Raw genomic sequence first — 140,347 nt, 5'->3', positions numbered from 1 at the left:
GAACAGCTCCAAAAGAGAGGGTAAGATAGTGTTTCAGAGGGCAATATTATCTCCAGCATCAACATCGGTTGTGCATTGGATGCCACCGACATAACCTCCAGGGAAACAAAAGCGGCATCATACGTTGACACCACTCCTGGCTCTGTAACTCAAGGTTTAAACCCGAGGTCCAATAACATCTCTTCCACCTCCCGTTTGACGGGAAAGAACTTTTCAGGCCACAGGCTGATGAGATGAGAAGATCAGGACAGCTACAAAGACAGCAAACTTGCTGGGGGCTCTCCAGGTTACAGCATTTAGGGCTCATTTTGAGGCACCAACCAAGACACGGGCCAACACCACCTCTCCTAAATATCCCCATTCATACCAGAGGCAGCGGCTTACCACCATCAAGCCAGTAGGGGATACAGTAGGAGCATCCTACAAAGAGAACAATAGGGGCAGACGTAAAGGAGGTTCCAATTAGGGACTTGCCTCTGAAAAACAGTGACATGCCCTGCATCCTCCCTGGTCACACATCTCCTGTGGGGGAAGATTATGCTATTTCCTCCACCATTAGCAGTAAATCACGTCCTACAACTGAGTAATCACAATTATATAGCAGGGCTACTGCCTCAAACTGCTTTCCATCTCCTTTCAATATCCCACCATTGTCTCAAAGGCTCAGCAACGAGTATCTGTCTCTTCTCGAGCCAGAGGTGCAAAAGGGAACCATAGAGGCCATACCCCCGCAACTTCAAGCAACAAGGGTATAATTGCTGTAGTTCCTCATTTACAAGAAGGATAGCTTCCTCTGGCCTGCCCTCGATCTCGGGCCCTTCTTCTGTTACATCCTATCAGAACATTCCTAAACTAAAATGCCACAGGAGGTCATCCCCCTTCTTCAGCAAGAGGACTTCATGACGCTCTCGATCCCAAGGATGCCTACTTCCATAATCCCATCCACCCTGCCCGCCAAAAGTACTTTCGCTTTATTGTAATTGGACATCATTAACAATTCAAACTGCTCCGCCTAGGGGAGCCCCAAACCTCCGAAGTGTTCACAAAGTGTTTGGCAGTGATGGCGGTGCATCTGTGCAGAGAGGCAATCCACGTCTTTCCTTACCTTGACATCTGGCTGATCAAGTGCAGCAGCAGGCTGCAATGTCTGAGCAGCGGCATGCTGCAATGTCTTGCTCACGGGCAAATGGTGATGTCCTTGCTTCTCGCATTGGACTGTACTATAAATGCCCCTAAGTCCCACCTGCTATCCATTTAGATACAGCCCTTCCTCTGCCTCATCACAGGCAAAGCATGCCCCGACAAGCAAAGGCTCTTGACGTCTCAGCATCTGCTGACTTTTTATAAGCCCAACCGTCAAATCACGGTTTGCAAAGTCATGCTTCTTTTGGGAACAATGGTATCTTGCATTGCAATTGCTCCACATTTATTATTTGGAACCATGTATGACATCCAGAAACGGGGCAATACACTCTCCGCTGAACTCCCTCACCTAGCGCAGAGCATCTGACACTGGGTGCTCTGCTACAACATTCACCTTCTAGTAGAACATCTACCGCAGGTAGCTAACAACTTTGCGGACCTGCTCAGTAGGACATATTATTAAATCCAAGAGTGGGAACACCATCCCCGGGTCCTTCACTGACACTTTCAATGCTGGGGCACCCATCAGATAGATCTATTCACCACCCCAGCAAACGCAAAAAGCTAAAGCTTTGCCGCAAGATACCCACAGTCCATGGGTAATGCACTGTGGATGAACCGGTCAGGGATATTTGCCCATGCTTTCCAACACTCCCACTGAATTCCTTTGTGGTCAGGAAGCACAGATAAGAATCTCTATTTCTCATCTTAGTAGCTCCAACATGGGCAAGCCAGCCTTGGTTTTCCACTCGGGTCGAACATTCTCATTAAGAGTCAAGGCCAGGCATCTGGATCCAGGGCTTTTCAAGCTTGCGGTTTGGCACTGGAGGGCCTGGAATTTGGGTACTTCCACCTCCCGCGAGAAAGGTATGCCCATCTTGAAAGAGACATGATGTCCCACATAATGCACTTGTTTTGCAGCCTAATGGAACAGATTCTAACAAATATGATCCTTTAAACCTCATTGTGAAGGAGATTGTGGCTTGCCTTTTGCACCTTCTGAAGATGGGCCTTGCCTACACATCCATTTAACAGCAGTTTACGCTTACATGCAGAACAGACAACACGTCTTTGTTTAGGATACCAGTGTTTAAAGCATTTATGGACGGTCGTACCCACAGAGTACTTCCTGCTCCAATCTGGAACCTCACCATAGTCCTTATCAGACTTATGGGCCCACTATCTGAGCCTGTGCACTGTGCAGTTCTTTCCTGGAAGGTGGCCTTCTTTGTGGCTATCAACTCGCTGAGTTGAATCAGCGTGCTGTAAGCCGATCCCATTCATGAACCTTTTATACAGCCAGCTCCTCAGGGATAGGCACGTTCTTAGAACCATTCTTAAGTTGCTCCCTAAGGTAGTGTCACCATTCTATTGTACTGAAGTCCTAGAACTTCAGGTTTCTTTCCAGCTGCCCGATTCTATGGCAGAAGGAGCACTTAACCCGTTGCATGCTGATGACTGAACCGCTCCGTCATCAGCTGCGGTGGCGCTGTGCTGATGACGGAGCGGTTCCGTCATGGCCCTACCGCGCCCTACCGCGCCTGCCCTGGGCGTTCTATTGAGCGGGCGGCGCCATGACGGAACCGCTCCATCCTCAGCACAGCTCAACCGTGGCTGGTGACGGAGCGGTTCCATCACCAGCATGCGGCCGCCCCGCCCCCTTAGCACTGCGGCGGAATAGCCGCCGCAGTGAAGGGTGTGAGAAGTTGGCCTGATATATAATGTTCACTATTCTAGTGAACACTTTGTATCAGTCCAAACAACCCTTATTGATGTCTGGTTGTAAGTCAACCTGATAGACCAGCTATCCTAGTAGCATGGACACGTGCAGTCTTTAGGCTAAACTCTAGAGGGCGTGTTAAGCCAGCTGTTTTACCATTACATTTACCCCTTGAACACCAAGTGAAAGGACACCACACAAGTTGTTATGAAAATAAACAGATATTTATTTATAACAAGTCTACCCTGAACTCTTTATGAGTCAGGGAGCTAAGCACACAACAAAAACTCTTACGAAAATACTTTAAGTCGCACAATTTACACAAATGCCCGAGGGGCACGAAAAACCATATACTAAACAAGTGGAATGCGAAATTACTAGCAGGTAAGTACTATTCTCATAGGCTTTAGAATCGCTAGGACTGGACTATTGAACCTTTAGATTACGAGCAGGAGGCCTAGGGACGTCGTGTGCAGAGTGGGAACTCTCACGCGTAAGGCGGGAAAAAGTCTATGGAGGCTAGTAAAAGCAAAGTTAGTGTTCTCGGGCGAACCCAACTAAGTAGAGCTGAAACGACAATGGATCCTGACACTTAGATAGTAAGACTATGCTGGAGCACCGAAATGCTCAGGTTACCTAGCCCAGGGGCTGCGGCTGCATAGGGCTGAAAAGACGTCGGAGATCCTCGTTGCAGTCTATGGAGCCTGAAGAAAGAAGTTACTGGCAGGCGACCAGTGAAGAAGTTCGTGGTGATCCAAGCCTGGATCAGTGAAGATGGATACCTGTAAGCAGAGGGGACCAAGTTCTGAATCACTAGCCAGTGATTAGATGGGCACCAGGATGGCACCGGGCAAAGTCACCTCGACCAGGTGAGTGGGCGACGCTGGGCTCTGCAGTCTCTTGGACCAGGAGGCGTTGTCGGCGACCAGGATGGAGGTGCGAGCTGTCCCATGAAGATATCTGCTGTTGACGTCGCTGGACCCAGGATTGGGGCAACAAGTCTTGGCAAATGCAAGCCCACGCGGTGGACTCAAAATGGCGTCTGGAGTGGACCAGGAGGGTCCAGGGTACTTCTCTGATGGAGGGAAGCAAGGGCCAGTCTGGAGCAACCAGACCAGCGGTGTTGTCGTCGAAGTTCGTCGTCAGGAGGGCCACTAGCCAACGGGCAAGTGGCCTGGACAACGCGGTGAGCAGCAAAGAGCAGAAGGGCCCCACGCAGATCTCGTGGATGCAAGGGGGCTGGACTTCGGTGCTGGAGCTGCTCAGGGTTGGGGCTTCTCTTACCCCAAAGCACTCGGTCGAGGGTCACTCGGGAGTCGTGCTGGTCAAGCGTCGTGCAGTCTTGGAAGATGGCCGGTCCCTCGAGGTCTCGTCACACCCACGAATCACAGCTGGGCTGATGATGTAGGTAGAGGTCAGAGGTGCCAGGGAAGCCGGTTCTCGTCGAGCTGGGCAGTCTTGATCCGGTGAGGAGACTTACAGCAGACCGCGATGCTTGGTTGGTGCCTGCTGCTGCAGGGTGACTACTCCTTAGTCACAAGGGAGAAATCTTAGGAAGAAGTCTTGAGTTCCTTTCGTGGAAAGTAGTTTCAGGATTCAAAGATGATCTAATTTGGAAGGGGGCCTGCTCCTACCTTTATCCTGCAAAAGGGGGCTGGCACGCGACTAAGTCCTGCCCTATGGGTGGGACTAGGAGGGGGGTGGTTACACCCCTCTCCTTTGGCGGGCTTTCCCCAGATCAGGGGCTGGAGTGCCCCTGGAACTGGTTCAAGCCGGCCTATGCACAGTGAGCACCGGGGTGCCACTTGCAGTCACCTTCCTCTAAAGCCCTGCCTACCTAGGATACACAAAATCCTGTCTGGGACGGTGCTGGCACCGCCCCTGGCAGGAAACCCTTTGTCCTTGCCTCCTGCGCTGGGAGGACTCCCAGCAGCAGGAGGGCAGACTTGTGTCTCGGTGGCAGCATCCATCTTGTGGAGCTGAGGCTATGTCTGACTTTAACCGGGGTTACAGGTTACATACATGTCGTGTCCCTCTAGAAGGGTGGAATGCTAACCCTGTCGCCAGAATTGGCGAGGGGTTAGTATTCCAATTCGTATGACACCTTACTCGACATGTTTTGATAAAGCGATACCAGAGTTGGCATATAACTGCGAGGATTATAATGCACTTAAGATTATATGGTATTCGTTGTCATGGAACAGCTATTAGGACTTGGTTCCGCAAGCTGCAAACGGGCTCAGCTCATGCCAGAGCACCATTTCACCTTATTCCACGCACTCTGCCTTCAGGATTGTTAAGGCCTGCCATAGGAGTGACTGATAGGAATATAGGTGTCCATTTTAGGTTTAGATATAGGAATACTATATCTAAAGCAAAGGGTGATTACACCACCTTGCCCCAGCTGTCAAGCAGCCAGTTGTGTCTGGTTTAGTTAGTCACCCCAGGGGTGGCATAATACATGCTGCAGCCCCTGGGAGACTTCTGGGTGCACCTCAGCCCTGGGTACAGGGACTTGGAGAGGGCCCAGTGCCAATTCAGTACCTGGGTACAATTTGGAATAGAGAGAACAGCTAGGCTGTGGGTCTGATTAGCAGGCCCACAGCCAGGGAAAGTCGTAAACCAGTGAAGCAAAAAGCAAAAATCTGGGTGATCATAGGATTGCAGACCCTACTCTCCTACATGACCCCCCCCCCAAACTTTGGGACAATAAGCTAACCTTGACCAGGTGAGTCTTCTTGCTCTAAGTGGAAATACCTGGAGAGCCCATCAGCATTGCCATGATCAGTACCAGGTCTATGCTCCACTGTAAAATCCATCCCCTGTAGGGAAATGGACCACCTAAGTAGTTTGGGGTTTTCACCCTTCATCTGATTTAGCCATAAGAGGGGCTTATGGTCGGTCTGAATCTTAAAGTGAGTGCCAAACAAGTATGACCTCAACTTTTTCAGGGCCCACACCACAGCAAAGGCCTCCCTCTCAATATCTGACCAATTATTTCTCTCTGGGGGTCAGCCTTCTGCTAATAAAAGCAATGGGCTGGTCGTTACCATCAAAATTCAGCTGAGATAGAACAGCTCCCACACCCAACTCAGAAGCATCTGTTTGGACAATGAAGGTCTTGGAGTAGTCTGGACTCTTTAGGATAGGTGCTGTGCACATGGCCTGCTTTAGGTCATTAAGTGCTTTCTGACAGCTTGCTGTCCACTGAACTTTCTTTGGCATATTTTTACTTGTCAGGTCATTAAGTGGAGTCACAATGGACCCATAATTCTTGACAAATTTCCTATAGTAACCAGTCAGGCCCAAGAAAGCTCGAACCTGAGTCTGGGTGGTTGGAGGAGCCCAGTCCTTGATGGCCTGTATCTTGCTCTCCAAGGGTTGAACCTGGCCTCCACCTACAAGGTGGCCCAGGTATACAACCTGTGTCTGCCCTATCTGGCACTTAGTGGCCTTGATAGTGAGACCTGCCTTTTGCAGTGCCTCTAACACTTTCCTCAGGTGGACCAGGTGATCCTCCCAGGTAGAACTAAAGACAGCTATATCATCAAGATATGCTGCACAGAAGTCATCCAACCCAGTGCGAACTTGATTCACCAGCCTTTGGAAGGTGGCAGGTGCATTTTTCAAACCAAAGGGCATTACCACAAATTGATAATGCCCACCAGGGGTAGAAAATGCTGTCTTGGGCTTGGCCTCCTCAGCTAACCTGATTTGCCAATACCCAGCTGTCAGGTCAAATGTACTTAAGTAGTTGGCAGAAGCCAATCTATAAGTTCATCTGCTCTTGGTATTGGGTGGGCATCAGTCTTAGTGACTGCATTGAGTCCTCTGTAGTCTACGCAAAACCTCATCTCTTTCTTACCACCCTGGGTGTGAGGCTTTGGCACTAGAACTACTGGGCTAGCCCAACGGCTATCTGAGGGCTCAATGACTCCCAGCTCCAACATTTTCTGTACTTCTGTCTTGATGCAGTCTCTGACATGATCAGGCTGTCTGTAGATTTTACTCTTGACAGGCAGACTGTCTCCAGTGTCAACTTCATGGGTACACCAATCAGTTTGACTGGGGGTCAGAGAGAACATATGTCTAAAGGATTGCAGAACTTGTCTACAATCCTGTTGCTGATGTTCAGAGAGGCTGCCACAAAAGACAACACCATCTACTGATCCATCATCAGGATTCTGAGTGAGCAGGTCTGGGAGAGGGTCACTCTCTTCCTCCTGTCCCTCATCTGTGGCCATGAGCAAGCTCATGTCCTTCCTGTCGACATATGCCTTGAGCCTGTTTACATGGAGCACCCTGAGGGGGCTCCTGGGAGTTCCAAGGTCCACCAGGTAGGTGACCTCTCCCTTTTGCTCAATGATGGTGTGGGGCCCAGACCACTTGTCTTTGAGTGCTGCTGGGGCCACTGGCTCCAGCACCCACACCTTCTGTCCAGGCTTGTACACAGTCAGGACAGCCTTCTGGTCATGCCAAGCTTTTTGGAGTTCTTGGCTGGCCTCAAGGTTTTTAGATGCCTTCTCCATGTATTCAGCCATCCTGGAGCGGAGACCAAGTACATAGTCCACTATGTTGGTTGCAGGCTTTTTGAGAGGTCTCTCCCATCCTTCCTTCACCAAACACAGGGGTCCTCTTACAGGATGCCCATACAGAAGTTCAAAAGGGCTGTAGCCAACCCCCTTCTGTGGGACCTCTCTGTAAGCAAACAAGAGGCAGGGTATCAGGACATCCCATCTACGCCTGAGCTTTTCAGGTAGTCCATGAATCATCCCTTTGAGGGTCCTGTTGAATCTTTCAACAAGCCCATTGCACTGTGGATGATAGGGTGTGGTGAACTTGTAGTTGACACCACATTCCTTCCACATTGCAGTCAGATATCCTGACATGAAGTTTGCACCTCTGTCAGAAACAACCTCCTTAGGGAAGCCCACTCTGGAGAACACTCCAACTAGGGCCCTTGCCACTACAGGTGCTGTAGTGGTCCTAAGTGGAATAGCTTCAGGATACCTGGTGGCATGGTCCACCACCACCAGTATAAACTTGTGCCCTGATGCTGTCTGGGGTTCCATTGGACCAACAATGTCAATCCCCACTCTTTCAAAGGGAACCCCCACCACAGGTAGTGGTATGAGGGGGGCCTTTGTTGTGCCACCTGACTTACCACTGGCTTGGCAAGTGACACAGGAGCGACAAAACTCCTTGGTATTCTCATTCATGTGAGGCCAGTGAAAGTGTGAGACAAGTCTGTCCCAAATCTTTGTCTGGCCTAAGTGACCTGCAAGGGGGAATCTCATGGGCCAAGGTGAGAAGGAAACCCCTCTGAGACAAGGGGATGTCCAGCCTCCTGGTTGCACCAGGCTTGGGGTCTCTTGACTCAGAGTACAGGAGTCCATCTTCCCAGTATACCTTGTGGGCACATGTGGCGTTCCCTGCAGCCTCAGCAGCAGCCTGCTGTCTGAGGGGTTCAAGGGAAGGGCAGTCTAACTGTGCCTTCCCCAGGTCTTCTCTGGAGGGTCCCCCTGAGCCCAGAAACTCAACTTGATCAAGTTCAAGCTCTTTAGGCTCAGTTTCCCTCAGCTCTTTCAGGTCAGCCTCCTCAGAGACTTGATCCTCAACCTGGGGCAAGGGGGAAGGCAATGCCTTAACCCTACTGCTCTTCTTCTTGGAAGGTGTCTGGTCCATTGTTCCAGGATCCAGCACCTGTTCAGTGGGGCATCTTCTGGCCTGTGACCTAGTCACAGCAAGCACATGTGCTGGCAAGCCTAACATTTCCATGTGAGTCCTCTGCTTCACTTCTGACCATAGTGATGACTCCAAATCATTGCCCAACAAACAATCCACTGGGAGGTCTGAACTAACCACAACTTTCTTTTGGCCACTTACCCCTCCCCAGGAGAAAGCAACAATCGCCATACTATGACTGGTAGTGATGTTGCTGGCATTGGTCACCAGGAAATCTGTACCTGGCATGATCTGTCCAGGGTCCACAAAGTTAGGTGTCACCATGGTGACACTGGCACAAGTGTCCCTATAGGCCTGAGCCATTTTGCCATTTATTAAAGGTGTCTGCCTGTATTTGCCCAAAGTATTGGGACTGACATCAGGGGACATATCCATATCCCCTGTACAGACAAGGACAGCCTGAGTGAGTGTGCCAACTAAGTTGTCAGACCCCTCAGTTCCCAAGGTTAACCCAACTATTCCCTTGGGAGGTGCACTACCACTACTGACTGTACTAGGGGGTGCAGTTGCCTTAGGGGCTGTAGTGGTAGGAGGTTGCCCTCCTCTTTTGGTGCACTCACTAAACCAGTGAGACTTACTTTTACAGTACTGGAACCACCTTTTTGACTGGCCTTCTTGAGTCTTCTTTTTCTGCTGTGAAACCTGACCCCCACCCTCTTTGGTTTGTTGGGGACCTGTTGAAGACTTCTGGTCATTTTGTTCACTCTTGTTACTACCCTTTTGGTCTGCTTTCTTCTGACCACCCTGGTTCTGAGTCTGGTTCTGCTTGACCCTTGTTCTGACCCATCTGTCTGCCTTCTTTCCCAATTCTTGGGGAGAGGTCAGATCTGAATCAACAAGGTGCTGATGCAACAACTGGTTCTGACAATTATTTAGAATCTATTCTCTCATGATCAGATTATACAACCCTGTGTAATCAGTAACCTTGCTACCCAGCAACCAGCCTTCCAAAGCCTTAGTGGCACAATCAACAAAGTCATTCCAATCCTGAGACTGAGTTTTCTGGGTGTCTCTGAACAGCAACCTGTACTGTTCAGTGGTTAAGCCAAACCCATCAACCAGTGTGTTCTTCAGGACTTGGTAGTTGTTAGCATCCTCAACTCTTGTAGTGAGGAGCTTATCTCTACCTTTGCCTTCAAAGGAGAGCCACAATATAGCTGCCCACTGACTTTGGGGGATGCACTGGACGGTGCAGGCCCTCTCCAAAGCAGCCATCCACTTTTGGATGTCATCCCCTTGCTTAAAGGGGGGCACTATCTTAGTCAGGTGTTTAGTATCTAAACTCCTTTCCTTATCTCTAGGGAGATTGCTGCCACCAGTGGGAACTATCCCACTCATCTGCTGCTCTCTAGCAAAGGCAAGCTTTTCTTTGGCCAGGGCAAGTTCTTCCCTTTCAATCCTTAGATTAGCCTGTTTCATCCTAGCTTCATGCTCTCTTCTCTGAGGGGAAGTAAATCTCCTCTGGGGAGAAATCCTTCTCCTCTGAGAAGAGGCATTAGAGTGCAGAGATCTATTGGAGTCCCTAGAATGAGATCTATCCCTTCTAACTCCAAGGTTAGGCCTTACTAGGGTCAGTACTGGGGGTCCCCCAGATCCTTCCCTAAGTAGGTCTACGTTGGCCCTAGTAAGTCTGCTGACTAACTCAGACCTGTTGTCTGCCTCATCCCCAGAGAGTTCCTCTTCTTCCTCCTCCTCAACTGCATTTTCAGTGTCAAGGAGGTCTGGATCTCCAATGGTACCCTCTAAGGCTGGCATATTCCCATCTAACTGAGAAACTTTTCTCGCATCATATGTCTCTAAGAGACCTATCAGAAAGGGAATGGTGGGGTTAGACCCCTGTTTCAGTTTCCTGGAGGTACACACTTGTCTCATCTCCTGGAAACTGAGAGCTGCATATCTTGATTTGACCTGTGGAGGGTCAATGGCCACTAGGGGAGTCTCTGAAGACTCTCCATGGGTAGACATGCTTTTCTAGTGAGGTGTAAGTGGTGCACTTACCTACACTATATGTTTGCCTACTGATCCCTTGCTAGAGTTGTAGTTTAGGGTGTGCTGACCCTAGGAGCTACAACAGCTGGTTCCGTAGAACTCAGAGTATTCCAAGCTAAGTTATATGTACCTTAGCACTTATGTGATCTTTCAAATGATATTCTTAGGATATGTGTGGTAAAACAACAGCAAGCTCAAATCCCAACCGCTGCTCACCAATGTGAGAAGTTGGCCTGATATATAATGTTCACTATTCTAGTGAACACTTTGTATCAGTCCAAACAACCCTTATTGATGTCTGGTTGTAAGTCAACCTGATAGACCAGCTATCCTAGTAGCATGGACACGTGCAGTCTTTAGGCTAAACTATAGAGGGCGTGTTAAGCCAGCTGTTTTACCATCACATTTACCCCTTGAACACCAAGTGAAAGGACACCACACAAGTTATGAAAATAAACAGATATTTATTTATAACAAGTCTACCCTGAACTCTTTATGAGTCAGGGAGCTAAGCACACAACAAAAACTCTTACGAAAATACTTTAAGTCGCACAATTTACACAAATGCCCGAGGGGCACGAAAAACCATATACTAAACAAGTGGAATGCGAAATTACTAGCAGGTAAGTACTATTCTCATAGGCTTTAGAATCGCTAGGACTGGACTACTGAACCTTTAGATTACGAGCAGGAGGCCTAGGGACGTCGTGTGCAGAGTGGGAACTCTCACGCGTAAGGCGGGAAAAAGTCTATGGAGGCTAGTAAAAGCAAAGTTAGTGTTCTCGGGCGAACCCGACTAAGTAGAGCTGAAACGACAATGGATCCTGACACTTAGATAGTAAGACTATGCTGGAGCACCGAAATGCTCAGGTTACCTAGCCCAGGGGCTGCGGCTGCATAGGGCTGAAAAGACGTCGGAGATCCTCGTTGCAGTCTATGGAGCCTGAAGAAAGAAGTTGCTGGCAGGCGACCAGTGAAGAAGTTCGTGGTGATCCAAGCCTGGATCAGTGAAGATGGATACCTGTAAGCAGAGGGGACCAAGTTCTGAATCACTAGCCAGTGATTAGATGGGCACCAGGATGGCACCGGGCAAAGTCACCTCGACCAGGTGAGTGGGCGACGCTGGGCTCTGCAGTCTCTCGGACCAGGAGGCGTTGTCGGCGACCAGGATGGAGGTGCGAGCTGTCCCATGAAGATATCTGCTGTTGACGTCGCTGGACCCAGGATTGGGGCAACAAGTCTTGGCAAATGCAAGCCCACGCGGTGGACTCAAAATGGCGTCTGGAGTGGACCAGGAGGGTCCAGGGTACTTCTCTGATGGAGGGAAGCAAGGGCCAGTCTGGAGCAACCAGACCAGCGGTGTTGTCGTCGAAGTTCGTCGTCAGGAGGGCCACTAGCCAACGGGCAAGTGGCCTGGACAACGCGGTGAGCAGCAAAGAGCAGAAGGGCCCCGCGCAGATCTCGTGGATGCAAGGGGGCTGGACTTCGGTGCTGGAGCTGCTCAGGGTTGGGGCTTCTCTTACCCCAAAGCACTCGGTCGAGGGTCACTCGGGAGTCGTGCTGGTCAAGCGTCGTGCAGTCTTGGAAGATGGCCGGTCCGTCGAGGTCTCGTCACACCCACGAATCACAGCTGGGCTGATGTAGGTAGAGGTCAGAGGTGCCAGGGAAGCCGGTTCTCGTCGAGCTGGGTAGTCTTGATCCGGTGAGGAGACTTACAGCAGACCGCGATGCTTGGTTGGTGCCTGCTGCTGCAGGGTGACTACTCCTTAGTCACAAGGGAGAAATCTTAGGAAGAAGTCTTGAGTTCCTTTCGTGGAAAGTAGTTTCAGGATTCAAAGATGATCTAATTTGGAAGGGGGCCTGCTCCTACCTTTATCCTGCAAAAGGGGGCTGGCACGCGACTAAGTCCTGCCCTATGGGTGGGACTAGGAGGGGGGTGGTTACACCCCTCTCCTTTGGCGGGCTTTCCCCAGATCAGGGGCTGGAGTGTCCCTGGAACTGGTTCAAGCCGGCCTATGCACAGTGAGCACCGGGGTGCCACTTGCAGTCACCTTCCTCTAAAGCCCTGCCTACCTAGGATACACAAAATCCTGTCTGGGACGGTGCTGGCACCGCCCCTGGCAGGAAACCCTTTGTCCTTGCCTCCTGCGCTGGGAGGACTCCCAGCAGCAGGAGGGCAGACTTGTGTCTCGGTGGCAGCATCCATCTTGTGGAGCTGAGGCTATGTCTGACTTTAACCGGGGTTACAGGTTACATACATGTCGTGTCCCTCTAGAAGGGTGGAATGCTAACCCCGTCGCCAGAATTGGCGAGGGGTTAGTATTCCAATTCGTATGACACCTTACTCAACATGTTTTGATAAAGCGATACCAGAGTTGGCATATAACCGCGAGGATTATAATGCACTTAAGAGTATATGGTATGCGTTATCATGGAACAGCTATTAGGACTTGGTTCCGCAAGCTGCAAACGGGCTCAGCTCATGCCAGAGCACCATTTCACCTTATTCCACGCACTCTGCCTTCAGGATTGTTAAGGCCTGCCATAGGAGTGACTGATAGGAATATAGGTGTCCATTTTAGGTTTAGATATAGGAATACTATATCTAAAGCAAAGGGTGATTCCACCACCTTGCCCCAGCTGTCAAGCTGCCAGTTGTGTCTGGTTTAGGTAGTCACCCCAGGGGTGGCATAATACATGCTGCAGCCCCTGGGAGACTTCTGGGTGCACCTCAGCCCTGGGTACAGGGACTTGGAGAGGGCCCAGTGCCAATTCAGTACCTGGGTACAATTTGGAATAGAGAGAACAGCTAGGCTGTGGGTCTGATTAGCAGGCCCACAGCCAGGGAAAGTCGTAAACCAGTGAAGCAAAAAGTAAAAATCTGGGTGATCATAGGATTGCAGACCCTACTCTCCTACAAAGGGGTTAAAATTTAAGTGGTCCCTCGTACTACTTAGATAGGACCCAACTATTCCATAAGTCAAACCAACTCTGTCTCCATTCCAGAATATTTACAATAGGGAGTCTATCGCATAGACTGGCATAGCAAGGTGCTTTGTCAAATACATTCAGACCGGCTACCTCAAGGTGAAGAGAGTCCTCCAAGCCCCTCCCAGGGTGCACTCTGCTTCCAAGAAGGGTGCTACTGTAGACTTCTTATGCAACATCCCCTTAGCCTATATTTGAAAAGCAGCCTCCTGGACAACCCCACGACTTGTATTCTTTTTCACCTCTTTTTTTATTGACATTTTTTCATTTTAAACATACAACATGAACAATGCATAGACACCATGTATATCTACCTTCAAGTGATGCGATATCAAGGTCAGCACAGTGTATACAGGTGAGCCATTCAATAGGATACTGAGAGAAGACTTGTGACCGTGTCTGTATAGGGGACGTATAAATGTCAGGCGTTTTAGACATGGTATTTCATAGGCCAAACTGCGGCCATAGGGTACAACAAAATGAGGACAACTTAATGAAAGGAGGTGTAAGGGAGTCGCTGGAGACCTGCTGCCGTATGTGGTATAACAGAGTGGACCAGCCCCAACAGAGCTCAATGAAAACGGCATTATGAAGCTGGGACATACAACCCTGGGAATCGTTGCCACTCAACCGATGTGCCCAGGAAGGGTGAGCGCTGGGGATCAGACCTGGTCATTGTCGCGAGGCTCCCCAGTGCCTGTGACTATCCACTATTACTTCAACACCATAGTATCCCATTGAGACGCTAGGGGGAACTTTTGGATACCGAGTAGATCCTCCCTACGCAGAGCCACCCCCTTCGCCGCAGCCCAGTTGAGCAGGGATCGGTGCCTGGCTAATGTGTGAGGTTCCAGGGGGGATTTCCATTGCTTGGTGATCAAGCCCTTTGTTTCTTATTCCTGCTGAACAGGTGCAGTATGTGTACCTCCCATCTGGCTGGGACAGTGCGAGATGTGCAAGTGGCTAGTGTGGGTGCCACGCTGCTCCAATAGTCTTCTAGGGGCAGGACATCTCCACAACTTATGGAGAAGGTCTACTTCTAGCTGACGGCATCGGGGGCAGGACGCAACCGCTCTGAGGAAGTACTTATTGACTTGAGCTGGGGTGAGATAAGCCCGGTGTAACACAAAGAATTGAATTTGCTTATACCGCTGATTACGCGGGATGTATGTCGGACTACCCCGGACAGCTATCCACTCCCTATCTGTGAATGCCCTCCCCAAAACCCCCTCCCAGTGTTGCAGCAGAGGAGTCAGGCTGGCCTCCGTGTGCTGACAAAGGGAGGACGCGAACCATCACGTCAAATGTCCCCCGGTTCCTATCACATGAAGGTATTGCAGTCTGTGGTGTGTAGGTGGTTCCTGAGCAAGTGTATCCCACTTAGAAGACAGCGAGGCTATAAGTGCTTGGTGCAATAAAAACTATCTCAGGTGTAAGTTAAATTCCGTTATGAGTTCCTGATATGGGATTTAAAAAAGATCTCCTATATCATGAATGCCCTCTGCGGTCCAGTGTCGGGTCCCGTCGGTGATTGCAGCTGCGTACAGAGCGTGCAGACGAGGCACTAATATATCAGCATATGTCTTAACCTCTTCCATGCTCATGACGAGCTGAGCTCGTCATGAGGCACGGCGCTCCGGTGCTCATGACGAGCTCAGCTCGTCATGAGCCATGGAACGCTCACACGCAGGGATAATTCCCCTGCTGTGCTGAGCGTTCCACGGGAACGGGTGTGGTCATGACGAGCTCAGCTCGTCATGAGCACACGAGCGCCGTGCCAGCACCGGGGCACTGGCACGCCCCCCAGCACAGCGGGGGAATTACCCCCGCACGGAAGGGGTTAAATAATCCCTTCTGGAGTCTGTCGGGACTCGGCGTCTTACCGGATGCCAGGGACCGCAGTGCCTCCCTGCTATTGTTAGCGTGGGCAGCGTCACAGTGTAGAGAAATGACGCCACACTTTGTCTGTTTCCCACCTGCCGGGTCGTATACAGCCTGGCGTAATGGTCTGTCATTGCTGCATGAATGTCCTTTTGAGTGCTCCGCATATGCCCCAGGTCATCTATTAGCCTCTTTATAGGGCGTTGAGGATGCTCTTGTCCTGTCAAATAGGCCAATAATTTCCCCGCTTTGTCTACCGCAGACTGAACAGGCCGAATGTGCCAAGTAATTATGGTACCGCAGTCTTTCTTAGAGTACCCTCCTTTCCGTATGGGCATCGTCTCGCTGCCCTCGCTGGTCCGGGCGAGTATCGGCCTGCGATTCGAAGCAATTGTTTCTCAACAGCAGACAATGATGTGTCCAGCTGTTTACGAATACTCCATGTCTGCCCCAGTGAGTGCCGTCTGACAACTACTTTAAAAGCTTCCCACTCTGTCAGGGTTGATTCTGTAGAATCTGTGTAGAGCTCAAAATATTTGGCCACTGTAGTCTCCAGGAGCACCGAAACGCTGGATCCTCTAGGGCCACTGTCTGCAACTGCCAGATTGGGGTTGGAGGTAGCCCCCACCTCCCAGGCCAGGTGCATTATTTGTGGATTATGGTCCGAATGTGTCCGGCCCAGGTAATCTGTGGACTGTATCAGAGGGAGTAAGGCAGGGGATGTTAACATGCGATCTAGGCGCACATGTAAGTCGTGGACCGGGGTATAGAATGAATAAACTCTAGAATACGGATGACGCCAGATGTCGGAAAGCGACAAATAGCCCATCCAGGTACGTAACAGGTGTGCGTTTGAGGAAGCTGTGGAGCGATGTAGGGGAGGGAAGGAGCAATCAAGAGAAACATCTAACAGCATTAAAATCTCCTCCCCAGTAGCCATGGGACATCTTTCCACCGGAGCAGCACCTCTGACAGACTGTTTAGAAAGGCGGCCTGCACAGTATTGGGGGCATGGATGGAGTCCAGTAAGACAGACTGGCCATTTAGTTTAACCGCCACCAGCACATATCTCCCATCAGGGTCTACCAACACCTCCTCCACCTCCCAGGGAACCCCTGCTTTGACCCAGATAACCGCTCCTCTAGCCATGGATGAGTAGTTAGTACTATATATCTGACCCCGCCAGTGACGGCATAACCAGACTGCCTCAAGATTTGTCAGATGTGTCTCCTGCAATCGCGTGACGCTAGTCGCTCTGCGTTGCAGTTAAGCGTATATGGAGTACCGCCTGGCAGGCTTATGTATGCTCCTGACATTCCAGGTTATGGTGTTGAGATTAGTCATTGTGGCAATCTAAGGCTAGCAGGTCCCACCCGTATAGTGTGTTTCCCAGTGTGAGGTGAATACTCCCAAGGAGAGTATATGTGGCGGCAGCAGGTCTCGGAGCAAGGCGACTCGTGCGAGGGAGAAATCCTAATTAGGGCTCCCAGTTTTCCGTTTTTATTGATTTTTACAGATAAATACAGACAGAAATCAATGTAATTCATGTCTGTATTTATTTTTAAAAATGGAAAAATACAGAAAATTGGGCTTCTTTTGAGTGCCATTCCATACTGTAGTTCGTTAATTCCAGGTGAACAGCTGAGCAGATAGATGTCATGGGGAGTTAAAAACAGGATGAGATTTCATTAACCCCTTCCATGCTCATGACGAGCTGAGCTCGTCATGAGTTGCGCCGCTCGCATGCTCATGACGAGCTCAGCTCGTCATGTAACGCGGTAAAACGAAAAAAGCCGCACAGCGCGAAAATGACCGCAGCACGCATGCGGTTAAATAACATATGTCAACAACCTTTTGTATTTTAATGCCATTACTTACCTCTGGGTGTATTGTTATGTTATATTTGGCTGCTTAATATACTAAAGCATGTCAGTCGTCAAAGTATGAGTGCATATTAATTATTGTAATACATGTGGAAATGTACCATATTACAACTTAATTTATTCACACAACACAGAATAAATATGGATAAATACTGAAAAGATGGCCCAAAAATAAATATGGATAAATACAGACGGAAATTGTAAATAAATAAATACCATAAAACCGGGGAGCCCTAATCATAATATGTATCATCCAATCATCTTGAAACATCATAAGAGCAGAACCCGAACATGGAGGTCGACTGGGGGTACTGAGTTAACAAAGAGGAGAGAAGAGAGAAAACGGGTACAAATTCCACCCACCTTATTCCCCCCTCTAGAGCATCTGGCATGTAGTTTTGTAGGGAAAGCCCCAGGTGTGCATCGTGAACCAGTGGGGACTGGCGTGTATCTCTTGATCCCTCTAGATGTGTGCCGGCTGCTTCTGGGGACTTTGCGCAGATCCAAATCGTGGAACGACCCAAACCATTCTGCCTGTGTGAGGCAGGTAACTCGTTGTCGCTGATGAGTGACCACAGGGGGCAGCTAGTAGTAGGAATTGGCCCGTGTGGCCCATCCCTGGTACCTTTGCCAATGTAGACATGCAATGTGTGGAACATCGCCTGTGCATGTCACTTGTGTGGCATGTGTAACCTCAATAAATGGAGGAGAGGGACCAAGAGTGAGCGGGAGGGAGAGTGATGTGGTATCAGTCCACTCATTGAGCGGGAGGGAGAGTGATGTGGTATCAGTCCACTCATTGCAGTTAGTTGTTAAGAGCCTTTTCGCAGATCCTTGTCAAACAATCTCTTCTTACGTCTGAGGAGTGATGCCCAGAAGATGAGGCGAGCTGGTACTCGAAGACCAATCGCAATAGATTCAGCATCTTCGCGTGATTTCGTTGGGGATCCTACTGAACCAGCTGGTGGTGTATGTTTTGTTGGATGCAGTGCAGCGACCACCTGTAGCACCTCCTGACGTTCTGATCTACTCTGGTTAGGGTTCGGAGCGGTTACAGGAGACTATTTTGACCGCAAGCTTCCGCCTCTACCTCGACGGCGGTTGCGCCCGGACCTCTTCTGTACTTGAAATTCATTGGAGGGCCTGGGCATTGTTGCTAGCCCATTTTCTTCCAGCCAGTCCCATGCCTCTGCGGGGGTGTTGAAGAACCTAGCGCTGCCGTTGCACAGGACCCTTAGCCGGGCAGGAAATAGTAGGGAGTAGCTGAGTTCAAGCTCTCTCAACTGTCGCTTAACTGCCATGAAGGTGGTATAATCCGGAAAGAATGAGATAGTAACGTTCTGTACTCTTGGGCCAGGATGTTTCCCCACTTCCCTCAGTACTGCATCCCGGTAATGAAAATTCAGAAGGCGAAACAGAAAAGGGCGTGGGTTAGCTCCTGGTGGAGGACATCGGGCGGAAACCCTATGCGCACGTTCTACCACATATTGTGAGGAAAGCAGTCCGGGGGGCAGCAGTTCTTTCAACCAGGATTCTATGTAGCCTTCCGGGTTCGAGCCCTCCACACCCTCCGGAAGGCCAATTACACTAATGTTGTTCCGTCGTGACCTCCCCATAGCATCTCTTCCAAGGTGCGGACACGGTCTATCAGGGCCTGTAATGTTGCTGAATGACTATTAGCTCTTGGTTGGATGTCAGCAAGGGCGACTTTGTTTTCGTGCACACAGTCAGACAGCTTGTGGTGGTCTGCCCGTAGGAGCGTAAAGTCCGACGTGATGCCATCTATTCTGCTTTCTAGGGAGACACGGGTCTGCTCCAAAGGCGCACCTATCCTTTCCAATGCTGCCAGGACCGTATCTAATTTGGTTGACTGGTCTGGGTGGTCAGTTTCTGCCGGCTTCCCCCATGCCCCCCCGAAACTCCCTTGCCTACGGGGCGGTATGAATTGTCCGATAGATTAGTCGAGCGGAGGAGCCCCAATAAATATTTGCTGCACATTCGCATGCAGATATGCGATGGGCTTGTACGAGATCGACTCTGTTTGTACTGGGTGCCTCGCTAGCACTCTCAAGTGCTGCAGGAGGCACCCATCTTGCCACAGGATGCCCCTACCACGCTGTGTCTTGGGCTAGAGTCTACTGTCTTAGTAGCACTGAGGTAGGCACTCGCAGAGTTTACTACCCTGCGCGCAACGGTAGAGCACTCACTTTTAACCTCTGTGGCAAGTACAATCAGTTTCCCCAGAAAATGGCAGCGGCCACAGTCTAGTTTACAGCCTGACCCAGACCCAGCAAGCCCTGGGGCGTTCTAGCTTTTACTAACAGTGACCTCACGCTATGGTCAAGGGTCAGGTTCAGTGAAGGCAATCAGGGAGGGCGAGTTCTGTGCCGTTCGGCCCTATACCGCGCGTAAGGAGGCCTGGGCCCGACCGACACTCAGGCTCGCCCTCCAGTGGGCCACAGGCTGAGCAACAGTCCAGAACAACTGCACCATCCACAGCGACCGCCCACAGATAGGGAAGGATACATTTTTCCACCTCAAGCTTGATAGACTTCCTAGAAGGAGAGGTCCGCTCTCTGGGGTATCACGGGCGACAGAAAGGCTTCCCTCCCTCCAGTGCCAGCAACTCTAAGTGCAGCCTAATCTAAGTACAGACGTCCATTTCCAGATAAAGAGACCGGGAGCCTAGGCTCGACCAACCCCCGGATCTATCCCAGGGCCAGCCCGTCTCTGTACAGTCGCAATCTGTACCACAACCACTACAGGCAACTGAACAGCACGGTCTTTTACAAGCACCGAAGTATTCTCCTCTGTGTGAAGGGACTGGACACTCCACACCTCTCCCTGTGGCGAGTCAGAGCAGTCACACGTCTGGGAGGCAGCGCCTTCTGAACGGTTCGATGCCAGATTCTGGCCCAACCAGCATCCGGGCACTCCAGTGTTGCTCTGGATTGCCCCCGCAGAGCTCCAGGGTGCGGCTAGATGGGTGGGCTCCGGAAGAGCAAGTGTCACACAGATCTGATAGACATCTAGCCGCAGATTCCTTATCTTAGAATATCCCCAGGCGTCAGACTGGATCCAGAATTTTTTTGCAGCAGCACCTCTGCGCGCCGGGCGATGGCGCCACATGACCCCACCCTGACGTCGTCCACGGGCGAGGTCATATAAGTTCCTCTCGGCGCGCTGATGTCAGTTTCCTTCTTTTCCGCGTGCAACACGGATCCCGAGTAAGCGGTTCCTCTGGCCTGTTTTCAGGCCCCTTTTTGACGCTTCGCATCTGGAACAGTGTGCGATGCCCTCGGGCTTTAAAACGTGTACCTCCTGTTCGCGGCGAATGTCCCCGATGGACCCACACCGTATCTGTATGTGGTGTATGGGCGAACACCACGAATCGACAGATTGCGACCCCTGCCAACACCTCAAGCCGAAGTCCCGGCGGGAGCGCAGGATGGAGCTGCATTTGGCTCACCTGTCCTGGTCGGAGTCGTCTCGGCCCCCGGCCTCCTCATCAGCGGCAGTTCCCTCTGGCAGTGGGTTCCATTTGCAGAGTCGGTCGCCCTCTGGTTCCCAGGTGCGTCGTTCGCCTTTCTTGGGTAAGTCACGATGGATGTCGCCGAGGTCCTCGACCTCACTTCCTTCTTTTGTCGGGGTCACTAGTTCCCGGAATCCTCCGGACGTGCGCCCCCAGGCGTCTCCCCTCCCCTATCCGTCGTATCCGGGCACAGGGGCGACTCGGACCCAGATGAAGGCTTATGCCGCGGCTCTGCATGCCTCCCTTGGGTCCTCTCCTCTCCCTGGGGAATCCTCAGTGCCTCCGCTCCACACGGGGTCTCCGACGGACTCCCCTGCCCTCTAGGGATGATGGAGATATGGCATCGTCAGGGCGCGGCCCGGCTGGATCCCCCTCTCCGACCCATAGCACCCCTGCCGCGCCACATAGTCCGTGGGGCTCCCTTTGGTGTCGCAGGTGGTTGCTGGTGCTCAAAGCTTTGCTTCGGGCCCACCTCTTCCTTCCGGACAGGCGGCTGCCTGTCCGGAGGTGGGGTCGCCGCCGGTCCGGCGCTGTGGACTTGCCTCCCTGACTCCGACTCAGACTCCATTCCTTACTTTGGAGTCGGAGCCTGTTGTGGTTGAGGCTGAGTCGGTGCCTGGTCCAGCGCCGTAGGCTTGCCTCCCCGGCTCAGGGCAGGGTCGGCGCCAACCGAAGTCACCCTGTCGCCGCTCTGACGCCGGATTTTTTACTCCTGTCCGGAGGCTCATGGGGGGGAGTTCGACGTTGCCTCAACGTCCGGCGATGCCAGATCTGTCCTTGCCTCTTTCACCCTTGGAATGTGTGGCCCGTTGGAATCCCTGCCTCCTCTGGCGCCCCATCAAGACCCTCATTCGTCAATGGGGCTTCCTTCTTTTGGGCATTGGTCGCATCCTCAGTTTGTTGGTCAACCTCCTTGGGGTGGGAGACTTAGTGTACAGCCCTCACCCACGGATGAGTTGCTGTCCCCTCCTCGGAGGGCTACTGAGGTCAGTGCGTCGTTCATTAGGGTTGTCTCCTTGGCCGCTCCTGTTCTAAATATGCAACCCCCTTCGGTCCCCCTGCCTGTTTACCCTCTGCTGGATGTCCTCCACTACGGTTCGGGGAATGTAGAACCGCTTCTGCCCTTCAAAGCTTCTCTTTATGATGCCCTTTTGGGCTCGGCCAGCTTCCAGTGATCCGGTGGCTCGTTCTGTCTTGCACCGCCACCGTCCTGCTCCACATGATCCAGTTTGCTTATTTGTTCACCCAGACGTTCAGGGGTTTGTTCTGCAAACTGCTTTCCCTTCCTTGCCTCAGCTGATGCTTCCTCCCTCCCGGGAGTCCAGATGGCTGGAGTCGTGGGGTCGTAACATTTTCGCCTCCACTAGCACAGCTCTTCGCTCACTAAATACAGTGTGCGTCTTGGCTCGGGCTACCTCTGACCTTTGGTACTCTGCAGAGTCTCTTCTATTAGCCACCTCTGAGGGCGCTCGAATTGACCTCCTTCATCTTCTCCGTGATGGCCGTGATTTGGCAGAATTTACAATCTGCTTGCCCTTGGATACTGCGGATTCCTTAGGCCGAGCAATGGCTGGGTCGGTTGCCCTACGACGCCATGCTTGGTTGCGGGATGGCGTATTCCCGGAGAATATCCGGGAGCGCCTTGTTAACCTACCTTTTGATGGGGTCCTTTTGTTTGATGCCCACCCTGATTTGGATGTTGGGCGCCTCCTTGCGTGCTTTCGCCCTCCCCCATAGGTCTATATTTCGCAGATCTCTGTTTGACATGTTCTGGGGTAGTTACCCTTTTTATTTAGCATCCACCAGTTGCACTATGCGTTTTTAGGCTGGCAGTAGGCCTAATGTGGCGGTGTTCCTCAAGTTGTTTGTGTGCTGTCCTCTGACTCTGGTTTTCCCTAAGAGGTCTTTCCCCGGTGTTTTTTGGGGGGGTGCCTTACTCCAAGTGGGGTACTTGTATGCTATTGTATAGCTCTGCTATGCGTCAGGCGGGGATGGAGGTCCCTTTGGGCTCTCTACGTCCACTGACGCCATTATCTTACCGTTGCACGGTGTTCAACGTTGTGCCTTTTGGCGCTATCTCCTATACGCCTTGGGTCGCCTTGCTTGAACGTTGTATAGGTGCCTCATTCTCCTCCTTTGGAGTTTTCACTGTATTTTTACAAGCTTCAAAATGCGGAAACATCCTGCCATGGGTGCACTATGTGGGCTCCTCCTATAGCACCTGTAGTTGCGTGGTCGTGGCTCTCCCCCTTTGCTATATATATATCTACAGATTGCCCATGGGGGTATCCCTTTTTCTACATCTCCACCTCTCTTCACTACTGTGAGGTCTGGTCCTATGTCTCCATGTTTCAAGGAGCATTTCAGTGCTGTACTCGAGCTTGCCCTCATTCTACAAGGCGGTGTCTTTTCCTGCATCTTCGGCAATAAGGGTTCCTTGCTTTCCATTCCCTGGGGTGGTACCCCTCCTTCAGGATGCTCCTTTCTTGGTGTTCATATAATAACCAGTCCCTGTCTTCTGTGGGGGTAAATTTCCTGTGGACGTGGTCTGGAGATCTGAGGTTCTTCTCTACATTTATGCGTGTTCCTCTTCACAGCTCCTATTGCCACTTTTGGTGCCTCTGCTGCCACTCCCTTCGGATGTGTCATTAGGTCTCGGCCTGGCGAATGCGCTGCTCTGCCATGAGAGGCCTTTTGGAACCGATACGATTCCAGCGTACACGCGGGGAGACAAACGAGACAGAAGATGTGCACGCGGGGATTGGCCCCTGTACTCGCGGAGTAAGACGGACGCACTATATTTTTAGGTCAAGAGCTGTGCACACGCTCGAGCATGGTGGTGGGCTTTCGCTTTACCTCCTTCACACGAGCCGCATGGCGTGGTCCGCTTCCACCGCGCTTTTCTCTCTCCTCCCTCCCTCACTCTCTCCTCCCTCATTCTACTACCCCTTGGTTTTAAAGCACGTAGCGCCTTCATTTAAAACTGTTCTGCAGTATTTTTGCACTGGCGTCAGTTTAACATGTTAATGTAGAGCCATTTTCACTCCATTCAGTGTGAAGAATTTCGTAACTTTTATAGCATATGTTAAGATCTGCTCCCACTTGTAACAAAGCTTTGTTTTCACTTTGACTGACAAACTTCTGCAGCAAAGTATTTTTCGGCTGTTTTTACTTTTTAACATAATCTCCCAGCAGAACTCTATTTCTATTCCTAAAATATCAGTGGTCGCATCCTTTCCACCCTCCAAATCGCAACTTCACAAAAAAAAGCTTACGTTACATGTTTAAAGGGTTACGATGTGGTTAATAAACGTTGTCGGATGCATTTGATTTTAGCTCACCAAGCTAAAACTTCCCCCAAAAAACTGTATTAATCAATCATAATAGGGCGGCAAACCCTAGTGCATTTATCAATGCTTGTTCACTAAGCTGCTGTACAAGTGGTCAAAGGATGGGAATTCTAACCCATGTATTTGTAACACATCGAGTGACTCGGAGAACATCTCTTTAAAAGTTTTATGCCGGTGAGTTTGTCAATGTTAGGGTGGGGGTGGGGGGGCGCGCTCGGATGCTGGAAGGCTAACAACCCCCTCCAGGGGGGGGCAATGCATCGATGGGGCAGTTTTTAGACAAAATAAGTGCAGAGGACACACCGGTACAAATTAAGCAAGGGCTCTGCGGAAGTGTGACGTCATGTGACTGGCTGTATGTGAAGGACGAGTGTTAACCCACCCCCCACACATACACACTTTTCCCCCGGTGCTTTCCGCACCCATCATATGACGTCACACTTCCGAAGAGTCCCTGCTTCATTTGAGCCGGTGGGGCATCTGCACTTATTTCCAAGGACCAGGTTTTATTTTTCCTCAAACGTTGACACAGAGCAAGAGAAGAAACACGGGAAGGAGGAAAGGAAAGGAGGAAATGAAAGGACAACCCGAAGGCAGGGATGTACAGGAAGCTGCAAGAGTGAGATGCAGGTAGTGAGTGTCTGGAGGCGGATGAAGTAGGCACCAGGGGGATTTAGGACTATAGCGCCTTGGTGTTCAGAACCCGACCTTGGCAAGCGCCTGCCGAGGGCTTCCAAACTCAGGGTCCTGGCATTCATTCTTTTTTTTTTTTTACAAATTAACCACTGGCCCCGATGGAGTCACTGCTTACTTTCACAGCCCACACGATAGTGGTACCTCTAGCGGCTAGAAGGCAGCGCTGGCACTAGGAACGCGATGGCGGTAACTTGAAAAGAGGGAGCAAGGCGAAGTCTGTCCCCCTATAAATCGAGTTGGGGGGAGGGGGGGGGTTGCCTCCCGCTGCGGGGGTAGCGCTGCACTTCATGCCCCCACAGGGAGGTGTCACAAGGCTTCGTCAATGCTCTGCTTCTCGGAGCACCCCACAAATTCTGTTGCATTTCCACTGGGTTTGCATTCTATAGCCCTTCACACCCTTGGACTCGAATGGTTTCAAGTTGCAGCTTAAGTATATAGCTCCTCCTGCTGGGGACCAGGTGTATTACAGTAGATGTTGTGTCCCGGCTGAATACTAGTCGTGAAAGTGAGAAGTGAATGGGCGGGACTACGGTTGGTGCTGTGACATGGCACTACTGTTCATGTGGTTGTGGATCCATGTGCCGTCACTACAATGGGTCCGTTTTCAAGGGGGATCGTGAGGTCGTTACTCGTTTTGGGACCTTTTCCTGTCACTGGCGATTGGTGCGGCCACACAAATGGGTAACGGTTTTATAGGGGGAAATGTAGGAACACAAGCAGTAGAACAATTGTTATCAACTGGAATTCTCTCCATTTGTGGCTCCAAATATAAGCCAGTCAGCAAGGGAGGAAACATTTTCAAAAAGCCCTCAGAATCACAAGGGTAGCCTGAAATTCAGAGTTCTACCAATAACCAATAGCCCTAAACGCAGTATCTTGTACACATTTACAAAAACCGTCGGCTTCCTTTGCACCATAGATTGTTCCATATGAACTGAGCATTGGTTGTACACAAAGAAAAATCATCTTAAGCTGCAGCTCACCAGGGGCCTCATTTATAAGACTGTGCGTCACTTTTACGCGCCGGTGCGACACTTTTTGTGACGCACCAGTGACGTAAAAAATGCGCCTTGTTGCGCCATATTTACAAAGTGACGCATCTAGTTAGATGCGTCACTTTGTAAACCCCTGCGCCAGGTATAATGTATGCAAGGGGTGCGTATTGACGCAAGAAAGGGTCGTAGAAGTGATGCCGTGAAATCTATGAGATTTCACTGCACCACTTCTAAGATGCCATTGCGTCAAAATCTTGCGCCTGCCTCGCAGCAGGCGTAAGACTGACGCAGGCCCTTTCACAGCCCCATGTGAAAGGACGCATTGCTGGAGTTGCGTCACTTTTGTGACACACTCCAGCAATGCGTCACTTTTGTGCTTACAGATACGTCAGAAATACTGACGTATCTGTAACTCCTTGCGACATGATGCGCCATACTGTAAATATGACGCATCATTAGTGTCGCAAGGAGGGCGCAGTGAAAAGTGACGCATCGCTGTTTTCACGCAGCGATGCGTCACTTTTCATAAATGAGGGCCCTGGTGTACTTCATCTTTTCCTATATCTGCGTCATATTTCATGCTAGTGTTATATTAATATTCACAATGTACTGCTGTGAGTGCGGGAAGCCTTTCCCCAATGGCTTCTGCGGAAACATCGCAACTCACAGGTTGGTATTTCAGTGCCCCTCCAAGGAAGTGCTTTACGTCGCCTGATGTGGTGAGAAGGACTCCCCTGATGCCACCTATGTGTACATTCTGACTTTTTGTTTGCGCATTTCATAAAACTGGTCATATCAAGATATTGGCACCAGGCAGCCTGGGTTCGAGTGCATGGGCATCACTTCACCTGCATGGCATTAGGGCAAGAAGGGTATTATTCCAAACGACCATCATTTGATGCGTCAAGGCGCTATACGGACGTTTTTGCTTATAGGCAGAGTGGGTGGAGGTCGGTCTGACACTAGGGTGGAGGTAGTTAGAGGAGTGGGTTTGGGATAAAAACGCTTCAGGAAAGAAAGAAAACTTTATTTCACTGTTTCTTAAAGTGCATAGAACATTATGCACAGAGTGCAGATCACATCTGAAATAAATACAAATTCACGTGTGTGTTACATGTACTGCTCCTTGTAGAGGTGAACAATCTAGTCAGGGCACAAGTCCTGAAAAAAGAAGTGGGGGGACTAACCTATTTAATCAGTATGCTAGTGGCATCACGGCGCATGACCACACCGCGTGAGGCTCGTGACATCACAGCGCGTTACATCACAGCAAGTGGCATCATAAGAAGTGACATCAGATCTTAAGCCTTCACATATATGTTTAGCAGGTCTATCATGAGTGCATTTGAGCAAATTTCGAGTATACTTGCAAACCCTCCTGATTTAGGCAGAAGATTCACACTTTTGTACGCTACACATAAAACAATATAACCTTTTGTCAGCGTTCAGCTTTCTCTGGCCGTAGTACTTTAAAAGAAATAGTGATATTTAAATTATTACAACACCTTCAGTGGTAGTAAGCACTATATAAATGCTATTTATTTTGTGCAAATACTGGGAAAGATCAACACATCTGCAGTTCTTACAGTGAATGCATATCTCCTAAACATAGCCTGAACAAAGTGAAAAGCTGTCTCTCTTAAGTATGTGTGAAGTGTTAACAAGGTGCGGGCCTTTGTTTCCCCTCTACTGCATTTGCTTCTAGGTGTGAGGCTCCTGACTGCTCCCAGCCAAGAGACTGGAACAAAAGGAGGCCTGATGACCCCTGAGTTTCGGCCTTTGTTATGGGCACAGCAGGAGTCAGAAATTAGCGCCCCCATCCCGGCCCGGCCCCCCTGCACGTTGTTATGGATCAGAAGCGGATTACAACCTGCAGGCTCTGCTGAAAGTGTCCCGATGTTTGGAAATTACACCGGGACGAATTCAGCAGGGGCCAAACTTCTTGGCAGGGTGGACGTTGTTCACTCAGTGAAACAAGCTTTGAAAATGCAATAGGTCTCGCCTTTGATTAAGTTAAAGCTATTTGCTTTGCTAATGGTATTGTATAGCAAAGGAAATGGGTCAAACTTAATGAAAGGCGAGACCTATTGCATTTTTAATGCTTCTTTTTAGGTTTCGCCTAAGTGAAAGCTGCGCATTGCGCAGCTTTTTCACGCAGGTGAAAACCTAATGAGAATAATATGTGGCTTTGGAATACGCCATCTGTTCCATTGGCTAGCTCCATAAATGGAGGCTAGCCATTGGAACAGAGATCTGTCCGTCATGGCCGGACCAGATTCGTGGGCGTTCCCGCGATTTCTTCCCTCTCCGCCCCTCTGTGCGCGTCATCTCGGCGGTGGGCAGGTTGTTTTGTTTTGTTAATTCCAGGCCGACCGCTGCCGGAAGAAGTCCAGGTGAGTGCCCGTTCCCGCCCCCCCCTCCCGCTGTCCGTGCTTTTCCCGCCCCCCCTCCCGCTGTCCGTGCTTTTCCCGCCCCCCCTCCCGCTGTCCGTGCCTTTCCCGCTCGTCTTTTACTCGTCTCGTCTTATGTTGCCTGCCCACCCCCCCTCCCGCTGTCCGTGTGCCCGCCCGGCCCCCCTCCCGCTGTCCGTGTGCCCACCCGGCCCCCCTCCCGCTGTCCGTGTGCCCGCCCAGCCTCCCCCTCCCGCTGTCCGTGTGCCCGCCCGGCCTCCCCCTCCCGCTGTCCGTGAGAATCTCTGGGTGCCGGCGTGTGTTTGGCCACGCGGAGCTTGTTGCTAAGGATGCGGCTTAGCACTGACTTCTTTTTGGCACTTTGTTCGACGTGAGAAATCCGCGCCTAGTAGGGCTGCTTGTTATGCCCCCGCCAGGTTGGCCTCGTCCATGTTTCTCTGGGTGAAGGTTCCACAGATGTAAATACAGCCGCGGCCCGCTTTGTATTCTGTTGACACAAAGTGAAATAAGTCGCATTGGCTGCCTCTTCTCTTCCAGCTTGTTGAAGCAGGAGTGTGCTTCTGTTTGTGAAGGGGGCATGGGGGCCTCCTCTGAGCCGTGTGAAGTGTGTGCACTGCAAGCGCTTTCTTTAGGTCAGTGAGAGGACTTGGCACAGCCTCTCGCTAGGATTAGAGGGAAGCAGAGGCGATGTTAATTGGAAGGCTTTGTAGTGGCAGAAGAGAAAACACTTTGAAACCGGAGGGCTTCACATTCTTCTATTGACCGTCATTCTGGCAGCACCCAGTGGGTCTCTTAAGTTTTACACAAATTATAGCAGATCAACCAGCATGTCGGACTGACATCAGTATCTTGGCATTTCCGATTCCTGATTTTTCAGGTGTGCTATTAGGGATATGAGTACTAGAGCAGGTCTCCACTGCCCAAGTTCATATTTGCCTTCAGCCAGGAGGTAGACGGGCTCAACAAGGAAGTGAAACGCACTCCCACTGTTAAGTTTAGAGGGTGTAGGAATGGTTGGTAGTTCGTTTTTGTGAAGTCTTCCTGCTTATCTGGGCAAAAATCAGGGACTTTGTCTGAAACCCAAATGGATTGCCTTACAATAGATGTATTTCCCTCTTGGAAAGGTTTGGGAATTTGTGGAAAACATGACAACCAAAAAGATTTCTGAAATTTCCCGAAATCTACAATCTCTTCAACCTCGAAGATGGTTTAGAAAATGTATGCATCTGCTTTGCCACAGTTACTAGGTTTCTGCAAAGATGTACCAGAGTCCGATAAAGCCACGTTGCTACAAGCACCTGTAACTGCTCACCCATAAGCGCCTGATATTTTCTTCGGTTTTTATTTTAACTCTACTTTGGTCCGATTTATAATTCCAGAGCATTAATGATACCCTGGAGACTGCTGAACACCGCATCGAGTGCTGCTACCCGAGAGTCAACACTGTCGTGCCTTGGGTATTCTTCCAGTAGTAGGGAGCTTTCTGTACGAAGTGCTTCGTTCTAATGAACTCCGTTGTCTGCAAATGATTTTACTGCAGCTGCAGACCTCCTTCGCTTTCATTTTTCCTAATTGAAAGGTCATGTTAAAAATAGAAATATTTTGTTGGAATTAAAGTGTACATCAAACTAAAGGGAGGTGACATAACTTCATCCAGTCTTCTATTGACAAACCTGGTGATTTTCATGTTCTGCTACCAAGCGTAGTATATTTCTTTTTACTGTCACTGTTTTGTGGAGCTCTTTGGTGTTTGTGTTTTTTTAAAATTTTTAAATATTTAGGATTATATTTCCAATATGCTCCTCTCGTCTCTGCTATGACGAGAAAGCCACAGAAAAATCATGCTGTTTTGTGTTGATGGGAACTCGTTTATTTGCCATGAAGGTTTGTGACGGACTTAAACTTCAGATTTTTTCTAAAATGTCTTTGTGGTTGTTCCATAAACCAGATGTGTGAAATCTAAGTATATTTTGGGGGGGGGGGGGGGTTGTGTAATTATCCCAGATTATGCAAAATCTTTTTGCTTTAATATTTTCAATTCCACTTGGATGAATGTTAGGAGGTGTCTTAAAACATGTCCTTAAACGATTGGGGACATTTTGTGGCACTTGAGGACGAACTTCTTGCATTGTCTGCATCCAACATATCTGCATGTATACCTGGTACATATCAAAGTGTTTTGTTGATTCTGATGCTAGGTTAAGTCACGGTGGCCTTTCAAAATCTGTAATGCTAATCCACTTGATCCTACTGCCCCAGACTATCTGCTACATGCTGCTGCATGAAGCTATTGGCATTGTAAATGACAATGCCATTTATTTATCTGTTTTCAAAACCAACACATAAATAAAAAGTTTGTCATTTACAATGCCAATAGCTCTAACTTTTCCGAAGGCGAAACCATTGCATTGTAAATGCTTGTTCATTGGGTGTTACTCTACACTATGTCTGCTGTGCCAGCGGGACAGCTCCTCTGATGCCGATCGTCCCAGGTGCTGCACCCTGCATCTCTGGTCTTCAAGCTGCCTGGTTGGGCAGTCCCATGCTCATTTTTAGCTACGCCACCTTGTCTCCGTCGCTGTCTGCTCTGTGCATGTTTCAGTTGTGGCCCGCATCAGCGTGCTTCAGAGTGATACTGTTCACCCCTTTGGTGACTAGGTGTGCACTTGGCGTGTCCTTTGTTCCCGCCTGTACTTCTAAGATGTTGCTCAGTTCCTGCCTTTTGCCCTTCGATTCCTGGATGTGGCCTCTCTAGCCTCCCTTGCGTGGGCTAGCCTGGTAGGTTCTGGTTACATCACTTCATGTTATCCTCTGGCTTTGGTTGGTGTCCACTTTGTGCACCATTGGGCTGGGAGTAGTCCTCCTTCCTCCTTCGTTCTGGACACTCTCTTCAGTTCTGGGATATGGTCAGTGCCTTTTATACATCTCATAGTCATACAGGTATGGTGTCGTACCATTCTGGCAGTTTTGGGATGCCTTGTCTCCTGTTGTCTTTTGCTCTTCTGAGCTACTTGGGTTGCTGTTCCTCCGCAGCCCTCCCCATACTCTGTCACTCTGTTGCCGGCTCAGTGCTTCAGGCACTTTCTGTTGTTCTATCGCAGACCCTCCTCCCCCTCGGGGTATGGCTGTGGAATCTATTCTAAGTTTGGGAATCTGCGGCTAGGTGTCTCTATCAGATGTACAAGTTACTTACCTTAGGCAACGATGTATCTGATAGAGGCATAGTCTAGCCGCAGATTCCTTAACGCCCACCCATCCTCCCCGTTCTGCGAGGACCTTGCCAGGTGGGCTTCTCCACTTTTCCTCCTTTCAGTTGCCATTGGTTTTCTTCCAGGGTGCTCACATGGTTGCACCTCCTTTAAAAATTGCCATATGCGGCTCCCTCCTTCCAGGTGGCTTCTTTCCTCTAAAACGGTGCCTTTTGATTCACCATCATCAGGCGATTCTTCTTCTTCTCCTGTTGCCTTCCCTCCCTCCCGCCTTCTCCATTGTCTCAGGGCTATTGTCTCCTCTATATTTGCCTTCTTTGGGATCTGCTGGGCTGTGTTTCGGCCCTCCCCTTTTCTATAGGGGAAGTGCTATTCTTTTCATACCTCGCAGTAGACTGTTTTTCTTCCTGTGCCCCGTCCTTGTTGGCCGGCACAGTTCTACGTGGTAATAACAATCTACCTTTGTCTGTTGAGATATTCTTCTCTTGTTACTCAGCCTGTGGGGAGGGTCCATGCTTCGCTTTGCAGGGTTCTTTATCAGAGCTTGCCCTGCCTTTACTTCTTCACTTATATGGAGACAGTGGCTGATACTGTCTTTTATGATGGTGTTTTGCACCATCCGCTTTCTTTCTTTTACGGATTTTTTCATCCGTCGCACACTGTTCCCATACTTTCACAGTTTTGTTGGTGGCTCCGCGTTGTGCCGCGGAAAAGTTTCTCATAAGAAAACTGACGTCAGCGCGCTGGGAGGGACTTATATAACCCTGCTGATGTCACGTCCATGGACGACGTCAGGGCGGGGTCGTGTGGCGCTGTCCCCTGGTGTGCAGAGGTGCTGCTGCTGCAAAAGAATTCCGGATCCAGTCTGACCCCTGGGGATACTCTAAGTTAAGGAATCTGCGGCTAGACAACGTCTCTACCAGATACATCATTATGTTATGTTATGTTATGTTATTAGTTCATTTTTATAGCGCACGGCTACTCAAAAAGAGTGTCCCGGCGCTTTTATTGGAGAAGGCAAAAGACAGCTGCAACATAATAACATAACACCAAATAAAAGACTAAAAGAGCAGTGAGCCAGGAGTTCAAGAGAGAACGGCTACTGAATAAAAAGCCACGTTTTAAGGCCCTTCCTAAAAGCCAGCAAGCTAGTGGCTCCCCGCAGGGCCAGCGGCAAAGAATTCCATAGCTGAGATGCCAGCAATCCAAAAGAGCGCCCGCCAAGGCGCGCTTTCTTTACCCGAGGGACAACAGCAAGGTGCAGGGATTCCGACCTCAAAGACCTGGTCGGATGATAAAAGACCAGTCTCTTTTGGAGGTACTTAGCTCCCTCCTTGTGAAGAGCTTTATAGACCAAGGTCAGAGCCTTAAAGGCGATCCTCTTGCGAATGGGCAACCAATGTAACGTTACCAGCAAGCCCGAGGCACTAGAGCGCCTACTAAGGCCGAAGATTGCCCTGGCCGCGGCGTTCTGCACCACTTGAAGGCGCTGCAGCAAGTACTCTGGAAGGCCCAGGTAGAGAATGTTGGAATAATCCAACCTGGACCCAATCAGAGCCTGAACTGTCAGCGTCCTATGTTCCACGGATAACAAAGGAAGGAACCTCCGCAGCATCCTAAGGATGCCAAAGCACATGCCCGACACCCCCAGGATCTGAGATTTCAGGGTTAACCTGTTATCCAACTTCACCCCTAGATTCTTTGCAACCTGAGAGGAGCAGGATGGAGGGAACATATCCCGTGGCCACCAAGTCTGCCAGTCAGGTTCGGTGTCACACCCAAAGAAAAGTACTTCGGACTTGTCGGAATTGCACTTAAGGCTGTTTAGATGGAACCAATGAAAAACAGCCCCAAGGCAATCCCGAATACTCTCCCCATCAAAGTCGCCTCCTCTCGTACAAGAGAAGAGGAGCTGGGTGTCATCCGCATAGGATACGATCTGGGCACCATGCGACTCCACCAGTGCCGCCAACGGGGTCATAATGATGTTAAAGAGGGTCGGGCTCAAAATAGAGCCCTGAGGGACCCCGACTCCCAAAGGCGGCATCACGGCGGAATCAGGCGGGGCCCAGATCGTTTGCCGGCGGCCGGCAAGAAAGGAAGAAAACCAGTCGAACACCGTCCCCCGTATGCCTATCTCGCGAAGTCTTGCGAGAAGACCATCATGGGGAACGGTGTCAAAAGCCGCCGACAGGTCTAACATCACCAGCATGACTTTGCCCCCAGAGTCCAGAACCCCTTTAATGGTTTCCGAAACCTCCAGGAGCGCAGTCTCCGTGCTAAGATGGGGACGAAAGCCCGATTGGGTGGCGTGCAAGATCTCATTAGATTCAAGGAAATTGGAAAGCACGCCTTGAACGTGCTTTTCCAGAATCTTCGTGAGGGCCGGCAGCAGGGAGATGGGCCTATAATTGACTGGGGCCTTCGGGTCTAGGCCAGATTTTTTAAGCAAGGGAATCACCATCGCCTGCTTCCAGGTTTGCGGGACCACACCTAGCCTCAGTGAAAGATTCAAAAGCGGATTAGCCAACGGGTTGATCACCTCCGCGACTTTCGCTAGAAATTTAGCCGGGCATGGGTCAAGGGGAGAACCCGATTTTAAATTGCCCATTAGAGCCAGGGAGTCCGGAGCAGAGATTGAAGGAAACACACTCAACGTCGCCCTAGGCCCGGCCTCTGGCAGTGTGGTGATGTCACGTTCAGTTTGGCCCACCGATATTGGTACCAGGAATGACTCCTGGATGCGTTGGATCTTGCTCGTAAAGAAGTCAGCCAGATCCGCAGCCCAGGTACCAGATGGTTTTTGGTCTGAGGTGTTCGACCAAGGTGAGGTGAATTCTCTCACGATGGAGAATATCTCCTTGCAGGAGTTGGAAGCAGCATCAATTCTCCTGGCTAGATACGCTTTTTTTTCCAGGCGAATGTCCCGGTGATAAGCCTTGACCACCGTTTTATAGGTCAGCTTGGCAACAGTGTCATATTGTGCCCGCCAAGCTCTTTCGGCTACCTTGCACTGCTGCCGCGTAGCCGACAGTGCAGCGGTAAACCAAGGCGCAGAGACCCGTTTCGGTGTCGGGCGAGATGTTACTTCCGGGGCAAGATCGTTTAGCCTGTCCAAAAACCAATCCTGCATGGTCTGCAAATCCCTGTCTAGATCGCCAGAAAGGAGGCAGGGATGGGCCACAGCTGCTTGCGCCAGCATCTCTGGGGTTACTCGATGGAATGCCCTATGGACACGACCCTGTTGATGTGCCGGAGTAGGCACTGACTTACCTATGCCCTTGATCACAAATTTGGCAAGGAAGTGGTCTGACCAAAGGACAGGAGTAACCTCTATACCCTCAAGAGGGACAGACGAGAAAACTTGGTCAAGGGTGTGCCCCTTCTCATGCGTAGGCTCCCGAAGGTAAGGGATGAGTCCCAAAGGGGTTAGCGCCTCAGAGAGTTTGGTGGCAGCCGGATCGGATGGATCATCCAACCGGAAATTGAGATCGCCAGCCACGATAAAATGTTCAGCTTTCAGGGCCAACTCAACCAGCACCAAATCCAGGTCTTCAAAGAAGGTACCGGGTGCACCAGGTGGCCTGTATATAAGCAGTCCCTTAAAGGATTGGTGAGGCGATAGAGTGATAGAGAAGGCTAGGGTCTCAGAGCCTCGGATGTCAATAGCTGGCAGGATCGCACAGGGGGTTCCTTTCCGGACCACTAGCGCCACTCCACCTCCCCTTCCCTTGGCTCTATCCTTTCTGAAGATGTTATAATCAGACGGGATTGCCATAGCGACGTCAGGGTTAGAAGAATCGGTCCACCATGTCTCAGTAAGCATGAGGCATAGTGGCTTCTCTATGTCGAGAAGCTCATAGATGTCCTGCGCATGTTTGCATGCTGACCTGGTGTTTAATAGCATGCATCCGAAGCCCATCCTGAAGGTGTCGTTGCTCAGCCGTAAGGTGAGCGAGCGGGTCGGGTACCAGCCACAACCCGGGCAACGGGATTTCCCATGATATCGACCGGGAAAAACAGCGCGACAGCCAGAGACATGAGGATGGAGAGTGCGAAGTTCGCCAGGGGAATAGCGCAAAACGGGGGTCCCAGGGGGACACATCCCTGATGGTAGAGTCCCACCCGCCGCTCCGCCCGCCTCCGGGACGCTGACGGGCGCAGACGGGCAGGACTCTGGCTTGACTCCGGCGCGAGTCAGGCGCGACCGCTGCGCGTCACCGCTGCGCGGGTGTAGCGAGCTTTAAGTAGGGCTCACCTGTGATGGTGAAAAAGCGCTAGAGCGCTCAGCCAGTGGCACAGTGGACACTCGCCACCCCCAAGATGGCGGCCACGCGCCAAAAACGAAGCCTACAGGTCGTAAATCCGCTCAAAACGCGGTGAGGGGCCCAATTTAAAGTGCAGGTATGTGGGCAGTACAAGCACAGTTAAAAGCAATAGTTACACAAGAAAACAAAGAAAAAAGCAAAAACGGCGATTTTTAAAATTAGTAGCGCTACAGCCTACTATTACAGCAGCCTAGCGCACAAGCGTGTAAATACCTTCTCCCGAAGGTAAGTAACTCATACGTTAACCCCAGCGGGCCCCACAGCATACAAGGGAAGGCCCGGGCCTGAATGGACCTTCCGACACCCCCCTCCCCCTTGAGCCTCACCCCGGGTAGCAGTCAGGCCATGAGTCACCACCTGAGCCCGTAACGCCGATCTCCCAGTGCAAAAGTCAAGAGACCCCCTGCCCCAGCCAAGTCAGTGCCGCAGAGGAGGAATCACAGGCTCCGAGCCAACACCAGCCGCAAACCAGGATTCCCCTCCTTTTTGAGTCTGCAAAAGCGGCTCAGCACCAAACAGGATCCGGGTATCTGCCTCCGGCTAAGGGAACAGGGCCCCGTGGGAGTCTAGGCCCGACCGACCTCCAACCTGTCACTTCGGCGTTGGAGCCCACCCACGCAGATTTCAAATGCGGTACAGTTTAGGCCCGAGTCGGCCCCTGCACTGTCCGCCCTCGCCAGCAGTCTATCCTAAGTTGCCAAGTGCACAGCAGTGTTACGGTACTGGAGTACAAGGGGAACCTGAGCCCGACTAACCACCGGGTCCCCCCTCACCAAGCGCCAGCTCCTGGGCTCACTTGCGTGAGTGACTTCCCAGCTGTGGAGCATCGTTTCACACCTGTCAGCGGGGTCTTTCCTCTAGACTTCCGGGTGACAGACCGCCGGTCCGCCGACCCAGCTGGATGTATGGCTTACTGCACGCTTCGCCTCTGAGAGCAGCAGCTGTCAGCGTCTGCGGGCACACTAGGCTATGAGCACCAGGAGAATGGAGGGGAGCTCAGCTCTGAGTAGCAGCTGCCGCCATTTCCTGATAGGCGCCAAATCAGTTGCAGGCCTCACCCAACAGACCGCTTCTGGTAGCTCCTTCGGTGTAGTAAACAACTCTGCACCGACCCCAACAGGAGAGCCTCCCTACTGGGTTTCCCCTGGGGATGGGACCCAGAGCTCTGTTGCAGTACATCCACCATCTTGAGTGCTTGGCCACCGACAACCCCACAGACTTTTACTAAACATTATAGTGTGGACATCTTGACTCATAAAGCTCTAGTTGGCCAAGCTATTTTAATTACATTATTCCACACATCTGCTTCATCCACACTGTAGCATCCACAGCTTGGTGGGTACTGCTATACAATATATGCTAGCACAACAACATGGTGATGAATGGAATTCTTGAATTAATCTCCGCCACTGGCAATCGTTTGGGGCTGCATTCCAGTCTATCGGCTTTCGCCCACCTTGCCAGTCTATATTAAAAGGCCTGCCTAATGCAAATCATTAACAAACGTGCTTGTCATGGCAACTGTCTGTACCAAACTTCCAGGTGAGTTCCCCTTCAGAAGTGATTGCAGGCATCCCCAGACTGGTTTCAACGTACTTAGGTCTCATCCGTGAGGTATAGCTTGAGTGCTATGGCTCAATGAGCAAGGGACCCACGTCTGGGCATATGAGTCACACTTAAAGGGCAAACTGCAACAACAAGGTGATAGATGGAATGCTTGAATTAATGTCAGCCACTGGCAATCGCACAAGCCACATCCCACTCCATTGTTTTTTGCCCATCATTTTACTCTAGAAAAAGGCCCTCCTTATGCTGTCTGTCGGGCGAAGTCCCATCCAGAAGGGACCACAGGCAACCCCAGACTGGTTTTGACCTACTTGGGTCTCATCAGTGAAATCTAGCTTGAGACCTATAGCACAGTGAGCACAGGACCCACATCCAGGCATGCCTATCGCACTTTGTGGTAGTTGCAATTTACGCCCTAAGTGATAGATGTGGTGGGTAGTACAACAGAAAAGTTCCCCGTAGAGAAGGGTGTAAGGCAGGGATGTGTATTGGCTCCCACTTTATTTTCAATATACATAAATGGGGTACTGGAATATTTTGACAACTACCCAACGGATGCCCCGAGTCTGGCAGGAAAAAAGATCCCTCTTCTAACGTTCGCCGATGACACCCTCATTCTCTCTAAAACAAGACAGGGACTACAACGTCCCCTCTCGAGATTTGAGGAGTTCTGTGCAGACCATGACCTCGTTGTCAATGTAGACAAAACAAAGTTTATGGTTCTCCAGAACTCTAATAAATCCATCGGTGAAGTTAGAATGCAGGAAGGCTCATTAGAGCAAGCTGAGACTTTTTCATATTTAGGGGTACATATTGACAAAAAACTTAGTTGGAAGCCGCATATAGACAGCCTAACAGTGAGACATGCCCAACTTTCTGGTGCGCTGCTCAAGGAGCATAGATGCTCTTATACTAAACCTGTAGCTCCTATTCTCCAAATCTATAATTCTAGAATAAGTGCATCAATCCTATATGCTGTAGAACTGTGGGGGTATGCGAATTTGGAATCTTTAGTGGTGGGTCAAAATAAAATTTTAAGATCATTGATTGGCCTTCCGCAATTGACCCCACTGGTCCCCTTATATTTAGATCTGGGTTGCCAGTCCATCAAGGATGTTGCACATTATAGGTTACTAGTATATTGGAGGAGACTCTGGGTGACTCCAGAGCTGGCCAACTATGCCCTGGCCTTGTTGGAAGTCAGGGAGTTTGATGTAAACAAGAACATTGCATGGTTTAGTTGTGGTAGAAATGTTCTTTATGAGCTGGGGTTACGTCGTTTGTGGACTTCCCCAGCAGTAAGCGCATTTCCAAGTAAAGCAGAGCTAAAGGCTGGCTATTGGCACATGATAAATCTCAGACGGTTTACTGTTTTTATCACGTCTACCCTGTCCAGCACTTTTCTGGAGATCAAACACGAACCAAAACTGGAGCTGGATTGGGACTTAATCACCTCTACACGTGATAGGAAACTATTCCATCAGTTTACTGTGGGAACTCTACCCACCAAGGCCTTTACCTCGAAATGGTCTAACTCAGATGTAAGTAGTAGTAATTGCCCTTTCTGTCTAGACAAGGAAGAATCAATGCTTCACATTTTTATTGGGATGCCCTGCATACAGTAACCAGAGGCGACGCTGGCTCAAACCTATTTGTTTAGCCCTGGGTATCCGGTCATATATTGAGGCTAAATTTCTGGGTCGGGTGTGGGTGATCCGGTGGACTGAAGGGAGATATAGATAAAGTTACTCCGATGTCTATCAACTGAGATTTTTTTATTATCATATATGATGAATTCATTTTGTGATTAGATGCTCTTTTATAGGCAAATCTTTATTATGTTAGTCCATCAAATGCGGACTGTTTTAGAGTTTTTATTAAATTATTTATTGTCTTAATGATGATTGTTATATGTCCTTGCACCAAACAAGTATGGTTATAAAGTGATAACTTGGTATGTTTAACCTGGACTTGATGTTTGTTTGTGATAACTTTTGTGATTTAAAAAAAAAAAATCGAAATAAAGTTTATAAACTGAAACTGATAGATGTAATGCAAACATGTGTAGCTACAGCCACACATTCAACGAATGGAAAATACTATTTACCCCTGTAAGCCTCTGTTTAAGCGGTTAGTGCGGTAGATTCACATTCCATTGCCCTCCTCCTTGGATGCTTGTGCCTCTTTTACTCTACATTGAGCTCCTGCAACATACGTTTCATTCGCACTCCAAATATCCTTGAACCAGCTGTGCAATAAACAGTCCTAACTTCAAGTAGGTGCCCATGTGCAAAGCACAGTAAGAGGAGGAGTTGCAGCACATTTTGGAACTTGACAGAAAAATAACTTGCAAATGCCCGAGCCAAACACTAGATTACAGGATTATGCTATGCATGTGAATCTACAGCACTACAAACAAATGCTAACAGGGTAAATAACTTTTTCGATATGTATATGTATTATTTGTATAGGGCTGGCTGTGACAAGAAGTCATGCCATAGTGGTAGATGGGTCACAGGTCATAATTTCCATTTATGTGGCTTCCCCTGTTCTGCCAGCAGTTGCCAATCATCATCACGATCAAGGAATTTCTCCAGTTTGTATCACTTGCCATTCTGTGTAGGAAAAAGCATTTTATTCTAGAGCCCTATCCTTTTTTGAAGGGAGTGGTGTTACCCGTAAACTCTAGGAAAGAAGAGAAAACCCCGAGAACTCTTCCTTTCAGCTGTTTCTGGACCTGTAAAAACAAGTTACGCAGAAGAAAGAATCCAGTTCTGTGCCTTTGCCAGTGAAGTGGTCATACAGTGCCAGTACATAACCAGTGATTAGAAGTAATGCAGCCTTTGATCTACAGCCATGAAGCGATCTACCAAAGAGCAGCAGGGTATGGGCTAGTTAAACAAATCTATTTGTGTTAGAATGTGTGTGTATTTTAAGTTTTGTCCTTTCGAATATCACGATATTTAGATGCTGCTCAAAACCTTTTACTCCATTCGACAGTCCTATGAACTTTGTGTGATGAACTGGAGTTCACGTTAAATGTATATAAAACATTACACGACAACCGTATAGATATGAATCAGTTTTTATTTTTATAAGAAATTGTGTCTAAGGCATAAGATTCATTGACAAATTGGAAAGATTAGCCTGTCCCAGCCAGCACAAGCTCGCTCCTAACAATAATGCACAATGAATACAACACACATTCTGAAATATCCTGTCAGGGTATCAGTTATTGATACTGATTTTGTGAACATTAAAATTCATTTGGCGCCAGAACAGAAATCTGATTAATGTTGCATTTGATTTTCAGTTAAAAAAAGAGGTAACCTGGTCAGTCGTAGCATGACGCTCAATGTGTAATATTTCAAGCAAATTCTGAAAGCGTCCTGGAATAGGGAAAGATAGTGCAAAAGGTCTGTACATTATTGTCTGTAGGTGCACAGCCACCAAAAAAAGGGATGGACTGAAATGTTGCCCCTCCCCCAAAAAGACAGTTTAGCCTAAACAGTAAGGCCATATTTAATTCAGAATACAAGCATCCCCAGCCATGTAGTAAACCTGCCCAAGTGAAAGGCTGGGGGTGGTTCCCCCTAATTTTAGATGGTTGAGGGCACCTCTTCCAATGTGGTTGCTGTTTAATGTTTTTGTCACTTGCTATGGAACTTTCATTCTCTGTTTTCTTGCTGCCTATAGATTCTTTTGGTTCATACTTGCCAGAAAGGGGGAATGCACTGTCAAAGATTGAGCTTTATTTAAAAATAAAAACAAATACACTGCAAAGGTGAAAAATGTGGTACAATTCAATCAGCACTCAGTCCACATTTTCGATGGCTGAAGTTTAGTTCCCAGATACACTATAGTCATTTTTCACTGCTCCTAAGGGGACTGCTCATAACTTGGGGTTCACAGCTAGCTAGTATGGAAACATTGGAGTCTATTCACAAAGGTATATTTACACATGAGGAAATCTAGACATTAAAAAGTTAAAGTACATTAATTTATTTTAAAATGATTCCCTATGAGGTTCTATTTTTTGTCCCTGCCTTCATTATTTTCTATGGGATGGTTTTGCAGTAACAGAGGTTGGCCATGTGTAGCGCTAGACTTACTCTAGGTCTGAGCTGCAGTACATTTACTACTGGTTTGGGTCCTTTTTGACTGTCGTAACTTTAGAAATGTAGTTTGTGTATAGCAATGGGATTGCCCATATATGGGTGTCTGGTGCTCCCTAAACCACTCCCATTTATTAGTATATCCATGTTTTCCAGTCACTCTCCCTGCTCCCCACCACATTTACTACTAAGTAGTAAACTTACAAGTGTCAGTATCTCCCGACAGAAAAGGTTGAAGAGGTGGAGGTTTACATTTGTAGGGTTCTGAAATGCATTTTGAAGTTAGTAGTACTACCTTGTTCTAGAACATGCAGTTTGTCAATCAGGCCAATATACCTACAGTAGTCAGTGTCTTGACTGCTGTAGCTTAGCATATTAAAGCAGTGCAATTTATAGCCGCAAACACAAAAGGGACAGGAGTGAATGATCATGTTTGCCCCTACTTTTCATACTCAAAAATGCAATACCATCTTCCATCTGTAAAACCAGATTTCATACAAGTTGTGATTTCTACTCTCCCAACATGTATTGGCGTAACTATGATATAATAATTCTTATTACAGCCTGCTTCTGCTATCCACTTGTGTAACCTTCATCGTCCGTAGGATGTGTTCAACTTTCAGTAGCCCCTTGTCTACCCCCACTAAAGTAACATGGGAACAGAAGGCTGGCATGCAGGACCTGAGCCAAAGGCTGTGGGCCTTATTTCGTTAATCTACCCCTTAAAGGTATCATAGGTCAATTAAGTAGAAATAAATGAATGCTTCATCTCTGTTCACTTCTCGTTTGCAGCATTTATCTTTAATTTCTGCCGCTAAATCTAAATATGAAATAAAATTGCACTCAACTGTGTGTTGAAAAGATGTGATCTATTGCTCAAAGTGTGTTGTAGTCCTGACTTTTAGGCCCAATGTGTCCATGTCAACAATATTCTATGACCCAGGTCAAATGACTCCGCTCCTGTATCTGGACACATTGGGAGCATTTAAAAACTGGGGCCTTGTAGAAAACTGACAATACTGCCCATTTTCTGAGGAGAAGATCGGGTGTGTGTGAGCCTTAGATAAAGTTCAGAATGCCTAAAGGCTGAAGAGATTTAAAAATTGCTGCTTTGACCACCAAGGTGGCAGCAGTTTTGTTTTTGATTACAAAGAGCTCATTAAAATATTGCTCTGAGGATCTACTATTTTTAGTATCTAATACCCAAACAGCAGAGCGACACGAGGTGACTCTAAAAGGCTTAGCCCTCTTATTGAAAGAAGACCTAAAATTGAGACAGCGGAGTCCAAAATAGGTCATCCAGTGAATTATGTCACACTAGGTCTCGGAACCCATCAGACGTCGTCAAATAAACCAACCTTGTGGAATAACTGTTGTTAGTGATTGTTAGAGATGTAGGACTGATTTTTGTCACTTTATCAGATGTCCTCTTGAAGTCACCGGTAAATTTAGACCTTGTGGTGTCATAACAGTGGTGCACCCTTTCTTGATGTGGACCCACCCTGGGGCGCTGAAAAGGTTTTTAGGGGGTGAGTCTATCTCCTCCATGAGTGGGAAGCAAGCTAACATATCATCAGTTTTAGAAAGGATAATCCCAAACACGTGCAGCTGTGCACAACGTCTGCCCACTTTGGAAAATGTGTTCAAGGAAGTATTGGGTCACCATAGGCACAGTCCTCCTCAATAGCCAGGTTGTAGTCGGCACCCTTCCCGCCTTTGTAGGCACTGGTCACAATCCTCAGCCAGCCGCTCTCTCCCTGAAAACAAGAACACACAATTAGCACAATAGCAAATGTGCCCCCAAACACTTTAAATCACGGAGTCAACTTGTTTGACACCCAGCGCTTAACATAATAAACTAGTAAAACATAAATTTGATAAGGAACCATGCACACACAAATAGGATTTTGGCTATTACTGTGTCCATCTGAACTGTGCTGGAGCTATCACTTAATTTATTGCATACATGTTGCATTTTGGTTACTTCAATTATATCAGAACTGACAACATTCTGCTATGCGACCAGGTAAAGGAGGGTAGAGTTCAATCGTTCGCGTAGAACCGTTTTCTGATCTGCCCCAGCATCGCCCCACTGACTTAGAGCTAGCAGCTGAAAAATAAAACAATGTTTTATTATAGTTTTATTTATCATCTGCTGGCTGAGAGAGGGGTGGTCTGGGCCATGGGAGGGGGGGAGGAGTGGTAGATGCACTTTTAAGAGTGCATGTCAGTTTGACTGGCAGTCTTATGCAGGACATACGGACATGCACATTTAGGTTTCTCCAACCTAGCTGCATTGCACAGCCGGGTTGAAGAAACTGCACAGACTCCCTGTGCCTGAGCAAGCGTTAATCCAGCTCTCTCAGGCCAATCCTTATGCTACTCTCATGCTTGAGAGCAGCGCAGGGATTGGATGGTGAGTCTATGATGTTGATACAGGGACTGCTGGGACCAAGAACTAGAAGCACGAGGCGGCTGGCAGCACTAGAAACATAAAAAAATATATATTATTAAACCCCCGCCACGCACTCCCCTCTCCACCCCCACCACTGTTTATCTGCGTCAACCACCACTGATCTTCCTCATTTGCTTTCCTTTATCTGCAAGTAGTTCAGTGTCCTTAATTGTGGCTGTGCTTGAATCTGAAGGAGGGGTTGACAGGATATGGTGCTGTGTTTAGTCTTAAATGATTGTTGATGAATCTGTGGATAGACGCTGATCGCAGGTTTCTGGCAGACTTTGGTGAGGGGTCAGTTTCTGAAGGTATACTAGGTTTTTGCCCCAGGAGGCCTCGTGGACGGTATAAAGTACCTTGATTTGATACTTGGTTCCTCAGAAGCCAGTGGCGTGCTCGATATTGCTGTGCCCACAGATATTTAGGCACAGTCTGGCTGCCTGGTGCTGTAGCCTGGCATTGAGTTCATAGAGAGGAAAGTGTAGATCAGAGGTCTTCAGACCATGGGACTCACCCCCCGAGGTTCAGCGAAAAGATTCCCAGGGGGGCGCAATGCTTCTGCAAGGACTTGTAAATAAGGTTGGCCTGGAAGTGCTGACCTTGTTTTTTGGGGTCAGACTGTAATCCTGAGTGCCCTGGGCGCTCAGCCGGTGAGAGGGTTGTTAGAGTCACAGATGTGACTATTTTGCTCTTTTTACAGACAGGAAATTGGTAAATAAATTAAACATGCACACACCTTAAATAAAAATTAATGCAAGTAAAACAAATTAGTCGAAAATGTACACTTTTCCATAATGAAGTCAGTTAGCTAACGCTACTAGAGCAGATGTGTGTGCGTGACCAGAGAGTCACAGAAGTGAATCCAGGTTGGCACGGTGCACAGTAGGGAATTTGTATTTATTGTTCTACGATGTCCCAAAGCACATATGTAAATCATTATTTTGATTTGCTTTTTGATTCATAAAGCGCACAGTTACCCGCAGGTGTTCTGGTACTAAAGTGAGAATCAAACACGTAAACAAAGCAGTGAATAGTTATGTTACTGAGGGAGACTTAGTATTGAAACAGATGTTTTTTTTTTATCGTCTTGCAAAATCTTAAAAGATTAAGTACGGATTGCAAATAGGGTGGTTGTTCCAAGTGTGTGCGGTGATCACATACATTTATTTGTATATATTTTAGTAATAAGTAATTGGAATATACCTAGAAGCATTTGTCCATAGAAAGGACACTCTACAACTCAACTGGTAAGACACTTACATTGCCGCTCAAGAGGAATACATTTTTGTCATGTCGGAGCTCCAAGTGACTCCATCCGTTAAAGCCTATACTAGCGCCCTAGCAGCCCTTATGCTTGGTGCTTAACCAATTACACAGGATTGAGCGATATGAAGGGGCAACTAATCCCAGGGCCACTGGAATTATGAGGCAGTATAGGACTAAATAGTGTGGCAGGGTTGACTAAACTATGCAACAGGAAAATGCTAATTATGCATCGTTCTGAAGCACATTTTGGGATAGCATTACTTGTCAGTCAGTCAGTCAAATAACTTTATTCGGTTAATTAAAACCATAAAAGCAGTACATAGTTCATAAGCAATAAAATACAGTTAAAATACAGTTTAAACAAGTTTTAGAGATGATTGCAAATCCTAAATAAATCCATTAAAAGTATTTACAAGAGAAAGAAATTATTAAATAAAAACAAATTCAAAGAGGTAGATATAGGGAATACACTTTCCAGTATGCTTTGCACATTCCCCCCGAACATATTTTACAAAAAATGTCAGGTTTGAAGGTTGTTTATTGAAGGGAGTTTAGTTTTGTTTTGTCTGACGGCTGCTACCAAAAAACAAGCTACACTATATGTAACCTGCACCGAGTTCAACATCTGTAGGTATAGGAGGGCCGGCCGTACCTGGGCGAAGTTTAGGTCTTTCAAGATTGGAAAAAGGAATTTTTTGCGGGCCACCAGGTAATGTTCACAAAGCATAACTAGATGAAGAGTATCCTGCGTGGAGAAGCAGTCACATGAACAGGGTGGGGTATTTTCTGGAGTACCCCACTTTGTATATGAGCCAAGCACAAGATGTATCTGGTTAAACCGGAACCTTGTTAATAAAAAACGGTGGTATGGTTTGGTTACATATTTTAGATAAGGTTCCATAGCCATGGACGACGAAAGTTGGTATAATGACCTTACCATTGGCTTGCAGAGCTCAACCGCTTCCCTCTCTGTGTCCAACATATTTCGAAAATGCTGCTTGACCCACCTTACATCCTCTTTCTTGAGGCTCTGTGGTAAAGAATACATGTCCGGACGCCCTAGCCTCGCGCATGCCGCTCTAACATACGCCAGCCAGGGTATGCTGGCTGCTTTATCCAGGGCCATACAGTCTTTGAGAATAAGGTGATTCAATGTGATCTCCTCATTTGTCCAAGTTTTAATCCAACATAACAGTGGGGACATTTTTAAGAGATCAGTAACGTATCCCAAGCCTATTTCATTGTGGATTGAATATGTAGGAGATGATTTCGGGAGTGACAGCAAGGCACGTATAAATTTATTTTCTGCAGTTTGAATGCCTGGGGCTGGAATATATCCCCAAATATCTGCCCCGTAGGATGCAATTGCCACGCATTTGGATCTATAAATGCGAGTCATGGCCTCCATGGGTCTTGAACCAAGCCTTTTGGAGAAATGCATGAGTGCTGCAGTGGATCTACTAACTCCATTCTCCTTTAGTTTCAGTTGGGCACCCCAAGTTCCTTTTTCGTCAAAGGTGACGCCTAGATAACAAAAAAAGGGTACCCTCGAGATTGGAGAATTATTACAACTAAAGGACCTGAGCTTCATGTTTTTCTTCCGTGAACCTGTAACCATAACATGAGATTTAGCTGTATTAATCTTTAGGTCCAGGGCTTCCATAAAACCACCAAAGTGATCTAATAGTCTTTGCAGGCCCACACCTGTACGAGCTATAAGGACGGCATCGTCCGCGTATAGGAGGACCGGGATGGGTGACCCCCCATACGCGGCATGTCCAAAGTAGCTGAGTTCAGGAATTTCCCCAGGGAGTTGATGTACAAAGTAAAAAGGAGAGGGGCAAGAATGCAGCCTTGTCTGACCCCTCTCCCTGATCTAAACTTCTCAGTGCATCTTCCCTCCCTTGTTACCCTGACAGAGGCGAACAAATTTTGATGAAAATCGTGCAAGAAATTGACCAAGGTGGTGTCCAAACCCAAATCTCTTAAAATAATCCACAGTTTAGAACGATTAACCAAGTCGAAAGCAGAAGATAAATCCATAAAACCCAGATAAAGAAGCCCCCCCTTCACCACAGTGTATTTGCTAATAATAAGGTGAAGGTTTAAACATTGATCCATGGTCCCCCTATGTGCTCTAAAACCATACTGCAAATCAGAGAGGATCCCGCTCTCCTCAAGCCAATCCCCGAGTCTTTGCAGAATGACTCTGCCCTAGATCTTAACAGCAGAGTCCAGCAGGGAGATTGGCCTGTAGCAGGCAGGATCCCCCCTGTTCCCCTTCTTGAATATGGGAACAATAATAGAGGTAGACCAGGAAGACGGGAAACCAGCTGCAGGTATCGCATTAAACACATTAGTTAATATTTTTGACCAAAATTGCGGATACTGGATGTAGAGATCTACAGGGACCCCATCAGGTCCAGGGGCCTTGTGTTTACTAGTATTTTTAATCGCCCTTTCTACCTCCGTGGTATTAAATTCCATAACCAGATTGGATGGACCGTGGGCGCTGACTGGTGAAGTTGGTACCGTGGATTCATAAATCTGTTTGAAGTGGGAAAGCCATCTATCATCTTCAATCACACAGTCCATGTCAGTTTTCCCATCCTCGGAGAAAAATGGCTGGTTCACAATGGCCCAAAACTTTTTGCTGTCTCTCAGTACATCAATGTCTAGTAAGCTGTCCCAGGCTTCCTCCTTAATTTGGTTCTTGCGTTTAATAACTGCAGTTTTGTATTCTTTTCTTAAGTTTGCCACTAATGACCTGTCTCTGGGTTTATGTTTTAGTGCTTTCAACAGGGCAGAGTGCTTTAGCGAGCATTCCTTGTTAAACCATTTACGAATTATCTTACTTCCTTGCGTGCCCGACCTTAACTCCAAATTCTTGGCAATACTCGCACATATCTCCACATAGGCGGCCACTACATCAGAGCCCAAGGCAGTTGAATCTAAGCAGACTGCCATATTATCCTCAGTCTCTTGGGCTAATATTTGAAAGAATTGCTCAGGAACAATCTTCTCCCATTTTAGCCGCCTTCCCTGGTCCTTAGTCGTCAGATCTCTTGAACCTGCCACACCAGTCGTTCTACCAGTCCGGAAGCAATCTAGGTCCAGCTTTAAGAGGACAGGATGATGATCACTAAAAATAGCAATTACAACCCTATACTCGCATGCCTTAGCCAAAGCCCCGGTTGATACAAAGATATAGTCTATGACGGTGTTGGCGTCTCTCCCAATAAAGGTAGGCACTCTAGGCTCGTTTTTGCCCTGGTCTGGTTCAAATAGGTTTAAGTTCGCAAGGAAAGTTTCAAGGCCCTCACCTTCCTTCGTATGTTCAAAATGGGGGATGCCCTCGGTCGGTAATCCTCCATATCTATCGTTGTAACAATCCCCCTCGCAGGGGTGAATATTAAAATCGCCCAGAATTACCATCTCTGGGACGGAAATGCAATCTTGTCTATAGACTGACAAAAAATCTAACAAGGAAGTCAAATGCTCATTCTCACAGGAAACCTCTTTGGAGTTGTAAAAGTTAATAAGCAGAAAAATATGTGAGTCTGACAAAGTCCACTCTACAACTAACGAATTCGTGGGTGCAGAATCTAGTTTTTTAAAGACCCCCACCAAGTTCAGAGAGCACAATATGAGTAGGCCACCCTTGGCTCTCCCTCTTGAGCCCGACACTGCTGGAGTAAAAAAGCTACAGAAGCCATCCATTGAGAAACTTGTGGTAGTATCCCATGTTTCTTGGAATGCCAAGATATCGTACTGTCTAACGAACCCTTGCCATATAGGGTTTGACGCCTTTGCATTTAAACCCGCCACGTTCCAGGTAAGAATTTTACAATATAATGGGTCATGGTTAGGCATGGTAAGCGACCCCCGGATCTCGCCAGCAACAGGGCATTTGTCAAACGTTGTAGATAAATTTGATTTTTCCAAATCCCTCGAAGTAGTGTCCATACGTAGTTGAATAGGGGTGCCCTGATGACTTCGTCCTATTGGGGAGTCCTGTATTTGTCAGTCAACCCAATCTGTGGTTGACAGACAATCAAAGCGGTTTGCCATTGGAAAGTGGAAAGGGTTGTTTAGCCCATTTACAAAATGATGGTAATAGTGAGGCTGAGTGTAATGTGGGCCAACAAAGGGGCCGTCTTGATGCGGTCTACCTCTTCTTCTCCTTACCATATTCCAACCCGCATCCCCCCCCTCCTCCCATCCATGGGGTTGTAATTCCCATGGGGGGGTAAATCTCTGTCTAGGTTTGAAGTCATGTGGTCCCTTTAGCCAGCTCCATCGGTTATCAGCTTGATTTTCTGGTAGATAAAAGTAGGAAAGGGGTCTAGCAGTCACAGTGCTTTCACGGAATCTAGGAGATCCACTATTGCATATGAAATCTACGGCCTCCGTATTCTCGAAGGTGACCACTACGCAGTCCCCTTGCAGTTTTTTCCTATTACCTCCCACCCACGGGGTTCTCTCTACCATTAAGATCTTGCTCGGTATATTTGGCGGAAGAGGATAATTTTTGGATAGCCAATGGCATACTTTGTTTTTTAGAGCCTGATGCGACTCTACTTCTGAAAGAGAAATTTCAGTAACGCCGGTAAGAATATCCACATAGGGACAAGCATCAGGAGGAAGATGGATATTTCTGCGAGCCGTGCCCTTAGCTCTGGCGAGTACATCAAGATTTGAGGGCTGTGATGTAAGATTGCACAATGAGGCCTGAGGGGTTGGATTAGTTATTGTCATTTTCTGAGTTTGATCTTTTTTGTGGGTTTGAACTATTACAGAGGTCTTAGTTTTAGTACCGTCCTGTTTTGGGGTGTTACTTGATTTCTCTGGGTCAGTACTTTTGGTCTCCAGAGCTCTATTAACCACCGCAGACGGCTTATTGGCCTTTTTAGGTGCATTGGTGACCTGGACTATCTTGTTGTTCATAGTGAAACTAGGAGCACTTATCTCCTTGTGTATGTTCGTTAGGATAGTCTCCAGGCAGCGTAATCTCACCTCTATAGGTTCAAGTAGTACTTTTAGCATATTAAAAATAGTAATGTTGTCTGTACTTACACCGTTCCCCTCCTGTGATGGATTTGCTGGATTACCAACTTCCCCACTCAACTCCAGAATTTCCTCTAGGCTATGGTCAATGATAGTGTCGTCTGGGAGGCTCAAGGATAGGCCATTCTTGGTGGGATGCGATCCCCTTATGGGAATAGATAGGTCTACTAGTGAATTATCAATGATAGAGGGGTCGGAAACGACCTTATGGTCGTTAGGGCCCATTTGGGCCTTCTTCCCTTTAGAAGTGGATGGTTTATTAACATTTCGTTTTTGTTTAGGGATTGCCCCTTCTATCCGGCCCCTTTCGTTAATAGCGGTTATCGTGTTAGGGGAGTTTAACTCACTTCGTTGCACTCCACTCTCTGTTAGGAGGTTAAGGTTAGGAGAGGCCTCCAGGTCCTGAAGGGTGTCTGAAGCATCAGGAACCCCAGTCACCCTGATGTTATGTACTAGAGCCTGGATGTTCGAACGAGAATCGGTATTTGGCGTCTGTGCCTGGGCGATAAGGCCCAGAGAGGATCGCTTGGCCGTTGCCAGGTCTTGGGAAACTCTCCTATCCATTAGTATAATTCTCTCATCAATTAATGCATGAGTGCGGGTGATAAAGTCATCCAATGTGCCAGTAAATTTTTTAGCTCCTGCGGCAGCCATGCTTCTAGTTTCCCAATAGGTCATGGCCAGTGTTATCTTGCAGTGGAAACGAAAGGATCTGAGGGAATCAGGCCAGGGTGTGTGGCCCAGGCCAGGCTCCTTGGGCCTCGGAGGGCCACAGAGGGCCCGCCCTTTGCCCGGGCTTCGCTCGGCGTCCCGCTCGCGTCCCGCTGAGCGTCAAGCCGTTGGTTATAGAGGGACGTTGCGGCCGGGGGGCGTGTCCTGCTGGGGGCGCTGCCGTGCACACCTGTGCAGCGCAGGGACTCCTGGTCTTCAGAGTCCCTGTGGCGCGCGCTCTCTCTTCAGCCTCACGGAGCTCCCTCCTCCTTCCAGCGACTGAGCAGCCCTCCTGCAGCCTCGACCCCACGCCTCAAGCCGCGCAGCGGCACCCGCGAAGCGGGTGCTGCAAGAAGTTGACGAGCGGCAGAGGCGGTCAATCCCTCCAGGGATACAGGGAGGCTGGATGTCACGGAGTCAGCGTTTCAGCGGCAGTAGCACCCAAGTAAGCTTTCAGACGGAGTCCCACTGTGGATTGGAAAGCTTCCCGCTTTTAATTTCTGGTCGGCCGGGGGGCGTGTCCTGCTGGGGGCGCGGCCGTGCACACCTGTGCAGCGCAGGGACTCCTGGTCTTCAGAGTCCCTGCGGCGCGCGCTCTCTCTTCAGCTTCACGGAGCTCCCTCCTCCTTCCAGCGACTGAGCAGCCCCCCTGCAGCCTCGACCCCACGCCTCAAGCCCCGCAGCGGCACCCGCGAAGCGGGTGCTGCAAGAAGTTGACGAGCGGCAGAGGCGGTCAATCCCTCCAGGGATACAGGGAGGCTGGATGTCACGGAGTCAGCGTTTCAGCGGCAGTAGCACCCAAGTAAGCTTTCAGACGGAGTCCGAAAGCATTACTTAGTTATTTTGTCATTTTTAGGTCTCAGCCTGACGAAAGCAGCACATGTGCTGCTGTCGTCATACAAGGACTTCTTGGAATCGATATGATTCCAGAAGCTCGCTTTCTGCTCCGCCTGTGTTTTGCATTGGTGCGCGTCATTTTGCGTCACCAATTATACAAAACCGGGTGTTCTGATTGTCCAGGAGGTTTTTAGTCCCTCCTGGTTACCATCCTGTCTCCTTTTGGCCCTGTCCACTGGGATTGCATCTTTTACTGGCCGTGGGAGACATTGTCTCCTAATTTGCCGCTAAGCACTTTTTTTTGGTATAGCTTTTCGCCGTCCCTCGCTAATCCTCGGGCTTTGTTTAACGTCCCCCCCCTACACAAACAGCTGCAAGTCGGGCTCCTACATAAGACCGTGATTGTTTGTTTTGTTTTAGTTGTGTTAGCAAATCTCCGGCAACAGGGACTATAGCCGAATCATCTAGGATGTTGGCATCTTGTCTTTTTCTTTCCACTTTGAATGACAGCTTCTTCCCTCCTCCAGTCCTTCCTACTTTTACATCTCTCTCCTCGCCCAGCCGTCATTACGCAATATGATTCTCAAACTTTATTGCATTATTTAACATCCAGACCAATTTATTTTCGGTCCCTTTAAATCACGTTAGGCTAGGGTGTCAGTCGCAGATTGCAAGTAAGAATGCACAGCTGGAGCACAAAACGTGGCACTATCGGAGCTGCGCCACATTGTTACCCTCTGTGCTAGATAATTCAGTTGAATACAATTCTGATGCCAGGACTTAATTACTCAGCAATCCTTTAATCACATCCGCTTCATTTTCTTTGTTAAGATCATCTTTATCGACCACGCAAAAGCTCTTGTAACTGTGACCGATACTGATCACATTTCAGTATTTTAGCCAGTGATTGATTTGTGATAACATTTGTAGCATGCTTTAAAGGCACCCCGGTTCAGGCACGTGTTGTTGGATAACATCCTTCCCCAAAAGAACAAGACTGACCCCCCCCAAAAAAAACTTTTTCATTATGGCTGTGGACTGCTTTGCTCGGGTGTGATGGTGGCGGCATCTGCCTCAATGAGCCTTTTATCTACACCGAGGGGTTCAAACTTTTCTTATGTAGTGTAGCTGTCGTGGACTGAGAACTCGAACGTTGAAAGGATGAAGTTTGGAAAAACTGTGTACATCTTTATTCTGTATCATCCCATCTGTGTTTCTCCTTTCTGCTGAAACGACCTTCATGGACCAGCAGCAACTTGGGGGAAAGGACTATTTTGGGGCATACAGCTAGCACCCTCAACTCCCTCGTGTTGAGCCAGACAAAAAAATTCTATGCAGCGTAACTTGTTTTTCCGCCATCTTTACTAATGCTCCTTCTGCTCTGTCATCAAAATAAAAATAACATCAGGTGCCTTCGAAAACTCCTCTGCTACCCTCTTATTCATGCCACACCCCCTATTATTCCCTGCCCCCAGAAGCATAACACATTTCTGGTGTCTCTTGCACCCCTCCTGAAAGCACCAAAACACAAGCATTTACAATGCAATGGTCTCGCCTTTGCAAAAGTTAGAGCTATTGGCATTGTAAATCACAACATTTTTATTTATGTGTTGGTTTTGAAAACAGATAAATAAATGGCATTGTCATTTACAATGCCCATAGCTTAATCTCTCGCAAATGCGAATCCTATTGCCTTTGCACCCACACACACACACAGAGCCACACACAGATTCTCACACACACACACACACACACACACACACACACACACACGCGACACAACACCTTCCATTCACTTTTCAGCCAACTGCACCTTGTTTCGGGAGTTCGATAGAACAAGAACGTTAAACTACAAGTCCAAAAAATGCAAAGTGCGGTTGGTTGCACACAGGGTTCTCTGGGGTGAGGTTGGCTGCACATAGGGTTCTCTGGGGTGAGGTTGGCTACACACAGGGTTCCCTGGAGGTGAGATTGGCTTCACACAGGGTTCTCTGGAGGTGAGATTGACTTCACACAGGGTTCTCTGGAGGTGAGGTTGGCTACACACAGGGGGGCATATTATCAAGGGGGGTTATCTCCGCTTTTTTGGCTTTAAAAGCCAAGAAAGCGGAGATAAAATTATCTCCCTATTACCTAGCTGTCGCTAACACCAGTTAGCGACAGCTAGTAGGAGATAGTGACCATCTTGGGCCCCACTTTGCATGTCAGTGATATTTATCACTAATGACATGCAAAGTGGGCGTGCCAAGATGTTAGCGACTGGAAACAGTCGCTAACATCGCTATCTCCTATTACCAACTCATGGAGATATTCGCGCAAAGCGCGAATATCTCCAAAAGCTAACACCTGCCCTGAGCAGTTCTTAGCCATGTTAGCCAATGGGAGGTGGATAACATGGCTAAGAGCAATAGTTCGGTAATGCATGAATATCGCTGACTTTTCAGCGATATTCATGCATAGCGGCCGATTTTTATCGCATTTGCGATAAACCTTGGTAATACCTAGGTTTATTTGCGATAAAAATCACCGCAGCTCAGCGGTAAATTTTTGTCTCTAACCAAGCAATAGCGATAATTATCGCTATTGCTTGGTAATATGCCCCAGGGTTCTCTGGGTGTCAGGTTGGCTACACACTGGGTTATCTGAGGGTGAGGTCACCTGCCCCATTAAAGGTAAATACTCATTTTGCTTTAAAAATAAAAAATAAAACATTAAATGGGTTTTCTCCACTGTACCTCTGCTTGGGATCCAATGGAGGGATCCGTTTCAGCACACACCATGCATGCTCACCTCTGCGGATGAAACCCCCCCCCCCCCCGCAGCAGGGGTCCTGGTAGGGGGGGGGGGGGGGGGGGAGAGAGAGAAGGGTCGCGCGGCTGCCCAGCCCCCACAGTACCACAAATGACGGCCGGACTGCTGCACCACGCCGCCACTGATAATGCCACCGCGGGCACCGGGACTCCTCTCCGTGCAGCGGGCGCTGCTGCTTCACATGCCGGGGACCGCTGGGCTCTACTGCTGGAGTGGCAAGCGGGCCCCCTGTCCCCACGGCCTCCCTCCCGGCGGCGCCCGACGCACGCCCCCTAGCCTTTGTTATTGGGAACTGTAGCTTATCCGTGCGGCGGACGAGGGGCGCCGCTGAAAGGCCGGGGCGCCGCCTCCCAGCTGGGCGGACCTGGGCACCGCCGTCGGCAGCCCCTTCACAGAGCCTGGAGACATACTTTCCAGCCCCAGTAATGCCCCCGTCCCACAAAATATACTCCTACTCGGCTCCAGAAAAACCCACAACGCTGTGTGCGCCTCTCGCACATGAAACCAGAAAACGCAATTCACCAAGGACGAAAACTCAACTGAAAATGCGACAAAGAAATGAAAGGAAATACCGACAAGATGGCCGTTCTATTTTATTACTTTCTTTAAGGTTTCGTGCCTTGTGTCCTCTTTTCGTTTCTTTGGTGTGAAATTCACCAATGACCAGGTGGGAAACTGGAGAGGGGCGTTACTGAGCTTCGAGAGAATTCGGCGAGGAATTCAAGGGGCCGAGCAACAATATAGGTGAGAAAACACCCGAGGAGGGTCGTTTTGATAGGCGGCGGCCGAGGTTTTGGGCGAGCTTGAGAGGTAAGAGACAGCGCAAGAAGGGCTGCAAAATGGCGTAGGAGGGGCAGGAAGGCAATCGTATGTAGTGTGGATAGTGAAGCCTGCTTCATTGAGGGATACAAGACAGGGAAGAAGACAAGTCCTAACAAGCGCTCGCCATTTGTTTGTAAGCCCCGTCCTTTTCAGACTGGGGGGGCGTGTTTTTCTTTCTCTCCTCTTCTCCATTGGCTGAAATGTAAACAACTGGCGTGTTTTTGACTTGTTGTTTACATTCCAGCCAATGGAAAGAGGAGAGTAAGAAACGAAAAAACACGCCCCTCAATCCGAAAAAGACGGGGCTTAGATGGAAAAAATGACATCACTAAAACCTCTTCTCCAATGGCTGGCCGCCGTTTAGGAAGCCAGCCAATGGAGAAGAGGGGCAGGGTTTACCCTCGCTACTAAGAAACATTAAATCTCGCCAGCGAGACTGCGCATGTGCGCAGCCTACGCTTGCCAAGACCTAAAAAATTACCTGGTCTTTTACCTCTCATGGCTGCTGTCTCACTGAGTGTGCTGCTCCTATTTTTTTTTTTTTTAAATGATCAGATGCACTGTGGTTGACAGAGTAAGTAACTTACTGTATTCGATTTTACAAGAAAATCATACAAGTATACATAAAAACACACACAAAAAAATCTTGAGTTCATCTTAAAATTCTTACATAATAAAATCAGTGCAAAAGAGCCAGCAAAGAACAATGCTACCATAAGAGCCGTTCATAAGGTGCAATAGTGCCATGGCACAGCATTTCTCTGCAACAAAAAATCAGCACTAAGAACAGTAGCCAGAAACCTACATATAAAAAAAACACAGTTTGGTAGTAGAAAATGCAATAGGTCTCACCTTTGATTAAGTTAAAGTCATTTGCTTTGCTAATGGTATTGTATAGCAAAGCAAATGGCTTTAACTTAATGAAAGGCGAGACCTATTGCATTTTTAATGCTAGTTACATTTGCCAACAGTGAGGACATATATGTCATTTCACGAGTACCAGTTTAACACCCAAATACAGAAATAAGCAACAGAAAGATGACCAGTTAACCTGTGCCATGGGCCTTTCAATCAATGGAACACCTGTCACCGTGATTTTTAGTAATATTTGACCAATTGGAGCTACAAACAATTTTTTTGGGCTAACATTTGCAGATGGTGCAGCAGATTACGTATTCTGTCGTAAATATGCGAAGTGCATAATTATTCAGAAAAAACAGTGGCCACAATTCTAGTGGTCTTGACTAAACACCAATTATTGCTGCTTTTCCTGTCCTACCTAGCTTGCGCGCATCTCCAGTGCACACTTGCTGTGTCAATGTTGCCTTGGGCCTCTGGGCAGCGGTCAACGGGAAAGAAAAATGGAAGCAGAGGGGGGTCACCTTAGTTTGGGCATCAGAGAGTTGGCAGTGACGGGATGGGTCAAGATCGGAGCCCTTGTTAGGTCTTGCCTGTCAATGCGCTTGCGCATTGAGCTTGCGAGAATATAGGGGCTTATCCACAGCTTAACCAAACTGGCGATTTCATGCTGTGCCCGTGAAAAGCAAGCTCAGTGCGCAAGCGCATTGACATAAAAGCGCGTGCACAACCCGTGGCTCTCCGTCGCCTCCCCCCGCCGCCCCTTTCTTTACTCTCCTCACTTCGCCACTTTTTTCTTTCCCTTCTGGGTCCTCCCTTTCAGCCCTTCACTTACACACCCCCACAGCCCCCTCTCCCCATTGCCAATTCAAATAACAAAATTAATACTTTTATAATTTGGAAAACATAAACTAAAATTAAAAAATATTTACATTTAACACAGCAAAAGCTCAAACTTTTCTATTGCGAGACCTATTGCATTTCCAATGCTTGTTTTTAACAAAGGGGAGAACAAAAGCCAACTTCGTAAGTCAGCAGCTATCATTAGTGAAGCAAATGCAGTGGCATTGCGTCCAGGGGTCAGAGGGACCCACTGGATCACACTTATGACTGTCTTTCTGGAATAAAGGGGTATTGGGTTCATTTCCTTGGTAGCATTAGGGCAGAGGGCACCTTGCTGCAAAAAGGGGGGCAACACATGGGTGCTTTTTTTTCCCTAAAAGGAGGCAATGTGGCCAAAGGGTGCGAGCTGCCAACTTTGGAGCGGAGGTTCAAGTCAAGGCAGCAGCTCACCATTCTGTAATTCTGGGCAAATCACTCAATCTCCTTGTGCCTAAAAAAAAAATCCCACAAAAATCTGACCTTGTGTAATGTATCTGTTGCTCATGTAAAGAGAGAAGGTGATGATTGTGTAGTTCCGAGAGATGAGCACAACTTCTGAGCCGAGGAAGGGATTTATCACATTTGCTGTGGATCTTTCAAAGAAAGGAGGAAATGTTTTCACCTTAAGGCTGAGCAAAGATCCATGGGTGAGTTTAATGCTTTTGTCAGGGGGCCCACTACAGGTTTTGAGTCTGGCTCGTCGACCCATAACTAGAAGACTCCCATGCTAACTAAATATTTTCATTACTTTGGGCTGTAGCTGGAGTGTCATTCTGAGAAATTTCTCTAAGAAGCTTGGTGCATCCACCAGTAGACTGTAGATTACTGCTGCGATGAAAGAGTTACTGGCGATGAAGCAGCAGACTGCTGTGCAGGATATATCGGGCGTGTTGGTGCTGATTAAGTCAGTAGTGTATGCTACAGCTGACTCGCCTTCTTGCTATTTTGTTCATGATGATTTTGTGACACAGGCAAAAAGACAGTCTGGTTGCTGAATACTTCCTAGCTGTGTTTCACTTAAAGTAGATGAAAATTTGAGTTGGAAAGGAGATTTGGGGTTTCCAGCAAATGCTTCAAGGCTGAGCAGGTGTGCACATTGGTGATTGGTAAGAAAGAGCATTGTTTTTCAGAGGGCTGGCAGAAGGAGTGGTGAGTGTGTCAGGTAGTCTGGGGTTTTAGGTGGTGCCACTTGGGTGGTATGGCAACATTTGTCGGTGGTACATGCGAGTCAAAAAGGGGCCCTCTCTGGGCTGGAGCTTTTGCAAGTGGTTGACTTGGAAGAATGATGTGCAGTGAAGGTACTGTGTTTAAGCATGGCCAAGTGTGGAAAGCATTGGAAGGTTAGTGGACTTGTGGGGTTTAAAAGAGGTTGTGAGTTGGTGGGTCGAAATGAGGTTGTGAGTTGATGGGTTTTAGTGTAACATTCAGTTTGGTCTTTTAGATGTTCTGATAAACCTCCTCAGAGGCCTTTAGGTTTCTTTCATTGGCCTAAATCATGAAGATTTCATTGTTATATATGTTTTAAGTGAGCTTAATGAGGTTGCATAAGCAAATAACTGTGTCAAGTTGGGCCTGGCTTTATATTTAAGATCTAAAGCTAAAGCGGGCATGCTGCCATTTCTTCAAAAGTCAATAAATAAGCATGGAAGAATGGATTGGACTTTAATATGGGGTTGGAAGTCCTGATATTTAATGCCAGGAGATGCCGGCAAAAACATCCCAAGATCTGGAAGCGATAGGCGGATTACCCTGGCCTGGAACTTGACCCCATACCCCCAGCAGACGCATCTATATCTGCTTTGATATCTGGTCGCTAAGATAGGAGATTGGTCATGTGTAGTGGGATACTGCTATTGAAGAAGGTAATGCGGGGACAATAGCTGTGTAGTTGTGTGTGGGTATCATGGGGGGAGGGGGTTTTACAGTGTATATGTTATATCGTTTTCTTTTTTTATGTTTATGATAAACAGTGGGATATAATCGTCAAACACAATGACTTGCACTGCTTGTAATAGCGGTTGTCTCCTGGTTGGAGGAGCACTGCGCCTTCAATACCTATTGATGCAATAAAATATGTTTAAAAAAAAAGCCAATAAATAAAAGAAGAAATTCAGCTGCATTTCTTTTCCATTTGCAAAGCCAATAGCTCTACTTTTAAGTATTGCGAGACCTATTGCATTGCAAATGCTTCTTAGATACTGACATTGCTGGGTAAAGCCTAGTGAAGCTCTCTGGACGTGTGCATTCAAAGAAGGGTCTCGGGTCTCGGGTCCCTGATGATTGTGGTCTGAGTATTCCTGGTGCTTAGACGCTAATATCTCCTGAAGTGAGTATGAGGAGGTGATTAACAGGCTCCTAGGAACAGGCATAGAAATCCTAGACCATGGAGAGAGAGGAATAATATCTTTGCTGTGAGCATAGATGATTCGCAGTACTGTGCAGACTTGCCAAGTGATCAGGAATGTTTGCCTTGTGCACACACTTGAATTGTTGACTGGGGTCTTGTGGCACAATCAACATGGGTATAAAGGTGTGTAGGAATTTTCTGTGTTGAAAAGACTGGGTTAGGTATATTCAGTGTTCCTGCAGTTTCTAATAATAATGTTACAGTTGAAACAGGGCTATGTGTTGTGAGACGCGAGGACTTTTCTTCTGATGGAGTCCTCCATAACTCAAGGGTGGGATGGGATCAGCTGCTAGCACTCTCCCAGTAGGACCGCTGGCTTGTCTTGCAACATTGATATATATATTTAGTGCTTTCATGTGCACTTCAACAGAAAGTAGCAGTCTAGCTGTGACGAGGCGAGCAGCCTGCCAATCACTGCACTCCTACTGGCGGTGACTGGCCGGGTACAATGCTCCATGGTCGCAGAGCCAGGAGGATGCAAGCTATGCCCCGGTGTTCAGCTAGGTGTTGTTGGGGCCACCGGAGTGTCGAGATCGCAATCATGGACCCAGGATTAGCTCACCTGTGCCCCACAGGTGACACTTGTGTCTGGAAAATTCTTGGAATGGGAATTAAATGGTTTTCTGTAGCTGGAATATTAAAATCTTACACGTATGCTTATAAAGCGCCGTTCCTACTCCCCTCAAGCTGAGATTCCATGTAGTGGAAGGCCCTACTTTGCTTCTATGGTTCTTTGCCTTTCAGATTTCAAGCGCATTTTTATTTATTTATTTTTGAGATTTATAAAGCGCTCAAATACCCAAGGGTGTCTCGGCGTAGAATCCTGTTATCCAACCTCCTTTCCCTGCATTGGTCAGTATTGTACTACTGTTCGTCCCTATAGTTCATATGAGCAAGATGGAAACCCGTTTAACTTGAATTGATTGCTGAAACAAGCACTTGCAATGCAATAGGTCTCACATTTGCGAGAGTTTGAGCTATTGGCATTGTAAATGACAGTGCCTTTTATTTATGCGTTTGGAAAACCTGCAAGTGCTGAGTAAACCTGTACTTTGTACTTATGATGGTTACTTATGAGAAGCAAGCTGGCAGTAACTGCATCTCTTTAACTGCCTTGCTTCTTGTAAGCAAAGTCTATAAGTACAAAGTGCGTGTTCATGCACCGCTTGCAGGTTTTGTAAACACATAAATAAAAGGCATTGTCATTTACAATGCCAATAACTCAAACTCTCGCAAATGCAAGACCTATTGCATTGCAAATGCTTGACTATCCCATGCTACTGTTGATCAGTTCCATTTAGGGTTATCCTTCTTATTTTAGACACTAATAAATAACTAATCAAACAAGTAGTGTGCTTGCTTTTTCACTGGTGTTTACGGGTTATCTATAGGCTTTACCACAATCCACTTGCTTAAGAACACATTAGTTTGTTTCTTTCAAGTTAAACTTCTAAATAACAGTGTTGAACGTGCACAGTTTTATAAACTATAAAGACACCAGTGACCAGTTTAATATGTAATGTTTGTCACTATTGAGTAAAAGGAGGGCGTTCAAGACCGACTTACGCATTTGTGTATATTTATAGGCATCCAATAGCCTATCTAAAAATAAGACAAAAAATAGAGAATGTGGCCTAAGGCCAGAGCTCCTGACTTTGCAGCTGGAAGAGGAGGCGCGTGCCCGCGTGTCCCCTGGAAGAAGAGCAGTTTATCTCACCTTGTTGAATACCATCGATTGTAAAGAGGGATTGGGAAGTGTATGTACAAGTACGTGATTGTGACTGTGACGTTGACTGTGCTGGCACGTGGTCTTGATCACACCATGCACCGGATGTAGGAACTGATCGTGTAGTTGCCGTTAAGATATGTGCTGGCAGTCACGACTAGTGGATAAGACTTGGACAGCTAGAACACTGGAGTGTTGTTATAAGAGGAGGGTGTGCAATGCTTGCTTGATCCCTCCCCAAGTAGGGTAGGTCTAGAGTGAGTGAGTGCCTAATAGGGGGAGTAATGGAGTGCATGAGTGACTGAGTGAAAGGAAGGATACAGAGCAAGCTTGCAAACGAAATCACTTTTAGAGCCAAGCTAGATAAAAAAAAAACAAGCGCCAGACGCACAGGGAAAGTTCTTACCTACTGAGGACATCCCGAGCTGAGCGTGCGCATTAAGAAAGAGAAACTGCTTAAGGATTGCGACGACGCCAGTTGCTTGGGGCATGGAGCGCGCAGCCGAAGTGTCCGGGGCTCCCGTGAGCTGAGGGAGCCCTGTGTGTTGGAGAAGTGAGGCGGTAGCCCACCCCGCAGGGGGAAGTCCGGCGGGAGCCCACCCCGCAGAGGGAAGTCCGGCGGGAGCCCACCCCGCCTTTGTGAATGCTGCATTGTGCGGCCGGAGAAAGATTTCAGGCGGGGCTCCTGTGAGCAAGACGGAGCCCCACATGTTGCTGCGCCATGACCGGGTGAGGAGGGGAGTCCCCCCCTGCTATTGAGGAGATCAGCCTGAGAGCAGCACAGAGTCTCCACAAGAGACAGTGAGTGGGGTTGAGCGGGAGGCATGCTGGACGCCGCTCCTGGACAGGACATGTGCAAGCGTATGGTAAGAGAAGGAGTTGTGATAAAGACGTGAACCGTACGCATGCACATCTCCTGTCTGTTAAGCTTCAGCACAGACAGTCGATGTGCACGCGCACGGCTTGCGGCATTATTACAACTCCTGCTCGCACGATACGCGTGCACAGCTCTTGTCCAGGACTTGCCGTACGCGTGCACCTGTCCTGCATCGCAAAGCAAGTCGGCAACAATATATCTCGCCTAGGCGAGCATCGCATAGCGCTGCATCGCTAGGTGAGACCTAAAAAGATGTAGGTTAAAAATGTGGACGGCTTGAGTAAAGCAAATAGGGAAGTTGAGCAGCCTGCGGAACTTGTAGACTGTGCTGTAAATGGGGAGGTAATTTAGGTATTAAGTACCTGTACTTCTTTAATTTGGAAGGGACAGCATCAGCAGTGGTTTTAGTGAGAGAATACAGGCACTTATCAGACGCAAATAAGTACTTTGAGATAAGGTGCACCTGCACTTCTATATTTCCATTTCGAGTACCGCTTATAGAGAAATCCACCAAATATTACGATATACAATGTCTTTTTGCAGAGGAGTTGCAATACAAAATACACATGTATAAAATATGTTGAAAAACGAACAAGCTTTTGTTTCTTAATCGGGTTTCCTACATTAATTTTATGATTTGTAATGAATCTTTATTTTGACCAGAATGGTGATGTCCTACTTGTGTCCCATCGAGGCCTGAATTATAAATGAGGTCAATGGTGAGCACACATACACTGAATGTTTAGATGCAATCGAGGTCTTATTTTGATATCACTTACCCAAGGCTCACCCCACGAGTTGCGGACAATCCAGTATTCTGTCCCATTTTCGTCGACACTCCAGCCAGCCACGGATATGATATGATTCACGAAGGCTTCTGTGTCATATTCAGCGTACACCCCTCCGGTGTAGGCATCTAGCTTTGGAGTCGCCATTATGCCACAGCTTGAAACAGGCAAGGGGAGAACGGGGGCTATTACAAAGTGAAACTATAATGCATTGCCTATGTAACAACTTGCATACAATTTCCTTTTTACTGTGTCATTGTAACATCCCCCTAGTCTTGCAGAGAATGGCACACTGCACTTTCCCAACGTACCACAGTTTAGTTTGGACAACTCAGATTCCCCTGCTAGGATAGGCACAGCAAGAAAGAAGCTTTCTGAGAACCATGGCTACTGCCTAATACTGGATAAAAATGGCTGACTTTCATGCTGCCTATAAACACACCAGGGATTTGTGTCAAAACCTGTGGGTGGTTGCATGGGAGCACCCATGTACCACCCATGGAAAGTCCCTTTGACACAAAGTAAGGCAAGGCAGCTCATTGTGCCGAGTTGCATTACTTTGGGTTACAAACCAATGCAAATCTTGATTTGCATTGACTTGTAACTTCCAGCAGAAGCTGTAGCATCATCGAAAAGGTAACACAAACCTGGCGCAAACTCTATGTAAATCTGGGCTGTAGTTCTTGGCCAGAATGGGTGATATCTTAACTAGCCAGTTCACCCACAGGTCTGTCAGGAACTTTATGCAGTGTTTATTTTCCCTTTCATGACTAATTGTGAACCCCTTATTCACATGCACATATCACTTGGAGTTCACTTGTCTTGGTTGCTTATGCTTACAAATTCTGATGTAACATTACACTTAGGTGCATTAAGTTTAAAAACGTCCTCTAAAGTATTTCCTAAACGTAGAAACATTAACTTTGTCTGGTAAACAGTGTGAATCCTACATATTCTTAACCTCCCATTATTAGATATCATTTCCCAAACCTCAAAAAATAATATTAAACCTAAGTATGAGTTTCACATTTGTTTACTGTCAAGTGTCGCAGGATCCCTTGCCTACCCGGTGAATGAGCTGGGTGAGATTCAACGTTCAAATATTCACAAAGAGCTTGACCTCAAGATCAAACGTCTTGTGTAAAACTGAAGCTAGCTGCTTCGCCGGTTTGAGGATCTGTGATTCAGCCTACTAACCTGATTGGACCGTTTGCATAAATCTCTGCCATCATCTTTTCTCTGCCGCTAACACTGCCAAAATCGCCAACCTTCCACAGCGTGAAGTTCTTGATCCAGTGGCATTGTCCAAATGTGACGCAGGTTCCACACTGGTTGAACTCGTTACACTCTGCAAGAGAAAAGGTAACATTAGTCACAAGGGCTGTGTAGGGTCCCTCACCAGAGGGGACTGTCACTCTGCATCCTTTTGGGAAGTTCATATTACTAGTCCTGGGCAGTGCTTAATTTGAGCCAGTGGTTTCTGGTTCTTTGCACAGGCACTTAATTGCCAACACTGGCACTTATGACAAATGCCACATCGTGGCGCTGCTTGTATAATTTAGCGGTGAACAGAACAGCAAATGTTTTTTAATTCAGTATGCATTAAAAACAACTAATACATGCTGGTCAAGCTCATTTTTATCGCGTTAGGGCCTGGAATAGGCTGAATTGTCACACTTGTAGTAGTGTGTTGATGAGTAGTTATGTAGTTACTGTCACTAGTAACGCTGGCAGTGGCAAAGGGTGATGCAAACTGCAGAGGTCTCCAGATTAGATACCAGGTGCTTATTTTTTTTTGTTTTACAAATTAAACACTGTTCCTGGGCAAATCTACAAAGTAGTTTTAAAATTGCTCATCGTTGTAAAGCAAAACTGTGACTCCCAAAAGATGTTTCGAAGCAATGCATCAACAATCCCATCCGGAAGGAGGGAAAAGTGATTTATCTAAGAGGAGATGATAGTTGTGCCATTGTCTCGCAGCACAATTCATGGGTGGGCACGAGGGGATATTGTGGCGTAGGGAAGGTAGTATGTGGAAATATGGCACTGGAGCGGTGTCCAGTTAATAGTCCATGTTGGAATAGGGCACTCGGATTATCACTGGAGTGGGGCTTCTATTTGATGGTTGCACACATGATACAAAATCGAATTCCATTGTTCGCAGTGCAGTAGATTAGTGAAATGTCTAATACTTTTCACTGAGACTGAGGTGATATCACATTTCTAAAGAAGCTCTAAGGATTCCAACTGTGTTTTTGTTTGGGGCTAATAATTACTTCGGGATTATTATCAAAGTAATTATTAATTATTTTGGTCTCCTTGCCTCTGTTTTTGCCCTTACATGGATTCATTTGTTTTCGTTCAATGCGATTTTTGTTTTAGTGCTGTAGATGGCAATTGTGTGCTGTTATGTGTGTGTGTGTATATATATATATGTATATATGTACATATGTACATATATATATATATATATATATATGTGTATATATGTACATGTATCTACCAACACCAATTAGCTTCATTCCAGCGCGCAACCCGGCCGGTGCTAGCGTTCAGGGCGTAGCTAAGCCCTGCAACAATTTGCCACATACAGGAAATTATACGCTGCACTCCAGGTATTTGAATTCATCAATCTCTATACTTTCTTTCACCATCACCAACGAGTTTCGACCATCAAGGTCTTGATCATGGTGAGCAAGACCTTGATGGTCGAAACGCGTTGGTGATGGTGAAATAAAGTATAGATATTGATGAATTCAAACTCCTGGAGTGCGGAGTATAATTTCCTGTTGGTGGCAAATATGTATGTATATATACATACATGCAGCTTTAAATGGAAATATAGAATTGCCGGTACTCACTATTTATAGTACCAGTTTTATCCTGAGAAGTGCCAGTACTCTCCCATTAAATGTATTGCAGCAGTGCTGTGAAGTGCAGGTACTTTACATTTCCAATTTAAGAACTGGAAGTATTCTGTACTGGACAGTACCTGCCCATTTAAAGAGCTACACTATTTAAGTTATGATTATGAATTAAAGCCGAAAAACCACTGAAATTCACAAGCTGTGGTTAGGAGCACAATCTAGAGCTCTCACACCAGCCAAGCAAACCATAACTGGCACATCGAATGCAATGTTTGTGACCTCACTTATATTGGAACAGATGCAATTACAAATGTACGTTATCTTGCAAAAAAGACTACATATCACATTAGACTTAACATTTTGACTATGAATGTACTGTCATTTATTGGTTTAATTATGTTGTTTAATATTTGACTCTTCTGTGTTATTTATTGGTGAAATTATTGTGAGGTCATAAGCATTGCGTTTCTTTTGTGAGTTACGATTTGCTTTTGCTTGGCTGATGTGCAAGTTACGAATTGTGATCCTAACCATAACTTGCGAATTTCTTGGTTTCCAGTTCTAATTTGTACTCATAACTTAACTTTAGCTGTGGTGTTTTAGGTGAATTTCGGAGGTATTTTAAACATGTTAAGATGCTATAACAACCCCACCATAAGTCACTTTAACCGCTTGGTTTTTTTTCAGTGAATTTTGAGTTTTGATTATATTTTGCATCCAAAAGTTCCCTTCCCACAACTCTCCATGCAGTCAACCGCCGCTGCACACACGCAGCCAGGCCCTGTGCCCAACGCCCTGCAGACGGCTAACTCTTGCCGTGCATGGCCACACCGTGTCTAACACTGTGACGGACTAACCCCTTCACCTTCAACAGTGGAAGTTGGCTGGAGGGCCTGGCCTTCATGCAGACCTGTGTTCATTCCACTGCTCAACGCCGTTTACAGTGGGCAGCGGAGGTTGGCAGCAGGGCCTGGGCCAAGGCTAGCCCCGCACCCCACTTTGTACAGATTTCTTTAACAATGTGCAGCGGGGCTCGGCCACTGAGTTTAATCTCACATCCAACGGATGTATGACGGTACAGCGCATGCTTTTACAGCACGTACCGTTACGACGCAGGTTTTACAACGCAAGTCGTTACAACGACTTGCGTTGGGGGGCGCTGGATAGTGAATAGTTTAATTTACTATTCCAACTCCAGTCCCCGTGGATAGTAGGGAAGGTGTTGGATAGTAAATTAAACTATTACCTATCCTAGAGCACCCTCCAGCGAAAGTCGTTGTAATGACTTTAGTTGTTAAACCTGCGTCGTAACGGTACTTCGTTGTAAAGGACGTTCCCCACATCCAACCCATCCCAGGTGGCCAAGTCCTTCTGGGCCCAACCTTCAGCATGTGTACTGAGGTTAGCCGCAGGGATTGCCTCCCAATACTGCGGGTGGCCAACCCTTGTAGGGTCCAGGATTCGCAAACTGATCATTTGATAGGCAAACTCTGCCTCAAAAATATTTGTATACATTTTATTGCCTGAGGGGGTCTTTTTGGACCACTCCCCAAATGGGCCTTCTGGTTAGGGTGAACTTACCCAGCAGTTCTACGGCCTTTTTCTTTTTCCCAACACGTTGCTCTGTGTACTATGGGCCATATGTATCATAGTTCCGTTTTGCGAATTCTAAATAGCGATTTTTAAGGAATCACTATTTAGAATTCGCAAAATGGTATGTATGTAAAAAATCGCATTTTTATAGCGATTCCTTAACATTCCTAATTTGCGATTAGCAAATTGCTAATCGCAAATTACCCATTCATTTCTATGGGCCAGGAGGCCCATAGGAATGAAGGGGAAATTTGCGATTAGCAATTTGCTGATCGCAAATTAGGAATATTTTCAAGGGTGCAGGGGTGTCTCAAGAACACCCTGCTGCACCCCTGAAAATGACATGTGGGGGCATATGGTGCACATACATGCCATAAGGGCATGTATGAGCGTCATATGGCACCTTTGTTTTTTTTTAAAATAGCTTTTATTAAAGAATTCGCAACTTACCACCAACTGGAAGTTGGTGGTAATTTGCGAATCCTTATGGGCATTTTTTTTTTTATATATTTTTTATTTTAACAGTAAGACAAGAGTAGGCAGTACAAATATCGGGTGTCAAATAATAAAATGCAGAGCAAGGACAGGCGGGGGGATACATATACAAAGAATCATCGTGAGAAACATACGGTAAATCGCTAGTAGGCATATCAGGGAAAGAAGAATAAACAATCTAGTAGACGATCCAAAAACAACCCCACCCGCCAGGCCCCGCCCTCAAGAACACAGGATAATTAACGATAGAGTAGACACCCGGACAATAAAGGATCATTGGAGAATAAACAGCCCATCTCTCGTGGAAAGGAAAAAGGAAAGAAAAAAGGGGCCATAGAACAAAACAAAGGAAAAATAAAAAAAAACTCCCCTACCCCCCACCCTGCACCCCTGCAATGGCTACGGCCTAACCCCACTAGCAGCATGCCTGTCGCCCAAGAACTACCCTAAAAGAAGGGAAAAAGAGAGAAAGTGGAGGAGGAGAAAGCAAACACACTCCCGGTCTCCCGTGCCCCCCGCCAGTAGCGACCACCCCAAAACGTAGTAAAACTAGTATGCAGCAAAATATAAAAACCAGTCGGGGGGAGTATAATCAATTACCACCCAACTCCCGTCACAACCCCGGCATTGCATAAAGTCATTGAAACAAACCCCAGCGATCAAATTCAGCCCTGGCCAGTACGGTCATTCAGAAGAGTCGTTTTCACTCGAGCCGCCATCTTGAAGGAAAAGGCAAAGCGTTCATAAAAGTTCACGTCAGTGCAGCCGGATCGAAAACAGGATAAAAGTTCACAATGTCCACCAATTGAACCAGAAAAGATGTCCGAGAGCAGCAAATATCTCAAACAGTCACAAAGGAACTTATTACCACAAAGAAAGCCGACTATAGCTGCAATAGGCGGCAGCAGAATCGAACAGGAGAAGATGGAGATATTCACTGGCTGGCTTTATGTTAATTGGGAATCGCCGAGGCTCAGTAAATCCGGGATCAACACGGGGACCTCGATCTCAGACGTGCAGTGCACCGCCGGTACCACAGCTAGCTGGAAACTCAAAAAGGAATCGTCCTCCGGTCCCAGGATATCGTCAAATTTCACGATCAGAGTCCGGAACACAGCAATGGTATGCGAATGGAGCGCCCCGATGGCGGCCATGACAGCCTGTAGCGATGGCGTGCCTTCCGTCCACTCCATCCCCTCTCAATAGGCGACAGAGCAGGACTTGAACCCCGTAGGCCGGCCACTCCGGGGTAAGAGGCTACGCAAATCCGATGTCAAACAGTGGGCGCCCCTCGTCTAGCAGAACACACCTTCGCCGTCAGCGAGGGCCCGGCCCGTCGACCCCGGAGGTTAGCAAGGTCTCCGGGCTCCAGACCTCGCCCACGGCAGCCGGTGCGGCACGTTGGTGTGTCCTCGGTGCAGACCACTCACAGGATCGTACTTAAAATCAACAAGTGCACGGCATACTTCGGGAGACCGGGCTCAGTCCAGGTCTCACGGCCGATGTTGATCACTTCCGACCCGGATAGGCTAGAAATCGAGGGCCCGGCTTCCGCACGCTGTTAGGCCGAGAGTAGAAACACGGCGTATCATCGTCAATTGATGAGGTAGAAAACTCGGGATTGTACCATCAGAAGCAGAAAAACTTCATGAACACGGAAATCTGGCGTGAGTTCAGGATTAGAAGCAGGATATTCGAGCTGCTGGCGGAGGTCGGCGGAGCCGGGAGCTTACGCGGCCATCTTGATTCCTAGCGTAGCTCCTCCTCCTTATGGGCATTTTTAAAATAATTTTTCTTTGATAAATTGCATTTAAGGAATCGCATAATTTGCGATTCCTTATGTGCAATCGCAAAATAAGGAATAGCAAATTTTGCGATTCCTTATTTTGTAGCAAAAATGTTACATACATACCATTTAGCAAATTAGCATTCGCAAAGGCCGAAATTCGGCGAATTTCGGCCTTTGCGAATGCTAATTAGCTTGATACATATGGCCCTATGTTTGGTAAAGGCAGCTACACCAGCCAATAAGAACATGACAGAAGGGCAAATCCAGTGCTACAGTCAAGTAGGAAGGTGTGAAGGTTTTAAGAAGTACAATGTTTACCCTAGAAGGTTTATTGGGACTATAGTACAAAACTCTGAACACTCATACACTCAAAGCTCACCAAATGGAAACTGACACCACTGGTCAGATGCAAATTATAATGGAGATGCAAAAAAAAAAAATCCTGCGATATGCGTGGTTTACCTTTTTACCTCCTCTCCACAGCATTCTCTCACTCAATCAATCACACTAGGGTCCTGAAAGGAGGATTTTGTCTCTTACGCTGATCCTTGGCTTGGTAGTTGTTGCAAGTCTCATCAGGGATCCCGTGATCGTGTGCATACTCCCAGACGCCTCCGTGGTCGCCCCCCTCGCAGGAGCCTGAATTGCCGCAGTCGATGATGTGTTGGACAGACAGGTAGGATGAGGGCCAGGCTCCCTTCCGCTTGATGTTGATGCGATCTGCGATATTCAGTGAACAGGTACAATATTTCAATTGAGCAATACTTTGCAAAAAGTGACAGACCCCCCCCCAAAATAAGTAGCAATAGTAGTACTAAACTAGTATTTCCCCATAATTACGAAGGAACCAAGGCAGATCTCCAACCCTGAAAACAGCCGCCCCTTAACCTTCAGTTCTCTAGAAAATCCTAGCAAAACTTGTTGGAAGTGCATTTTCAATGGGAAATTAAGTGAGTGTGCTTCAGTTAAAATGAATTTACCCAAAGCATATTTTAGGGTGTGTATTCAGAATCGGAATATCAAGAAAAACAGGCAGCAGGAGGGAACCTCTTTAAGTGGAGATGAAAGAACATATATTTTTTACTGCACCTTAGCGGGCTATTTTTTTCAAAATTTGTGTTAATTTCCATTGCACGGTAATTGTGTTGGCAAAACTAACCTTGAAGCAGTAATGCAAGAATTTAATGAGAAATTAATTTAAATGAATTTAGGCCTGGGTGATTTTTAGCACTCGAGCCATTCACCATTCCATCAGTAACTTTGCAAGTATTTTCCATTGGCCTAATAGAGACAATGTGAAATAAATAGAAATTTCAAATTTACGAAGCGCTTGATCCTGGGAATCAGAACTGAAAATAAGCAAACGTTGGTAATTAGTTATCATTCTGTTGCCTGTGTATAACCAGTTTCTATAGAGGCCCTATATATGTCAATTTGCACAGGTGCCTTCGGTATGAACTACCGAATCGCATGTCTACTTGTACTAGACTTGTTCATACAGGGTTCTCTTCCATAGTGAACGAGTGATGCACTGATAATGCTGTTTATTTTGCATTACTTCCATAAAGGTGTTATCTGCTGTCGCACACACCCATGCATGAATCTGTGCTGTTCCTGCAGAGATGGTCCTATATGCACTGATGAGCAAAGAAGATGTGCCAGTTGGACCATTTATTTTATGAAGTGTGAGAAGATGTCTTGCCAAGATAAGTTCCACTGAGGTGATGCAACATCTCTGTGAGACTTATTTACCTCCATTTACAGCATGGAACTAGTCTGGGCATGCTCGACAATTGTCTCCGTATTGGCTGACACAGCCTACCGTGGTCGCCAAAGAGGAGTGAAGTGACCTTAAGGTTTATGAGCCGTCACACCTTCTTGGCAATAGGAAATTTGTTGATTCTGTGGGTACCAGCCCCCTATATACTTGTGGGTGTGAAGACTAGTCTACTGTGGACAGTCCATTTTATTCTTATTCGTCTCTAGTGTGACCATCATGGCCACCAGGTACATCTAGGAGAGCTGAATAGGAGTAGGCAGCAGTTCATTGATCACTACAGGACTAAACAATGACCCCCTCCTCAGGTAGGTCTAGGGTAGTGACTGAATGAAAGGGACAGAAACTGCCCACTTGCTGAAAGAGGTCAGCCCTTGGAAGAGTCACTGTTGTAGCGAGTGTATGAAGAGGACAGTCATAAACGAAAAATACGTGACATCCACAGAGAAGTGTTCCAATAAGAATTACCACCACTTCAGTACCTGCCATAGCACTGGTGCTGCCGTGAGCCCAACAAGATCCGCAGTACTGGGGGATGTGCTGATTTCTGGTAGTGCTGACGTAGTTTGTTCCATTGATATTACGCCAGTCCCAGCTTTTGGGAAGATCGGAGATGTCGAGATACTCATGAGGCCGTGGATAAGTCCTGCAGAGAAACAAACATCACAAATGTTAATTCTGTCAGTCTATTATTGCAAGTTAGAAAACACCTGCACACTCTCTCAGTGGGGCGAATCGGTCTTGTATGTTCAACGCATGGGGATCAGAGTATATAGTTACACTGTTCTATAACCTAGAAAACAAGTGTGGAGTATTTCTGCCAGCCTCAGAAACTTTTGGAGTCACACACAGTTAAGTGTTTAAGATAAGTCTCTGTAGGAAACCGGCTATTTCTGGTAGGCTAAGGCTGATGCCAAAGCCAGGCAGAAACCACCATTCCAGTCAGGGCAAGGAAGTCACACGCCAGGATAACCTCCTGCTCACCCTCTAGGTAGCTTGGCACGAGCAGTCTAGGCTAAACTCGGAGGCGATGTGTAAAGCATTTGCGTCAGCGCACAACAGCAACAACATACTAGGTACACCACAAATGAGACTCCACACAAGGTTATATTAAAATAACTTTTGTATTGTCAAAACATATCAGATAGAAATTACACATGTACATTGTGCCAACTGGCACGGCAATATTCACAAGGGATTATTTACAAGACAGGGCCACATGGGCCACTGTCTGAATCAGCACTTCGCAGATATAGAAATACTTGTCAGTAATTAGAATAAAAGTATATAAACTTCACCGTAACACAAAGTAACAGTTATAGATCACATCCTGTAACTACTGGGAACAGGTAAGTACCACCTACGCAACCCTAACCCCTTAGGAGACTGTCACGCAGGGGACCAGGACCTCACTAGGACCACCTGTACTAAAAAGAACAACCCCCTAAGTATCACACAGCATTTAGGGGTCTAAGAAAGAACACATTACCCATGATGTATGAAACACATTCAGAGGAGTAGTAAAGGAAAACCACCTAAGTAGCACACAGCGTTTTAGGGGTCTAAGAAAGGACACATTACCCATGATGCATAAATATACATTCAGAGGAGTAGTCAAGAAAAACACATAATGCATAAACCTACACATTCAGCGGTGTTAAGAATAAAGCACATGATGCAATAAAATTACATTCAGAGGTACCAGAATAATACAGTAGCGCAATAGTCACAGGATGTCTAAAAACATTCAGAGGTGCAGGAATAAGACATGATGCAAGAAATCACATTCAGAGGTGCAAGAACCATACAATTGCGCAAAACCTACATAAGCCACCACCTGTGGCAGTCCTTAGGCCAACTGGCCTTGTTGGGGCTAGAACGCCCTGAGTCTCAATGTCAGGGGCCTCAACGATGCAGGGGCCCACGACTTGCTGGGCCCCTGGGAACACTCACAAGGGCCTAAACGTTGCAGCTGGCACTAAGTGTTGCGCAGCTGGGAAGGCCTGGCACCACGGTGCCCTCGCTGTCCCACACAGGGACTCTCTCCTGAAATTGCGCCTAAACGGTGCAGCTGCCCACTAACTGCTGGGCAGCTGGAGATTCAAAACTGCGCCGGGGCCCTCACTGGCCCTAGAACGAACTGCGCAAAAGGTTGGAGCCACACAGGCTCTGAAACAGCTGGGGGGCGTTGGAGCCATCTGGCTCTTAAACAAAATATGGCCCCTCTGAGCTTCTCTGGGCTCACGCACGTTGGGGCGACCCACTGCCAACTGGGGCCGCCCTAGATGCACCAAAGTCCATTGTGCCCCTACGAGCCTCAGGGCTCGCCAACAAGATGAGGCCCCTTGAGCCTCTCTGGGCTTTAGACTACGTTGGGGCGACCCGCTGCCAACCGGGGCCGCCCTGACTCTGTGCCTCGACCGGCACCGCACGGAGCTTCCTCCCCCACAGCCCTTCACTCACCGACTCTGCTGCGGGGGGAGGACTCCATCGTCGCGCCGCTCTCTGCGGCGTCCTCCCGGCGGCCGCACCTCTCTCGGCGCCTAGCAGGTCCGGTCTCCCTCTCCACACGGGAGACCGGCGACGAGGCAGCCAGGCTTTTCCCTTCTCTCGGGGCTCCCTCTCGACCACGGGAGCCCCGCAACGGCCGCCATCTTCCCCTCTCTCCACACACGCGCCGCCCCAGCCTTTCTCAGCTTCCCGGGGCCGCCTCGACCAGCCAATCCCGTCGCGGCCCCGATGACGAGTCTCCTCTCCTCCTCCAATCACGGCCCGACAGGGGCCATGACGCTGCGCCGCACGGGCCTATCCCGTCGCGGCGTTGGTGAGGGGGCTCGGCTCTCTCAGCCAATGAGAGCGCGGCGCCTTCGGTTCCTCAGGCGCTTCCAAGCCCGGGCGGCGGCGGTGAAAGGGAGGCAATTGCCGGGTGGGCACCGGCTTCTTTAAACAAAGAATAAATCGAGGTAGGCACTCGATCGGCCCACTCCATCAAATAAACAGGACACAATAAAGCGCTCCTAAGCGCTATGGCCAAGGATAAAGCGCTCCTACGCGCTGGGGGGAAATCAAGCGCTCCATAGCGCTAGCAAACAGGCAGAGCGCTCAGGGGGAAGCTCAGCGCCTCCAGGTGCTAGAAATCCAGTTCCAGCGCTATCCACAGGACAATGCAGCTCCTCCATGCTGCCAGAGCCCCAGAGCTTCCCAGGGGGGCAAAGCCAAGTCCCCCCATCCGCCCAGGCAGGGCAGAGGGGTCCCCCAGGAATCCAGGCAAGTCCATCAGGAGTCCAGGGGCTGGGCAGGACTCAGGGAGTCCCCTGAGCTCAAGCAGCAGCACGCCCCTGGCAGATTCAAGTCAGAAAACAAGAACAAATTGGAAGGGAACACAGCCCCTTCTTATACACAGAAAAGGCTTTGAAGTCTTTGTGTAAGCGAGCCCTAAGCCCTGGGTGTATCTGGTTTCCCTCTCCTGTCAGCCTCAGGGCAGAGGTGACAGTGGGCCATCAGAAGGGAGAGGCAGCAGGGTGGGCTGACAGGCACAGCCTGGCACCACCAGAGCTCTTCCCTCCCATCCGTGACAGCAGATGGGGGCCTTTCATCTACGGCTGACTCAGACCCCCTCCTCCGGGGCCCTGCAGACCCCGTCCTACTCACCAGACAGTCCATCTACCAGCAGGCCTAGGCATGCCTGGGCCAGGCCCATCAGCCAATCACGTGCCAGCAGACTCACTACACAATTATGCCAACTTCTAAAAGTGGCGCTTCTGGACTAGACACAGCCATGCCGCATATACCATTCTGCAGCATTCCTTACCACGAGTTCACACATATCAAACTCGACCCTGCACTCCCCATCCATTCACAGAGAGCACACGCACTTTACACTGTACCACAGTGAAAAAGTGCGCAGAGGCCTAAAATCACCAATCCAGGTTCCAACAACAGGCTAGGAAAAAGCAAAAAAGTCACGGGGTGAACCTGCCCAAAGGACCGGGTCCAACACATCCCCCTTCCAGCCAAAACGCAGGGTAGACCAATCACTACACTGATGGTCTTCAATGCTTTGGGCGACAAAACCACGGAAACGGGCCTGCAGGGCAGGGCCACCTTCCAGTTTTTCGCCACTCTGAACCCACAGGGATTTCCCTCAACAAAAGCTCTCTGACACAACTAGGATACCCCACTGGTACACACTAGTCATCCACAGCCAGGACCAGGCCCTAGGCCATCCAAATATCACAGGTCCTAAACAATCCACAGAGTGGGGGCAGAAGCCCCTGGCACACAATAGCCAATCTCCACTCTCTCTCTCAGGGTAGCTACACTACCACTGATCCTACAACCTAGGGACCACACCCTCAGGCTGACTAGAGGTCACGGGCAAGCATGCCCCCACCCTACCTCTACTCCTGTGTTCCCGCACCCTCACAGGGAAGCACTCACCAGAACACAATTCTCCTACCAGATCAGGACCTCACTCCGTCACTGGTCTACCACCTGGAAACTTTTTCACTTCTGAGGTCCAAAGCACACAGCACAGTCCCTCTTCAAGCAGGTGGGGGGGGGGGGGACACCGCACACAGCAAAGCCCCCTTTCCTCTACCTTAGTGGAAACAACAAACTGCAGGTGGGCCCCAGAACACACAGCAAGGGCAGCCCCCTCAGTCTCTTCAGCTGATCTACTTGGGTAGAGATTCCTCTTGACCTGGAAGCTACCTAATCTCCCAACCTAGGATTTAAACCCTCAAGTTGTACCGGGGTCAGAAGTACACCGTCCTTCTGCACCCCCTTCCAGTTCCACTATTACAGGCCCAGTATGTCTCATGCTAGACAGAGCACACGCCAGCGGCGTATCAGCGACACACTCTCCTCCAGTACTCCCTATCACAGGGTGATTCTCAGTATGTTCCAGGCTAGACAGAGCACACGCTAGCAGCGTATCAGCAACACACTTTCCTCCCACCGGGGTCAGAAGTAAGGACACCGTCCCTCTGCACCCCCCTCCAGAGTTCTGCACCCTCCCACCTTGGAGCGGTACCCCTGGAAGTCAACAACCGGTCAGGACACTGATTACCGATGCCCTTCCCTCCAGGTCAGGCTGAACCTGAACCTGGCCTCCCCCCTCCTCGGGGAACGACCTCCAGAGGCCCCACAAATGGTCAAGCACTCTAGACGGTCAAATGCCCAGCGAACCAGGACTTCTGCACCCTCCACTTAGGAGCGGTACAGCCCAACACTAGGACCGCCGGAGTTCTTGTTACAGACACTCCCCGTCCTCTAGACACAGGAAGATCCTCCTCAAATGACTTATAAGTACAGCCTAGGCCCCTGACCTGGCGCTCCCTTAGGGAACCCTCCAGGCCCTGAGACAGGGTTTCGGGCCAACGTGGGACACACCGTCCCACACTCACTCCGCCTCCACTGAGACAGGACGTGAGCCCCTACACCCCTACCATCCTAATGGGACTTAGCCGGGCTACACATGAACCTCTTCACCTACACAGGATCATCAGATACACAAGCCACTACTGTTAGAATCACTCCCTAATGTCTCTGTAAGACATCCAGCGCACCGCCAGACATCCACCTTCTTGTCCAATGCCTCTGCAGGACGTCCTGCACACCACCAGAGGTACACCTCACGTGCAAGCTCCTTACAAAAAAACTCACACGAACTCCTCCAGTTCAAGACACCGCTCATCCACACACTCCCCCTCCAGACTGGTGAGACAGTTCCTCACTGCCTCTGACTCTCAACCTGTCACCCTCTTACTGAGCACCAGGCACCATACTCTGGGAACTGGGAATGGGACTACACGCACTGGACACATTTAAGCTGCCACCACTGGATCCTACCATACGGGGGAATCCAGACACACACACTACACTCAGGGAATAACCACCCTCCTGAGTAAGCAATTTCTCCTCCACCCTCCCTCTCTTCCATCTACCCACACAGGGACAGGAATAGGAGTTGGACACTGGATCCAGCAAGGGATTCCTAATCTATGGGAACCTCCCCTCTCTACTGGCGTCCCGCCCTGTCATTTTCTCTCACCTGCCACTAAACATAAAGCGCAGGAACACCATCTGAAAATGACACTCTTGAGGAAAAACAAAATCAAAAACAATAATCCCAAATATGTGACTATCTGAAAAACGCAGAGTTTTTGTAATGTAGCCAGTTGTTGCTATGGCACTGTGCAAATACAAGTCCAAATCCGCACCGCTGACCAACAATGTAGGAAACCGGCTATTTCTGGTAGGCTAAGGCTGATGCCAAAGCCAGGCAGAAACCACCATTCCAGTCAGGGCAAGGAAGTCACACGCCAGGATAACCTCCTGCTCACCCTCTAGGTAGCTTGGCACGAGCAGTCTAGGCTAAACTCGGAGGCGATGTGTAAAGCATTTGCGTCAGCGCACAACAGCAACAACATACTAGGTACACCACAAAAGAGACTCCACACAAGGTTATATTAAAATAACTTTTGTATTGTCAAAACATATCAGATAGAAATTACACATGTACATTGTGCCAACTGGCACGGCAATATTCACAAGGGATTATTTACAAGACAGGGCCACATGGGCCACTGTCTGAATCAGCACTTCGCAGATATAGAAATACTTGTCAGTAATTAGAATAAAAGTATATAAACTTCACCGTAACACAAAGTAACAGTTATAGATCACATCCAGTAACTACTGGGAACAGGTAAGTACCACCTACGCAACCCTAACCCCTTAGGAGACTGTCACGCAGGGGACCAGGACCTCACTAGGACCACCTGTACTAAAAAGAACAACCCCCTAAGTATCACACAGCATTTAGGGGTCTAAGAAAGAACACATTACCCATGATGTATGAAACACATTCAGAGGAGTAGTAAACTAAAAACCACCTAAGTAGCACACAGCGTTTTAGGGATCTAAGAAAGGACACATTACCCATGATGCATAAATATACATTCAGAGGAGTAGTCAAGAAAAACACATAATGCATAAACCTACACATTCAGCGGTGTTAAGAATAAAGCACATGATGCAATAAAATTACATTCAGAGGTACCAGAATAATACAGTAGCGCAATAGTCACATGATGTCTAAAAACATTCAGAGGTGCAGGAATAAGACATGATGCAAGAAATCACATTCAGAGGTGCAAGAACCATACAATTGCGCAAAACCTACATAAGCCACCACCTGTGGCAGTCCCTAGGCCAACTGGCCTTGTTGGGGCTAGAACGCCCTGAGTCTCAATGTCAGGGGCCTAAACGATGCAGGGGCCCACGACTTGCTGGGCCCCTGGGAACACTCACAAGGGCCTAAACGTTGCAGCTGGCACTAAGTGCTGCGCAGCTGGGAAGGCCTGGCACCACGGTGCCCTCGCTGTCCCACACAGGGACTCTCTCCTGAAATTGCGCCTAAACGGGGCAGCTGCCCACTAACTGCTGGGCAGCTGGAGATTCAAAACTGCGCCGGGGCCCTCACTGGCCCTAGAACGAACTGCGCAAAAGGTTGGAGCCACACAGGCTCTGAAACAGCTGGGGGGCGTTGGAGCCATCTGGCTCTTAAACAAAATATGGCCCCTCTGAGCTTCTCTGGGCTCACGCACGTTGGGGCGACCCACTGCCAACTGGGGCCGCCCTAGATGCACCAAAGTCCATTGTGCCCCTACGAGCCTCAGGGCTCGCCAACAAGATGAGGCCCCTTGAGCCTCTCTGGGCTTTAGACTACGTTGGGGCGACCCGCTGCCAACCGGGGCCGCCCTGACTCTGTGCCTCGACCGGCACCGCACGGAGCTTCCTCCCCCACAGCCCTTCACTCACCGACTCTGCTGCGGGGGGGAGGACTCCATCGTCACGCCGCTCTCTGCGGCGTCCTCCCGGCGGCCGGCACCTCTCTCGGCGCCTAGCAGGTCCTGTCTCCCTCTCCACACGGGAGACCGGCGACGAGGCAGCCAGGCTTTTCCCTTCTCTCGGGGCTCCCTCTCGACCACGGGAGCCCCGCAACGGCCGCCATCTTCCCCTCTCTCCACACACGCGCCGCCCCAGCCTATCTCAGCTTCCCGGGGCCGCCTCGACCAGCCAATCCCGTCGCGGCCCCGATGACGAGTCTCCTCTCCTCTTCCAATCACGGCCCGACAGGGGCCATGACGCTGCGCCGCACGGGCCTATCCCGTCGCGGCGTTGGTGAGGGGGCTCGGCTCTCTCAGCCAATGAGAGCGCGGCGCCTTCGGTTCCTCAGGCGCTTCCAAGCCCGGGCGGCGGCGGTGAAAGGGAGGCAATTGCCGGGTGGGCACCGGCTTCTTTAAACAAAGAATAAATCGAGGTAGGCACTCGATCGGCCCACTCCATCAAATAAACAGGACACAATAAAGCGCTCCTAAGCGCTATGGCCAAGGATAAAGCGCTCCTACGCGCTGGGGGGAAATCAAGCGCTCCATAGCGCTAGCAAACAGGCAGAGCGCTCAGGGGGAAGCTCAGCGCCTCCAGGCGCTAGAAATCCAGTTCCAGCGCTATCCACAGGACAATGCAGCTCCTCCATGCTGCCAGAGCCCCAGAGCTTCCCAGGGGGGCAAAGCCAAGTCCCCCCCATCCGCCCAGGCAGGGCAGAGGGGTCCCCCAGGAATCCAGGCAAGTCCATCAGGAGTCCTGGGGCTGGGCAGGACTCAGGGAGTCCCCTGAGCTCAAGCAGCAGCACGCCCCTGGCAGATTCAAGTCAGAAAACAAGAACAAATTGGAAGGGAACACAGCCCCTTCTTATACACAGAAAAGGCTTTAAAGTCTTTTGAAGTCTTTGTGTAAGCGAGCCCTAAGCCCTGGGTGTATCTGGTTTCCCTCTCCTGTCAGCCTCAGGTCAGAGGTGACAGTGGGCCATCAGAAGGGAGAGGCAGCAGGGTGGGCTGACAGGCACAGCCTGGCACCACCAGAGCTCTTCCCTCCAATCCGTGACAGCAGATGGGGGCCTTTCATCTACGGCTGACTCAGACCCCCTCCTCCGGGGCCCTGCAGACCCCGTCCTACTCACCAGACAGTCCATCTACCAGCAGGCCTGGGCCAGGCCCATCAGCCAATCACGTGCCAGCAGACTCACTACACAATTATGCCAACTTCTAAAAGTGGCGCTTCTGGACTAGACACAGCCATGCCGCATATACCATTCTGCAGCATTCCTTACCACGAGTTCACACATATCAAACTCGACCCTGCACTCCCCATCCATTCACAGAGAGCACACGCACTTTACACTGTACCACAGTGAAAAAGTGTGCAGAGGCCTAAAATCACCAATCCAGGTTCCAAAAACAGGCTAGGAAAAAGCAAAAAAGTCATGGGGTGAACCTGCCCAAAGGACCGGGTCCAACAGTCTCCAACATACTGGCTCTCGTATTCAGACCTGGGGGCTGTAAATTGCACCCCAAAGGAGTTGCTTGCCAACTAGAGGGAAACCAGTCCCACGTATGCTTACACATACATTTTTCAGTCACAGCCTTCTCCCAAATTTGAATGTACAACAGCAGACTCATTCTCGATTTTCAACCTATTAATTTGGAAACCAACCTGCTTCTCTTGTGCTCAGCTAATTATGTGCCTAGAATCCCCTGACCAGCCACCTCTTATATATTGTCGGTCTGCTTTTTCTCTCTTCTCTCACTTCTTCAGCTCGGGCAACCTATTCTGCAGTGCTCAACATCTGACCCTTTTTCTTGCTGCATGTCCTGCTGGGGAACTAAGTATCCAGTGCATTACTGTGCACCCATCACGGTGAGGTCTCCAAATGACCTTTCATTTTGGTAGAAAATGTGTAACCATAGACTTCAGGAGATGGTGCTTCAGGCACGTTATAGTTAGAAAATAGCATTTAAAAAACCTTAGACATTCACTAAAAAAAAAAACATAGGTTTCAGGGGCGTTCTAGTTAGTTGGATATTTTACTCGTACAAAACCATAGAAATTCCCCCTTTATAGTTAGTTCAGCTAACTATACCTCACGCGCCCGCAATGCACTGCTGATAACGTCACATATTACATCACTCATGACATGGTCAGTGACATCACTCATGACATCATCCAGTGAATGTGTTTTTCTGAAAATTAAATGTTTTATATATGTATACCTCAAGGTCGATGGAAGAATAAATAGGTATATAAGTGTCTAAATGGATGATTTGTTTTGTAAAATTGATTGTACAACTGACTGATTAAGTATATCTTAGTGAATAATGTTTAAATATGTAAATATCTGCATCAGTCTCTCACTTTGTGTATAAGTGGTTGCATGGGTTGGTGAGTAGCTACATGAGTGTCTATATAGGTTATTAGTTGTTTTTTGAGTATCAGTATGAGTGTCTAAATGGTTCGGTGGGGGGGTATTACGTAGTGCATAGATGCATGAATGAGTGACTCACTGTATGCGTTGAAGACAGCATGTGTGCAGGACTGTGTGGGTGGATGAGTGTGTATGGGTGTGTTAGAGTGAATGACTGTCTCAATAGTGTCGCTATGAGTAACTACATATGTTTTAAACTAGTATATATGAGTATTGGTGTATATAAGTGAGTATATGTGAGAGTGAGAGATTGGAAGAGTTCCTGTATAAATTAGTATGTGTTTCTATAAGTGATTGCTTAAGAGAGTAAGTATGTGTAAGTTTCTGTAGAAGTAAGTGTGGTGGTGTGTGTATAACTGTATATGCAAGTAAATGGATGTTTGATACTTTGCATGTGTGACTATGTGTGTGAGTAACTATGGATGAGTGTCGGTGTGTAACAGGATGTATAGGTGTATGAGTACATATGATGAGTGAGTACATGTATGAGTGACTGTATAAGACTGTTGGTGAATGAATTACTGAATTTTACTTATCAACATCACAAGGACACCTCTGTCAGCACTAGGATGATTTTCACTGCACCCTCCTTCAGTAAGTGGTTAAGGGCATTGAAGAACAGGCTTTCTTAGTCATGCATGAAAATGGTGAACAAAAGTCTGGACATTTCTGGGAAGAAGACTCTCTGGTCCAGTGATCTCTCCAGTGCCAAGCTCATGTCAAGGTGATCGCAGCTAGCTACTGATTACACAAATGACATAGTATGATTGCTAAGCCTTGGTGTTCCGCAGGAGCAAAGTACGCGCAGCTTCGCAAACACAGCACTGATGGCCCGGGAACTCACGCACTCTGCTGCCTAGTCTTCAGTTAGGAGGCCAAGAACAAGTTCATCAACTTGTTACTCGATGAGAAAATATGACCAGAAAAGCCACCAGTAGGTCCTAAATCGAAGATCGAGTGATGGAAAATGAACACTGAACTTTTCCCATGGGATAAATTCTTCTAAGAGAAGTGTAAATTAAGGGCCTTATTCATGGGGTTTTGGCGCAAGTCACCTTGCTGCGCTGCCCTATGTCAAAGTGAAAGGGCAGGAATGCACCGTATTTATCTAATGTGCACTCCTGTCCTGACGCGGTTGTGGCAGCCTAGTGCCAATGCAGGCACCCTTGTGCAGTGTTGCAAGAGTGCCTGTGTTTGCAGGGTTGTTTTTGTGCAGGAAGAGGCACCTTCCTACACAAAAACAATCCTGGGAGGCTTTATCCATGTGTGCTAAAGAATGCAGCACACATCGAAAGAGGAAAGAACAGGGAGAAATAAAGTCATTTCTCCTCATTGCTCCTCCCCTATGGAGGTGTAAGGTGTTGGCGAGTCACAGGTTTACATGGTTTTGTAAATCTGGGGAAGTGTCAAAATCCATGGGTGTTGCATATGGAACGCCTCCCAAGCACAGAGTAAGGCAACACAGCGATTTATGCTGACTTGCCTTACTCCATATGTATTAAGTCATTTAAAGTGGCTTTGCGTGACCTCATAAATATGATTCTGTCGTTTGCGCAGCCGGAGAGTCACAAAAATGGCGGTCCGGCGGCAGATGGGGCTCCTAAATATGCCCCTAATTGTCAAGTAACACTCAAAGTACATGATCTCAGTCAGACGAGAACAGACTTGCTAAACCTATTTCGTCTCTGTGTGTCTGAATAAGTAGGGTGGAGGAACGCCTATCCAACAGCAGCAACGTCATTTGAGGCTACTAAATTGTGCAGCGTCACCCGTTTCCTACAGCCACATATCATCTGAATCGCGTGTTTTCCTGTCTGATATATAACACATTTGAGCTGATTACCTTGCATGACAGATCTTCCTTTCAGATGGTGACTTTTAGGTCATCTCTACTACCTACTGCATTTAGATAGCACTTATTAACATAACCTGAAACATGTACTGTAATGAGAAAACCAAAGCCATCACTTTTCTTTTAAAACCTGCTGGTGCTGTATAAGATCCTACTTTAAGTGTAAGCTGATATATAGGCTCAAGCAGCCTGGTAAAAGAAACTTCTTTGGTTTCTGGACCAAGTCCAGTGTGTGGGGCTGAGAAAAAGATCTTGGAGAAACTAGGGAGTGGGAGTTTAGCTGTCTGTAAGAGATGTGATAGGTACATAAGCACTTCATCTTTGTGTCCATTTATCACATGACCCAGTTATGGAATTAGATCTGGGTCACGCTTAAGTCCATGCCCAGGTCTGTAACCAGATTATAAACAGCAATAAGTCTCGAAATGGCATTCTAACAGACTGGGAACAATTTTCGAAGAATTTTGGTGATCACTGTGAGAGACTAAACAGACCAAATGTTGGCCAGAATGAATCAGTTCAAGTGGGGCGTATTTATAAACTGCAATAGCTTGGCAGCCAGCACGCAGGACATGGGATAATTTTTTAGAATAGACTAGTCTAAGTCAGACTTCTTTATAATCAGTGTGAGAAGTTGGCCTGGTATATGATGCTCACTAGTTCTAGTGATCACCTTGTACCATGCCAAGCAACCCTTATGGTGCAGGTTGTAAAGTCAACCTTATAGACAAGCTATCCTAGGGGTAGCATGGACTAAGCAGTCTTAGGCTAAACTCTGTAAAGGCATGTGAAGCAAGCTGTTTTACCATACACAATCCCTTGAATACCAAATGAAAGGACACCACACAGATATATATTGAAAATATATATAGATTTATTTCTACAAATATCCCTGATACTCTTTATGAGCACAGAAGCAAATGCGTTAAAACAAAACACAGTTTAAATACACAAAAGTTGCACAATTTTGGATGAGCCCTAGGGGCCACCTAAACCATATACTAAAATAGTGGTATAAGAACCACTATGGGGAAAGTGAAGAGGCCTAGGGCCTGGGGAATCGCTGGAGCTGTTCGGGACTAGCAGTGAAGAAGTCGGGAAAGGCCCGCGGGACTCGGGTGCAGTGCGGAAAGTGCACGCTTTACCAATGCAATGTCAATGGTGCGTAAAAGTTACAAAGTTAGTTATTAAGGAACCTTCCGAGTGACCTAGAAGGATGAAACTTTAGACACAGACACTAGAGGTGTATACCAGTGTGGGAACACCGGCGTTGCTGAGTTACCTCACCCACAGGAAGCGGGTGCACAGGGTCGAAGTAGTGTCGGGTTTCGTCACGCAGGTCGATGGTGCTTGGAGCTGAAGATGCTGCAGGCGGCTCGATGTGAAGAGTTCCGGTGGATCCAAGGGTGGATCTGAAGAGGTGAAGACCTGAAAGCAGAGGGGACAATGTTCAAAGTCACTAGCCAGTGACTACCTTGGAACCAGGCAATGTCGGGTGCAAACAGGTGATGTCGTGTAGCTTCTCTCTGCAGCCACGTGGACACGAGGGGTCGAGGACGTCCAGGAGTCGGCCACGAGCTGTCCCACGCAGGCTTCTCGCTGTTGGCGGTGTCGGCAACTTGATTGGAGCAAACAGGCCTTGGCTAATGCAAGCCACGCAGGAATCGAAAAAGGCTTGTTACTCGGACCAGCAAGGTCAGAGCAGGTGCTCCTTTTTAGGTCTCGTCCTTTTCCATTGCGAAGCAATGGGAAATGGGGGAGAATTCATGTGCTCCATCGGATAGTCAAACCACCACTTTTTTCCGTGGCGTTTTCTTCGAGTGCACGTACAGGCACGCGCATTTGGCCCATACACTTTCATGGCCATCTGTTCCTAATGGCCCTCCCCCAGCACAGAGCGCGCATCGCGGCCGCACAGCACATCAAAGGGCTTTGCCCAGCGTGTGCTCTGCGGCTTCTCGGCTTCTCCTCCCCTAACTTCCTTGCATTTCTCCTCCCCCTCCCCAGCCAGCTTCCCCCAGGCCAGAAAAGTACATTGTCATCACACTGTTTGTTTCATTCAGTTCGTTACCTCCTTTATGCTGTCTATACATAAAACAAACGTATTTGCTACTTTTTACCAGTCTTGGTAAAGCCAACAGGTCCAGCATAAAAGCATTTGTGAATGCAGCTAAATGATTTGCCTACATGGGCTACCAGCTGCGATACAACGGAAGCACAGTGAATCACACATGCTTTCATCCATCCCCAGAGCACTCTGATCTTTAATTGGCAATCGGTAGCAACATGTAAAACCTGTAAAGATTTACAGAATACTATGATTGGACATTAGGGCCGAGAACATACCCTATTTATTAATTGCACGGCACTTTTAATTAAATTACGAGTTATCCTCTAATCAAACGTGGCCACAGGAGTTCTCTTTTAATGCTTTTCTCACTAAACAGTTACCTTTCTGTCTCTCGCGCCTTTTTCTGTTCGTCTTTCTTGCTCAAAGTTAGTCTTCTTGGCTTAATTGCTTTAAATTGACGCCCCCTTTATGATTCTCATTTTCGCTGTCGCTCTGTTAGTCAACATTATGCGTCCCTTGATCTCTCTTCTCTTTTTTTGCTCTCCTCTTCCTTGCTCCATTTTACTTCCTCGTTCGCTTTTCCCCTCTTCCTTGAATCCCTCATCTCCTTTTCTATCCCTCTCTTCCTGGGCACCCCTGGTAGAAAACTGACTTTTGTTCTAATTCATTGCCCGTGGTCAGGCCCGTGTAATATATCCTGTTCTCAGACAGACCTGGACTTCTTTTTCCCGCTGCCTCCTACCTTCGCCTCTGACTGTGAGACTGCATCCCAGACGTTTGCATTCGTCTTAAAATGTTCAATGTGCTTCTTTATTTAAATAAACTTTATTAATCTGTTGATATGCACGTTCCTAAGCAGTCACTGTCACCCTCGAATTTTTAAACAGCTCGTGCTACCACGTAATTCATAAAAGAAGGAAGATCGATAAATTCATTCAAAACTGACCCAGAACATAGCGTTCAGCTATACCCAGCCTTAACCAACGCAAACATTCTGCCGTCAGCACAATCACTACATCAGCAGGACACACAATGACAGTCAGAGGAGCCGGAATAGCTAACGTCATTTGCATGGTGTCGCAAATTCATCATTCCTTCAATCAACTCACCGGACCCCACTTCCCCCCACAAGCACTCCCTCCCCGCACCTCTTGTGTCCCCACAGGGAGGAGCAGTGCAAGCTTCCCTCACACACAGAGCAGGTACAGCACAGGCAGCTACAGTGCAAGCTTCCCTCACACACGGAGCAGGTACAGCACAGGCAGCAACAGTGCAAGCTTCCCTCACACACAGAGCAGGTACAGCACAGGCAGCAACAGTGCAAGCTTCCCTCACACACAGAGCAGGTACAGCACAGGCAGCAACAGTGCAAGCTTCCCTCACACACAGAGCAGGTACAGCACAGGCAGCTACAGTGCAAGCTTCCCTCACACACGGAGCAGGTACAGAACAGGCGGCAGCAGTGCAAACTTCCTCACACACAGAGCAGGGACAGCAGCAGTGCAAGCTTCCCTCACACACAGAGTAGGTACAGCACAGGCGGCAGCAGTGCAAGCTTCCCTCACACACAGAGCAGGTACAGCACAGGCGGCAGCAGTGAAAGCTTCCCTCACACACAGAACAGGTACAGCACAGGCGGCAGCAGTGCAAGCTTCCCTCACACACAGAGCAGGTACAGCACAGGCGGCAGCAGTGCAGCACAGGCAGCAGCATTGCAAGCTTCCCTCACACACAGAAAAGGTACAGCACAGGCAGTAGCAGTGCAAACTTCCCTCACACACAGAACAGGTACAGCACCGGCAGCAGCAGTGCAAGCTTCCCTCACACACAGAGCAGGTACAGCACAGGCAGCAGCAGTGCAAGCTTCCCTCACACACAGAACTGGTAGAGCACAGGCGGCAGCAGTGCAAGCTTCCCTCACACACGGAACAGGTACAGCACAGGCGGCAGCAGTGCAAGCTTCCCTCACACACGGAACAGGTAGAGCACAGGCGGCAGCAGTGCAAGCTTCCCACACACACAGAGCAGGTAGAGCATAGGCGGCAGCAGTGCAAGCTTCCCTCACACTCAGAGCAAGTACAGCACAGGCGGCAGCAGTGCAAGCTTCCCTCACACACGGAACAGGTACAGCACAGGCAGCAGCAGTGCAAGCTTCCCTCACACACAGAGCAGGTACAGCACAGAAAGAAGGGGAAGGGGTTAAGTCAACAAGGACTACAGGTAGAAAGGGCGTGTTTTATGCACCGCTTGCAGGTTGTCAAAACACATAAATTGAAGGCATTGTCATTTAGAATGCCAGTAGCTCTCAAAATCTCGCAAATACGAGACCTATTGCATTGCAAATGCTTGTTACAGGAGCGAGGGCAAGTCTGGAGCAACCAGACCCGCAGTGTAAGTTGAAGGTGTTGTCGCCAAGATGGCCGCTAGCCACGTGGCAAGTGGACGGGATGGCGCGTCGAGTGGCACAGTGCAAAAGGGCCCCACGCAGATCGTGGAGATGCTGGGGGGCTGATCTTCGGTGCAAGGGCTGCTCGAGGTTGGGGCTTCTCAAACCCCAAAGCACAGCGTCGAGGGGGCCTCTGATGCTGCGCAGTCAGCGTTTCGGGGGTCTTCCAAGAGGTCCGGTCCCACGTCTCTCGGTGCCTCCATGGGTCCCTTCTTTGCAGGGACTGTGGATCGGGCTGTGAGAAGTCTGGGAATCTGGGTCTTGTCAGGCTCTGGGCTCCGGCTCCGGCGGGAGGCAGCGGCAAAGCAGACGTCGAGTTGCTGGTTGGTGCCTGTGTTCACAGGGTGGTCACTCCTTGGCCACAAGGGAGATTCTCTTCCGTCTTCTGTGCAGCAGAATGTCGAAGTCCAGTCTTCTTCTGTATTTCAAGTTGATTCAGGATGATCTGAAGTCTCAGGACACAGCTCCCACTCTTATTCGAATCTGGGGGGCCGGATCACCTACTAGGTCCCTCCTCTGGGTGGAACCAGGAAGGGGGTGGTTACACCCCCTTTCCTTTGTCCAGTTTCGCGCAAGGACTGGGGCTGGAAAGCCCCAGCACCGGTTTGAACTTGTCTATGCACAGGGACACCTTGTGTGCCCCAGGCATGTCTGATTCTATTCAGCCCTGTCCTACCCAATACACAAAATCCTGTCTGGAGTGGTGCTAGCACCTCCCCAAGCAGGAAACCCTTTGTCCAAGCTGCCCTCGCTGGAAGGACTCCCAGCAGCAGGAGGTCAGACTTGTGTCTGTGGTGGCAGCATCCATTTTGTGATGCTAAGGCTCTGTTTAACTTTAACCGGGGTTCAGGCTAGGTACATGTCGTGTCCCTCTAGAAGGGTGGAATGCTACCCCCGTCGCCAGAACTGGCGAGGGGGTAGTATTCCAATTCGTATGACACCTTACTCGACATGTTTTGATAAAGCCAAACCCAAGACAGCATTTAACCGCGAGGTTCATAATGCACTTAAGAGTATATGGTATGGCAATATCATGAAACAGCTAAAGGACATGGTTCCGAAAGCTGCAGACAGGCTCAGCTCATGCCAGAGCACCATCTCACATATTTCCAAGCACTCTGCCTCCAGGATTGATGAGGCCTTCCATAGGAGTGACTGATAGGAACATATGTGTCCATTTTAGGTTAGGTATAGGCATACTACACCTAAGTAAGGGGTGGTTACACCGACTTACCCCAGCTGAGTGATCAGCCAGTTGTGTCAAATATGGAGGCCAGGCCAGGGGTGGCACAATACATGCTGCAGCCCCTGGTAGGCCTTGGAAGCACCTATGCCCTGGGTACCTGGGTACACTGTTACAGGGTCCAATAAGGTGAACCAGTTCCAATTTCGTTATGCACCTAAAGTACATGGGTAACAATTTAGAGAGAGAACAGCAGGCTGTGGGTCTGATTAGCAGGCCCACAGCCACATTAAGTCATAAACCAGTGAAGCAAAAAGCAAAAATTTGGGGTGACCATAGGATAGCAGACCCTACTCTCCTACAATCAGCACTACCACCCTATCCTTGAAGCCGCAGGAACACAAGACATGAGTTGGATTTATTGATGAATGAGATGATGGTTGCAAGCAGTTCTACATCATCCCCAAGCAAGAAGACAGAGCCTCCATCACTGGTTTTAATGTTTCCAGTTTGTTGCCAATAACCTCAAGTGAAAGTGGGAACTACAGAAAGAGAGCCTTATTTTATGTACAAGATAGATGGGCTAGCGGTACATCTGACCGAAACTGATAATAGTGGCAAAAAGATTCTGCATATGGTACATTTTTTGAAGAAAATAAATGAAAGCAGAGAGTTGTAGAGGGTTGCCTAAAGGTAGGCATGAAGAAGGTGGGCGACCAGCTAAACAGCTGTACCTCTTTATAAATAAGTTCCACAATCCTTTTTTGGCGAGGATCACTACTTTATAACCTTGCTGGTCAATCGGATGGTTTTGAGCATATTTCTTAAATGTGCCTTTTGTGGGAATGCGTCTTCCCATCTCAACTTACCTAGACTTTTATATCCGAGTTGTCTCCTCTCTCTCTGGACATTCAAGGATAGTGGGTGACCGGACTATGTCATTCGCACCTTTTTTCTTTTTATTGCTCTCTCCCCCTCCGCGGCACTGCATATTTATTTCCCATGCTGTATTTTTAGGTCTCGCCTGTCAATGCGCTTGTGCATTGAGCTTGCGAGAATATAGGGGCTTATCCAGAGCTTAACCAAACTGGCGATTCCATGCAGTGCCCGTGAAAAGCAAGCTCAATGTGCAAGCGCATTGACCTAAAATGCGTGTGCACATGAAAGCCAGCCATCTGCCGCCAGCAGCTTCACCACCCCCTGCTGCATCAAAGGCTTTCGGACGTGTAGCATTTTTCCTCCCCCTCCCCACAGCAATGCCAAGAGCTTGTTGTGCCGCCTGACTTGTTTTTATTTCACCCTCGTTTAACTTGTTTTATTCGCCTGTTGTCCATTTTGCCTTTGGTCCCTCCTTCCCTTCCTCATGCTGTCCGTGTTGTTAATTGCCTGCTGCCGCCCCTTTCCGGTTGTTGTTGTTGACCACCTCCCTTCTCCCATCTGCTCGTGAATACTGGCATGCTTGCCCAGCCCCTCTCCCAGCGCTCGCCCCTCGTTCCCTCCCACTCGCTCGCTCCCCTGCACCCCCGCCTCCCACCCGACTTGAAAGGAAGCCTCTGTGATTAATTTTGAACGTGAGTGTATTTGTATACATCGGATCTCGAGTTCAGTACTTAACATGTCATCGCGCACGGACACGCTTTTCTTTCGTTCAAAACACTTGCTTTAGGTATGCTATGTCATAATTCCGTAAGTGAGTGCATTTCTTGGTGGCCCTTATTTTCTGTTCAAGGGGAGAGGGAGCGTGGGGAGTAAGCACCACCCTAGGGGCTTCATAAAGTTAAGTTGCACTGCGCCAGAAGACTTCCCAAGTACATATTTAGCACTGTCAGTGTTTCTTGTTTCGGTTGAGCTCATGATCTAATTTATGAGCAGAACAAACGTAGCTGCGTCTGCCCCCGTTTTACATAAAAAGGGCGTCCTGGGATATGTTAATTCTGCTCTCCCTAGTTGTCTCTGTCCTGGCTTCCGGCTTCGTCTGGATACACAGTCCGTCTCGTGCCGCATTCCACTGGGAGGGAGAAACACCACTTTTCATCGCATTTACAAAAAAAAAAATAATGCTGTATGTTTGAAATCCAGAGTCTCCCAAATTCCAGGGTACATCCATGTTTTTGCAGGTTTTCTTTTCTTTACTTCAGGTTGTCGGAAGGACTTGTTTTAACATGGCCACTGGCAGCTACACACGTACTGGGCGAAGTGCTTTTTAAAAAAAATTGCTGCCACCTAAAAATGCTCCTCCCCCCCCAACAATGACCACCTTTTAAAGAAAGAACATTCTCTTAATGGCCTCGTCTGGCCGGGTTACAAGAAACTGCGGTGGTACGGGGTGCAATTAAATTTCTTCCCGTTTACCGCCTCCTGCCTCTGAGGGTGACACAGCTTAAGAGGCAATAGGGCGCATTACCAAGTTGTACCCACGCATAATCTATAGAACTGCCCTTCCATTCTCACACAAATGTTCATGCTCTCCCCCCCCACACCCACCCAACTAAGGCCTCTTTAGTATCTACCCCCACTGACACCAATATCAAAATAACGCACACGACACACATTTTAATCACAGCACGTGTGTATGATGCGGGTATAAGAATGTATGTTTTCGAGCGCCGTGGATATTCTGCACGGCGTCCACTCTTAAAAACATTTATTTAATGGTGCACACAAAACTTGTATATAATCGGGCGCCGCGCTTTATATTTAGCAGATCGCTCACTGTTATGGGCAGTCGCAGGGCAGATTAAGATAAGGCCAGCCGTGTCCAGTCCTGCAGCGAAGCACACACAACTTTGCAGAAGCTGGAAGCTTTGGCCCTCACTTCTTGGCACTGCATATTTTCCCTGCCGTACTGTACCATTCAACATGTCAGGCTGCAGCAACGGGGCATGGGGGCGGTGGTTGAGTGGCTCCCAGACTTGGCTGCTGCTAAATAATAAAAGTGGACATTTTAAGGTAATTCTGTTAGTTTCATTTTCAAAGGCACATGCAGTGACTTTCTCCACATTCGTTTTTATGAGTGATGTAATAATTAGTGAAACCGTTTCAGTTTCTGAATGTTAGCCTTTTTTTCAGGTTAAACATCAATGATGTAGTATGCCACCCTGGAATTACTCGGCGCACTGCGCACTTAACAAGCTCACAGGCCAGAAGGAATTAATGCTAATTTGAAGGCAGCCTGCAGGAAAATTCTTACACAATGACACACACATGGTGCAGGCTACAAATATCTTATCATAAAACACACCAAAGAGCAGAACAGGTCTGGAAATAATGTATGACCATAAAAGTGACTCTGAAACAGTAGGATGTGTATGTGAACAAAAGTTGTTGAGAGTTGTAGGTAACCCAAAGCTAGAATGATTCCCATCAGACCACCTTCACGATGGAGTTAACGTCACGTGGGAATTACTGTACAGTCCATACCTCATCCGACCAAATAGTGCCGGCGTGGAGAGTGGATGTCAGAAATCTAGCCATGATGTTTACCATGAAGTGGACTAGAGTATGTGCAGTGCTCAAGTGGTGGTGATAATTAAAATTGACTACGCTGATTCTATGAGGACATACATGGAGGAATCTGTGTGTCAAGAGTAAAAACACGCCAGTATGGTGACTGCCCACTGGCGCTGTGTAGAACGGTCGACATGTTTCAGCCAACGGGGATTTGCCCCGGCTTTCTTCAGGACCTTGAGTATCAACTAGCTACTGCAACCATTACTACAGGTAATGTGTGACAAAAAATATTTGTAAAAAATAATAATTGTAAGTTTACTAATAGACAGTTAAATATCTACCAGGAACTTCAACGCTTTAAACGTCCACTGGCGTGGGAGAAGCTTGTCTTCTTCCCAGCCTTGTGTGGGTGAAGGCCTCACCTCACCCGGCAACCGCTCGGGAGTATGAGGCCCCGCTCTGTCCGTCGGTGCCTCCGACCATAAGTAGAGCGGAACCTCCACTTCCGCTCTACTTATGGTCGGAGGCACCGACGGACAGAGCGGGGCCTCATACTCCCGAGCGGTTGCCGGGTGAGGTGAGGCCTTCACCCACACAAGGCTGGGAAGAAGTCAAGCTTCTCCCACGCCAGTGGACGTTTAAAGCGTTGAAGTTCCTGGTAGATATTTAACTGTCTATTAGTAAACTTACAATTATTATTTTTTACAAATATTTTTTGTCACACATTACCTGTAGTAATGGTTGCAGTAGCTAGTTGATACTCAAGGTCCTGAAGAAAGCCGGGGCAAATCCCCGTTGGCTGAAACATGTCGACCGTTCTACACAGCGCCAGTGGGCAGTCACCATACTGGCGTGTTTTTACTCTTGACACACAGATTCCTCCATGTATGTCCTCATAGAATCAGCGTAGTCAATTTTAATTATCACCACCACTTGAGCACTGCACATACTCTAGTCCACTTCATGGTAAACATCATGGCTAGATTTCTGACATCCACTCTCCACGCCGGCACTATTTGGTCGGATGAGGTATGGACTGTACAGTAATTCCCACGTGACGTTAACTCCATCGTGAAGGTGGTCTGATGGGAATCATTCTAGCTTTGGGTTACCTACAACTCTCAACAACTTTTGTTCACATACACATCCTACTGTTTCAGAGTCACTTTTATGGTCATACATTATTTCCAGACCTGTTCTGCTCTTTGGTGTGTTTTATGTTGACAATAGGGGAGCGAGCAGTCAGGTCGTAAAATATTCCCCTTGACCCCCCCACACATGTTTTGTATTTGGCTACAAATATCTCACATGTCACTCACGGAGAGCAGAAAACCCTACCTAGGTGGTAGCCCTGAAAACTATAGCTCTATTTTTACTTTTCATATTTTTGCTACCAATAATACATTTATTTGGCTACTTCATTTCAAACTAACATGAAGCTTTTTGTCCACTTAAAAGAAGAACACACAAGGCTAAACTGGTGGTTAATCTAACTAATTTAGATAAAAGAATAAACAGCCCTGTTATAAAACCTTAACAGTCTAAATGATTTTATCAAACACGTATGTCTTATACGTAAAAGGTTCAGTTGCAAAAGTCTGATGTTTGAAAAATAAGTCCTAGTCCCTAAAAACGACCGCACTTATAATTGGGGCAGATCACTAAAAAGAAAGCATTTAAAACAATGCAATAGGTCTCGTATTTCAGTTTGCGCTATTGGCATTGTAAATGGCAATACCTTTTATTCATGTGTTTTGAAAACCTGCAAGCGGTGCATACAAACGCACTTACTACTGATAGTCCTTGCTTACGAGAAGCAAGGCTAGAAATAAAAGGAGGTGCAGCTACTGCCAGCCTTGCTTCTCGTAAGCAAGGACTATACGTGCAAAGTGCGTGTTTATGCACCGCTTGCAGGTTTTCAAAACAAATGAATAAAAGTCATTGCCATTTACAATGCCAATAGCTCTAACTCTAGTTGTGCCTTTCTGCCCTCTGCATCACAACATCATCACTCAGCGCCACCCCAGCATCACTCAGTGCCACCCCAGCATCACTCAGCGCCACTACAGCATCACTCAGCACCACCACAGCATCACTCAGCACCACCACATTATCACTCAGCACCACCACAGCACCAATCAGCATCACTCAGCACCAGGCCGTGTCTCTCGTTTCTCCTCCCCCCTTCCCCCCTCCCCACAGCAATGCCAAGAGCTTGCTTGCAGTCATTGCTTGCAGTCATTGATGTAACAGAGTGCCCCAGTTTTTAGGAGCATGCATTATTCCGTTATCAATTGAGGGATGTTGTGCTTTCCGAGAGAAATTCCATGAATTTTTTTGTCCACACATTTGGGGAATAATATATAGAGAGAGCAGAAAAAAACAATGCGAGAAAACGTCCACCCCCTACAACATTGTGCGCATTGGGTTTGAGAGAAGCAGAGGTTATATAATTTTTTCTAATATCTGCGTACAAATCCTCGGTGCAGATGTCCAGTTGTGTGTCTAAAACACGCACTAACACAGTATTTTTCATAGGACACCTAGGCCTTTGCATAGAGTGGGCATAGAGATGCAAGGGCACCTGTGTGACTGGCACATATTGTAGGCACAAAAGTTATTTACAATAGTTGAAGCTATTGCTATTATAAATTACAAGAACGTTTATTTCAGTATTAATTATTTTAAAAAACGTAAAAGCCATTTGTATTAGTTAGATGAATACATCTAAGTCACGTACATACAAAACATGTTGCATTACAAATGCTATAGGTGTCACATTTTAAAAAGTTTAAAGTATTGGCATTGTAAAGGACAAAGCTATTCATTTTGATATTTTCAAGACCAACACATTAAAAAAAATTGTCATTTACAAAACCAATAGCTCCAACTTTTCTAATGCGAGACCTATTGCATTTCCAATGCTTGTTTCTTTGGTTTGCTTCCTTACTGTCGGCCTACAATGTAATGTAATGTCCTTTCTGCTGTTTACTGTGTGTATGTAAGGCGCTCTGATACCTACGGGTCAAGCTAGCGCTATATAAAACTTTTTAAAATAAAATAAAGGCTTCGGTGGCAGTAGCTTTGAGAACCACTTTCCGTGCAGTGTTTGATGCTGAGGGCCATGGAGTCCACAGGTTCGGAGTAGAAAAGGCCCCGAGGGATACGAGTAAACAGATACTTAACCCTGAAATGTATACCGAGCAAATGACAAAATTCGTGTCTGTTGACAAGATAATCAACCCCCTGCTACTTCCTCTTTGTGTGCATCTATCACATGACCTAGTTATGGAATGGTTCCGGGTCACGCGGTCCGCGGGTCAGTGGCAGGAGGCCATGCGTGGAATGTCCCGCTCAGGCCTCACGTGGTGATAGTCACGTGCCGAGAGTGACCGAAAGAGGGAACTGGGAGGGGGCGGGGCGGTGACTCATCCCGCGTGCTCTGCCCCCCCTTGGAGCGAGCACACAGCTGGGGAGGAAGCGGAACTGAACTGCGAGAAGAGATGAAACCTGAGAATGTAATTGAACTTTGCTGAGTTCTGTTTCAAGGATGCAACGTTGACAAAAGCGGCAGAGCCCGCATTTTAACTAATGTTGAGGAGTGAGCCACAAACTCATGGGTTTTAAAATCAAAGAAACTCCAAGCCCGTTTATCTCTGCTCTCACGTCCCTTCAGCCCCTCTACGGTGGGCCTCCTTTCTTGGGTACTGGGGCGTGGGCAGGGACCCGACTCTCACGAGGCCCCTTCACCAGCTATAGTGATAAAGGGCCACCCCCTCCCCCCCCCCCCCCTATCTGGCAAATGACGCACGTGACGAGACAACTTACAACTACTCATGGGCCTTTGGATGTGGCCTAACGATCAGAGCTGCCGACTTTGGAGCTGGGTAACCAGGTTCGAGTCTCCAAGTCATCTCAACATCCTGTGATTCTGGGTAAATCACTTAATCTTCCCGTGCCTACCAAAAATGAATGTGTCCTCGTCGAACGTAAATGGGACTCATGTCAATCGCTCCAACACCTTTGGGTCGAGTTCACGCTATATAAAACTGCAATATATATATATATAATATATATATATATATATATATATATAAATATTTTTTTTTTTTTTTGACAGACAGTGCGAGAGCCTTGGATCCACCCTACTGGTGGCAGCTATGAGTATCATTCCAATTCTTATGGCGTGCTGGTGTCGCTATACATAAGGGACTATTTTTACATCTCAAACGTACAATGAATCGTTAAACATTATATTAATGATCTCAGACATTGTTATACAGGAAACAGTCTTTTTTTGTTTTATTTAACTGCAACGGGCTTTTCATTGATGTTTAGTCAAGACTCCCATAATGATTGCAAGCTAGGCATATTAACTTTACCAATGCTTGTTTATTTAGGAAGTTGTATGTCGGGGAGAACGAGGCCCCCACAGGCCGTTGGAGCACCTCACAGGATGTCGGATAAAGGATAATACAGAATAATTCAAACATACCTAAAGTAGGGGTAATAAGAGGAAAGGGGTAGGGTTTAACATCATTGAATGATAATACTTGTACTGAGTAAATAAACTGCATTACTACAACGGAATCTCCTCCATCTAGCAACTTTGAGGCAGCCAACTGGAACAGTGAACTAGCACATCAAATATCACTTAAAATAAGCTGCACTATTTGATCTAGATATTTCCACATTGGGAAATTTTGAGACAACTCTTCAAAATGAGTTAACTCTCACCAAACATAATTCCAGAAACCCAGAAGTATTTATCCAGGAAGTGGAGTTTCAGAGGTCCTTTGAGGAGTTTCTCTCTCGGATAGAGACTTCCAAAACTTGGGCGCATTGCCTCAGCTAGCCTGCCCTGCTGGGAACATTTCCTGAGGCGTATTTATTTTGAAGGGTTTATATAGCGCGAATCAGACTCATGCGAGTATCAGAGCGCTTTACATGACAAGTAGAAATATATACAGAATATATTACGATATAATGAGTCACACAATATTCAGTACTAGATACTTCTAGAACAAGACAAGGCGGTGCGATGCTAGTGCAAAATGGCAAAGATATAATCGAAGGACGAATATCAGCGAGGAAAAGCAAGTAATAAAGTACAGCAAATAGAACAAAGAGTTCACGTGGATAGAGCCATGAGGATAGCTTTTACTTCTCTTTTGAAGGAAGCCGGGGAAGGGTTCATTCTAGTTTCACTGGGCAGAGCGTTCCAAATCCTTGGAGCCATACCGGAGAAGGACCAGTTATATGGTTTGTTCTTGGCAAATCGCTGAGGTTGTATGAGAAGAGTCTTGGCACTCCTGGAAGCTCTGTTGCCCGCTGAGAGCACCAGTTTCTGAGCTAGGTATTGTAGGGTGTTGTGGTAGAGAGCCTTATGAGTCATACAAGTGATTTTTAAATGAATTCTGGCTTCAAACGGTAGCCAGTTGAGGGCTCTCGGGTCTGGGGAAATGTGGGCGTTTCTCTTAGAGCCTGTAATGACTCTCGCAGCTGAGTTGATCGTGGCTCTTAGCGGGGCTGTCGAAGACCTCGGGAGTCCGCATAAGGTTACTGCTCCTTATTCCAAGCGAGGGATAACTAAGGCTTGAACAGCTTGTTTGAAATCGAAGGCGGGCAGATAAGGTTTCAGTTTTCGTAGAGTCTTTAGGTGGAAGTTGGCTCCCTTTGTTGAGGCACTGATGTGTTTCAGCATTTTGAGGTTATTGTCCAGCGTTACCCCAAGAGATTTTGCTGAATCGACTATGAGCGGTTGTCCATTGAGAGCTGTTAGATGCTTCATCCAATCTGTGATAGTTTGAGTTTTGTTAGGGGGGGGGGGGCGATTACAAGGAATTCCGTTTTGAGGGAGTTAAGTTTCAAGTGGTTTTCGGCCAGCCAGATTTGGGTTTTTTGTAGAGTGGAGTTGAGTGATTTGATGTCTTCCAGAGAGTGAATTTTGATGTAGATTTGGGTATCGTCAGCATACATGTGGAATTGTATCTTGGAGAGGCTGAGAAGATCAGTGAGGGGTTCCATGAAAAGGTTGGGAGAGAGGGAGGAGCCTTGAGGAACTCAAGTCAAGTCAAGTCAAAGAATTTATATAGCGCACTACATACCCAGAGGGTCTCAAGGCGCTTAGGGAGGGGAGGAGGGTTACTTGTCAAATATCCACGTTTTAAGTTGCTTTCTGAATGCTAGGTGGTTTTGGGTAAGGCGAAGGTGAGTGGGGAGTGAGTTCCATGTTTTAGCAGCCAGGTATGAGAAGGATCTGCCTCCCATGGTGGTCTTGTTGATACGAGGTACAGTGGCGAGTGCTTGGCTGGAAGAACGTAGTTGGCGGGAGGGGGTGTAGAAGGACAGTCGTGAGTTGAGGCATTCTGGTCCGATGTCGTAGAGTGATTTGTGTGCGTGGGTTAGCAGTCGGAAAGTGATCCTCTTATTGACGGGTAGCCAGTGGAGGTCTTTCAGGTGACCAGAGATGTGTTCGTTGCGCGGGATGTTTAATATGATCCTAGCTGAGGCGTTTTGGATTCGTTGGAGTTTCTTCTGGAGTTTAGCAGTAGTGCCTGCGTAGAGGGTGTTTCCGTAGTCCAGTCGGCTCGTGACCAGAGCATGGGTGACTGTTTTTCTGGTTTCGGTGGGGATCCAGCGAAATGTTTTTTTGAGCATGCGAAGAATGTTGAAGCAGGATGAGGATACGGCGCTGACTTGTCTGTTCATTGAGAGTGAAGAATCCAGGATAACGCCTAGGTTCCGTGCGTGGTCTGTCGGGATGGGTGCTATTCCAAGGGCTTCCGGCCACCAAGAGTCGTCCCATGCCGAGGGGGAAGTGCCTAAGATGAGGACTTCTGTTTTATCTGAGTTCAGTTTCAGACGGCTGTGTTTCATCCATTCGGCAACTTCTTTCATTCCTTCGTGTAGGTTAGTTTTGGCGGTGCTGGGGTCATTGGTGAGAGAAAGGATCAGTTGAGTGTCATCTGCGTAAGAGATGATGTTGAGGTTGTGTTGGCGGGCGATGGCCGCGAGGGGGCTCATGTATACGTTGAAGAGGGTGGGACTGAGTGAAGATCCTTGTGGTACGCCACAGATGACTTCAGTGGCCTCGGACTTGAATGGTGGAAGGCGGACTCTCTGGGTTCTTCCGGTGAGGAACGAGGTGATCCATTCAAGTGCTTTTCCTTGTATTCCGATGTTTTTGAGACGATGTAAAAGGGTGCTGTGGCAGACTGTGTCGAAGGCTGCAGAGAGGTCGAGGAGGATGAGGGCGACTGTGTCTCCATTGTCCAGTAGAGTTCGAATGTCGTCTGTTGCTGCGATGAGGGCGGTCTCAGTGCTGTGTTTTGCTCGGAAGCCAGATTGTGAGGAGTCGAGGGATTTGTTGGCTTCGAGGAAAGCGGCGAGCTGGTTGTTGACAGCTTTCTCGATTACTTTGGCAGGGAATGGAAGGAGCGAAATGGGGCGGTAATTTTTGAGTTCGGTGGGGTCCGTTGTGGGTTTTTTCAGAAGGGCGGTGAGTTCAGCGTGTTTCCAGTTTTCCGGGAAGGTGGCGGAGTTGAAGGAGCAGTTGATGACGTCTCGGAGGTGCGGTGCTATGACGGAGTCTGCTTTGTTGAAGATGTGGTGAGGACATGGGTCTGTGGGGGATCCTGAGTGGATGGAGTTCATCAGGCGGATGGTGTCCTCAGTGGAGATTGGGTTCCAGTCTTTGAGGGTGTTTGAGGGGGGTGAAGGTCCAGCAGATGGTTGGGTGGGTTGGTCTCCGGGTTGGTTGTTGAAGCTGTTGTGGATGTCTGCAATTTTGTTGTGGAAGAATGAGGCTAGGGAGTCGCAGAGGGCTTGAGAGGGGGTGATGTCGTTGGAGTTGGCCGAGGGATTGGTAAATTCCTTGACGATGTTGAAAAGTTCCTTGCTGTTGTGGGCGTTGTTGTCAAGTCGATCCTTGAATGCTGTTTTCTTGGCCTTTCGGATTAGTTGGTGGTGTGTGCGGGTGGCGTTTTTGAGGGCGTCCTTGGTGCTAGTGGTTGGGTCTTTTTTCCAGGCCTTTACAAGGGAGCGGCAGAGTTTTTTGGATTTCTTAAGATCATCGTTGAACCATGGGGCCCTCTTGCAGCCAGGTTTGCTTTGACGTTTTTTCAGTGGTGCTAAGGTGTCGGCGGTGTTGGATAACCATAGGGTGAAGTTGGCGGCGGCTTGGTCTGGGTTGGAAGAGTGGGCTGGGGTGTTTAGAAGGAGCGATGAGGAGATCTGGTCGATGGTGGTTTTGTTCCAGTTTCTTTGCAGAGTTGGTTGGAGGTGGTTGATGGGTTTTGGCTTGTTGTAGGTGAAGTGAACGCAGCTGTGATCAGTCCAGAGGAGATCCGTAGTGTGGCTGAAGGAGACATGATTGCTGGAGGTGAAGATGGGGTCGAGTGTGTGACCTGCGATGTGGGTGGGGGAAGTGACCAGTTGTTTAAGTCCGAGGTTGGCGAGGTTGTCCAAGAGGGTGGTGGTGTTGCGGTCGTTGATCTTTTCAAGGTGAAAGTTGAGATCTCCCAGAAGGATGTAGTCTTTGGAGGGGAGCGCGTGTGGAGTGATGAAGTCCGTGATGTCTTCACTGAATTTTGCGCGGGGTCCTGGTGGTCTGTAGAGGAGGGTGCCCCTGAGTGTGGTCTTGGGGTCGATGTGAATCTGGAAGTGAAGGTGTTCGGAGTTGGCGAGGTTGGCGTCAGAGCTGGTTGAGATGCGGATTGATTTTTTATGGACGATAGCGATTCCTCCTCCTGTGTGGCCGGTACGGTCCTTGCGTGTGATCTTATAATCTTCAGGGATGGCAATGGTGATGTCTGGGGCGGAGGAAGCGTTCATCCATGTTTCTGTTAGGAAGGCGACGTCTGGAGAGATGGTGTCTAGTAGATTCCATAGGTCGATGGCGTGCCTGTGGAACGATCGGGTGTTGAGAAGGATGCATTGTAGGTGATTGGGGACAGGAATCTGTGGTATGGTCGTAGCGGAGATGTTGTCGGTGCCGATGAATTTGCAGGAGTAGCAAGAGAAAGGTCCATGGGTGTGTCCAGGAGCGGCTTGGACGCAGTTGGGGGGACGGCCTGGGTTAAGGGCTAGGAGGGTGGCGGCATCGTAGGTAATGCGGGAGGGCTGGGCAGTGCGAGGGGCAGGGGGTCTGGCGCTGGGCGCGGTCCAGGCGCGGACGGGCGTAGACGGGCTTACCTTTGGCGCACCTTCGGCGTGTACATAGCGCGTGGACGCTGCGCGTGGGACCATCTGACATTAATGGACAGAGGAGGGGGCGGAGCGTGGGAGGGTGAGCTGGGAGGCGTTAGCGAAGGGGGAGGGACGGTCTGCAGGCACAACAAAATGGTGGGCTTACAATCAAACAACAGGACGCTATGCGAGGGCAAGCTAAATACAAATGCAAGGTTTAAAAGTAGCAGCGCTATACATACAGGTCAGCAACAATTAATAACAAGCCTGAAAGGGACAGCTGCAGTTACAGCGCAATGAACGTAGGATACAATTACTGTAATTTACTACGCAAATGCGGAGCGCTACGCAGGGAGCTGGGCGCTTGTCAGGAATGACTGAAAATGGCTAAATTAAAGAAAATGCAATTCGATATTCAGCGCTACGATACCACAGTGGCGCTTGAAGAGTGGGAGGTGGGCAGGAGCAACCGCTTCACGAGGAGTTCAGCTGGTCACAGGGGTTCCTCAGCAGAGTGGTTTCTAGTCCTTCGTGGGTGGGAGGGTGAGCTGGGAGGCGTTAGCGAAGGGGGAGGGACGGTCTGCAGGCACAACAAAATGGTGGGCTTACAATCAAACAACAGGACGCTATGCGAGGGCAAGCTAAATACAAATGCAAGGTTTAAAAGTAGCAGCGCTATACATACAGGTCAGCAACAATTGATAACAAGCCTGAAAGGGACAGCTGCAGTTACAGCGCAATGAACGTAGGATACAATTACTGTAATTTACTACGCAAATGCGGAGCGCTACGCAGGGAGCTGGGCGCTTGTCAGGAATGACTGAAAATGGCTAAATTAAAGAAAATGCAATTCGATATTCAGCGCTACGATACCACAGTGGCGCTTGAAGAGTGGGAGGTGGGCAGGAGCAACCGCTTCACGAGGAGTTCAGCTGGTCACAGGGGTTCCTCAGCAGAGTGGTTTCTAGTCCTTCGTGGGTGGGAGGGTGAGCTGGGAGGCGTTAGCGAAGGGGGAGGGACGGTCTGCAGGCAAAACAAAATGGTGGGCTTACAATCAAACAACAGGACGCTATGCGAGGGCAAGCTAAATACAAATGCAAGGTTTAAAAGTAGCAGCGCTATACATACAGGTCAGCAACAATTAATAACAAGCCTGAAAGGGACAGCTGCAGTTACAGCGCAATGAACGTAGGATACAATTACTGTAATTTACTACGCAAATGCGGAGCGCTACGCAGGGAGCTGGGCGCTTGTCAGGAATGACTGAAAATGGCTAAATTAAAGAAAATGCAATTCGATATTCAGCGCTACGATACCACAGTGGCGCTTGAAGAGTGGGAGGTGGGCAGGAGCAACCGCTTCACGAGGAGTTCAGCTGGTCACAGGGGTTCCTCAGCAGAGTGGTTTCTAGTCCTTCGTGGGTGGGAGGGTGAGCTGGGAGGCGTTAGCGAAGGGGGAGGGACGGTCTGCAGGCAAAACAAAATGGTGGGCTTACAATCAAACAACAGGACGCTATGCGAGGGCAAGCTAAATACAAATGCAAGGTTTAAAAGTAGCAGCGCTATACATACAGGTCAGCAACAATTAATAACAAGCCTGAAAGGGACAGCTGCAGTTACAGCGCAATGAACGTAGGATACAATTACTGTAATTTACTACGCAAATGCGGAGCGCTACGCAGGGAGCTGGGCGCTTGTCAGGAATGACTGAAAATGGCTAAATTAAAGAAAATGCAATTCGATATTCAGCGCTACGATACCACAGTGGCGCTTGAAGAGTGGGAGGTGGGCAGGAGCAACCGCTTCACGAGGAGTTCAGCTGGTCACTCCTTCCCCTCGTCTGTCACTCCCAGCATGACAGACGAGGGGAAGGACAGGGATTGGTTGACCTTGAATCTTTGGGATCTGTTTTGGAGGAAAGAGGCAAACCAGTTAAAAACACTTCCAGATAAACCCATTCTGTGTTTCAAGAGATTCAGCAGGTTGTCGTGCTTGACGGTGTCAAATGCTGATGACAGGTCGAGTAGGATTAACAGACAAGCTTCATTTTAGTCAAGGATTTTTAGAGCGTAATCTAATACATGTGTCATGGCTGACTCTGTGCTGTGACCTGCTCTGAAACCAGATTGAAATTGGTTCAGCAGGTTGAAACTATCAATGTGACAGTTCAGTTGTATGTTAACACATTTTTCCAGGAGTTTAGCTAACATAGGGATGTTGGAGATCGGGCGATAGTTATTAGGGTCCGTGGGGTCCGCTGTGGGTTTCTTAAGGATAGGCGAGACCTGCCCCGTTCTCAGGGTGTCTGGAATGGATCCTTGCTGAAGGGAAGTATTAATGATCTTGGTCCAGAGGGGTAGTAGGAGAGGAGTGAAGTCTTTTATGTAGTTTGCCGGTAGCGGGTCAGAGAAGTGATTGGATGGTTTCAACACGTTTAGCGTTTTTAGTACGGTATCTTCACTGTAAATGTTGAAGTGGGACCATGATGCATGGTTTTTTAGTTTAAATAGTGGGAGATCATTAGCTGGGGCAGCAGCAAGGGACAGTGATGGGCTCACTTTCAGGCCCGAGATGGATATAAGGTCCTTGAGTAGATCTGATTTAATGAATTCAGTCTTAGAAGCGAAGAAGGAGGCACATTCATCACAAGTGGGAGTAGCGAGAGGGTTGGTGTTAAGGACCTTAGGTAGGCTCTTGGTTTGGGCTTTGATAAGATCAAAGAGTTTTTTGGGGCGGTTCTTAGCTAGGTCAAGTTGAGACCTGAAGAAATCGGTTTTAGATTTTCTGATTTTTCTAAAGTAAGTGTTCCTGGAGGTCCTGAGAAGTTTGAGGAGGTCAGTTGAGGGTGTAGCTCTCCAGCGTCGTTAGATTATTCTAAGAGAGCGTCTGTCATCATTTAGCCTCCCATCGTACCATGGTTGGGAATCTTTAGAGGCGGTTCTCTTCAGTCGCAATGGGGCAATTTTGTCTAGGAGGTTGTTCATGGAGTGAAAGTAGTGATTTGTCAGCTCCTGAACATCAGCTAGGTCTTCCGGGGGACTAAGAGGGTTTGAGTTATCTAGGGCTGTGAGGTCAGATCCTACGTTGTTAAGTTTTCTCTTCCAGATTTTGGTTCTCAGGAGTTGAGTAGGGAAACTTCCTTTGCATCTCATCATTTGGAAACCTCTGGAGACGCTCAGTTTATTTGAGACTGCAGGGCGGGGTACCCCGTGGGTGGCCGGCGTCCCCCCCCCCACTTTTTACAGTGAGCTTGATCACTGGAGCAAATGGAGGCACACATTCACTCTTTGGCCTCTCTGGGGCGAGATCGGAGCTCATTCAGAACACTGCTCATGCGCTGGCTTCTCTGATGTGGAGAAGAGTGGCTCAGGGGTTAGAGGCGGCAGACCCGGAAGCTGAGATCGGTCCTGGACCAGGGTTCAATTCCCCGCCTCGCCGGGTCTTGGGCTCAAAAATTCCATGGACTCGATAATTCTCGTTCCGGTGCCTACTCGACTCACGGGTTCACAATCTGAGACTCTGGCAATAGCTTGCTTAATCTCCACTACGGCCCCTCGCGGCGGGATGCCTGGCTTTCACCTTGTGGATACCCTGCTGGAGCTATCTCACAGGGGAATACCAGGACGGGTTCCCAAGGCAAGCGCCTTGATGCCTACGGGTGATACGTGCGCTATATAAATCGCAATACATTTACATGCAATCGCATCTAAGGGGTGAGTGAGGGGAGGCAGTGAGTCTGATGGTGCAAGCCACCTTCCGTGACATCACTTCCTGTCGTGACGTCAGCGCCCCACCTCTTTCTTTTTTTAGGACTTGTGCCCTATTTGAGAGGTAGTTAGGTGAAGTGCCTTATTTTAAAAAAATGCATATGGTTGGCGTGATGAGCAAAAAAACTATGGATTGAAAACACTGATTAGCATATGGTTGGGTCCAAATTGAAGTGTCGTGGTGAGCAAAAAACACGATGGATTAAACCCAGATCGGTGATCGGTGTGAATGTTTGATTTACTCTTATGTTCTTTTTGCCTGTGCCATACAAGTCACGCATGCCATTTTATAGATGCATCTCTACTCAACTGGACACCAATTTACAGAAGTCATAGTCTTGCTGTGGAAGACCAAGTGATAGTTCTGCTGTTTTCAGGACTTCAGATGGAAGAAAGTGTTTGCAGTTTTAGATGAATGCACATAGGAATGTAAAGTGCTGCTGTCTAAAAAGTTATGCCTGAATGCAGATGTTTATTTAGTAAGACATGGAGCCTTGAGGCAGCCATGACTCTCTGGGATCCAAGTCTGACAGATCTTTCAGAAGTGAGCACACCCGTATTGTTGCTTTTGCTTGATCAGCAGCTTGGACTTTGTGCCCGTCATCAATCTAGGATTATAAAATGGCGTAGTGTCTTTTATCTTGTGCTCTTTAATAGCCCTTCACAAGGCAGCAACGAGCGAGTGACGTCACTTCCGCTTGTCACAGGAGTTTGGTGAGATTACACCACTGGGTGAGGCTTTGGCGAACTAGTGACGTTTAGACAGAATCCTCCGGGGGGAAAAGTAGCATAGGCCTGGTGCACAGAAGAAGGCATGTGTTAATAAGCGCTACCCTCTGAATCCGACACTAAGGGGCATATTATCAAGGGGGGGCGATAGAATTATCGCCGCTTAGCGGCCGAAAACGGCAGCTAAATCGGCGATAATTGCCTATCACCCTATTAGCAAGATGTCGCTAACTGATGTTAGCGACAGCGAGCGGTTTGGGGCCCGCTTTGCATGTCAGTGATGTTTATCGCTAGTGACATGCAAAGTGGGCGTACCCAACCAGTTAGCGACTGAAAGCAGTCGCTAACGTCGCTATCGCCTATTAGCAAGGCAGGCGTAGCGTTGGAAATATTCGTGCTAAGTGCGAATATCTCCAAATACTAACACCTGCCCAGACCAGTTCTTAGCCATGTTATCCAATGGGAGGTGGATAACATGGCTAAGAGCATTTCGTCGCTAATGCGTGAATATCGCTGTATTCTCAGCGATATTCACACATTTCGCCGCTATCGCTGGATATTTTAGCACAATGGAGAAAAACGTTGCTAATAGCATGTTTTCTCCGCTAACATATCCAGCGTTAGGCAGCGATAAAAAAATCACCGCTAAGCCTATTTAGCGATAAATATCGCTACTTGTTGGTAATATGCCCCCAAGTTCTGGACCACGGACATGACGCACTTTTGCGGCCCTTCACACTTCCTGGAGCGAAATAGGCAATGGCCTCATATCGCTTCATGCCCACACGCCTGGAAGCTAGGCGTTATGTACACAATGATTGCTGACGTATGTTCAGTGGCGCAGCCATAGTGTCCTTAGCCCCAGTGCAAGGAAGTAAATGACCCCTCCCCCGCTCGTCACCCTAGAAGCTGTTTTAAGTATAAAATAAACCGCAATATTATGGGTTTAGTGGGCCCCGGTGCAACTGCACCTGCTGCACCAATGGAAGCCTCGCCCCTGCATATGCTTTGTGGACACTATGACAAGGCACGGGGCAGCGCTCGCAGGGTGACGTGTTATGGATGTTCAAAGTGCTGTGCATTCTACGATTTTGCTGCTGGAGGAAACGCTGCCGGGGTGTTTGCTGTTTGACACTTGTTTGCCTTCCCGACCCACGCCTCGCGGCCCCCGCTCCGCGGGCGCCGCTCGTGGTACCTGCACCTGTGTCTGATTAACTGCAGGGGGACCTGCCACTGTCTCCATCAGCTTTCGGGACTGCGAGGACCAGCAGGCGCAGCGCTTCTCAACTCGCCGCAGCTGGTCCTCTTCCCGCCCCTCCCGCCTGGATTTGAAAACTGCGGGCTGGGGGAAATTCTGCGCTGTGCATTCTACGATTTTGCTGCTGGAGGAAACGCTGCCGGGGTGTTTGCTGTTTGACACTTGTTTGCCTTCCCGACCCACGCCTCGCGGCCCCCGCTCCGCGGGCGCCGCTCGTGGTACCTGCACCTGTGTCTGATTAACTGCAGGGGGACCTGCCACTGTCTCCATCAGCTTTCGGGACTGCCAGGACCAGCAGGCGCAGCGCTTCTCAACTCGCCGCAGCTGGTCCTCTTCCCGCCCCTCCCGCTATTTAGCAGCAGCTACTGACGCGCTAGCGGGACGCGCGCGGAGCAAAGCGCGGAGCTAAGCCCGGGCAAAGGGCGGGCCCTCTGTGGCCCTCAGTGGCCGAGGTAGGCTGGGCTGGGCCCTGTTACTTACATGGACTGAGTTATTTTAACTGTGTTTTCCTCGAGACTTACTGATATCCGCTGGACGGTCCGAGGAAGATTTACTTATTGATACTGTTTTGTCACTTCATTGAACTGTTCATTTTGTCGGTCATTATTGGATCTTAAGGACTATATGTTTTATTTTGGAATACAATCTTAATATTTTATATTAATTCTTCTGGAAGTTGATATTTTTGTATAACTATTTTGTGAGTTACACTCTCAAAAGATGTTTAAAAAATTGCGTTCAGGGAGGGAAGTTGGAGGCATATTAGCCTCACAAAAAGAGCCTGTCCGCATAAGAAATAAATCTGTTAACAACCCCCCACTGAAGGGTCAATGCCAACTATTTGATCTCTGGGATTTGCCGACCCTTAAGAACGCTAATTTGTCTATGAATAAAGCCACCGGTGTTAAGGTCCAGGAGGTCCATACCTCTGCCCTTATGTCTCCCCCGCCCACTTTGGTGCTGCCTTCTGTACCACAATCCGTATTAGTGGTGTCCTCTCCCCTAGTTAACTTTGAAGGGAAGGGAGAAAGTAAGGTTGATCTTGTGGGACGATTCATCCACTGCTGTCTTATACTCCGCAGATTGACAGGTCGGGTGGCGGTTCGCTTTCATTATCCACCAACCCTGAACTCTGTGGTCGGTGTGTAAATATAGCTAAAGTGGAAACTCAGGCCCCCTGTAGATCCTCGGGTGGTGCGACCCCTTCTGGGCTTATGCTGTATAGTAGTACCCCCTCCTTAAATGATCAGGACACGTCTAACCTGTTAGATGCTTCTGGGTCTTTGGGCCTTAATCTATCGGGTATATGTCACCCTCAGGAGGCGTGTGAAAAACCTATCTCTGAATCCATGATTGCCCTGGAACAATTATTATCCTCGATATTAGCCCTATTGGGGAAATTTGTTGGCAGCTCAGATTGCATCTTGGATTCAGTTACCCAAATTTTGAAGGCTCTGCTACAAAAATCAACTGATAGGAGAGATGTCCTTCCCCCCACGACGGAACATAGCTTGCAAGTGGGAGAAACAAATGTCCGTGCAGAAGTCGCTAATACGAAGGATGTGGCGACATCCCCCCAATTACATACTGTAGCTATCCCCTTATCTGCAGTGCCGAACTGCATTAAGAACTCAGTCTTAGAGATTGAGGAAGAAAATAAATCTATTATTGGTCTTAATGGGGTTCAAGACCTATTTCCCATCTTTACGTCTGAGAATAGAAAAGACGTGAATGATTCTAAACCTGTGGTAAAGAAAAAAAATCGGCAAACATGGAAACAATAAAGGAAATAAAAAGAAACCAATTCGCAAATATAGGAAGAAAAGGCAGCGTCGAATAATCTTTCAAAATTGTTCGGCCGAAGTGGAGAATGAAGTAGCTGATTTGGAATTCTGCTCATTATCCGCAAAGGCGGATGTTGAGTTGAACTCCTTTATTCCTTCACCTTCAAATGGTGAATGCGAACCGGGTCCCTTAACATCTCAGGAGGTTTTGTTACGAGTAGGGGGTCACTTGCCAAGTCAGTCTCTACCGCCTGTGAGTGGAGACCCAAGTTATTTTCCTTCTGGGCCTCTTAATCCTTTGGCGCCTCCTTTTTCCATAGCTCTAGAGACGGATGACGGCCTTATAGTGGATTACCCCCAAATTACATCTAAAGCTCCAGTGGACACCCTTGTCCTGGACTTTCTACCTCTATTTGATGTGGACCTTCCCTTAAACAGAGCCTGGTTACTTAAGCGCTTTAGTGAGAGTGAAAGCCTCCACCATATCCAAACTAGGGATATTGAGCTGGTTACCCTGTTTGGTGAAGTCAAGGTCTCTAGTATAAGGGTTAAATTTTATTCACCTATTATTGTAAACCTGATACTGCAGCAAGCTGAGATCTTCCAACGCACAGGTATCGATATTCTTCCGATCTTTAACCTGGGCAACATTAAGTACTCCTCTGGGGAGACATTTGGAGGAGATAGGATTAAGGGGGTAGCCTCTTCCCTTGGGGATCTGAAGATTCGGGTCTCTAAGGGAAAACGTTCTGTCTTGCAAGCAAAACCACCTCCGTTAACGCAGATTTCCTCTCATATAGAGGATAACGATCGGTGGAACTGGCTGCACGGAGCCTTAACTACAAAAATTAAAGACAACCCTAGGCTGTTTCAGCATCTTTAACATCCCGCTGAAAATTATTTCTTGGAATGCGTCAGGGATCCATAGCAGCCCAGAGAAATTTGATTTCCTTTTCTCATTAGGAGCTAACGTGATTTGTTTACAGGAAACTTGGTGTGTCAATATGTTGAATGTTCCTAAAGATTTTTATGTCTTGGAAGTGCCTGCTGCCCCTTCCAAGAAAGGACACGCCAGGGGGGGGAATCGCCTGTTTATTATCTAATAAATTGCAATGGAGATTCTCCCATCATATCGATTCCAGTAAACTTTTCCATGCTATAACTATTGAAAATTTGTTTAATGTTGGCATTAAGGCCCCTATCGTGATTTTAAATGTTTATATTCCTCCAGAAGAACGTTTTAATGTGTTAATGAAGCGGGTATTTCGTTATGTAGATCAAATCAAAAATGTTCCATCTCCCCCGGAGGTTTTGATTATGGGCGATTTGAATTGCAAGATTTCTAATGTTAGTCTTGAGCTTTTTAGGAATAAGTCTAAGGAAGAGGCGCACTTTGTTCCTCAAGCTCTCTTCCCTGAAAAGTCAGTGACAAATAAAAGAGGGAAGATCCTGTTAAAAGAATTAATGGCCGTCGATGGGCTTATAGTAAATGGGAGATTCCCGTCGGACGTGCCTGCAAAATTTACTCATAAGTCTCCCTTTGGGTCTTCCATCCTGGATTATGTCATTGCTGACTATGGCCTGTTTCCATCTATCCTTGACCTTCAGACTATACCTACCCCCCTGAGTGATCATACTATATTATTCGTAACTATTTCCTTAAAAACCCTGCCTACTGCACCTTGGTCCCTTAATGGCAGCGACGCTGCCTTTCATGTCTCTTCGGGAAGGTGCTATTGGAATTCCTCAGCCATTAAAGGGGTGCAGGATCTCTTATCCGATACCCTCTTAGCTCTAAATGAGTGGCGTGGAAACGAAATAGTATACTTTGAAGAATTTCTGCGGAAGATTATTTCTTGTGCTAATAAATCTTCACGATCGAGAAGAGGGGTTGAAGTTCCCAGGACACTGTGTATCTTAAATAAGGAAATTAATAATCTAGTCCGGGACCAATATTTAGATAGAGGTACAGAACGTGGAAGAGAGATTTCCAGGCTAAAAAGAAAGAGAAGTAGACTTAAGTTAAAAATAAAAAAGGTTAAGGAAGACAATCTCTGGATTGACTTAAGGGAATCTGTTGTTCATGGCAGGATTAGAGATTTCTGGGCAATAATAGGTAAGGGGTGTGGGTCTAGATTAAGCCCCTCCCCTATTCCTATAGCGGAAGAGGTATGGACCACTTATATTCGGGACCTTTATGCAGGGAATTGTACTTCTGATACTATCGCCTCTGATGATATTTTAGGTGATGTTATTACTATTGGTCTGACTGCGGATGGCCTTATGAACTATCCTTTAGTAAAGGAGATTGAGATGGCCATAAAAAATATGCGTGTCTCCGGGGCAATGGGACCAGATGAACTCCCCATGACGGTCCTTAAACAGGACCCTTTAGGGTGGAGTAAAATTCTGTACCCCCTGTTTAAAGCATGTTTTATGTCTAAAAAGGTACCTGCCTCGTGGAGGGGGAGTATCCTGGTCCCCATTTTTAAGAAGGGAACTAGGGATTGCCCAAGTAACTATCGTTTGATTGCTCTCCTCGACTCAATCTGGAAGGTCTTTGCGAAATGCCTTCTAGGATCCCTCTCCGCTTGGGTTGAGGAGAACAATATCCTGCCGTTTGAACAGACTGGTTTCCGCAGGAACCACGGAACCCTGGATAATCTTACCGCTCTTCATGTGGTCACGGATAAATATGTACAGGTGAGACGGGGGACGGTGTATGCAGCTTTTATTGATTTCTCCACAGCATTCGACAAAGTGGACCGTGGAATGCTGTGGAGAAAATTGGCTGCGCTTGGTGTCCCGTCCCACCTGTTGGAGTTGGTGCGGGCCCTCCATACAGAGACCTGGTGTAGGGTCCTGTTGGGGGGTGAAGGGGGGCTTTCTGACCCAATTCCATCGGGTAATGGCCTTAAACAAGGCTGTTTATTGGCTCCCCTCTTATTCTCCCTATATACGGCTGACCTGCCCGCCGCTCTGTCTGCCACAGAGGGCATCGCCCCTTTGGTGGGGGGGACCTCTTTATCTTGCTTGATGTATGCCGATGATGTCCTCATTCTTGATTTAACCCCTAAAGGACTCTCAAATCGGCTACACGCTCTCCATAGTTATGCTGTGGCTCATTGCATGAAGATTAACATAACCAAAAGTAAAGTCATGTGTAAAAAGAGGTGTCGAGCTGCAGATTTTGGTTGGAGTATCGGGGGGCAAAAATTGGAGGTTGTAAAGTCATATATTTTTTTGGGGAAAATTGTTACGGCTAATTTGAGTGAGAAGCTCCATATAGATCATTGCTCTCGCAAAGCTCTTGCCCATGGCAAAGGTTTAAACTCACTATACCATGCAACGGGGAAACGGCACTTTCCGATTCTATTGGAAGTGTACAGATCTAAAATCCCCGCAACAATTCTTTATGGCATAGAGTTAATAGAGGTGAAAAAGTGGGACTTCTGCCATAGGATTGAGGGGAAACTCTTAAGATCTCTCTCTTCACTAAATACTGCCTGCTCTCTGGCCGCCTGCAGGCTCGAATTTGGTCTAAGGAGCAGTTGGGTACAGGGACTTTGTGCCCTAGTAAGATGGGTGGCCTGTCTTGCAAGAGCGGAGGTTGGGACACTGAGAGCACTCCTTAAAAGTGAATTATTAGGTAATTTCAATGAGTTTTCTCAACTTGTTCGTAATTTCAGAAAAGCCGTAACTCTTTTAAAATTAGATGAAACTATTCTTTTTGTGTACTCCCCTCTACAGTTAAAACTTGTTTTAAAAGCAGCCTCCTGGGACCTTTGCTTTCAATCGGATAAAAAGTTAATTCATGGAAAAAGGAATGTAGATATCCTTCTTGACACTTATCTGATGAAGCAGCCACAACCTTATGTGCGATGGTCCCTCCCACACGGTATACGTAGATTTTGGTTCCTGCTACGCTACGATTTAATACCCCTAAATCTCCTGTTATCTAAATGGTATGGTTCCACCTCTTTGTGTAATCTATGTAATCTGAATATTCAGGATTGTATGCATGTTTTACTGGTTTGCCCGGCGCTATGTAAATTGCGCTCTAGATGGATAAAAGTCATTTGTTTCCGTCTCGGCATTTTTACTCTGAATGACTTTCTTCATGCACTTTATTGTCCCCCCAACGAAATGTTCTGCTTCCACATTTTTAATTTTTTTAAAGGTTTTTTAGCTATTTATTAATAATCCATGGAGATGCTTTGTTGACTTGCCAATTTTTTACAGCTCTGGTGTGTATGTTAGTTTGTATGTAATTTAGTTACTTTTTGGGCAGACATTGTTTGCATTTGTATTGCATTGTACTGTACTTCTGTATATTTTATGTGGCCCTCTGTTGAGAGCCAAAACATAATAAATAAAATTGAATTGAATTGGATGTTCAAAGCATGGCTGAGATCACGTCTACACTTTAGGCCTCAAAGGGAGAACTGTTTATTTTGGCTGTCCGGTTCCGCGGGTATATATGGCACACGGTCTGGAAGGAAAGGGCGGAGAGAGGATACGCGCGGCTAAGCCCTCTGCATTTCTAAAGCAACAGGCCTACACTGAACATACACCCCAAACCCTTTTCACGTGCACTGAACACCAATGCAATTCGACCATCGGGGCAGGCTGTCTCCCAGAAACATAAAACACAAGTAAAGCAGGCCTGGGTGGCCGAGTGCTTTCTAATGGATGCCCAACGTGTACAGATGCATCATGGGAGAATCCATAGATTATGAAAATTAATAGGTATCCGTGGTTTCAAAAGCTACCCTGGACAGCTACTGGCCTCTTTGGCAGGGAGAAGGGTGACCTGACCTTAACATCTGCCTTCTGTTCCATGGTACAACAGCTCCCCCCACACACACACACCACACCCACACCAAAAGGAGCAGGCGAGTCCTCGTGATGGTCTGACACCACAGGCTGAGGGGAATCCCCTCTTCCTAATTAGAAACAAAGGGAAGCAGACCAGGTGTGCTATTAAAATACAGTTTCGGTCGCGCTTCCCCATTCTGGAATAGCAAACAAGGGGCCCAGTGGAGGAGGGGCCCATTGAGAAACTAAAGAACCAGACACGAACACTTACATCACATCCGGGGGCCGGACACATGTCTCTGCGGGACAAGTCACGTGCCAAACATCTGGACGTCTGTCATTGTTGTACCACCGAGTTCTGCAATTTTACACAGCAAGGGTGGTTTCTACCGCTCACTGTGAACGTATTGTTGTCCTCAGTCGGGGTCAATCACTAAAAGAAACCCGAGAACTGGAACTCCCTGCCGGGGCCTGGAGAGCCCTCCACTGCCTGTCCTCAGTTTAGGGCAGATCTGAGTGCACTGGTCAATGGAGATGTACGTTTACGACTGACTTGTGCGGGCCACTCGGGCATACAACCCTGCACAGCCAGCGCTGCAATGCGCAGAGCGTGCTGCTTGAGGTCATCCACTCGGTTCAAAGTGTGTGATCTTGTGCAGCGCCTCAAAGCCCGATATGGCCCGGTCCACAATAAAATTCGCTAAGTTCTTAGCGTGTAGTAAAGTCGCTTTTAAATGAAGTACAGTGGGCACGCAGATCCGCTTCGAGAGCTTCCAATCGACTTGGACACAATCAAAAATGTATCTAGTCCAGGAGCGTGGCTATTAGCAATGCAGCAGGTGCAGTGGCACCGGTGCCATCTGGACGCCAGACATGGCTGCATTTCGCTACTTGAATGCTTGCCTTGGGGGCTCAAGACACTCTTGCTCTGCCACTGGCCTGCTCCTGAACCCGATGGCCTTAAGTGGCTTTTCAGTCAATTGTAGGCGCGCTGGAAACCATCACAAACACCGTGTAACGATTTTTGGGCACATTCCATGGCGCAGCCGCGACGAGTTGCCTTATTTGACAAGTACATGGGTCACGAGGTCATGCTAAGGACCGGCTTATATGCCACAGCCCAGCAGCGGTAATAATAAATACATTACACAACGCTGCTGTCGCAATTTTGTAGTCGTGGCGCTATGTAATACGTGTTCCTGTAAACAGCTGGACCAGTTTATAAGGAAATGCGAAATGCCTGCGCTCCTTAACCCAATTAACCTCAGAGCGGAATGTTATTTCTGACAACCTATGCAGCACACCTTATGATCAGACCTCCTTGGGGTCACCGGCCTTAGGGCTGCGCGTGACCCCTCTCTGTGGGACTTACTGGACCCCTGAGTACACATCACTAGTCCCTCTGAACTCTGGGAGACTCCTCAGCACCTGTCCAATGGAAGGAGCCCCCGTTGTGGCAAAACCACTCAAGAGTTATGTAATGCTTTGTATGAATTGTTGAACATGCTTCCTTAAAAAATGTTTTTTTTTTTCATGGTCATGCTCTAGGTTATGTAAATCGATATGTAAAATGTTTGCTTTACTATTTTTTTTCCTGTTCTAATAAAAATGTATAAAAAAATAAAAGTTACACTTGACTCAATCCTTTCTCTCCCGTTGTCTGGCAACCGATAGCCCCTAAACCCCCGAGAGCTGAAGGTCTCCATTCCCTCGCTTACGTCTCACCTGGACGGACCCTCGAAGGTAGTGGACACCCATCCCAGACAGACTTTGTTAGAACGGGTGCCTGTCCTCATTCCTGTACCCCTTCCAATTCAATATTCTTTATTCGTAAACAGACATCCATAAAAGCACAATTCAGCAGCGATAGCCCTTCCAATATGTACCACTCCTTCAAGCGCTACGATAAGTGCTCCAGCTCTCTTCTAGGCGCTCGGATGAGCCCTCAGAGCCTTCCCCTCTCAGAGAGTCACCCGCAGTAATGCCCCTGCCCTGTTTTTGCCCACTTGGTGCTGTGCCCCCTAACCAGCGCTGTTCATCACCCCTGCACGCCCCCGCGCCATACCTGACTCCCGGGTGCCTCCTGGGTGCCGGCTTGTAGCAGTGCTGCCCCTCCATGAAATACAGCCCGGCAGAAGCCCAGGGCAGGAGGCAGGCGAGCAGCAGCAGCTCGGGTCGGGCCATGGTCAGTCAGTGAGTGTGGCTCATGTGATTTCTCACTCCGAGTTGTAGCAGACGGACCCTTCCGGGTCCGCCCCGAGGGTGAGTAAGGGTGTCTGGGACCGCCCTTTAAAGGGGCCGTCGGAAATACACAGCGCCTCAAAGGCACTGCCCGGTAAAACCTCATATATATATATATATATATATATATATATATATATATATATATATATATATATATATATATATATATATATATATATATATATATATATATATATATATATATATATATATATATATATATATATATATATATATATATATATATATATATATATATATATAATACAAAAAAATGCGTGGAGAGCAATTACCATATTAGTATATTCTCAAACAATACTCAAAACATTTTTACCACAAATAATCAATTATTTCTTTGTTTATCTTATACAAAAAGCCTATGAACAACAGTCTACAATATTGATTCTGTCTTTCCAACTTGGTAAAATAGACAAACACATTTGTGATTTTTGATGGCAGTCCTCGAGTTTCACTTTGAGATAATAGTTCATATACATTTCCTTTCCTTATGTTCTGTTTCTTTGCTAAAAGACAATGTCCACATTGGGGTCCTTATGTGTTGGTCTTCTCCTACTGTCAAAAAATGTATTTGCCAGAAGGTGACAGTCATAAGGGCACTGCCAACACGTTTCGTGGTGTCATCTCCCTTCTCCAGGGTTTAATAAGTCATTTCTAATTAAAATCTGCATGATTATCAAAGTTTACATTTGTTATGAGCGCTCATTTCAGCATCTTTAGGTTGATATAAGAATCCATCCATTCTAGTTCCAATTTCCCACTTGGGCCATGTTTTTAAATCAAATAGTGTGTGGACTTTGAGATTCAAGCCTCTGCTTTTATTTATTTTATTTATTTATAAAGTGTTATATACCTAGACTCTCAGTCTCTAGAGACTAGAAAGAGTCTCCCAGATATCAGTCACCCAGCAGGCTCTGTCTCGCGCCTCTCCCCTGTGGATTACCGACTCCAGACTTCCTTTTCAAGTTTAACACAGTTAGAACGACGGGTTCATGGTCAAATTGTAGATTACTTTTGATGGGGTTTTTGTATACAATAAATAAAGAAATATCTGATTATTTGTGATAGCGATTTTTAGAGCATTCGTTGAGAATGGACTAATGGGGTAACTGATCTCCACACTTTGTATGTAGCGCCTCAAAGCCGCTGTCCAGTAAGGCACACAGGAAGAGACCGTGCCTCAAAGTAGCTGTCCATAAAGAGGCACACCGAACTGCGGAGTAAAAAGGCGCGTAGTGAAAATAGCCCTTCAGACAGTAGATGCTCCACAAAGAGGCACACGAGGAGAAACAGCGCCTCGGATGAGTTGGCCAGTAACGAGGCACACAGGGAAAGGGAGACTCCCAAGGAATCTCCTGGGAAAGAGGCACACACTGAAACAAGCATTGAAAATGCAATAGGTCTCGCAATAGAAGAGTTTGACATTTTTCGTTTTGCATATGGATGAGTGGCGTTGCGTGGATGAGTGGCGTTGCGTGGATGAGTGGCGTTGCGTGGGTGAGTGGCGTTGCGTGGGTGAGTGGCGTTGCGTGGGTGAGTGGCGTTGCGTGGGTGAGCGGCGTTGCGTGGATGAGCGGCGTTGCGTGGATGAGCGGCGTTGCGTGGCTGAGCGGCGTTGCGTGGCTGAGTGGCGTTGCGTGGCTGAGTGGCGTTGCGTGGGTGAGTGGCGTTGCGTGGGTGAGTGGCGTTGCGTGGGTGAGTGGCGTTGCGTGTGTGTGTGGCGTTGCGTGTGTGTGTGGCGTTGCGTGTGTGTGTGGCGTTGCGTGTGTGTGTGGCGTTGCGTGTGTGTGTGGCGTTGCGTGTGTGTGTGGCGTTGCGTGTGTGTGTGGCGTTGCGTGTGTGAGTGGCGTTGCGTGGGTGAGTGGCGTTGCGTGGGTGAGTGGCGTTGCGTGGGTGAGTGGCGTTGCGTGGGTGAGTGGCGTTGCGTGGGTGAGTGACGTTGCGTGGGTGAGTGGCGTTGCGTGTGTGAGTGGCGTTGCGTGTGTGAGTGGCGTTGCGTGTGTGAGTGGCGTTGCGTGTGTGAGTGGCGTTGCATGTGTGAGTGGCGTTGCGTGTGTGTGTGGCGTTGCGTGTGTGTGTGGCGTTGCGTGTGTGTGTGGCGTTGCGTGTGTGTGTGGCGTTGCGTGGCTGAGTGGCGTTGCGTGGGTGAGTGGCGTTGCGTGGGTGAGTGGCGTTGCGTGGGTGAGTGGCGTTGCGTGGGTGAGTGGCGTTGCGTGGGTGAGTGGCGTTGCGTGGGTGAGTGGCGTTGCGTGTGTGAGTGGCGTTGCGTGTGTGAGTGGCGTTGCATGTGTGAGTGGCGTTGCATGTGTGAGTGGCGTTGCATGTGTGAGTGGCGTTGCATGTGTGAGTGGCGTTGCATGTGTGTGTGGCGTTGCGTGTGTGTGTGGCGTTGCGTGTGTGTGTGGCGTTGCGTGTGTGAGTGGCGTTGCGTGAGTGGCGTTGCGTGTGTGAGTGGCGTTGCGTGGCTGAGTGGCGTTGCGTGGCTGAGTGGCGTTGCGTGGCTGAGTGGCGTTGCGTGGCTGAGTGGCGTTGCGTGGCTGAGTGGCGTTGCGTGGGTGAGTGGCGTTGCGTGGTTGAGTGGCGTTGCGTGTGTGAGTGGCGTTGCGTGGTTGAGTGGCGTTGCATGTGTGAGTGGCGTTGCATGTGTGAGTGGCGTTGCATGTGTGAGTGGCGTTGCATGTGTGAGTGGCGTTGCATGTGTGTGTGGCGTTGCGTGTGTGTGTGGCGTTGCGTGTGTGTGTGGCGTTGCGTGTGTGAGTGGCGTTGCGTGTGTGAGTGGCGTTGCGTGTGTGAGTGGCGTTGCGTGTGTGAGTGGCGTTGCGTGGCTGAGTGGCGTTGCGTGGCTGAGTGGCGTTGCGTTGTTGAGTGGCGTTGCGTGTGTGAGTGGCGTTGCGTGTGTGAGTGGCGTTGCGTGTGTGAGTGGCGTTGCGTGTGTGAGTGGCGTTGCATGTGTGAGTGGCGTTGCATGTGTGAGTGGCGTTGCATGTGTGAGTGGCGTTGCATGTGTGAGTGGCGTTGCATGTGTGAGTGGCGTTGCATGTGTGAGTGGCGTTGCGTGTGTGAGTGGCGTTGCGTGTGTGTGTGGCGTTGCGTGTGTGTGTGGCGTTGCGTGTGTGTGTGGCGTTGCGTGTGTGTGTGGCGTTGCGTGTGTGAGTGGCGTTGCGTGTGTGAGTGGCGTTGCGTGGCTGAGTGGCGTTGCGTGGCTGAGTGGCGTTGCGTGGGTGAGTGGCGTTGCGTGGTTGAGTGGCGTTGCGTGTGTGAGTGGCGTTGCGTGGTTGAGTGGCGTTGCGTGTGTGAGTGGCGTTGCATGTGTGAGTGGCGTTGCATGTGTGAGTGGCGTTGCATGTGTGAGTGGCGTTGCGTGTGTGTGTGGCGTTGCGTGTGTGTGTGGCGTTGCGTGTGTGTGTGGCGTTGCGTGTGTGTGTGGCGTTGCGTGTGTGAGTGGCGTTGCGTGTGTGAGTGGCGTTGCGTGTGTGAGTGGCGTTGCGTGTGTGAGTGGCGTTGCGTGGCTGAGTGGCGTTGCGTGTGTGAGTGGCGTTGCGTGTGTGAGTGGCGTTGCGTGTGTGAGTGGCGTTGCATGTGTGAGTGGCGTTGCATGTGTGAGTGGCGTTGCATGTGTGAGTGGCGTTGCATGTGTGAGTGGCGTTGCATGTGTGAGTGGCGTTGCATGTGTGAGTGGCGTTGCGTGTGTGAGTGGCGTTGCGTGTGTGAGTGGCGTTGCGTGTGTGTGTGGCGTTGCGTGTGTGTGTGGCGTTGCGTGTGTGTGTGGCGTTGCGTGTGTGTGTGGCGTTGCGTGTGTGAGTGGCGTTGCGTGTGTGAGTGGCGTTGCGTGGCTGAGTGGCGTTGCGTGGCTGAGTGGCGTTGCGTGGCTGAGTGGCGTTGCGTGGGTGAGTGGCGTTGCGTGGCTGAGTGGCGTTGCGTGGGTGAGTGGCGTTGCGTGGTTGAGTGGCGTTGCGTGTGTGAGTGGCGTTGCGTGGTTGAGTGGCGTTGCATGTGTGAGTGGCGTTGCATGTGTGAGTGGCGTTGCATGTGTGAGTGGCGTTGCATGTGTGTGTGGCGTTGCATGTGTGTGTGGCGTTGCGTGTGTGTGTGGCGTTGCGTGTGTGGCGTTGCGTGTGTGAGTGGCGTTGCGTGTGTGAGTGGCGTTGCGTGTGTGAGTGGCGTTGCGTGTGTGAGTGGTGTTGCGTGGGTGAGTGGCGTTGCGTGGGTGAGTGGCGTTGCGTGGGTGAGTGGCGTTGCGTGGGTGAGTGGCGTTGCATGGGTGAGTGGCGTTGCGTGGGTGAGTGAATGGTTAGCTGTTGCTTATGCGACGTATAGCACTTAATACTAAAGTAGGCAGACCTTCTTAGCCTTTGTGAGAATAATAGCAAAATAAAAATAAAAACCAGATCAAGTCAAGGACGCAAACGGCACCATGCTATTGTTTATTTACTCAGATGATATGCATAAAAATGTAACTTGTGAGCACGTTTCTCTAACTCTCCAATAATCCCATTACAACACTTTGTACAAATGAGATTGGGACTCATCCTTCCGAAGTCGAGAAAAATGTGCAACGCTGTGTTGAAGTTAATTTTTTTAATTAACAAAATGCAAATAATGTGGAGAGATTTCAAGTGATTCAGGAATGGGGGCCCTTGTAAAGAGAAAGTACGGCCGGCCTGGGCAGTGATAGGGGAGGAGGGAGGAGAAATGCGAGTCACGGCAGCAGCAGCCTTTGATGTGCCTGCCGGCCGGCCGTGAATAATTAGGGGGTGAGAAATGCGCTCGGAGGGCTGCCTTTGATGTGGTAATGCGAGGCAGGCAGGCAGGCGGCTGGTGGCATTGTGCACGCGCTTTTTAGGGCTTGCGCAAGCGCAATGACCTAAAAAGCACATGCACTTGAAGGAATCGCCAGTGGAATCGCCAGTGGATAAACACTGGATAAGCCCCTATAGAGCTTCGCCAGCTATGCGCTGAAGCGCATCAGCAGGCGAGCCCTAAACACATTCCAACCCTCCCACCCCCACCCCGGATTTGAAGAAGCTACTTAGTAAAGAGGTACACGCGGAATAACTAGGACGAGAGGGGTAGGGGGCCACGCAAGGCCAAAAAACACATTTTCTGTGTTTTTTTTAAACTCCGCAGTGACCGCATTGTTTTCACCCGTGCAGACTGTGCTGTGTATAGCTGCAGAGGTTACTTGGGCCTGTCTCACAAAATGTCCAGAAAACGTGCCTGTCGAATTGGACTGAATTTTCATTTTCTGTGTTATCAAAGAATGCCAGATGTATGCATTCGATATTATTTATTTTTGCAGTTTTATATATGCAAACTCTGAACAAGGACATTTTATCTACCCACTAAGCTCAATTTCACCTTTCTGTTCTGTTATTCATTCACTCTTTCATTCATCATTCAGTTATTCACTATTCCCTCAATCCGTAGGCCGTTCCACCCAACAATCAGTTCACTCATCCTTCACCTATGCGTGTGCCTGTCCAAAAATCCAGCCACCCATCCTGTGACGTAGCCTCCCCTCAATAAATCCATCTAACCATCAGTTGATCCTTTTACCCATCTAGTCACACTCACCTTTCCTTTTACTCAGCCATCCATTCATCTTTTCAGCCATCCATTCACCCAGGGTACAAGTCCTAAACAAGCATTTACAATGCAATGGTTTCGCCTTTGGAAAAGTTAGAGCTATTGGCATTGTAAATGACAACATTTGTATTTATGTGTTGGTTTTGAAAGCAGATAAATACATGGCATTGTCATTTACATTGCCATTAGCTTAATCTCTGCAGTTACTCTGCACTCCCTAGCACTCCCTAGCCCTCCCTAGTCACTCTGCACTCCCTAGTCACTCTGCACTCCCTAGCCCTCCCTAGTCACTCTGCACTCCCTAGCCCTCCCTAGTCACTCTGCACTCCCTAGTCACTCTGCACTCCCTTGCACTCCCTCACACTCTGCACTCCCTTGCACTCCCTCGCACTCCCTTGCAGTTCCTTGCACTCCCTCGCACTCTGCACTCCCTCGCACTCTGCACTCCCTCGCACTCTGCATTCCCTCGCACTCTGCACTCCCTAGTCACTCTGCACTCCCTAGTCACTCTGCACTCCCTAGTCACTCTGCACTCCCTAGTCACTCTGCACTGCCTAGTCACTCTGCACTGCCTAGTCACTCTGCACTCCCTAGTCACTCTGCACTCCCTTGTCACTCTGCACTCCCTAGTCACTCTGCACTCCCTAGTCACTCCCTAGCACTCTGCACTCCCTAGCACTCTGCAGTCACTCTGCAGTCCCTAGCACTCTGCAGTCACTCTGCACTCCCTAGCACTCTGCACTCCCTAGCACTCTGCAGTCACTCTGCACTCCCTCGCACTCTGCACTCCCTAGTCACTCTGCACTCCCTAGTCACTCTGCACTGCCTAGTCACTCTGCACTGCCTAGTCACTCTGCACTCCCTAGTCACTCTGCACTCCCTAGTCACTCCCTAGCACTCTGCACTCCCTAGCACTCTGCAGTCACTCTGCAGTCCCTAGCACTCTGCAGTCACTCTGCACTCCCTAGCACTCTGCACTCCCTAGCACTCTGCAGTCACTCTGCACTCCCTAGCACTCTGCAGTCACTCTGCACTCCCTAGCACTCTGCACTCCCTAGCACTCTGCAGTTACTCTGCACTCCCTAGCACTCTGCAGTCACTCTGCACTCCCTAGCACTCTGCACTCCCTAGCACTCTGCAGTCACTCTTATAATATGTTATCTGTTCTCAGGCCCCCAGTTGATTGAACCCTCTGTTTCCTTATGTTTTTTCCGAACAATATCAGACAACACTTCTAACTGAATTCGTAAATAAATATATATATATATGTAATGTATTTATTGACTGCAACCACGTCAAGGCTTCTTGGCGTGACACAAACAAAAACATAATCACTGAGTATTTGCATGAGCCTTACTAGAAAGTCCTATCTCGAACAGTACGCAACTTACTTTCCTTTGGGTTTAACAAAAAGCGATAAATCGTAAAAAAGGTTTTAAGCAACACATTTGGTTAGGTGCAAAAGAAAGTGTCAAGTACGTCACTGTTTAGTTTGCCTCTAAAGCCTTGAATATTAAATTTGTAATGTACAACAGTACACTTGTTTTAAAATGTGAAGTCCCATTGGACCCGACAGTTTTATACAGTCTGTGCAGAAAACCAGGTAGATCTGGTCAAATAGCCAGGCGTCACCTTTAGGGCTCCAGAGAGTCATACTCAAATTTTTTCACAGCTGATTCTGATTTCGCAAATGCCCCACACATTTATACCATACCAGCTATGTCGTTGAACTGACCCTCACATGAATCCAGGTTTTAATTCAACCTATTAAATGTAATATGTGGGTGTGATCGCAATGAGATGAGTGCGCTGAAACCTTGGAAAATGAGAAAGATGTCAGAGGACGAATGGTGCCCCTGAGAACAGTGAGCCTCTAGGTGGGTTTAAAAATACGTGTAGAAGATACTATGTATTCAGAGTAAGAAATGGAGCCAGAGAATCGGCCAGCCGGCCAATAGAGAGAGGTGTTCTTCTGACCTTGTGGTCTCCACACTTGGTTTTTAGGTCTCGTGACCTATCAATGCGCATGCGCATTGAGAGAAGCGAGACTATAGGGCTTTAAACAAAGTTTACCTAACTGTGGCGATTTGGTGCTGTGCCCGTGCGCTTTTAGGTCAATGCGCAAGCGCATTGACCTAAAATGCGCGTGCACAGCATCAAATCGCCAGCCATCTGTTGCCCAGCTTGGTGCCGCTCCACCCCCTGCCGGATCAAAGGCTTTCACGGCCGGCCGGCCGTGCTTTCAGTTTCACAGCCGCTTGGCCGGCCGTGTCTCCTTATTTGACTTGTTTTGCTTGTTTACCTACGTCTCTCTCATTGTTTCTATCACTTCGCAACTGTCTTCCCTGCCCAGTGCCTCTTACTTTGTCTTTTAACAGACTGTCTTTCACCTGCCTCCCCACACTTTCTCCGCTGCCTCTGTATTACTTGTTTTAATGTGTTTTTGAACGGAACACTAGTGTTTGTGTTTAAAACGCCCTCTGGCAGAACTCGGAACTTTGGACAATAAAGCACAGCTCCTCGGCAGGTCTGGCCTTCCGAAACATCCGTGCCCCCCTCTCAATTTGGTAACAGTTCTCCTACACCACACTGTCACCGCTGGGCAGTGCAGAACAGAAAGGCCTGACAGCCGATGGGGCAAATCCACTCCGCATCACACTCACTGTAGTCATCCCGGCAGTAAAATACAATGCATTTTGTACTTTTTATAAACACTTCAAACAACCCGCCATGGTAAAGCTCAGGCTCCCCCCGTATGTCCACTCTCCCTGTTCTCCCCCAGCCTCCAACCCCCCCCCCCTCCCCCCACCTCGCTCCTCCCCCTGTGTGCTGCATGACCACTTTGCGGTAGGGTTACCAGATTGGGCTACATCTCGCACAGTTCAGCGATATTTTGTCCAACTGTGTGAGGGGATAATCAAGTAGTATGGGCAACCAGAATTTGGACTAGAATCCACGCAGTGTGCAGCAGATTCACAGACTGTGTCGCAGCCATGTTCCAGCCCGGAGCTGCTTAGCCACGCCCTTCTTGCCCCGCTCTGAGATCCTGCAGAGTTCATTCGATTTAGTGACCGTACATGAATACAACAAAACGTGGCAAAAAAAGCACGTTCTTTCTTGTTGGAAAACTGAGATTGTGTCAAGTAATTATGGGTAAAGAGAAACACTTTCTTCTTTCTGCCACTTTGTGCTGGATTTGTTTGTGTACGGCCTACCTTCACCCAATTCCGTTAACAAAGCGCTGGCTTTGTCTAGAATAATGCAGTGATTTTATTTACTTTGCCAGCCATATTTTGTTGGATCTTCCCTGCTGGGATTAATACGTCTGATTTCTGAGTACAGCTTTGATTTCTTTTTAAACGTATTTCATGCTTCGAGAGTCTGAATGGAGTGAGCACTTTGGCTTTTTACACCGGGCCGCTGTTGCCAACAGTATCTGTCTTTTTGTTGGGGGCGGGGGGGGGTGTAGCTGGTGTATTAAACAACCAAGCATGCTTCCGTCCCAACCTCGTGCCATGATCACAAAAGGTGTGTAAAAAAACGTGTTTTTTTATTTTGCGCTACTTTGTTCAGCAGCTCTGTTAAGGCTTCACACATACGAGGTGCCTATAGCATTTGCGGAAAAATTAGTGTGCTACTTTTCCTGTTGAACTGTATTTTCTCATCACCCTCACTCACCCTCAACCCCTCACCCTCACTCACCCTCAACCCCTCACCCTCAACCCCTCACCCTCACTCACCCTCACCCTCACCCTCACCCTCACTCTCACTCACCCTCACTCTCACTCACCCTCACTCACCCTCAACCCCTCACCCTCACTCACCCTCAAACCCTCACCCTCACTCACCCTCAAACCCTCACCCTCAACCCCTCACTCACCCTCACTCTCACTCACCCTCACTCACCCTCAACCCCTCACCCTCACTCACCCTCACTCACCCTCAACCCCTCACCCTCACTCACCCTCACTCACCCTCACCCTCAACCCCTAACCCTCACCCTCACTCACCCTCAACCCCTCACCCTCACTCACCCTCAACCCCTCACCCTCACTCACCCTCACTCACCCTCACTCACCCTCAACCCCTCACCCTCACTCACCCTCACCCACCCTCAACCCCTCACCCTCACTCACCCTCAACCCCTCACTCACCCTCAACCCCTCACCCTCACTCACCCTCACCCTCACTCACCCTCACTCACCCTCACTCACCCTCACTCACCCTCACTCACCCTCACTCACCCTCAACCCCTCACCCTCACTCACCCTCAACCCCTCACCCTCAAACACTCACCCTCAACCCCTCACCCTCAACCCCTCACCCTCAACCCCTCACTCACCCTCACTCTCACTCACCCTCACTCACCCTCAACCCCTCACCCTCACTCACCCTCACTCACCCTCACTCACCCTCAACCCCTCACCCTCACTCACCCTCACCCTCACTCACCCTCACCCTCAACCCCTCACCCTCACCCTCACTCACCCTCAACCCCTCACCCTCACTCACCCTCAACCCCTCACCCTCACCCACCCCCACTCACCCTCAACCCCTCACCCTCACCCTCACTCACCCTCACCCACCCTCAACCCCTCACCCTCACTCACCCTCAACCCCTCACTCACCCTCAACCCCTCACTCACCCTCACCCTCACTCACCCTCACTCACCCTCACTCACCCTCAACCTCACTCACCCTCACCCTCAACCCCTCACCCTCAACCCCTCACTCACCCTCACTCACCCTCACCCTCACTCAGCCTCACCGTCACTCACCCTCACTCACCCTCACCCTCACTCACCCTCACCCTCACTCACCCTCAACCCCTCACCCTCACTCACCCTCAACCCTCACCCTCACTCACCCTCAACCCTCACCCTCACTCACCCTCAACCCCTCACCCTCACTCACCCTCAACCCCTCACCCTCACTCACCCTCAACTCCTCACCCTCACTCACCCTCACCCTCACTCACCCTCAACCCCTCACCCTCACCCTCACTCACCCTCACCCTCACTCACCCTCAACCCCTCACCCTCACTCACCCTCACCCTCACTCACCCTCACCCTCAACCCCTCACCCTCACTCACCCTCACTCACCCTCACTCACCCTCACTCACCCTCACTCACCCTCACCCACCCTCACTCACTCACCCTCACTCACCCTCACCCACTCACCCTCACTCACCCTCACCCACCCTCACCCTCACTCACCCTCAACCCCTCGCCCTCACTCACCCTCAACCCCTCACCCTCACTCACCCTCAACCCCTCACCCTCACTCACCCTCAACCCCTCACCCTCACTCACCCTCACCCTCACTCACCCTCAACCCCTCACCCTCAACCTCTCACCCTCAACCCCTCACCCTCAACCTCTCACCCTCACCCTCACTCACCCTCACAACACATATTGTGTTACAATAGGTGTCACATTTGCGAAAGATAAAACTATTGGCATTGTAAATAACAAAGCTATTAATTTCGCTATTTTCAAAACAAGCACATAAATAAAAAATGTGTCCTTTACAATACCAATAGCTCAAACTTTCCTAATGCGAGACCTATTGCATTGCTGTGCTTCTCTCCCCTGCTGCACTCTCCTGCTCTCTAGAGATGTGGCCTAACGACCAGAGCTGCCATCTAAGTCACGTAAATACAAAACATGTTGCATTCCAAATGCTATAGGTGTCACATTCGCGAAAGTTATAACTATTGACATTGTAAATGACAAAGCCATCAATTTAGCAATTTTAAAAACCAACAAATAAATAAAATATGTCATTTACAAGACCAATAACTCCAACTTTTCTAATGCGAGACCTATTGCATTTCCAATGCTTGTTAATCTTGGATCTCTCCGATTACAGAATAGAGCTTAAATACGCAGCCAGCTTTCCAATATAAAATGAAAACAATAAGGTGTCAAATATATCAAAAGTTGAAAGTGAGACTGGAGATAAAAGATGTCAGATAAGAAGTTGCTATTTTGGCCAATTTCCTTGGATTCTAACAAAACGTCTTACAATGACACTTAAGACCATGGCTGAACTACTATTTCCTGTAGGAATAGGCTTACACCATCAGACAAGCCCATCAGCCTGTGATCGTACATATTCCAATAGATCGGCTAAATTTCCCAAGATAAACGAAAATCTGGGCAAAAGGCAAACTCCTCAAACATGGCCGCCGGTCCGTTGAGCGCAGTACAGAGTGGGAGTCAAAACAGTAAACATTTAAAGTGTTGTTCTACTATTCATGTGAATCATTAGTGTGTATTTTCTTGAGAATTTTAGTATGAACTTCTTACCAGAGACTACAGATGTCTAGCTGTCTGTGAACTCGACTAATGTATCCAAATGGATGTGTGCAGTGTTAAATCGGATTTGGTGCAATAATAAGCGGTTTGTTGTTAAGCTTTTGAAGACAAATAAAACAAGCACGGGCACACGGACAGCGGGGAAAGTACATGAGAAATTGTGAAACACGTGGCTTGTTAAAGATAATATTGATATTTCCCTTAATGTATGTAAAAAATTAATTTCATTTTACACAAAATAAACCCAGAGATTTCAGAAAATTGTTTCCGATGTAACCAAGAGGGGGAGGACATGGACCCATATAATCTGGGCTGTCCATGTATTCGATCATTTCGTAATGAGATAGATTTAAACTGTCTTTGCATTTTAGAATTACCCCAATCCATAGACACTCAGACTGCAATTTTAGGTTATTTGTTGGATATAAAAATGAACCTTTTGCTAAGAAAAAGGATATCCATTCTTGTATTGATTGCGAGATCAATCTTTTGGCAAAACGCTGGAACGTGTGAAGATATGTAATGTAATAATTATGGCTTAGTATTTAATTTATTGGCCATGGGGTATTTATGCTATCTAATATAAATGTTTCTAAGATTCTATGGCCTTCTTGCCGAAATAAATGTATGTTATATGTCTTTCTTTTAACTCTTCCAACAAATACATATATATTTTTTAAAGGGAATGCGACAGCCATGGAATAACAGACTAAGAGGTTTTACACTGACAGCTAAAAAGTGCCTGTAGACAACACCTTAAAATGATGACAAAAAAAATTGGCAAAATCCATATATTTTCTCTTCCGAACAAAAACTAAAAACAGCAAAAACGAAAAGCATTCCATTCTATAGTTGTCTAATTTATTCCTAAACGATTACTTGAACAAACGGGCACAAAAATGCCTCGTTAAAAAAAATAAAAAACACAGAATAGTGTAACAGCTTCTGGCCTTCTCCAAATCTCAAGACAAAAACGAATGATAACAATATATTTCACTGAAAACGGGGCTCTGATCCGATCCTGCCCAGAACAATGAACCGGCATGAAAGGCCCTCACACGTGCACAGAAAATACACCACTCTGCCTGAAGACAAAGAGCCCATCGTTTCTAATGCCAATACACCCTATAAGGCCTGGTACTGACCTGGGAGCCAGTCAATCCAATCCAGCTCCACTGATCTCGTCAACTGCTCCAAGATCCTAGAACTGCGGGATCAGTAACATTCCCTGGCACTGCACGGCCTGCAATCAGTGCGGTCTTCGATGCACCACCGATATGATCGGGGTGCAACGAGGACTGATCGCAGCCCTACCACATCAGGAAGAATTGTATTGAGTTTTGTTCTCCCGGTCGGAGTGGACAACCTGCAGGTAACGCGCAGGCTCGTCAGTCAAGCCGGTCCCCGCCCCTCGGCCCACTCCCAAACAGATCTCTAGGCCTCCCGCTTTGTTCGTTCCCCTGGGGGTTAAGTCGGAGCTCCCGCGCAGAGCAGGCAGTGGCTGCCGTGCTTTTTCCAGCGGTTTCGCGCGCTACCTCCTGCTCCAAGCTCCACCAGCGCTCGGGGGGGGGGAGGGGGGCGGGCAGCAGTGGTTTGGTGGCTTTGCTCGCCCGAAAGCTAATTGGTTAAGGACAATAAATATCCGCCCCGTAAAGATGACCACTTCGCCCTGGAAGTGACCAGAGGAAGTGAAGTTAGAGTCGCTCAGAAAGTGTCATTAATACGGTGCCCACGTGATCGACGTCCTTAGCAACTAACTAGGCATACGTCTGTCATGTGACCATGTGAGGCTGCGCTGGTAATGTTAGTAATACAAATAATCTAAAACGTGATGAGGTAAGCAACAAGACTGGTCTTTAAATATGTAAACAGAGCACATGCATGTATTTGGTTGGGTGATTTGATGCGAGGGGCACTGAGAAAGCGGTGCATTTAGTGATTATAGAAGCGACATAAAGGCATCTTTGCATGGTTTAGCTGAGAACGTGAACACATTCCCCCCCGATGCGTTAACGTGAGTTCAAGTCACAGACTCGGGCACATTTTGTTTTTCCAAAAAAAGTATCAAACGAACTAACTTTTTCTATTCGTGCAACGGCCCGATTCCGCCCTGCATTACCGGGGCAATGCTCCATCTTCTTACCTGCGTAGGTACATCCAGTACATTCTGCCCATGATTGTGATGACTCTTTCAGGTGGTCTTATCTGGCCCATGAGTTATTGTAAATGGAAAATCAAGATAAAGGGATTGAGGGTGAGGAAGGGCTGTGGGAACTGGAAAGTCAATTCCTCGTGTTGAATAGTAAGTTTAAAAACAAGTCAGGTCCCGGGCCGGCAGCCAATCACAGCGCGGCCCGGGGAATGATGTCACGGGGGTGTCCCGGGCCGGCAGCCAATGACAGCGCGGCCCGGGACAAAGGGGCGGGGCTTAAAAAAAGTACCAGAAACGCCCCGAATCGCATTTTCGCGAGAAAGCGTGATTGACAGCCTCTGTCTCCCAATGGCTAGCCTCCATTTATGGAGCTAGCCAATGGGAGACAGAGGCGGAACCAAAGTCCATATGTAGGATCATGAGGTTTCGCCGTGGGCGGAGCAACTGCTACGCAGTTGCAACTCCCAGGGCGAAACCTAAAAAGGAAGTGGGGGGACACTGACGTCACGACAGGAAGTGACATCACGAAAGGTGACTAGCACCATCAGACTCATTGCCTCCCCTCGCTCACCCCTTAGATGCGATTGCATCAGAGAAGCCAGCACGTGAGCAGGGTTCTGAATGGGCTCCGATTTACCCCAGAGAGGCCAAAGAGTGAATGTGCGGCTCCATTTGCTTCAGTTATCGAGCTCCCGGTAAAATAAGTGGGGGGACGCCGTCAAACCGCGCGGTACCCCGACTCGAGCCCTGCGTTCACCAATGTATCCTTTCACCCTTCCTTCTGTACCACCATTCCTTTATTTCCCTCTTCCTCTCAACGTCGCTTCCTTCTTTTACTTTCTAATCTAGCCATTTCTTTCCTTGCCTACACATATTCTCCTATTTTATCACCAGTGCCCTTTCCACCCAGTTTCTTAAATCTATCTTTCTCGTCCCCTTCACTGACATATTATGAGCTTTTATCTGTTGTATTACAGACAGAAAAGGCCCATAAGAATCCCAAGCCAGCTGTAGCTGGTACATCGAGGGTTTCGTAATGCCCCTGACTGCATCAATGCATATATTAATCAGCAGGGCTTTAAGTGGGATGAAAAAAGTGGGGGATCTCTCAAAGGGGCGTGGCCAATGTAATTAAGGTCATGGCTTAAAACACATAAGCAAAAATCTGAGCGTAGCATAGTGTTTCGCCCGACTTGTATTTTGCTGTTTCTGTCACTGCTTCCTGATATATGATACAAGTAACATCATACCTATAACAAGTCAGGACTATTGGCTTTGTCAATGGTTGTTAGTTGCATAAGATTAAATAAGCAGCAACCATGGCTTGTATAGAATATTGAAAACGCTTTCACCTAAAGCCCTGGTGGCACCACAACAATGTTGCTGCTCCTGAGTTTCAAAAAGAGAAGGGAAATCCAGAGAGAAAATGATTCTCTTTAAAGAAGTTCCTTCCCCTACAACACTCACCTGGCATGACGTCATGCCGTAACCTCCACTAGTGAGAAGTGAGCAGTGTGAGCACACGCACATGATGTGCTGCTGTCACTGCACTCCAGCGTCGGATTGGTAACGCGGGCATTTGGGCAAAGCCCGAGGGGCCGGTGTCGCGTTCCGGCTGGGCTGCTTTTTTGAGCAGGCTGGGTGGGGCTGTTCGGATGCTGCCTGAATGGTCTTTCTGGAAGCAGATGGGCGTCCCATTACCTCCCTTTTATGATCGGACAGAGGTGTCACTCCCTTTCTCTCGCCGGGCCACCCTTTCTCTCGCCGGGCCAGCCCATAAATATATGCATATTGAGCAGAGGTAGGGGGCCTGAGCAAAAGTGGCCTCACTTGTTTTCAGGTGTATTTCACCCGTGTAAACTAATCCGTGAATCCCCCCTTCTTTTTAATAACATTTTGCAGAAACAGTGTTTTGCTGAAAGGCAATATGCAAATGTGGGCCACTTTTTTTCCGGGCCGATTTTTAATCCCAATCCAACCCTCCTTCAGTCTGATGAAAAAATGGACCACCTGTGCCAGAGCACAAAACAGAACCCGATAGAGACCCATTTCGAGCCCTCCTTTAAAAAACTGCCAGTGCTCAGCACTGGTGAGACCCGGCCCACAAAAAGCCCTATTAACCCCTTGCATGCTTGTGACGGAACCGTTCCGTCACAAGCCTCGGGTGTGCTGTGCTTGTGACGGAACGGTTCCGTCACGGCCCGCTCGGCGCGCCTGCATGGCGCGAATTCCGCGCCTGTGCTGAGCATTCTATTGGGCGGGCGGGGCCGTGACGGAACCGTTCCGTCACAAGCACAGCTCGTCTGAGGCTTGTGACGGAGCGGTTCCGTCACGAGCACGGGAGCGCCGCGCAGCCCCCCTCCCCCTTAGCACTGCGGCGGAATAGCCGCCGTAGTGAAGGGGTTAATCAGTCATAATGATAAAAGACCCCTACCGTTAGCGGCGCAGTTGTCCCATCCTGCTATTAATTTGCCCTCAAGGTTGCCCAGTATTTTAATCTTTTTTTTTAGCAGTCTTAAGAGGTCCCAGAATCTCAGAGGACACCCCAGACTGCATATCTATTTCTATTTAGGATGCGGTTGGCACAGTCCAAGATCGGGAAGATATTAATTAATCAACCGACTCTGTAGTCCTAAGGGTTTAGCCACCCTTAATCTATTTTCCAGACCTTAGATGGTGGCAGCATTTATCAGTAGCAGCGCCAAGGGGCCTTCCAGGGTCCCCTTTAACTCAAGTCTAGGGACGTGTGGCAAATGCGGATCCTGCAGGTTTTTTTTTCATACATGATTGTGAAAGGGGGCTACTATTATGTGCATGATTTTTGCAATGACAATCATGGGCAGTAGAACAAGTGCATATAAAATACTGATTGTGAGTACCTTTGGTGCACCTACGGTTAGATCACTTGAAGCACATTTTTAGTTTAACCCCCTTAGGCGCGGACGCGATTCTGCGCCTGTGCGGCCGTTTTTAAAAGTGGGCGGGTTCATGACTGCTCCCATTCGTCATCAGCACACGGGCACCGTGATGCATGACGGCTGGGGGCCGTCATCAGCATGGAAGGGGTTAAAGGATTTGTGCACGATGGAGCGTGGCTGCTGCCCATAAAGAAACAACAAGGACAGCACCCCTCCTTACCGTTTCAATATCTCCTTTGTCTTCAGGTCCTGTTTGAGGGAATACACAAGGTTTTCCAAAAGAACATGCCCTGGAGGTTGTACCTGCTGAGGCGTTGAAAAACATTTCATTACAGGTTGGATTAAAGCCACAAGGAAGAAATCTTAGAACAACAAATACTAGGATCGTTCAATTCTTAATCCTCGAGCAAGCCACGAGTTACAGGTTTCAAATAATCACTCCACCTGTATTTCCTCATCTTCAACATAGTTATTAGATCCTTAGATCCCCACCTCATGTGTTCCATGGGATCTGTTCAGCTGCTTCCCATGTCATTATAGTGACTGAATGCCTCAGTTCAGCGTAGTTTGATCCACTGTAAAAAAAACAAGCATTTACAATGCAATAGGTCTCGCAGCATTAAAGTTTGAGTTACTGGCATTGTAAATGACAATGCTTTGCATTCATTTTTTTTTATTTGCAATTGGTATATAAACATTGTTTGTGAATGGTTAGCTGTTGCTTATGCTAAGCAAAGTTGGCAGTAATATAGAGTGCTAGTCTTGCTTGTTATAAGCATGCTGATTTAAAGCGCTCTGATACCTGGGGGTAAAGTTTGCAATTAGTGTAAAGGATGTTGTGTAAATAATGTAAATAATGCGATGTAAATGAGGCTTTGTAAATAGTGCTAAGAACGCTGTACAAATAGTGCAAAGGACGCTGTGCAAATAGTGCTAAGAACACTGTACAAATAGTGCAAAGGACGCTGTGCAAATAGTGCAAAGGACGCTGTGCAAATAGTGCAAAGGACGCTGTGCAAATAGTGTAAATGACCACACAGACAAGCCTGCTCAACAACACACAGACACTGAGGAACGTAGCCATATATATAAAATCAGTCACCCACGCAACAAGACAGACGCAACCCTGTTCCCCAACACACATAGACACAATTATCTGCAAGCTCTTTGAAATGCATATGAAGCAGCTGCTCGGGTTACGTGGCCGCATTCCTCACAGGCGGAGAGCAGACGCGGCCACTTGCCATTTAAAAAGCAGACCCGATTAAAGCAAAGCCAGGCTTCTGTTTTTATCATGAAAACGCTGCCAGTGATAGATCAACATCTCTTCCACTGGTCACCAGTCCTTGTACACAGCTGTAGAGTTTGGCACTCGGTGGCGAGGATCACACATAGTTTTCGGGTGTCACCAGCTGCACTATTCCTACACCTGCATGCTACGTTCGGGATTGAAGGGCTGCCCACGTGCTATATTTAGACCGCTGACCCTACACTTGGCTGACTCTCACTAATTGATACATAACTTCACACAAGATTTAGTATTTCATGATAATTCACTGTCTTCTCTAGCTGTTGAAGTAGCTGCGTTGTGGCCCCAGCTTACAGTTAATAAACAAATGCTACACATAAATCAGTGTAAATAGTATAAACCAGTGCACCATCTTGGTTGATAATTGTATTTGCTCTTCTTCTTCCGGGTCTGGTCTGTGAGGGCCTTCGGATTACACTTTTTCAGACACTGCCACAGCAGCAAGACCCTTGAAGCGACTGTGAGGCTTCATGAATGCTATATCAGTATCAACATAAAAGACATAGCATAGAATATCACAACAAAGCCACAAATAACGAAACATAATAGCACACAACATGCAACACATGACAGATAACACAGTAATACAACGCATCGGATGACATCATCCCTACAGTGCTTTTGCCAGAAACAGACCAGGGCGCTTTGGGTCCTAGGCGCACCCCGGCCTAGCTCAGCGGGCCCCCATGCACGGGTACACTCACCATTTCACCTGCTTTGCTCCCATGGTCCACGGTGACCTTTCACCTCACCAGGTCTGCGTTCTCGTGGGTCCTGGGGCCACGTGCCCCTCCACTCCGGCCATGTTCGCCACAAGTGGGTAAATCCGACGAAGGTGGGGACCCTTCGCTAAAGCAGGGCCACAAAGCGCAACTCCCCCAAAAGCTGTCCAGACAGGACGGGGTCTCCTTCTGGCGTCAACCTAATGCGGATGAGCATATCAAAGAGCATCTCTTTGAGTAAAAATACTCAAACCTTCTAAATCCTGGGGCATCTGGTTTGCAGACGTTGATGCTCGCTCAGATGTGAAATGCACACAGCTAAAGAATGTCGCACATTCGCGAAAGATATACATGGAAGTCTTAGCCAGTCCAGGCAAAATGCACGCTGATGAAATCACACCACAGAGAAGCAAGACGTGAGCGCGCACTGACAAAAACGAAACCTATCGTGGGGCGGGACTGCCCTCTTCTTGAAGCCCGCGCCCACGGAGTGCCTGGCCAGAGGAGCGGTGGTGACGCCGGGCTCCCATGCCCGAGGGAGAGCCCCGCAGAGGCTGCAGATGTCCGGAGTGGCGGTAAGTGGGCCTTAGTTGTTGGGGGGGCGGCTGGGGGGGTCTCAGTGTGCTTGTGTGTGTGTGTGTGTGCGCGCGCGTGTGTGTGTATGTGTGCGACGGCGGGGGTTGTCTCTGTATGTGTGCGTGCGTGTATGTGCGCTCGTGTGTGTGTCTCTGTGTGTGCGCATGTGTGTGTGAAAGCAGGGGGATGTGTGGCTGTGTGTGTGTTGGAGCTTCCCAGGAGACAAGAGATGGCCACAGCGTGCGCGTTCTTGCGCGCGCGGCCCGCTCCGATCCCCTTTTGGAAGATGCGCGTGGCCAGGTATTGTCTCCTGGAAAGCTGAGTCGCTCACAATAGGTTTCTGGCGAGACCGCGCTTTCGCGCGGTTAACGCCACGAGACCTAAAAAAAAGTAATGTGAATATATTTTGATTTTTTTCTATCTTCAAACTTAAATGTAACTATTTCGTCAAAATCATTAGTTTTTTCTGGTTTGGTGGTCAACAATTACATTACCTATTATTACTTTATACATACAAATTAAGAAATAAGGGGCATATGTATGAAGCCCATTTCCCGTTTGCAAATGGGCCGATTCTCAGATTTAGCCCGTTTGCGAACTGGAAAAAGCCTTTTGGGATGTATCGTCCCAAAAGGCCCTCGCAAAATAGGGACTCGTACAATTTGTGATTCCTTATTTTGTGAAAGCATTTAAGGAATCGCAATTTGCGATTCCTTAAATGCGATGTAAGAAGCACCCAAGTTGTGCGATTTTTCCTTAAGAAATCGCAAATTATCACTAACTCCAAGTTGGTGGTAATATGCGGCTTCTTTGAAAAATTCCCTTTTTTGCACTTTTCAAAGTGCCATGTGGCGTACATACATGCCCTTAGGGCATGTATGTGTGCCACATGTGCACACATATACATTGCAGGGGTGCAACAGGGTGTCCTTTTGACACTATGGCACCCTTGAAATTGCATTCTCAATTTGTGATTCTCTAATTGAGAATCGCAAATTGAGAATGTCTTCCCATTCATTCATATAGGCCTCTAGGCCCATAGCAATGAATGGGGAGGTATTCCTTAATTGCGAATCGCAACTTGCGATTCGCAATTAAGGAATATGTAGGATTCGCAAAATTATTTGCAAATCCTACATACATGGGGTTTTGCGATTCTCAAATAGCGATTCTCTAAAAATCGCTATTTGAGAATTGCAAATGTATCCTTTGATACATATCCCCTACATCACTAGCAGTATGCTTTGTGCTGTGAGCAGCCATTCAGACTCCTCCCACACTCCCAAAGAGAAAATATAAGCCTTACTTAGCAAATTCTGAAGGAACGCCACTTGTTTTAATGTTTTACATGAGGTCCTAGGCACTCCTGATTGAGACATTTTGAGTCTTCTGGTGTGCACTCAGGTTATCTCATACTGCATTACTGTTTTTGTAACTTATTAAAGATATTGCCATTAGTCATCATCAATGGCTTAAACAACACAAGCAAGGCAAGATTAGCTTCACAACACAGGTTCACATTGGATTTATGGTTTAACAACTGGATACACACTTAACCCATTAAGATCAAGGGACTCTTAAGATATTTTCTGCTCCATGTTTTGGTGCAAAATACTTCCACAAGTGGTGCTGCTTTTGGATTATTAACCCTTATATCATGGATTGAAAGTCATAATCTTATTTATATGGTAGGTGGGACATACCTGAATTCTAAATGATGATAGGGATCTTTTTTGTCTGTAAATTTGTTTATTAGATTTTTTTTTCAAGAAAAATACGACCAACATTGCAGTGTAATATGATTTTGTACATACATATTTTCATTGTGCGGTAAGTTTCAAGGTAGAACAGAAGGGTCACAAGACATGGCAAAGGGAGAGGTAAGAGACAGATCCATCAGTCACGATGAAGGAGATCTTTACAATTGACAAGGTGAGGTAAAATCCAGCAGAATACAACTAAGCCCATGCATGACCTAATGCAATTTTTTTAAGCTGGAAGGTTGGGTATATGCAGGGCCACCGAAATTATGCGGCAGGGAAGAGCCAAATTATGCGGCAGGGTGAGTAAATTATGTGGCAAGAAAAGCCAAATTATGCAGCAGGGTTGAGAAAATTATGCAGCAAGAAAAGCCAAATTATGCAGTGTTACACAGCATATTTTGTGATGGTATTGCTACATTATTTTGACATTATTAATCTTGTTAACACTGTTTGGGTATTGGTTGCACCTCTTAAGCATCAGTTTAGAAGTCAAATATAGTAATAAGCAACAGAAAGTTGACCAGTCAATCTTTGCCAAGGGCCTTCGACTGCGTACAATACGTGTTGCTGCGTTTTTTAGTAACTTCTGAACCATTAGAGTTGGGAAAAACATTTTTTGGGGTTAAAATCTGCGGATTATGGGGCAGATGGATTACATGGCAAATGCAGCAAATCTATAACTATGCAAAAATTGCCATAGCCACACAATCGCATACTTCCAGTGGCACTGTGTATATGAGGTGGGCATATGGTAAATTGTTGACTTTTTGTTCATACTAATAATAGTTGTACACTTGAATTCATTATTTTCTTGTTCTGTAGAATTCTACCCAATTGCTTCCATAATATTTTAACAAGTGTTATCTCAAACCATGGTATTGCATCTTCAAAAATGAGGTTTTATGTAATTAATCTGCCATAGAAGAGATTGATTTTGAAACCGTCCCTCCTGGAAGATTCTGCTTTCTTATTACTATGCAATTTGTCAGAAGGTACTAAATAGAAAAATATTAAAATGAGCCGCAATTAACATTGCTTGGGAGCCATTTAACGCAATGATAGGGGGTGTCTGTACTATTTTATCTCATCACAGAGCCCATAACAAAGGCATATACATTGGGCTAACTATATAACTTTTTTTTTTTTTACTTTTTTTTTGATTATTCAACATGTATAGAAAACTTCCCCCCTTCAATTGGCATCAATAAAAACATGTGTATACAGTTCGATGACCTCATTATGGCACTGGTGGGTACAGGCGTCATTGGGACAAATTGAGTCCATGAGGAATGACAGAAGCGTGAAATGACTATATAACTTTAAAAGCACTCTGTATAGAAAGTATCAAATCCCAAAGGAGCCGGGGGACCTGCAACTGAGGTAGTACCACTGTTTTCAAGAATAATAGCAGAGGATGGTGGGATTTATTTAATCTCTAAGGAGCTGGAGGCCTGCAATGAAGATTAATCCTATTGTGAAAGATGTATAACAGATGACACTAGGTGTATGTAACATACACTAAGATTATACTTAGGAGTGACCTTCATCAAATTAAACAGTATATCTCATTCTCACCCAAATGCAAATTCATTATATTGAGTGTTCAAAGTAAATTTGGAGCTTTGTAATAAGTATGAACTCTCAATAAAAAAAGTAAATTTAGAGGAGAAGGTGATTAGATGTTTTCTTTTTCTACTGCGTGGTGTTTACAAAACTAATGATAACTAAGGATAGGAATGGTACATCACTGGTGGCAAGAAGTGGTCCAAAGCGGTTCTGTTATGGGGTCTTTTCACACAGAATTGGGTGCCATTGATTATATATATATAAAAAGCGCTTTAAGGCAGGTGGAAAGGTGCATGATCGAGAATATGTCGTGTCTATATGCCCAGTACTGCAACATTACAATAGGGTGTTAGGCATTTTCAGGTTGGTCTTGTATTTTAAAATACCATACATTTTCCTGATTATTGTCTCATTCTTTTTTCCCCCCTTTTTGTTGCACTTATTATTTATTAGAAAGGTTTTATATAGAGGGAAAAAGACCCATCAGGGTATCGGAGTGCTGTACATTGAGTTGGAATAGTTTCTGTCCTGTAACTCCAGTTCTGTAGTAGGGGTATCTCTGTTATAGTCATAATCTAGTGAATAGTCCCGCCCATGTGCGTGGACCCCGGAGCAATCAAAAATAATCTCTTACAGTGTCAAAAAATGCAGAAAAGCATAGACACTTAAGAGAGAATTTAAAGACAGATAATGCAGCCTAAAAGGCTACACTGTCC

The 140,347-nt window shown here is 48.0% G+C and overlaps 1 protein-coding gene across 1 annotated transcript; it reads right to left on the bottom strand.

Moving 5' to 3' along the window:
- Nucleotides 1-40,508: 40,508 nt before the first annotated feature.
- Nucleotides 40,509-116,735, bottom strand: CTSZ (cathepsin Z). Its single transcript, XM_078651834.1, has 6 exons — nt 116,521-116,735; nt 72,062-72,225; nt 70,343-70,522; nt 64,256-64,406; nt 63,050-63,215; nt 40,509-43,308 (listed from the first exon to the last, which is right to left on the bottom strand). Exons 1-6 carry the CDS (start codon nt 116,637-116,639, stop codon nt 43,195-43,197), a joined length of 894 nt encoding a protein of 297 aa, XP_078507960.1. The 5' UTR covers nt 116,640-116,735; the 3' UTR covers nt 40,509-43,194.
- Between the last annotated feature and the right edge of the window lie 23,612 nt (nt 116,736-140,347).

This window comes from Lissotriton helveticus, chromosome 7 (genome assembly GCF_964261635.1).
Source record: "Lissotriton helveticus chromosome 7, aLisHel1.1, whole genome shotgun sequence".
Lineage (NCBI taxonomy): Eukaryota > Metazoa > Chordata > Amphibia > Caudata > Salamandridae > Lissotriton > Lissotriton helveticus.
This window is presented reverse-complemented; position numbering and strand designations above follow the sequence as displayed.

What these genes read in the sequence shown, in the direction of transcription:
- CTSZ (XM_078651834.1), bottom strand. Translation starts at nt 116,639, where the DNA reads ATGGCCCGACCCGAGCTGCTGCTGCTCGCCTGCCTCCTGCCCTGGGCT. An exon ending in TATGCAAACGGTCCAATCAG is followed by an intron (nt 63,216 to 64,255) that starts GTTAGTAGGCTG and finishes GCCTGTTTCAAG; the next exon opens with CTGTGGCATAATGGCGACTC. An exon ending in ACTCGTGGGGTGAGCCTTGG is followed by an intron (nt 43,309 to 63,049) that starts GTAAGTGATATC and finishes TCTTGTTTTCAG; the next exon opens with GGAGAGAGCGGCTGGCTGAG.